Below are 121,913 nucleotides of genomic sequence, written 5' to 3' on the forward strand. Positions count from 1 at the left end.
GCCAAGCCCCTGCCCATCACCATGGACACTTACACATGCCCTGGGGATGTGGCCTCCCCAGCTCAGGACAGAAAACCTTCCATGAGCCACCCCACTCCAGTGGCCCCTGGGGCCAGTCCACAGACCTGCAGCCCTGCTCTGGCTCCAGGGCCCCCTGCACTGTCTCACCTGACTGCACCCCCAGCCTCACCTCTGCACAACCAGCACCCCACTCTGTATAACACGGAATGCTGTCCAGTCTGGACACAAGTCCTCAGGGTCAGTTCTCACTGGGGCAGCTCAGATCTGACAGTCCTCTCCCGGCACTGCCACCCCACCGTCTGCGCTGCCACGGAAAAATGTTGGCTGTCCAACTGGTGAGGTGTTGGAGAGGAGCCATTCCTCAGGGTGTGACCTCTGCCCTCTGGAGACACACACACACACACACACGCCACACACATCACACATACATGCACACATGCCACACACGTGCACACGTGCACACATGCCACACATGCCACACATACACGTCACACACCACATACATACATAAACATGCCGTACACATGCCACATGTACATACACACATACCACACATGCATGCACACATGCCACATACATACACATTCACACATACATGCACACACCACACACAAACATGCCATACACATGCCACATGTACATACACACATGCCATGCATGCACACATGCCACATACATACACATGTCACACATACATGCACACATGTCACATACATGCCACACAAACGTGCACACATGCCGCGTGTACATGCACACATGTCCCCACACACACACACACACACACACACACAAGGTGCAAGGTGGCCCCCATCATCAGTGCTGCTCTTTAGAAGGAGGTCACCTTGAGGTTTGGAGAAGGAAATGGCACCCCACCCCAGTGTTCTCGCCTGGAGAATCCCAGGGACAGGGAGCCTGGTGGGCTGCCGTCTGTGGGGTCGCACAGAGTCGGACACGACTGACGCGACTCAGCAGCAGCAGCACCTTGAGGTTGGGCCTCCCAGGTAGCTCAGTGGTGAAGAGCCCACCTGCCAATGCAGGAGACACAGGCTGGAGCCCTGCATTAGGAAGATCCCCAGGAGCAGGAAATGGCAACCCATTCTTACCTGAAAAATTCTGTGGGCAGAGGAGACTGGCAGGCTACAATCCATGGGGTGGCCAAGAGTCAGACATGACCGAGCAACTGAGTATGCACACACACTCTGAGGTTAAACAAGATGGCCCAACACGATGATTTTGCAAATATGGAGGTAGGGGCCCTCCTGCCTGTCAGGCACTGTGCTAGGTGCCCCCGGGACGCTTCGCTGGGAGCTGGGCTCTGCCGTCATTCCTACCAACCAATCCCTTGGAGCCCACCCACTGCCCCAAGTTAGGAACCCCTACTCCAGGGAGAGGGCGGCTGGGCCAGAACTGTCCCAAGGGCCAGGCCACATCCTCACCAGGCCCATCTCGAGCATCCCGACCAGGAAAGGTTCTCCCTGCTGCCCCTGCTCCTTTCTGGATTGCAGCTGTTGCCAGCCTGACTCACACACAGCCAGGCCGGGGCGAGGAGTGTTGGCCTCAGTTTCCCCAGGGACAGGGGCAGGCCTCCAGTTTTGTTGTTGTTCAGTCACTCAGCCGTGTCCGACTCTTTGTGAACCCATGGACTGCAGAATGTCAGGCTTCTCTGTCCTTCACTATCTCCCGGAGTTTGCTCAAACTCATGTCCATTGAATCAGTGATGCCGGTTTAGTCTGAGACAGGAAAGGCCCCTGGAGGCTGGGCCAGGTGGCGGCAGCAGCGACCCTGGCCCAGTCTCCCTGAGCAGACAAGGGCCAGGCACATGCAGGGCTGGCTGGCTGAAGCTACAAGATCCCCAGCAGTGGGGAAGGCAGGCAGGAGGCCAGGACAAGGCCACGGGCCCCAAGGTGCAGCTCCAAAGACAACAGTCATTAGGCCAGGATCCCAGGGAGTTGGAGCCTCATCACGGCTGGTCTGGGTGCTGAGGGCAAGGGAGGGGCCCTGGGGACACGTGAGGGCGGGGAGGGTGTGCTGCCTTTGCCTGGGCCCCATGGGGGGAACTGCAGCAGGGCAGAGGCGATGCCACGAGACCAGACTCCATCCCTGGGTTGGGAAGATCCCCTGAAGGAGAGGGCATGGCAACCCACTCCAGGATTCTTGCCTGGGAAGTCCCATGGACAGAGGAACCTGGAGGGCTACAGGCCAGGGGGTCGCTAAGAGTAGGACACGACTGAAGCGACTGAACACACACAGCACCTTCTTCACTCATCGGGCACCTCTGCCCAGGCCTCGGACTCCAGACCAGAACGGCCACTTTGCCGATGGGCCTAGTCGGGCACCACCCAGAAGCTGCCCCACGCTCCCCAGGTCCTGGAAGCTTGAGCAGCGCTGGATGAGGCCAGGGCCCTCCTCCTGTGGCCCCACTTGAGACCCTAAGAGCTTCCTTGGCTCTGCCTCAGCAGCCCCAGGCAGGTAGGCGTTGCCTCATTCTGGCTGAAAGCAAGAACCACTTGGTGGAAAATTCCCTGTGTTAGGATTTGCGCTTCCACAGCAGGAAGCCTAGGTTAGATTCCTGGTCGGGGAACTAAGATCCCGCATGCTACATGGTACAGCCAAAACAAAAAGCAAATGAAAAAACACTTGGCAGAATTTCCAAACTCACACTTTTTGGGACCTCCCGTGGGCTAGATATATCCCGTCACATCTTCATCGGTTTTACATCACTTTAAGAGATAGGAATTACTCATTCTTCCTGTTTTGCAGATAAAAAAACTGAGGCTCAGAGATTTTCCCTAGCCTGCTCAAGGTTGAGCTGGAAAGACAGCCCTTTCTTTCCCCATGAGGTCCCTCTGCTCTCTGCACTGGTCTTGCCGTCCAACAGCCAAGGTGTGTCTGGGCCCAGACCCCCCCCACGCACCACCTGCAGGAGAGGCTCCCCGGGGATGCGCGGCAGGCCTGCTGGGCTGTCTGCCTCCATGGCCCCTGGCTTCTGATCTTGGTTGAAGTCAGCAGCCACTCCCCTTATGTGTGGTTACAAATAGGGGGCCAGATTCCCTCTTCCAGGGGAGCCCCCTCCACCTTGGCTCAGAGAGGAGCCCACCTCACCTCTGCCTCCAGGAAGCCTCCCCGGGAGCCCTAGCGGAGCGCTGACTCCCCCTCGGGAGCACCAAGGTCCATGGAGCCCCCAGGTGCCGCCCAGGGGAGTCTCTACCCCCTCAACTGCTGCCACCCATCTGCTCGCTCTGCCCCTGCCGGGCATGCGACCAGGGTCAGGGAGGCGGGGTGAGCTGACTCACCAGCCTGCCCTCCCAGAGGGGCTGCCCAGTAGCGGTCACTGGGCAGGGAAAGACGCCCGCCCGGCTGAGTTGGCGGGAACTCACCAAGTGTACAGTCATGCCTGCCTCTCCCTGCGTTCCCTCGTCCAGGCCTCAGCCCAGGGATTTTCACCACATGAAGAAACAGAGGCCCAGAGAGGGGAAGTAAGTCGTACAAGGCCAAGTGCACAGCCAGGGGCTGGCAGAGGGGATGGCTTTGTTCAGGCCGTCCAGAGCAGCACTTGCTCCCAGCCTGCCCCTGGGCCAACCCGAGCCCCATGGGCCTCCCACAAGGCCCCCCACCCCTGACCCAGCTGGGGTCCCGCGGGGCAAGGGGCAGGTGACGGAGAGCTGCCAGGCTCATCTTCAGCGAAATCCCACCTCCCACCGCCCCATCCTCCAGAGCTCCAGGGAGCGAAGAAGCAGCCCTGCAGGCAGTGGGCCCTGGAGCACCCAGAGCTTAGGTTAGGTTAGGGTTAGGGTTAGGGTTAGGGTTAGGGTTAGGGTTAGGGTTAGGGTTAGGGTTAGGGTTAGGGAAGAGGCCCCACAGCCCCAGCCAACAGATGAAACAGAAACTGCTATTACAGCAACAATGGGACGGGTGTCTTCCCCTTCCCAGAGAGCGCTGCGGGGCAGCCCCTTGCTGGCGCGCTGATGAGCAGACGCAGTGAGTCACGTCACCCCAGTCTCAGCGCCTCCTGGGGAAGGGCTCTCGTCTGGCTGCTGTGGGAATTGAATGAGCCACCGTCCGAGAAAGTGATTTGGAAACTATGCAGGGCTGTCGCTGTGTAATGATGTAAATAATGAAGGAACAGCAGGCTCCCGAGTGTGGGAGAGTGGGCTCCCTCTGCTCAGGCTCCCTTCTCTTCAGGAAAGCTGCAGTCACTTCTGCCTACACCCAATGGCCGGAGGTGGCCACCTGGACACACCTAACCGCCAGGAAGGCTTTGTTCATCCTGCGCAGACATGGGCTCAGCTAACACCCCAGTCTACACCACACCCAGCAGACTTGTCAAAAACCTGATACCGGCCTTCCCTGGTGGCTCAGTGATAAAGAGTCTGCCTGTCAAGGCAAGAGACACGGGTTTGACCCCTGGTCTGGGAGGACCTTACCTGACACAGAGAGACTGGCCTGTGCGCGGCCGCTGCGGAGCCCGTGCTCCAGGGCCGGGGGGCCGCAGCCACTGAAGCCCTGCGCCCTGGAGCCGTGCTCCACATCGGGAGGTGCCACCACCACGCGAGGAAAGCCCACGCAGCAACGGGGACCCAGCACAGTCAAAAACAAATAAATAGATTAGATGTTTACGACTGATACCATCTAACATTCATCCTAAAGAACAGGAAATTCTTAGAACAATACAAACAGAAAAACAGACGTCTTCTTAACTCCAGCAAACCTCACAGGGATCAGTGAAACTTGGGATCATCTCCGTGAAGGAGGAGCAGGATAAGGGAACCCACAGGGATGGACAAGGTGCCACGTTTTGGGGGTACCCATGTTTCAGTGGAGCAAGAAAGAGATGTAGGGGACTTCCCTGGTGGTCCAGTGGTTAAGACTCTGCTTCCAGGGCAAGGGGCATGGGTTCGATCCCTGGTCAGGGAACTAAGCTCGTGCATGCTATGCAGCAAAAAAAAAAAAAGCAAAAAAGAAAGAGATATAGAAGAGAATGCATGTGTGCTTGCTCACTCTCTCAGTCGTGTCCGACTCTTTGTGACCCCATGGGCTGTGGCCAGCCAGGCTCCTCTGTCTCTGGGACTTTTCAGGCAAGAATACTGGAATGGGTTGCCATTTCCTTCTCCTCCAGGGGATCTTCCCGACCCAGAGATCCAACCTGCATCTCCTGTGTCTCCTGCATTGGTAGGCAGATTACTTACCACTGAGCCACCTGGGAAGCCCAGAGAAGAGAATAAATCATCATTATTTGCAGAAAATATGACAGCTTGTCAGAAAAACCTAAGAGAATCATCTCACAAACACTGGGACCAAAAAGAGAAATCAACAAGGTAACCAGATACACGATCAGCATACAACAATTGCTTTTCTACACACCAGACAAACCAACGAGAAATTGTAATAGAATTTGGCCATTCGAAATAGTAACAAAAAACTGTAGGATACCTGGAACTGAGTCTAACAGGAATGTGTAAGACCTATATGAAGACAGCTATAAAATTTAGATGAAGGAAGTGATAAAGCTAATTATATCATGCCCTGTAATAGGAATATCTGACATAAAAATATTCGATCCTACCTGACTTGATCTGTGAATGATCACAACACAATCAAAATCACAAGATGTTTTCATGGGACCTGACAAGCTGGTTTTCACATTCATCTGAAAGAGAAAATGTACAAAAATAGTGAAGAAAGAAAATTAAAAACAGAGAGGGGAGGACTTCTCTGATGGTCCCATCCATGGTTAAGACTCCAAGCTCCCAGTGCACGGGGCCTGGGTTCAATCCCTGGCAGGGGAACTAGGGTCCCACATGTCACATGGTATGACCAAAAAAGGAAAAAAAAAGAAAAGAACAGCAGCTGGAGACCTGTCTCACTTAATAGAAAAATAAACTAAAAAAGTCTAATGATTTTTAAAGAGTTGTTCTGGCATGGTAATATACAAAAGGAATCAATTAGAAATTCAAAGACCCAGTAATGATAAAGACATTTCAAACCAACAGAGGGAAGATTGGCCTTTTTAACATTCAGCAAGAATATATTGTTCATTAAAAAAATTTTGACCTATATCTCCAATCAGTCACAAAAATACACTTCATGGGAAATAAACCATTTAAATAAGACCCAAAAATACAAGCCTTATGGAAACTATATACCAGAATGTTTTTATAACTTGGGGTAAAAACAGCCTGAAGCAAAATTCAGAACACAAAAGCCATGTGTGAAAAAGCAAAAGATTTGACCTCATATTAACTAAAATTTTCTGTACAATTAAATTTACCATAAATGAAGGTAAAGATCAAGTGACAGACATGGAGAAAGTATTTGAAAAACAAATTACAGACAAAAGATTATCATTTATTCATTCATAGACTAATTAGGCACTCATACTATGTGCCAGGCACGGTTCTGGATACTGGAAACATTGGCATGAAAAATGACAAAATCCCTGCCCTCCTGGTTCTGACATTCTAATGGGGTGAGGATGGACAGGCATGAAGAAACAGACATATAGTATGTCAGATGGCAGTCATGGAAAAAAATAAAACAGGGAAGGAGAAAAGGGAGTGTGGGGAAGGCGAGGCACACATCTTCGTGTGAGACTCTCCACAAATGGGTAAGAAAAGCCAAAGAACCACAACATGGGATTCACAGACCAAAGGGACTTCGCTAGCGGCCCAGTGGCTAAGACACTGCACTCCCCATGCAGGGGGCCCAGGTCGGATCCTGGGTCAGGGAACCAAAACTAACAGAGATCAAAGATTCCGTGTGCTGAAACTAAGATTTAATAAAATTTTCAAAAATTAAAAAAAAAATAAAATAATTCAGGGGCGAAGAAATGCAAATGCCCAGGACGCATGAGAAGCATGCTGTCCCCACGGAAAGGATGTGAAGGCATTATTCTCCCACCAGGCTGGCAAACATTCAGTGCTGGGAGCGGGGCGGGTAGGTGAGTGACCTTGGGCCTTCCTGGTGGGAGCACAGCTTGGTATTTTAGAGGGTGATAAGGCAGAACCTATCCAAATGTGGGAAGCACATGCCCTTTGACTCCAGCCCCTCTTCTGGATGTCACTCTGAAAAGAGAGAATTGCACAAAGATTTCCAGTGCAGCAAGTATCTGTATTGGGTGAAGTGGGACACTCAGTTTGTGTGATTCCTAAGCATTAAAAGACCAGTGAGGCTAATCTACCACAGTAATACAGAAGCTTCAAGGGACTTCCCTGGTGGTCTAATGATTGAGTCTGCCTTCTAATATATGGGACACGGGTTCAATCCCTGGCGAGGGAACTAGGATCCCACATGCCATGGGGTAACTAAGCCATCATGCCACAACTAGAGTGCCCACTGGCTGCACAGAAAACTCTCGCAACCCACAACGAAGATCCCGTGGGCCACCACTAAACCCGACGCAGCCAAGAATTAAATAAATAAGTAAAAACGAACAAGCTCCAAGATAATGAGAAAAACGTGAATTGCAAATGAAGGGTCATGCAACATGATACCATTTCTATAAAAAAAGAGAAAGTTCTATATGCTATATGAACATAAATATGCATGAAACACTCTCGGAGCAAAAGTCTGGTTATAAACGAAGGAGAGGCGCTGAGCCACCAGGAGCTGATATGACTTAGCAGGAGCCTCAGGGGTGACACTCCCAAGGCTGTCGGCTGTCACCATGGAGTGGTGGGTGGGGCACTATGGGCTGGGGGAAGGCCCAAGGTTTGCTGGGGTATGCGGGAGTGGGGCAGCTCTGATGGGGAAAGAGAATGCTGGTGTTAATGCCGGTGAGTGACCAGGCCAGAGAGGAGACCGAGGGCCCTGAGCAGGCCAAGCAGGTGGACTCTGGCCAGATGGGCAAAAAGAGGCCCCCAGTGACACTGAACCACACCTCAGCACCCCGTGCTGGCTGACCCTGCCTGGGAGGCCTTTAACCCGCCTTCCAGACTTCTCTTAGGTCTCACCTCTTCCAGGAAGCCTTCCCAGATCCTCAGGCTAAACCCAGGGTCTCACAGAGCCCAGGCTCACTTCTGCCCTCCCAACACTTGGGCCTCCCTGGACTCAGCGTGGGCCCTGCAGTTTCACTGTCCTTGCTTCCTGCTCAGGCCTGGCCCCGGCGGGCCCTTCATCAGCGTGAGCTGGGTGGACCAGTGAGCTGTCCGCCCTGTTCTTCCTTCATTTTTGCTTATACCATTGGATACCAGGCCTCCCTGGGGACCTAGGAGCCCTTGTTAAGACTGAATCCCCATCCCTTGCCCGCCGGCCCCCCACCCCCAGCCGAGGAGCCAGGTGGGCGGGGGAGGCCTGGCAGGGAGCAGGATGTGACGACACCCACGCAGCCCAGGCTCTTTTTCCGTGATCAGAACACACTGTGCCAGGTGGCTGCCTTTGCTGGGAGCCACCTTGCTTCTCACGGCCCCTCTCTGCTCACATCCTGTTTCCACCCGCCGACACCCGGGGCCCCAGCCCTGGGCCCCCACCCCCGCCGCCTGGGTTTTCACATCGCTTTTCCTGGGTCGCTCTAGGGGCACAGGGCCTCTCGTTTTCCCCTTCTGGGGGCTTGAGGGATTTTACACTTGACATTGCTCTCCTGACAGTGTCCTCTGTGGTGACGCGGGGCAGGCTCAGCTGAGGACATGCCAAGGTGGAGGGCGCAGAGCTGGTGACCTTGGGCCAGGCCCTTCAGTGACCCAAGCCCCACTTTCCTCAGCTACCAAGTGGGAACCCAAGGGAGTGACCTCACAGGGAAAAGCCAGTGACAAGGGCACCCTCAGCAGGGGCCAGGGGGTCCTGGCAACACCAAGTCCTGTGTCCCCAGGGACAGGGGCTCGTCCACCACACCCACCCTGCACACACTTGCCACACACCATCTGTTACTGTCCTGGTGGCCCCAGACATCTGTCCACACTGTAGAGAACGTGGGAGGAAGAGAAGAGAAGGGAGAAGACGGTGAAACACTGCCCCTAACCCATCTTGGTTCGTTCTTGGGGGCCCTTCCTCTCTCTGTGTGGGTCTTCTGCAAGGCTCTTAGTGAGAAGGGGCAGGAAGGGAAATTCAGTGCAGAAATCAAAGCATGCAGGGGCCCGGGGTGGTGTGTGGCCCCTCTGCAGGCAGCGTGGGGGGCCCTGACCCCTCCTCCCCGCCTCCTCCCCGGCCGGTCCTGCCAGCCCCTCAGCGTGCCCGCAGTCGCCCCTCCTCGGGGCAGGCCCGGGGGGCAGCCAGTCCTGAATGGGGACACAGCCCCTCACGCCTGCGTGGACAAGCCCTGCCCCCAGGTGCCCGAGCCGCCCTCCTCCACTCCCCGCCCCGCCCCGCAGGCAGAGCCCGAGACTCCGTGCAGAAGAAATGTCACTTCTGGGCGAAGGCGGGACTTCCCAGTCTCTCCTCCTCTCCCTCTCCCTGATGGAGTGTCGGGCAGTGTCACCACACAAGGGAGTCTTCCAGGACCCAGCCTGTCACCGTGTCAAGAGGCTGGCAGCTCCCGAGCATCTTGGCAGTTGGCCGCAGCTGGCGAGCTCGCCATCTGCTTCCACTGGGACAAACCCACTCTGGGGGGCTCCACTACCCCAGCCCTGATCTCCATCCCAGGTGGGATCTATCCAAACCCCCTGCTCCCCGCCCCCCGCCACTGTGGCCTGGGGTGAAGGGGCGCCACCCGCCTGACCTGAGCGGCCCGTTCAGGACGACCCAACCTTCCCCTGCGGAAGGGCGGCTGCCGCTGGACCTCACACTCCGACAGGCCTCACCCCCAGCGCCGCCTCCGCCATCAGGCTGCCCTGGTCTGTGGGTGAGACGGGTGAAGGCTTCCCCGTCCCAGTCACACTGGGTGAGGGCCCACACACGCAGCTGCCCGCTCGCAGTGCCACTTATCATCACCCAAGTCTGTTCCCGTGTCTCCAGCACCTGCCCACACCTGCGGGAGCCAAAGACCGGTGCTTCTGCCCCCAGCACTTCTGGCCCATCTGGCGCAATTCCGCCCCTGCACAGCCGAGCACCCTTCCCTCCTGGCCCTTGCAACGCTGACACCTGAAAAGTCCTCATGTCCTCTTTATCCAGATCCCAGCCCTGGCAGCTAAGGGCTGCTAGAGAAAGCCAGCATCAGGCCAGACTCAGGGGCCCCCAGCCCCCGCCCCTCTGCTGATCCCCGGGCTCCTTGCTAGCGGCGTTTAGCGCCTCGAGCTGGGAAACCAGGATAGGAATTTCAGGTTGGATCCCCATCCCACAGCCCTGACCTAACAGTAGATTGTTGCTGTTGCTGCTTCGTCGCTCAGTCACGTCCGACTCTCTGCGACCCCGTGGACTGAAGCCTTCCAGGCTCCTCTGTCCAAGGGATTTCCCAGGTAAGAATACTGGAGTGGGCTGCCATTTCCTTCTCCAGGGGATCTACGTGTGTAAAATAAAACTCGAAAGCTAAGAGATGAATACGTAGGAGACATCTTTTTCTACTTTGAGGGAGTAAAGGTTTTAAAAGTATAGATCATTGGTGAAAAAATTATGGATTCAACCACATAAAAATGAAAGCTCTCAGGACTTCCCTGATGATTCAGTGGTGAGGACTCAGCACTCCCACTGCCATGGCCCCGAGTTCAAACCCTGATCAGGGAACTAAGCTCCAGCAAGCTGCATGGCACAGCGAAAAAGAGAAAGATGTCTGTTTAATAAACAGTACCACAGAGCTAACAGATGAGGGGGAAGTTGGCAGAAAATATCTGCAGTGTCTAAACGACAAGAACTGGGACTCCCCCGGCAGCCAGTGGTTAAGATCACATCCAATGCAGGGGCCATGACCAGGGAATTAAGAGCCCACATGCTGGGGACGTCCGTGGTAGTCCAGTGGCTAAAACTCTGGGCTCCCAATGCACGCGGCCCAGCTTCAATCCCTGGTCGGGGAGCTAGATCCCACATGCCTCAGCTAAGACTAAGTGCAACCAAATAAATAAATTAATTAAAAACAAAAAAAGAGCCCACATGCTGTGCAGCACAAAGATAAAAACTTAAATAAAACTGACAAACTGAAACTGAATATAATATTTAATTTCATGAATAAAATAAACAATTAAGGAATTCTAATGTAGCATATACAAGGAATTTTTGCAAAGCAAGGAGAAAAACGGAGGAATTATGGAAAAATGTCAATAGAGAAACGTATACAGCCATGAGTGGCGATTCATACAAGGGAAATCTGAATGGTTAACAAGTCTGTGAAGAAATACTTAAACTCTCTAGCAATTAGGGAAATCAAAAATAAAACTATGACACATTCTTTTACAGGTTGGCAAAAAATAAATGAAAATTAAAACCGAAGTTAGATAATACCAACTGTTGGCAAGGATATAGGGAAAGCAATGTGGCAGGATTGAGTCAAAAGTATATTCTGTATTAACAAAATCTCTGTGTATCTTTTCTCTCAAAAAAAAGAAAAGAACAGAAAACAAAAACCATAAAACCATCCCTATAAGGGGTATAAGATAGTGTGGAATAGAGTGAAGAGGAGGAAAAAAAGCAGGAAAAGGAGGGGAATGACATTCTCATTCTTCCTCATAGGGAAACATGAAATAAACATGAAGCATGGATCTATATGCAATAATACAGAACAAAAAAATAACTGGAAATATACTCAATGTCAAACATGACTCGTACCACATAACTTGTATAAAAATTAACTTGAGCAGATCACAATTCTAAATGTAAAAATCTGAAACTATAAAATGTCTAGAAGAACGCGTGGGAGAACACCTTTGCATCCTTAAGTTAGGCAAAGATTTCTTAGAACATAAGAGTACAAAATGCAAAAGAGAAACCTGATGAACTGGATTACATCAACATTATAAACGTGTGTCTTCTTTACAAGACACCATTACAAAAAAATAAAAGGCCAGTCACAGACAAGGACAAAATATTCCCAACAAATATATCAGACAAAGGACTTGCATCTAAAATATACAAATACATAACTCAACAGTAAAATGACAAATAATCCAATTAAAAGTGAGCAAAGCTTTTGAATAGACATTCCTCCAAAGAAAATATACAAATGGCCAATAAGCATAAGAAAAGATGTCCAACATCCTTAGTCACTGAGGTGATGCACAGCAGAACCACAATGAGATACCACATCACACCCACTGGGATGGATAGAATTAAAGAACAGTAACAAGTGTTGTTCAGAATGTGAAGAGGTTGGAACTCTCAGAAGCTGCTAGTGGGAATACAAAATGGTACAGCTGCTTTGGAAAACAATTTGGTGGTTTCTCAAAAAGTTAAAAATAGAATTACCACATGACCCGTCAATTCCACTACAAGGTATATACTCTGGAGAACTGTAAACATATGTTCATACAAAAGCTTGTACATGAATGTTCACAACTGCATTGTTTAGAATAGCCAAAAAGTGAGAGGGGGGAAATTTCAAATGTCCAGCAACTGATGAACAGATAAATAAAATGTGGGATATTCATGAAGTGGAATACTGTTCAGTCATAAGAAGCAATGAAGGGACTTGCCTGGTGGTTCAGTGGCTAAGACTCCATACTCACGATATAAAGGGCCCAGGTTTGATTCCTGGTCAGGGAACTAGATCCCCCATGCCACGACTAACACCAGGCACAGCCAAATAAACAAATGAAAATAAATATTTTTTTAAAAAAGGGAATGAAGTGCTGATTCATATGATAACATACCTAAAACTTGAAAACATGGTGCTAAATGAAAGAAGCCAGTCACAAATGCCACATATGGTATGATTCCATTCATATCAACGGTCCATTTGATATAGTAGAGACAGAAAGTAAATTAGTGACTGGTTGTCTGGGCTTGGGAGAAAGAGGATGGGGGAGTGCTTGCTAACGAGTCTGGGAATTTTTTTGGCGGGGTAATGAAAACATTTAGAGTTAAATAGTGGTGACAGTTTCCACAACTTTGTGAATAGCTAAAAACCACTGAACTGTACTCATTAAAAGGGTGAATTTGATAAGTATAATAACTCAATTAGTAAAGAGAAAAAATAAAATTCTTATATTGTAAAAACTCCTATAGTGTAACAAGAAGACAAAAACCCAAATAAAAAATGAGAAAAGATTTCAAATAGCACTTTAGAGAAGACTCATGGATGCCAGTAAATACAAAAAGATGCTAAATATCATTTCTCATTAGGGAAACGAAAATTAAAAGCATAATAAGAAGACTGGCCACAAGCATTAGCAAGAAGATGGAGCAACTGGAATGCTTACACACCGCTGTTGGGAGTATAAAACGTTACAACCACTTTGGACAATGGTTTGGGGGTTACCTAAGCATATTTAAACATGCAACTACCATTTGACTCAGCCATTTCTCTCCCAGACACTTACCTAAAAAAACAAAATGAAAACAAACCTTGAAAACATATTCACACAAAGACTTGTACATAGGGACTTCCCTGGTGGTCCAGTGGTTAAGAATCTGCCTGCCAATGTAGGGGACACGGGATCCACCCTGGTTCAGGAATTGAGATCGCACATGCCTTGGGGCAAGTAGGCCGGTGTGCCTCAACTACCGAGCCCACGCACTTCCAGAGGCTGCAGGCCGCAACCACTGAAGCCCATGCCCCACAAGAGAAGCCACCGCAACGAGAAGCCTCAACACCGCAGCTAGAGAGCAGCCCTCGCTTCCTGCAACTAGAGAACGCCCAAGCACAGAAACAAAGAGCCTCTGGGCTTCATCAAAGACTCGACACTGCCAACATCTTTTTTTAATTTTTGAAGACTTGCATATAAGTGTTTATAGCAGCTCTATTTGTAACAGCCAAAAAACTGGGAGCAATCCAAATGTTCCTCAGCAGGTGAACAAACTGACAAACTGTGATCCATCCATTCAATGAACTAATTCTCTGTAATATAAAGAAATGAACCATTGATAAATGCAACACAGACAAATTTCAGAATCATTATGGTGAATAAAAGGAAAAAGCAGTGCTTACTGTATGATTTCATTTATGAAAAATCCTAGACAACGTAGTCTACTTTGTGGACACAGCAGGTCAGTGGCTGCCTGGGGATGGGGGAAATAACAAGAGACACAAGGAAACTTTTGTGGATGATGAAATATTCATCACCTTAATTGTGACAATGATGTCACAGGTGTATACACACATCAAATTGATTAGATTGTTCATTTGGAACACATGCAGTTCACTGTACTTTGATTACATTTCAGTAAAGTGCCAGCAGGAGGCAATACGTAAAGAAACAAAAACAGGCCAGGTAAAGATGTCAGACTGAAACACACGTTTAGTTTTCTTTTTTAAGGATCTCACATTTATATGATTTTTTATACGCAGATTTTTAAAAACGACTATTTGGCTGTGTCAAGGCCTGAGCCGCAGCAAGCAGGGTCTTCCTTGCGTCACGGGGGTCTTCCGTCGTGGTGCACGGGCTCAGCAGTGGCAGCACACAGGCTTAGCTGCCCCACGGCATGTGGGATCCTAGCTCCCTGATCAGGAATCGAACCCACATCCCCTGCAGCGGAAGTGTAGAGTCTCAACCCAAGGAAGTCCATGGAATTTTTTTTTTTTAACATTTTCAATCCACCATTGGTTGGATCCATGGTTGCCAAACCCTGGCGATGTGGAGGACCAAGTGTAATGCCTAAATGAAAAATCAGGGTGTGGTAATATAAGCCTATTATTCAGAGACCTGGAGGAAAATACAACATAATCCACTGTGAGAGATGAGCCTGGCTGTTCCTAGATAGGGGAAATGGTAGGAGAGAGGTTTTCGCAACAAACTTGATAAGAACTATTTTTGACTTTTTATATATGCAAACAACCTACGTGTCTATTGATGGATCGATGGATAAAGAAGATGTGGTATATTTATACAATGGATTATGATTTTTCAGCCATTATTGATATCATTCACCCATAAAGAACAATGAAATCCTGCCATTTGCATTAACATGAATGGATTTTGAAGGTATTATGCTAGGTGAAATGTCAGATAGAGAAAGACAAATACTGTATGATTTCACTCATACATAGAAACTAAAAAAAAAAAAAGCAACAACAATCTGGTACAGAGAACAGCTCACTGTTAATCAGAGGAGAAGGCCTGGGAGGAGGTGAAATGCATAAACGGGTCAACTGGATGGTGAGAGATCATACGGATGGCGAACTACAATACTGAACACCTGAAATGCATACAGTAAGAATTTTAAAAGCAAAAAGGAGAAGAATTACTTGACTTTTTAAACTATATGCATGAAAGCTTTAGATAAAACTACAAAAAATTATGTACAGATACAAGTAGGGAAAAGACACTGACTCTTTGACTTGTAAGGATTCTAGATAATTTTTCTTCACACTTTCATGTATAAAATAAATTCATTACCTTTTTAGTCACATAGTTATTACTTTGGAAAATAAAAGAGTATGAAGGCAAAATCCAAAGAGTGTCAAGAATATTCTGTGGGGGGAGGAGATAGTTGGGAGGGTGGAATTGCCATGTGCACACTGCTATACATAAACCAGATAACTGATAAGAACCTAGTGAAGAGCAAGGCAACTCTATTCAATACTTTGCAATGACATCTATAGGAAAACCAAAAAAAAGAGTGGATATATGTACGTATGTATGTATGTATATGACTGAATCAGCTTGCTGTAAAGTGGAAACTAACACAACATTGTAAATCAACTGTGCTCCAATAAAAATTTTTTAAAAAGAACAGGCCACACAGAATGGGCACACCCCTGGCCCTTGGTGCTGAGCTGTTTAATTCTGTCCACTCCAGGGCAGTGGTTATGTACAGATATGAGAACTGGACCATAAAGAAGGCTGAGCACCAAAGAACTGATGCTTTCAAACTGTGGTGCTGGAGAAGACTCTTGAGAGTTCCTTGGACTTCAAGGAGCTCAAACGAGTCCATCCTAAAGGAAATCAGTCCTGAATGTTCATTGGAAGGACTGATGCTGAAGCTGAAGCTCCAGTACTTTGGCTACTTGATGCCACCTGAGCCGACTCACTGGAAAAGACCCTGATGCTGGGTAAAAATGAGGGCAAGGGGAGAAGGAGGTGACAGGATGAGATGGTTGGATAGCATCACTGACTCAATGGACATGAGTTTGAGCAGACTGTGGAAGATGGTGAAGAGCAGGGAAGGCTGGCGTGCTGCACTTCACTGGGTCGGAAAGAGTTGGACACGACTTGGCAACTGAACAGCAACCAGTGGCGTTTGCCCAGCCGCTTCACGGTTCTGAAAGTCACAGCACATACGGGCCTTCAGTAAAGTGAAAGTAAAGTTGCTCAGTCGTGCCCGACTCTTTGCGACCCCTTGGAGTTTTAGCCCACCAGGCTCCTCCGTCCATGGGATTTTCCAGGCAAGAGTACTGGAGTGGGTTGCCATTTCATTCTCCAGTAATTCCTTGCTAACTATTTCCACATTCTGCCTCTTCCGAGGTGCAGAAATAGGGCAATCGGACAAGAATGACAAGAAATGCAGGAATGAAAGCCAGAAGATGGGACATCCAGCAGTTGGGCCCTCCATCAGCCTGCCCGCCTGGGGGAGCCGACCCTCCTCCTAGACTGGGAAGAGGATTGGCCCCTCAAAGCAGAAAGGCTGGAGGGAGCAGGCAGCAAAGCCGAGCTCGGCCCCCTTTATCTGCCCCCAGGCTCTCCCAGCACTCTCCTCGCCCCAGAGCTGGGGGCCTGAGAAGCCCTCCTTCCCCCTCGGCCTCCTCTTCTCACCAACCCACTCTGCACACCCACAGAGGCTACACCGTCTGACCCACTTCCTTTCTCCTTGATTCATAGGTCTTGATGCCAGTGAAGGCTTTGAGGGAGGGGTGGGGATGCCCAAGGAGACCGCAGTGAACCTTGGGCGGTCTCGGTGCGCTTCCAGCAGCCACGGGCGGCCCGGAAACGAGCTCCAGCAGCGGTGCAGCCCTGCCCCCTGCTGCCGCCACAGGGAAGTGCGCCCTAAGAGGCCATTGCTTTTGCATGGGTTGTGTTTGTTCAGGATTTTTTCTTGATGTGGACCATTTTAGAAGACTTATTGAATTTGTTACAATATTGCTTCTGTTTTCTGTTTTGTTTGGCCAAGAGGCATGTGGGACCTTAGTTTCCCAACCAGGGATCAAACCCACACCCTCTGCATTGGAAGGCAAAGTCTTAACCACTGTACCACCAGGGAAGTCCCAAGAGGGCCGTTGCTTTTGAAAAGTCATTCTGAAGTTGAGTTCTCTGCAATCTTCCCTTGTTTTGGGTTGAACTGCGGCCCCTCAAGGTTCCGATGTTGAAGTCCTAACCCCCAACACCATGGAAGGTGATCTCATGTGGAAATAGTGCCATTGAAATGTCCTAAGTTAGGTTAAGATGAGATTATACTGGAATAGAATGGGCCTGTCACCAATACGACCGGTGTCCTTACAAAAAGGGGAAATCTGGACCGAGACACACGCACAGGGAGACCACGTGAGCATGAAGGCCAAGGGTGGCGGGGGTGGGAGGCCAGAGAGGGCCACTGACCCCCAGTACCTGGGAGAGGCCCACCATCCTACACCTTGCTCCCAGACTTCCAGCCTCTTGAACTGGGAGACCATGCATTTTTGTTGTTTAAGCCACCCGTTCATGACACTTTGTTTTTATTGGGGGGCGGGTGGGGTAGGATCTTCCTCTTCAGGGTTCTTTGTTTACTTTTGGCTGCAGCGGGTCTTCCTGCTGTACACGGGCCTTCTCTAGTGCTGAGTGAGGACTACTCTAGCTGGGTGCTCCGGCTTCACTGTGGCGGTTCTCCTGCTGGGCCCTCGGGCTTCTACAGTTGTGGCACAGGGGCTTACCGGCCCCGCGGCGTGTGGGATCTTCCTGGAACAGGGATCGAACCAGTGTCCCTTGCATTGTAAGGCAGATTCTTACCCACTGGACCCAGGGAAGCCCCGCTACTTTGCTTGTTTGCTTTGTTTTTTGGCCACGCCGGGGCATGCAGGATCTTAGTGCCCTGGATCCTGTGAAGATAACCAAGGATGGCTCTAATTCTTTTGCGTGGCAAAAGGATCTCAGTGCCCCAGCCAGGGATCAAGCCAGGCTCCCCTCAAGTGGAAGCACGGAGTTCTAACCATTGGGCTGCCGGGGGATTTCCCTGGTACTCTGTTCTAGCAGCCTTAGCAAACTAGAATATCTCCTACCATTACTGCCTTTTTAACCAAGTCCTGAGTCTTGGAAGTGATGCACTCACAGTTGTAGCTCTATTTGAGCTATAAACCAGCAAAGCCTGCAAAATGCCCCCACTTCCGCTCACTCCTTCTTCCTCAGCAAAATGACCTCTGAATTTTTACTGGGCACATGGCTGCTCAAAGAATAGCCTACTTGTCAGCAGTGGGGCGTCGTCTTTGGCCTAAGTTCTGGTGCCCGGCCTGTAAGCAGAAATGGCGTGCCACCCTGGAAAGCGTCCTGAGGACGCTTCCTGCTGGCAGGGCACAGACGTGATGGCTGGAGGAGGATCGGGCCTATGGGCGCTGAGTGGACGCCGCCCCCGCGCTCATGATGCTCCTCTGCTAGGGAACAGAGACTAGTGCAATTCTGGACTCCACCTTTTAGGATGAGCACTGACAAACTATAATACATTAGGAAGTAAACATAATCCTCAGGTCTCACCCTCCAGACTCTGATGTAACTGATTTCAACCCCACGTGAGGCAGGAGCCTGGGCCTGGGAGGACCCACGGGACTCAGGGAGCCACCGTGTCTGGATCAGCGACATTCAGAAAAGAGTATCAATGTTGGTCTTGTCCCTCAAAGCTGAACATGATCCTAACTCACGTGCTCAGCAGAGCTTTAAGATATGATAAAACGCAAACCATAAAAACACCCAAACACTACTGTTTTCAAACAGCCACGCTATCTTTTTAGGTGTGGTTAGGCTCTTTAAAAATTAGGCTTCCCTGGTTGCTCAGATGATAAAGATCTGTCTGCAATGCAGGACATCCAGGTTCGATCCCTGGATCGGGAAGATCCCCTGAAGAGGGGAACAGCAACCCACTCCAGTATTCCTGCCTGGAGAATCCATGGACAGAGGAGCCTGGGGAGCTACAGTCCATGGGGTCACAAAGACTTGGACAGGACTGAGCGACTAACACTTTTCACTTTCAGGCTCTTTAAAAATAGATGATAAAGTTACATTATTTGTAAGTTATCTGTCTGAAAAAGGTTTTAAGTTCATCTGTGGACCAGAATCAACTAGAATGAGGTCATTAAAGCAACTTTGTGTGTGTAGCCTGGGAGTTCCTTTGAAATGACACTATCAAGTACTACTGAGTTTTATAAAAATAAGCACATTTTACATCAAAATCACTTCCATCCAGAGCTTATAGTTTAAGTTTTAAAATTTATTTATGGCCACACTGGGTCTTCTTCGCTGCACACAGGCTTCTCAATGCAGTGGCTTCCCTTGTCGTGGACCACGGGCTCTAACTGTGAGGGCTTCAGCAGTTGTGGCCCACAGACTCAGTTGTTCCAGGCATGTGGGATCTTCCCCAACCAGGGATCAAACCTGTGTACCCCTCACTGGCCAGTCGATTCTCAACCACTGGACCACCAGGAAGTCCCTATAGTTTAATTTTTAAGATACTCCTCAAGGTTATTTGTTAGAAATCAGAGTTCTCAGATTTTCTGAAGGATGTTTTCATTTTAAAAAGAATTTTCAAATTCCTGTCCTACTATGCTGGGTTCAGAGACTAGTTATTTTGTAAGTAAACATTTTTAGAAAATGCTACCTCACAAGGTCCCCAAGAAAACTGTCCCACCTCTTTATATTAACCCATGTGTCACGCTAGTGGTGTACATCCTGAAATTTTCAGGAGAGAAATTATATTTATTGCTTCTAATACTCATAGACAGAGCACCATCAAACAACTGGTAACTGGATAATGGAGCTAGGCAGTAGGGCAAAACTAAAACCACATAAAATTGAACACAGGGGGATGAAAAGAAAGCCCACGGTCCAGGTTCCAAGGTAAGTTAACAGCCCTGGGAAGGAATCGAACCCGACGACATCTATGAGAAACTAGCCCAGCTTGAAGCCATTTGCCAGAGGTGTCTCTGCAGAGGTCAAATTTAGGTCCACACCCTGGCTCTGCACTTCCTGTGTTGACTTTGAGCAAGAAAATTACTTAACCTCTGATGCCATTATTTCCTGCTCATACAACAGGGATGGCTACATTCTTGCAGAGCTGTCGTAGGTCGGATTATAGGAGATCTTGCTCGAAAGCATGAAGCACAGTGCTGGGCACAGCAGATGCTCGGTGACCGTGTTATCCCAAGCACAACAGAAGTCAACAGTGTGACGAAGACAGGTGACAAATTAATGACATTTTAGCTTATGTTAGTAGTATGCAGATCAAGGGAGCTGCCGCCTATGTTGTATCCTTTAGGCTGCATGACCGCTGTCACCACCTGCAGTTCTGGGGTAAGTAGCCCGGGGTAGGGGCCAGGTATGGGAGTTCCCCAACAGTCTGAAAACTACATCTCACTAAGGGTTTCCCAGGTGGCACAGAGGTAAAGAATCTGCCTGCCAGTGCAGAAGACACAAGAGACATGGGTTCAGTCCCTGAGTCAGGAAGGTCCCCTGGAGGAGGAAATGGCAACTGTCTCCAGTATTCTTGCCTGGAAAATTTTCAAGGACAGAGGAGCCTGGGGGTCTATAGTCCATGGAGTCACAAACAGTTGGACATGACTGAGCACGGGACAGGCAGGCACTAAATTATCTTAGGCACCCATGAAGCTACATTACAAAGGGCAGGCTGCTAACTTAGCTACTTAGCTGCTTTTGACAAAGGACACAAACGCAACATATACTTAATATTAATTTGGGGGGTGGGTTGCTAGAGTAATTTAGGGAGCAACCGAGGAAATTTTAATATGAGCTATTAGACGTTATGTACAAGTTTATCTGTATGCTATTTGCAGTGTAGCTTAGACAGAGTATCTTTACTATTTAAAAAAAAAAGCATGCTCAGGCACTTCCCAGGCGGTCCAGTAGTTAGGACGCCATGCTTCCACTGCAGGTGGCACAGGTTCAATCCCCGCTCAGGAAACTAAGATCCAGCAGGCTGCACAGCAAGGCCCAAAAGAAAAAAAAAAAAAAAAAAAAAAACCCATGCCCAAGCATTTAATGAAGTATGTTTGCAACGTGCTTTCAGGTGGTCATGGAAAAGTATATTAGTCTAGTTGGGCCAGTGTAATCAAACGCCACAGACAAGAGTGACTTAAACAGATTTCTCACAACTCTGGAGGCTCAACATCCAAGGCTGAGGTTCTGGTCTATTCTGTCCCTGGCGAGAGGTCCCTGGCTTTTCATGTTCCTCACGTGGTGGAGAGAAAGACCAACTTTGGCAGCAATTAGTGTGAAGGGCACTAATCCCATCATGGGGACCCACCCTCATGACCTCATCTAAACTAACCACTTCCCAAAGACTTATCTCCATTACTTGGGGCTTAGGGTCCCAGCATGCATACCCACTTACAGGACACAGTCCAGCCACAGCAAAGTGTATACAGGGAAGATAAAGCACACACTGCAACAGGTTAACCACCAGCAAAGGTAGGGGAAGGGTATACCAGGTTTTATTATTAGCACTCTTTCAACTTTTCTGTATGTATAGAATATTCAAAATAAAAAGTTGAATTTTTTAAAACATTTTTTTGATGTGGACCTTTTTTAAAGCCTCTATTGAATTGTTACAAAAGTGCTTCTGCCTCCATTTCATGTTTTTTTCGTTACAAGGCATGGGGGATCTGAGCTCCCCACCAGGCATCAAGTCCACATACCCTGCATTGGAAGGCAGAGTCTTGACCACTGAAAAAGCTGGAGGATTTTTAAAGTTGCTGCTGATATAAAGCCTGGGAAATGCTGTCACATGAGCACCACCTTTAAGAAAATGAAGGTTCTTCCACGGGAGTTTTCCAGTGTTGCTTCAAGCTCAGGGCTTGACCCTTCAGTAGACAGTATGAGGCCCACTTGGTGTCAATGTAAAGAACTTCCTGAAAGCTGGAGCTGCGTGGCAGCACAAATGCTGCTCTCAGTTAAGAAGCCAACTGCTTCTCTGTGCAAACTGTTTCCGTGTAGCCTGGACGGCGGCCAGGATGCCAAGCAGGGGCCTCCACGGCAGGGCGAAGGCCAGCACCCAGCTCTCCAGTGAGGGGCTACGCAGACCCACGTGTACCCGCAGCCCACGACCTCTAACAGGAGGTCTGCTAGCTGAGAGGACTTCCAGCAGTGGAGGAGCGGCCAGAGTCTTGTGTATGATCTGTGTTCACCTCATGTCTCCCACAGGCACCATCACGCATACGCTCAAAACTCACCGTGTGCCCGAAGTCTTCAATGGCTCCACCATCCAGCACCAACCTGCATCCCAGGACCGCCTGTGTGACCACCACGCCCTGGGTTTTGGGGCTCACTCCCCACTCTCCAGCTCCAGGGCTCCAGACCAGGCCAGAGGCCCTGCCACTCCTAACGCTGTTCCCGCCAAGTCCATCCTTTGAAAGCAAAGGGTGTGGGTTACCAGTGGATCCAGACAAGGAAGTGGAAATGGGTGGTTTGTTTTCAATTGCCAATCTGGTCACCTGGAAAGGCCTTATAGTCTATAGACTGGTGGTGGGTGGTGTGGCAGTTACCGCCAGGGAAGACCAAACCTTGCTGCTTTCATGTGCCAGCTCTGCCGGCAGGAATTCGCTTTATGATCAGGAAGAAATAATAAGCCCAGTATGCAAGACTTCCTTGACAACGTATGTCCAAAGACACATTCCTTCATACCAATCTTTGTATTTATTCACGCATTTGGTAAAAACACCACAGTCAGGAGTGAAATCATTACAATGACATAAGTAACTGTACAGACCAAGACCAAGTGAAGAGTCAAATTGCCAAAAAGCAGGTGAGCAACACACAGCTCCTTTACTCAAGTGTACTCATGGCACTTGCCCATACCACCCCTGTCCCAATAGTCACAGGCGCTAAGTTCCAATGCAACCCAGGGACTCATCCCTGGGGATGAGGAGGGAGACACAACCGATGAAGGGAAGCTGGGGCTGTCTGAGGCACCGATCTGGTCTGCCAACGACGCGGAGATTGCAAGAAGTCAGAGTGGAGCAGGCATTTTCTTGGCACAAACTTAGGCCACAAAAAGGTTAAGGGGCTTAATCTCAGCTTTCGCTCCTCTTTCAGCAACACAAAAGGGTACCAAGTGGGGGTGGGGGAAATCTGGTCATTCATATTCTAATAAGAGGAAGGAGGAGGATCTGAAGCCCTTTCCGAGGCTCCTGGTCAGACTGCAGCATGACAGTTAGCCAGGGCAGGCCGATCCCATCTGATTGTGATTTTATCTGAACAGCCTGGTTTGCCTTAATTTTAGCCCAAAAGAGGACAAAAAGCTTTTCACAGGGTCACATGAATCACAACCCCCTTGATGAGCATTTGGGACCAACTGCATCTGTCTGCTCATACGGCTTGTCTGCAGCTCTGAGAGCTTCCAGGGAGGTGCCCAACCCCCACCCCTCTGCCTTCAGCCTTCTAAGATGGCCAAGTTGCCACATTAAGTCAAACCCAAAGTGTGAAAAATAATGCCCAAATCAAAACAGTGCTGTCTATACAGCCCAGACTATGGAGAAAAAATCCTATTCTATTTCCTAATTCCACCCCCGCTTTTTAACACAAAAGTTAAAAAAAAAAACACAAAGCTAAACTGGATGTTTTGAGCATCTCCACTGATCCTATCAAAAACACTGATGATAGAGTTACTGTCTGACAGCGTTTAGTTTCCCAGTGTTCTTGGTAAATGGGCTACAGGGGGAGGCGGTAACCCAGATGAACACAGCACATGAATACCGAAGAACTGGCTGACTCAAGGGAAACTGCTTTGTGTGGGGAACGGCAATGGGAGGCAGAGATTGACATCTCTTGGTACAAACTTTATGTCCCTAGAGACAGGGGAAGGTGAGGACAAGGCACTTACGCTGCCAACCAATAGTTCACACCCCCTCAACACCAGGACTGTGACCTAGAGTGCCTCCAGCCATGACCTGTCATTGAAAACTCAACCGTCCAAGTGGTCCAGTTGGACCTTCAGAACCGAAGGAAACCAACCCAAAGTGCCACAGAACCAAGGCTGAGAACGGAATGTGGGCAGAGAAAGTAAAGGATGTTGTCCCCTCCGGCCTGAGGTGAGGCTGGTTCCAGAGGAGCTCCAGGAACACCAGTTTCAAAACGCTTGGCCCGAGACCATGACAAGGCCCTTCGGATGCCCCCTCCTCCTGTTCCGATAGAGAGCAGCAGGGCCCTGAGAGCGGACACCAGTTCTGAATCAGCCTGCGTGGTGGCTACAGCAGAGCCCTGCGAACCCGCCCTGTTCCGCAGCGGAGGGAGAGATGACACCGAGACAGGGCTGTACCCGCCTGACCCCAGTGCCCCCAGGGCCCGTCAGGCGTACTCGATGTGGGCAGGCCCACAGCTGCCCTCGCTCTTGCGCTCAGAAGATGGGGTGGCGGCTTTGGCCTCACTCCCCACTTCCAAAGGCTTAGATGAGATATAGTCCTTCACTTTGATCTCCATGTTCTTGGCTTTCAGAGTGGCCATGTGCAGCTTCTCCAGGAAATCTGGCATGCCTGTTGGGAGAGAGGGCAATCTGGGCGGGCAGACACACAAACCAGTAGGCTCACTATGTTTTCACTGTTTTAGTCACTCAGTCGTGTCCAACTCTTTGCGACCCCATGGACTGTAAATCTGTCCATGGGATTTCCAGGCAAGAACACTGGAGTGAGTTACTGTTTCCCCACTTCCTTCTCCAGGGGGATCTTCCAGACCCTGGGATCAAACCTGAGTCTCCTGCATCGGCAGGTAGATTCTCTACTGCTGAGCCACTAGGCTCAAAATTAGCAGGGCCTGCTTCTCTCCAGGCAGGAAGTCCATGCTTCCTTATAGAGGCCACAGCCTCACTGACAAACAACAAACTTACAGGCAGTGAAAGCACCTGGGACCTCCCTTTGAAAAGGGGCACTGATCAAGCCAGAGTCCCCAAAGGCGCCCTTTTATGTGATTCAAATACCACTTATCAGTGGCACAGCTGATTTTGCTGAAAAATGTCAAACAGAAACACCTATCTCCTCTCCATTCCCCCCTGAAGTGTAAGACACCGCTTACAGAGAACAAGAGAGAAAATCTCATGAAGCTGTTTCTAAGGGAAGAGACCGGCCGGGAAAAATGCAGTCAATCACAGCAGTGATGTGCTGTTGCCTTTGTTAAGAAGGGTGGTGGCCCCTTTCTCCAGTGGACTGTCCTATAACCACATGTTTTAAGGCTTCCGACACGATCTAAGAAGAAAATTTATAAATGCATTAATGTACACAGTGTGTATTAAGCAAACGTTCTTCGATTCACCTCTGGGCACAGGCTTCTTTTTGGGACTCCAGAATGCTCATCCCTCCAAACTGCAGCTGGAGGCTTCACTACCTTCAAGACAGTATTCAACAACGAACTCGGAAGGCCTCCCGTGAAACAAGTCTTAACCTCCTTGAAGCCACTGAGAAGCTAGAGAAAAACAAAACGTTCAGCCCAAATACCCAGGCCCGTGCACAAGTACCCACTCACCACTGGAAACCATCCAACTAACGCAGTAGCGCGGAAACACGGTCTGGGGGTTGTCACTGTATGTCAGCAAGTAGTCAAAGCCGTTCTAGGAAAAAAAAACAGCAAAGATGAAGGTACCCAAATCACCCCTCACAGCCTCCGTCCCCAGTGCCACAGAATAACCAAGATGGGACTCTGGGGCAGAGAGCTGCATTTTTTTTTCACCCTGAGCAGAAAAGAGTTAACACTGAAGACCTGAGAGGTTACTATCTCGTGAGGCTGGCCCAGTGGTGTCTGGGAAGTTGGTGCCGGCCTGACCCCGGTCCACAGTTAAGTACTCCAGGGCTACCTGTGCCCCCTCGGTGCAAACAACATGCTTCCTGCTGAGCCCCTGCTCTCCCCCTGGGGTCTGGGACTGCAGGACGTGCTAGGCAGAGGGCGCCTGTGTGACCAGCCCCTAGTGCAGACTCTGGGCACCGAGTCTCCACTGGGCTCTCCAGGCAGAATCATCACACGTGCTGCTGCTTTTCTGCGGTGGGAGAAGATGTGTTCCGAGAGAACCCACAGGGATTCCTCCAGACCCCGCCGGCACCTCCCCCTTTTGATCCACCTATGCATCCTCCCGTCACTGTGATAAATCTTAGCTGTGAGTACACGGTCAGCTGGGTCCTATGCATCTTTCTAGTCAATCTTAGAATGTGGGGGTGGACCTCAACACATACCCCACCATGTTTAAATATCTTAATCTTTATCGAAACGATGTTAACTCTTACTACTATCACTATTAACACTAGCTAGCATCAAACATTTACATGGCGCTTACAACTATGTGTTAGGAACTGCTTCAGCTCCTCACAACAATCCTATAATGTAGATGCTGCTAATCCCCATTTTACAGATGAGGAAACTGAGCACAAAAGGTGAAGGGACTTTGCTCAAGCTCACCCACATATTCAACCAGAGCCAAGATGAACCCAGAATCCTGACCCAGGGCCAGGCACCCACTCTCGCTGACTCACCCCTCTCACTGGTACACTCAAGACAAAGATTAAAGAGATTTACAGGGGTCCCAATCCCCGGAGAGGTCTGAAGCAAATATGCTCCACCCGCAGGGTAAGAGAGAGCCACTTTAAAAACTCCTTATTGAATGTGTTATTGTTTCTGTTTTATGTTCTGGGTATTTGGCTACGGGATCTTAGCTCTCCAATCAGGGGTCAAACTCAAACCCCCTACACTGGAAGGCAAAATCTTAACCAATGGACTGCCACGGAGGCCCCAAGCCTGCACTTTAAAAAGCAGACCGGCCAGAACTGTAGACAGCAGCACTGTGACTCTCATGCCTTTACGCTGAAGCTCACCTTCTTTATTCCCTGGGTGAAACGTTTAGTCCTTTACTCATCTACTCAACAGCTCTCTGAATGTCTGCTATGTGTCTGGGCACTGTGCGAGGCACTAAACGGGAGATAAGAACATGCTAGTCCTTGCCCTCAGGAGTTTCCAATTGATAGGACAAACAGGTGCTGTAACAGAGACACAGACCGAATGCCACAGAAGTAAAGAAGAAGGAGAGGTGAAGCCTGCACACTGGGAACAAGTGACACCACAAAGGCTGGCTAGGAGACAACACGAGCTAATATATATAAAAAAAACTTGAAATGATCCTTCCCATAAAGCACTTGGATTGAGAAGTCCAAAGTCCTGGGTTCTCATCCACTACTGCCTATACTGAAAAAAGTCAAAACTGAAAACAGTTGCCATCAGGAAGAAGGAATTAAATGAGTAGAAAGAACAGGGATGTAAGCTAAATTACTCTTAAGAGTGAACAGGCCCAGAAATACGAGAACTTCTAGATGCCAAAGTGTGGTATTAAGGCTCTTAGAAGAAATGCTCATTTTCAGATTCACACCTAAACTATAGAAGGTGAACCTAAAACATAGCACCAGAAGACAGGAGAGTTTCTGAGGTCAAGTCAAAAGGACTCTGGTCAATAAGAGGATCCTAGATAAAAGTGACTGTAAAACAAACCAGATATGCTTAAATCTTTGAGTTTCTAATAGTACCTCTTTTTTCTTGTGGCTGTACTGCACAGCATGCAGGATTGAACCCAGGCCCCCGTATAGGAAGTATGAGTCTTAACCACTGGACCACCAGGTAAGTCCCATCATTTCTTTAAAAAATAAAAACTTTAACCTTTGGAGGACTGCTTGTTGAAAGAACCAATTCAATATTTTAAAAACTAGTAAATGAAGCAAACAAATCAGCATCTTTCTTATTTCCCTTTCCTCTGTGAACTATAGGAGATCAAATAGTTAATGTATAAACTTTCAAATACTGGCTTCCCTGGTGGCTCAGCTGGTCAAGAATCCGCCTGCAATGCAGAAAACCTGTGTTTGATCTCTGGGTTGGGAAGATCCCCTGGAAAAGCGAACAACTATCCATTCCAATATTCTGGCCTGGAGAAGTCCATGAACTGTATAGTCCATGGCGTTGCAAAGAGCTGGACATGACTGAGCGACTTTCAAGTATGTCATCTAATAAATAGAAATAAGCGAAGAAAGAATGAAGAGTTCATACAAATAGTATTTTGTAACTTCTAATAGTTGAGCTGAGTAATATTCATCAATCATCTCTGAATTCACCAAGAAAGGGATCAGAGCCTTGTCATGGTGAAGGGGCTTGCTAACTCAATGAAGCTATGAGCCATGCCATGCAGGGCCACGCAAGACCGTTGGTTCACAGTGGAGAGTTCTGACAAAATGTGATCCATTGGAGGAGGAAATGGCAGAACACTCCAGCATACTTGCTGTGAGAACCCCATGAACTGTATAAAAAGGCAAAACCAGACATTATATACCTTTTAATAAAGCAGTCTTGCTCCAAGCAAATAACCTGAATCTGTTCAAGCCTCTAGCTCTAAGAACCCACATACAGGGAACACAGGGGACAGAAAAACATCAGATGACACTATGGGAACATAACCAGCAAAATCCAGGACAAAGAAACTGCTGCTTCAATAAATACAATTCCAAGGGGGGAAAACGGAGGGAGAACTCAAGATATAGATGCAGAGCTATGGTGTGAACACATTTCAATATCTGGATCTTATCTGAAATCCTGATTCAAATAAATACAAAAAAATTCATGGATGATCAGGAAAGCTTGAACACTACAGATGTTATATATTAGGGAATACGATATTATGTTTTCAAAAAATCTTTCTTTTTGAGATAAAAACTAAAATATGTATAGAGGAATTCTTCAGTCCTTCACTAGAATCTGCTTCAAAAAAAATCAGGGTTGTGGGAAAGTGACCAGAAAAAGTACAGATAAAACAAGTCTGGTCAAGTGTGTGGTCACTGCCGGAGTCGAGGGAGGATACAGAGTTCATGCATTATGTTATTCTCTCCACTTCTCTATCTTTTGTCTACATCTCGAATCTTCCTTAATAAAAAGTGGAACTGGGGAGCTCCATGATGGCCTGGGAGTGAGCACTCCAGGCTTTCCCTGCTGTGGCCTGGGTTCGATCCCGGTCAGGGAGCTGAGGTCTTGTAACCTGGCAGCACAGCCACAAAAAACACCACACCACGGCTCAGGATCTTCACTCCATCTGGCAAATCCAAACTCAGCTCCCGGTTTTCAAGTATCTTCTATACACAGTCAAGGAATCACCACTCCTCCCTAAATTCTGCCTTCCTCTCTAAGCACCGAGTCTCTCAACATCCAAGGTTCCCTCCTTCCTTCGTCTTCGGCTGAATCATGGAATCATGTCTTCTACCTCCAGGGTCCTTCCTGTTTTCCTCCACCTAGAGGCTGCTTTTTTACAAGAACCAACTCAAGTCTTACCTTTCTCCTAAGAGCTTGTCACAATACGCTACAATACTTACACAGACAACGCATACTGTTCCCCCACCTCAGCTGAAAGAAGCTATTTACTGACAACAGACTCCGCTGGTGGCCCGACTCTGCCTTAGCCATTTCATGGTCAGGGTTTCCAAAGGCGGTAATGCTGGCACTCCAGTCACTTTTTTCCCCCCAAACAGGAAATACAGGGACAAGGTTCAAATTTCAGAAGCAACATCAAAGAAAAGCACGAGGCATACTTCTAACTCCCACAGTCCCCAGCCTGCCCAGGCAATAGCAACATTCTTGCTTCTAATGTAAGGACTTTGAAACATGTTTAGCTATATTCACTTACAACACACTGGAAACAATACTTTCTACACTGCCAACCAAGTTCTTTCTTCCTCAGCCTCTCTCTCACATATACTTGGTACATATGTAATCAAACAAAAGTTTCATAAAATATGCTTACATTGTTTCTATTTATTCCTTTTCAAGCAGTAATTAAGTCTGTCTTCCACTAGTGGGTAGCAATGCATGGTTTGAAAAACACTGCTTTATGGGACTTTACTAGCAGTCCACTGGTTAAGGCTCTGAGCTTCCAAGGCAGGGGTTCGATCCCTGGTGGTAAAGATCCCACGTGCAAAAAAAAAATATTGCTCTAAAACGGCACAAACATCAACACACACCTCCCCGTAAAACACCACACTGACAGAGGCAAACCAAGGTTTCTGTCACGCTTAAGAGTCCCATTATACGATGGTGTAAGTAAAACAACTTGCTGAAAACAAAAGCACAGCTAAGAGAACATACAGCTCTAAAACAAAAGCGATGGGGAAAAACAAAGTGATTTCAAAGTTAACAGGACTAAAAACAGCAACCACAATCAGTATGTATGCTCAACAGAGATTTGGCTAAAACATCAAAAATAAAACACCACACTAAGTTGAAGAAAATATTCTTTGCAAAGAAAGGTCATAAAATGTTCAAGAAAGCAGACAGCATTGATAAGGAAACAGGAGTCCAGAAATGTGTTAAGTGTTCTGCCCACGGCGGGAATTCTGATGGAAAGGGTAGCTCGCTCTGGTTGAACGCCACCAACAAGCCTGTAGGAGTCAGGGCCATTGTCTTCTCATAGCTGCCCCTCAGGTAACAGAAGCCAAGGGGTCATCACTACTTTGTCTCAAGGGTCTTCCAGGTACACCACTCTACAGGAGGGGTCCTCAAGTGTGGTTCCCAGGCCAGCAGCACCAGCCTCACCTGGGAGCTTAAAACATGCAAATCTCAGGCCACAGCTCCAGTGGATCCGATGCAAGCCAAGCTGGAGAGCCAGCATGCCCTCCCCAGTTCAGACAAAAGGCGTTTTTCCTTGAGAAAATTCATAAACCGCTAACCCATCACATCTCGGATGATGTACAACTCACCTCATCAAATGACTTGTGTGGACGGATAACCATTTGGGACTCGTATGACCGGACCCTGACGAATTCCGGAGACTCGGGCACACTCGGGTGCTCCACAGCACTGGCAGGGAGAGAGGCAAGAGAAACTGAGAACCGTCTACACACAGGCCCACCGGAGCTGAAGTTACGAAGTAAAGGCAGCCTCTTAACTTTTAAATGACTCCATCAGAAAAGTCATGAAATAGAGTGAGTTACCTCGGTGTTTCCTGCCTCAGTAGGCTTTGTGTTAAGAAGACAGTGTCTCTTTTAATTATCAGCATTAAGGAACTGAAGAATTAGTTTGATGAAACCCTCTGAGACAGTCACCAGTTCCAGCCCTCTCACATTCTTGCTGGGACACACGGCACCCTGGCTTCACTCACAAGACAAGCAGACTCCCAGCAGACACATGTGAATGAAGGCCAAGCTGAAGGGACTCGGCGGGAGCCAGTGCTCAGCACACGTACCGTGACACCAACACCATCACGTTGTTCTCCTCATCCACGCTGTACCGCCGAACGTACACATAATCCCGTGAGTACATCGGGTACTAAAGAGGAGGAGGGGTGAGAGGATCAGGGCTCGTCTCACGTGGACGTGACCAAAGCAAAACCAGAGGTGACAATACTCACAGGAAAATGGGTCACCCAGTGAAGAACCTCAGAGCCACTGACCACATCCCTCTCGATCACTTCCAGCTTGATCACCAGGGCGTCCCACTTTTTCCTATATTCTGTATCCAGCTACAGAAAGAGCAAAGACCATGAAGACCCAAGAGATCCAAAACAAAGCTACAGAAGACTTCTCCAGATGAGTGGGCCTCTTACCCCAGAACCTTCTTCTGAAACTGATCTGACCTAAAAAGCAGTGCCCAAGTGTCAAGACACAGCTGTTTACTACTGATGAGTCTTTTAATTAAATCCCTTCCTGTAGGCCAATCCCACTACTTTTAAAGTGAACCTTAAAAAAAAAAAAAAAACCCAAGTGTAAGAAGAAAATATTGTCATAGACATGTCTAGAGAAAATACAGTAGTAGACAGTGATAGAAATCTGTAAGGATGAAATAATTCCAAAAAGTTTTAAACAGACAAAAAGTCCAAAAGTACGGGCAGACGCTTCACACAAATACAAGTGGCATTATTTTAAAAATTTCTAAAAAAAAAAAAATTTCTAACATCACTAAGAACTAAGGAATCTCAAAGTAAGACACATACCATACACATTCAAATCAACAAAAATTCAATACAGATCGACAGAATTCAGTGCTTAGGGGAAAGCGTGCACTTGTGTGTTAGCAGTGGGTGTTATAATCACCACACTAGTTACTCAAAGTCCAGTAAAACATGAGAACTCCAGCAAGGAAAAAACAAATTTTGTAGAACTTTAGGTGATCCCAGCTCCCCTTTTCTCTATTTCCCCTCAAGGAGGAACAGTCTTGGAACACATACTCTTATCTTTAGTAAACAAACACCTTTACTGTGGACAAGTTCCAGATTGCTGAGTCCTGACTGCATCTGTACTGAAGGGGAAGGACATCGCTAAGCCAACAGGTAAAACTGGAATACAAAGATTCTATCAGAGTTGCATCAGTTAAATTTACTGACTCTGATAATGGTACCATGGCTAGTTAGGAGAATATGTCCAGTTTCTTAGGAAATACACACTGAAGGCTTTTGGAATAAAGGGTATGTAACTTGCCCTCAAATTGTTTAGGGGGAAAAAACTATAGTCTTATAAAATATATTAAAGCACTCAAATCCTTCCTCTATTTGATCTTCCCAACAGCCTTGTAAAGAGCAGAACTGGCCTCATCCCCAGCAGGCAAACTGTAAGTCAAAGGCCACCAAGAGGCGATCTGACATTAAATGTGGGGCAGAGAGATGGGTGGACTGAAGCCAACCTCTTATCAGTCAGAGAAATCACTCACGTGGACGATGGCAAGAGGACATCTAGTCTCAGCAGCTCCAGATCTGGGAGGAGACATGTACTCACCTGAACGTTGAAGAACTGCCGCGGTGTCACGTCCGTGTAGGTTCCAAACACTAGAACAAAGAATAAGCACTGTCTGCCACACTCATCACTCACTCTATTCCTATCACTTAACGGCATTTCAACCGCAGAGTACTGATGTACAGATCTTAAAGGCAGATTCAGAAACCAGAAGTCACACTGGGGCAACAATGTACGACAGAGACAACCTATGGCAGAGTGTAACACAGACAAGGAGACTCTCGTCGTCAGGGAGGAGACGCCAACAGCACACAGGGCAGCTCTCCCGGGACAGAACCGGAACGGAGCGTAAGAGAACAGAGTGCCGTGCACCCAGCCGGGCCGGGCTCACCTCGGTACTGGTAAAGGTGGGTGCCTGAAATGGGACGCCGCCACAGCTTGAAGTGTTTCTTATCCATCACCATCTCCCATGGCTGCTCTTTGCCTCCTGAATCTTCAATCCCTTCTGTCTGGGATTTTGGTTCTGGGGGGTGGCGCTCAACTCCAGAGCTCCGAAACATACCTGACATTTCCTCCAACCGTTTCATCTCATCAATGGATCTGGAGAGGAGAAAACCAACAGGTGTGGTGGGGTGGTTGGAGTCAGCCCTGAAAAATGAACTGGCCACACAAAGACTTACACAGAGCAGTGTGGGTTTAAAACAGTATAAAGTGTAGGGAATAAAAATATGAGTTCCTGAGTCTGAATCCCAGTCTAACATTCATCAATGAGAATATTAAATTACTTAACAATCCCTATTTCTTAACCTGTAAATTTGGGGATGATAATAGTACCTACTTCAAAGGCTGATTATAAAAATTAAATTTACATGTAAAGTGCTTAATACTAGCCATATAATTAGCCCTCACATTTTATGCCTATGAAATGTCATTTGATATCCCATGCCTATTTTTTATTCTCTTGTCTTCCTATCACATTTTAAGAGTACTTATGTATTTTTCCTTCTTTAAAGAGAGAATTCACTTGCTATAAAAAATTATACTTTTAGTACATACAAATCAGTGCTTTTTAGTATAGTCCCAAGGTTGTACAACCATTACCACCAATTTCAGAACACTGTCACCAACCCCCAAAGAAATCTTTACCCATAGCAGTTACTTTCTATAGCCCCTGACAACTACTAACTTACTTCTGTATCCGTGAGTTTGCCTCTCTGGACAATTCATATACATGAAATCTTACAAAATATGGCCTCTTGGGTCTGGCTCTTTTCACTTAGTAATATATACAAGTTTCACTCATGCTCTAGTTTATTGCTTTTATGGCTGAATAACATTCCATTGTATGGATATATCACATTTTGTCTACCCATTAGTCAGGTGATGGACATGTGTTTTCTACTTTTTGGCTATTATGCATAATATTGCTATAGTTATCTGCATACAACTTGTGTACATACAAAACCTTTCAGCTGTCTTTGGTAAATTCCTAGGAGTAGATTTACTGGGTCTGGGAAACTCTAACTTTTTGAGCAAGTGCCAAATTATTTTCCAAAGCAGTTTTTCCATTTCTAAATTCACACGAGCACTGCATGAGGGTTCCACCTGCTTCACATCATTGCCAACACTTGTTAACATCTTTTTTATTCCAGCAATCCTAGTGGGTATAATGACTAATAACGTTAAGCATAGTTTTATGTGCTTATGGGCTATTTGTGTATCTTCTTTGGAGAAAAGAGCTATTGAAATCTTTGTTTTAAATTGGGTTGTCTTTACTGTCAAGTTTTTAAAGTTCTTCATATATTCTGAACGAAAGTCTCCTGTTAAATATTTACAAATATTTTCTCTGACTCTGTGGGCCATCTTTCCACTTTCTTGATAGTAACTTTTGCTGTACAGAAGTTTTCAATTTTGAGGAAGTCAAATTAATCTATTTTTTCTTTGACTGTTCATGTTTTTGGTATTATATCTAAGTAACCACTGCCTAATCCAGTATCGTAAGAATTTACGCCTATATTTTCTTCTACAAGTTTTACTTTACATTTAGGTCTTTGACCCATTTTAATTTTTGGGTACAGTGTTAGGTATAGGGTGTCAATTCACTATTTTGCACATGCATCTCCAGTTGTCCCAGTACCATTTTTTAAAAAAACATGGTTTTCCCTTTAATCTTTTTTTAAATTTTCATTATTTATTTAATTTGGCCATGCTGCATAGCATGTGGGATCTTAGTTCCACAACCAGGGATTGAACCTGTGTCCCCTGCAGTGGAAGCACAGTCTTAACCACTGGACCACCAGGGAAGCCCACTCCCTTTAATCTTTAAACAACAGTTAGGTAAGCAAGACTGCTGGCTGGCTATGTCACTTTTACAATTCAAGACTGAAGATACCACCTACTGATATGTTCTGTCTGAAACGCCCTTTCTTACTCCTCTTTAACCTTCAAAAACCACACAAGGGGACTTGCCTGGTGGTGCAGCAGCTATGTCTCTGTGCCCTCAATGCCAATGGACACGGTTCAACCCCTGGTCAGGGAAATCGGTCCCACATACAAGAGTCTGTATGGCACAACTAAAGATCCCACGTGCCGTAACCGAGACTCAGTACAGTCAACAAATAAAAATATAAATTTTAAAAAAACCCATAAAGCTCAAGGCTAACTCCAAGAAAGGGTTAACCATACACATTTACTTTTATTACTCTACAGAAACATACTGCACTATATTATAATTAATCTGTCTTTATGCCTATCCTCCTTACTAAAATGGCTCCTAGCAAGTACCTGGTAAACATTACATTCTCAATAAGTGTTTGCAGAATAAAGTGAGTAAAATAAATATGGAGGTAGGCCTCAATAATTCAAATTCTTATTAAAAGATTACATTAATACACTGCTTTAGAAGTCAAAAATTCAAAATCATACCAGTAACCCACAATTAAAAGTTTAGAGCCATCCAAACGATAGCGCAGAGATCTGAGTTCTAGTCCCAGCTCTGCTAACCTGTAAAGGCTCCCCAGTTCCACCTGTAACATGAGCAAATTATTCCTTGAAGGTTTATTCCAATTCTCTGAACTTTAAACTTTGAACTTCAATGAAAGTATTTATGTACGAGGACATTTGTGTTTTGACCACCCGAAATCTTTTCCTTATTAAGGAGAACTCCCAAGTAGGTGAGATACAGCCCAGTCCCCCTCTTATGCCCTAGCAGTTATCACGTTAACTCCTCATCAAATGAGGTTAATCAGAGACTTTTGGTAGAGGACTTCAAGTCTTGAGGAAATAACACAAGGCACAGGACCTTTTAGATTTCCTCACTTATCTGGAAGGAGAAATGCAACAGATCTGCGGGAAACAAAACCAGCAACACTGTCCAAAGAAGAGCGCTCCTGTAGCAGGTCTTGGCTATCCTCCCAGCCACCCTGTGTTCTCCCTGGCCTTCCTCAATGCTCTGTACATCCTAACACCTTTCTGATTAAACCCTTTTTGGAGAGAGTTAACCTGTATCAGTTTCTTTGTTTGCAACTGATAACACTAGCCAGTCAATTTATATTGATGTTCTGATGAAAAACGTTTAACCATTTTTTAAAAGTTTCAATGTGAATTGAACATTGCAAAACAGGATTGTCTGCTATCATTGCAAAAACCATAGAGAAATAGGGAAGGAAATTTAGAGTAGGCAATAAGGTCTTGCAGAGGAGAAAGCAAAAGTAAAGACACAGCTAGCTTTGGCTGTGAGAACAACAATGCAGGTATCATGTAGGACCAATCATGGTCTGTTGAGAACTAGTAGAGCACCCTTCAAAAAAAATTAAGCTGGACTCTTGAATGTCCTTACCACATAATGAAGAGGGGCAGGAATGTCTTGAGAAAAATACATCAGAGGCTCATAAAATTATATAGTAATATGGTTTTAAGAAAATTAAACTATATGACTATAGGCAATATTTTTAATGGCCTTCTAAGACTCAAAGTGGTACAGAGCTTCTGACCCACTGCTTAATCAGCTTCTTAAGATTAAAGGTCACTATGTGACCTTGAAAAATCTTGAGACTGAGTCCCTAGGGGGGATAGCAATGTCTTGTGAAGGTATGACACTCACTCTTTGTACAGCACAATATGAATGCTAGAAGACTGCATCATGAAAATGTCAATAATTATTGTCCCAGGTTTAAGAATCTCAGAAGGGTCTCAATTTCTAAATGCTGACATGACAGACATCAGCACTGTCACTATCATTTGTGTGAAGAATAAAAAAAAAAAAACACCTCTCACTATGTATCCCATTAGCCTGCTGTGTCAAATCTTATTTGAAGGGGATGGTTGCCTACACCTTGTTATCTAAGAGACTTAAGTAACAAGGGAAGAAACAGGACAAAAGAGATTAAACCCGAAATAGCAGCAGAACCAGATTAGTAAGAGGATCAAAGAAAGATAGTCAATGCTTTCCTTTCTTCAAAACTAAAGTCATTTCAACATTTAAGAAAGGCTGTATGGAAAGCTAAGGAAATTGAAGGCATAAAATCATGAAAATGAAAAAAATGAGTATAATCATATTAGGCTCATCTAGGGGAGTCCTACCCTAAGTGTAGAGCTTAACATAAGGCTCCAAAATGACTCAAATGAAGCCATTCCTGTAATGAGTAATTTACCAAAGTAACACTGCTTTGTTTCAATGATCCCCTCCTCAAATTTCCAATTATTGTCAAAGTTAAAGACCTTGAAGAACAACTGTCATGGGACATACACGGAAATAAGACATCAAAAGCTCCTTGCAATTCTCAGCCAACTGGTTAACCATCAAATAATGGAGACAATCTCAAAAAAAAAAAAAAAAAAAAAAACTCTCAGCTTTTACATAATTCTGACTATCTAAGAATGTATGGGAATAAAAACATCCTTAAGTGACGGGGGTGGGGATAGAAGTCCCTTTAAGCCAAGAGGACTTTTTCGTGATCATGTATCTAATTAACAACACAGTGAAAAGTTTAAAGGCTAAAATAGGAAAATGGCTAATTTTCTTCATGAAACTTTACTGGTACAAATTTATTCAAATTTCAATAGCAATGTATTGTAAATTTTCTTTAAAAAGGAGGGAAATTAATGGAACATTTTCCCCTAGTCTTTCATTATTTCTTAACTTCCTTCTTTTTGTTCCTGTAATTTTTTTTAATGTTCCAAAAAAAAAAAAAATTACTAGTAGTATTTTTCCATAAGATTTGCCCTGCGCTCACAGAATGCCAGCCAGCACCAAAAACAGTGGTTATTTTGTCTGGTCATTTAATTGAAGTTAATCAGGTAAGAAAGCTAGACTAAGCATTAAAAGACCTGATTTCTACACCTGGCCTATCAATAAGAACAATTTACTTCTTTCCTCAAGTTTTCATGCTGCTGCTGAGTCACTTCAGTCGTGTCCGACTCTGTGTGACCCCATAGACGGCAGCCCCCCAGGCTCCTCCATCCCTGGGATTCTCCAGGCAAGAACACTGGAGTGGGTTGACATTTCCTTCTCCAATGCGTGAGAGTGAAGTCGCTCAGTCGTGTCCAACTCTTCGCGACCCCATGGATGGCAGCCTACCAGGCTCCTCCGTCCATGGGATTTTCCAGGCAAGAGTAACGGAGTTGGGTGCTATTGCCTTCTCCAAGTTTTCATACTGATTCTCAATTAATGAGTTCCTATTTACGATGTTCGCATTAAAAAGGGAGCCTTCCAGCCCATTACTGTGTGACAACAGCAATGTCAGAGTGAGTGTGCACCAGGACAAGCTGGTACAGAAATGGCACAGAAGAGCCAAAGGCCGTGATTTAGGGGCCATGGGACAATCAGCTCTTCTTCCACGAACAATGAAAGAAATGCACATGTCCCGAGGCACAGTGGACTATGCTCATTCTGGAAGCTACCCAAAATCATCTAACCAGTGCCAACAAAATCTAAGATCTTCTAACTTCAGCAGTGCATCCTGTAAAGCAAACAAAATACTTAAAGCACAAAGCCTAAGCCTGGATGGGAAGGGAATCTGGGGATTGAATGGATACGTGTATATGTATGTCTGAGTTCCTTTGCTGTTCACCTAAAACTACCACAACATTGTTAATTGGCTATACACCAATATAAAAGTTTAAAATATACATAAAAAACCCACCAAACCTAAAAAGGTTAACCTGTACCCAGAATATCTTATTCAATAAAATATGGGAATTCCCTGGCAGTCCAGCAGTCAGGATCCCTTGCTTTCATTGCCAAGGGCGTGGTTTGGATTCCCAGCCAGGAAACTAAGCAAGCTGCACACAGTGCAACCAAAATAAATTAATTAATAATAAAATACAAACATGACAAGCTAGAAGAACAAAGATCTTTGAAATCACCATACAACCAAGATACAGTTGACAGCATATCATTTGCCAACCCCCCCATCAAGATAACATTTCTAAAAATCCTCAAAATGGACTTGATCAAATTTTAAGTATATGACTGAACTCAAGAATGAACTGGACATGGAGTTAAATGAGGGCCTTTACTGGAACAACAAGGCTGGGGAGGGTCAAAAAGGGCACCTTGAGTGCTCTTAGGGCCTTTGTCTAAGCTTCTAACCAAGCGGGTTAACACAGAACAATACCTCTTCAGGAGCTGGATTAGAACCAAGTGCTTCAACTGTCTGATTTCTTTCTCCCACAGCGGGTAGTGACTATGGACTCAAATGTTTACCACATCTATTTATTTTCCTGTTTTCCCCTCCAGCTCCTGGAAGTGGGAGACCTACTGAACAGGGGTTCTAGAACATATCATCAATAAAAATACACGAAGAAATAGTATGAACTCTATCACCCGGGCCCCAACACTACTCAACTCCTATTCCCAATGGGGCACCCAGAGGTCCTTTCCTCGTCTTTCTCTTTCCCAAACCAAATCCAAGTAGGACTTTTTCCCTCAAACTTCACGACTGTGGAACATGGGTATTCCATCATCATCAAAAACAGAATGCAAATTCAAACAGTTGATTGGTAATTTTGCAACTAAAACGTTATCTTCCCATATTTCTCATACCTGAGAACACCATCAGAACAAACGGACAAGATCCCCAAAACACTAACAGAAACTAGGCAGACCATCTCTCATGCTTTGACACCTTAACGTTTTTGAGTAAGGTTGTTCATGGTTATGAGTTTAAACTGCACTTGGAAAACAGTCCTTTTTACTGCTAGGAAAATTATTACCAGCTCTAAAGATACACTTTGCATTTACCGACAACTCACAATGTTGCCTGGCATCTGGGTGCTACACTTCTAGACAGATCACAGTGTTAACTTTACTGAAGTATTTCCACTTTAACCTAACCAAAAGTGTGAAATAACAGAAGAAATGGCTAGAATAGACTTCTATTGGAATTTATCCGAGGTAGGGGGACTATCCGAGGTTCCTGAAATCAGTTTCAGAGTTCAGGGGGCAGAATATGTGGAGAGACACACATTTTTCGTTTAAAAAAAAAAAAAATACAACAACAATGTAAAGCATGACCCAAAGCAAGGTTTCCTCATGACACTACATGAAAACTGTAAGGGCTCAGTTTAGAGTCACAGATCAAAATCAACTAATGGTACTATACTTCTCACAGAGGTTTTTGATGATGACAACATGATTACAGAGCCTAATGAAACCCTCGGAGTTCTAGTGGAAGTGAAAATCCCATGGACGGAGGAGCCTGGTAGGCTGCAGTTCATGGGGTCGCGGCAAGCGACTCCCCTTTCACTTTTCACTTTCATGCACTGGAGAAGGAAATGGCAACCCACTCCAGTGTTCTTGCCTGGAGAATCCCAGGGACGGGGGAGCCTGGTGGGCTGCCGTCTATGGGGTCCGCACAGAGCTGGACACAACTGAAGAGACTTAGCAGCAGCAGCAGCAGCAAGAAAAACTAACCTAATTCTTCCAAGTTAAAGTGTGTAGGCTAATGGTTTGCCCCCGGAGGGCAAAATTTCCAGTCTCATAATCCTGCCATGAATCACAATGACAAAAGAGCTCTCCTGGTATTTCTCACAAATCCCATTTGGAACAAAGTAACTTTGTAAATTGCCTATCTACATCCTCAGGTCCATTTTAAAACCTGTTTGGTTTTTGCACGTTGTATGCGAGCGTACTTGCTCAGTCGTCCGAATCTCTGCGACCCCAGGCCCCTCTGTCCATGGAATTTTCCAGGCAAGAATACTGGAGTGGGTTGCCATTTCCTCCTCCAGGGGATCTTCCCCAACCAGGGATCGAACCCATGTCTCTTTTACCACTGTGCCACCTGGGCAGCCTTTGCATCTTCCTGAAAGAATGAAATATTACATGAGCAATAGCTTACATGTCTTCAATACCAACTTCCCACGTTATTTTTTTTAATTAGTCAAAAAAAGAAAAAAAATTGGCCGCACCCTGCGGCATATGGGATTTTAGTTCCCTGACCAGGGATGGAACCTGCGCCTCCTGCATTAGAAACGCAGTCTTCTTAATCACTGGACCACCAGGGAAGTTCCCAAAACGTTATTTCTACAGTGGCACGCTCCCCCAAAGTCCCCCTCTCCACTAGCCTACATCTGCAGTTATTTCTAATTCAAAAAATCAAGTTAACCCGCAGAAGCAATGTAGAAACGTGGGTTTGCTACAACCAGATCAAACTACTTGCATCGTCACTTCCAGTAGCACCCGGTCAACGGGAGACAGTGATCGCCAAGGCCGGCCCCAGGTTTCAAGGTTTCCACCTCCCAGCCCCACCGCCCCCAACCCCGAGAGGAAGCACGACCTCGCCACCGAGCCCACCTCTGCAACTCCTCCTCCCGGATCCTCTCCTCGTCCCACACGAACACGCCAGCGAGCGCCGCCATCAAGGCAGAGGCATGGCCCGGGCGTCCGCGCAGCCGGCGCCAGAGGCGACCGAGGAGGACGCGGCGCGAGCTCTCCGAGTACAGGCGGCCGTAGAGCTGCGCGATCTGCTGCGCGCGCCGCACGCGCAGGCCCGTCACGAAGCGGCACTGATTGGCCAGCAGGGCGAGCAGGCCCCCGCCCCGCGCGCCCGCGCGCCCGGCCGCCGCCGCGCCCACCAGCCAGGCGGCCAGGCCGGCCGGCGGCCTACGCGGGAACATGCCGCCCGCTCGCCCCGCCGGGGCCCCGTGCACACGCCGCGCGTCCGAAGGAGAGCGACACCTCGCTCGCGGCGCCAAAGGAGCAAGGCCGGGAGGGTACGGGCGCCCTCTCGCCGAGTCCTCCTAGTTGGCCGGCCCCGAAGTCGTCTCACGGTCTAACAGGTCCTTCATCTCCCTCTGCAGCAACCGCTGAGGAGAAGTCTCCTTTGAGAGAGAGAGTCGGTCCAGGCACCGGCCGCGGCGGTGGGCCCGCGACCACTGCAGCAGGCTCTCCGCGGTTCCGGCCGCAACGCCGGAGGGCCGACAGCAGAACAGCCCTTTCGGCCCCCTGCCTCCTCGGCCTCCCCGGGCCGGTGCCAGGGGCCGGGGTACAGAGCGCGCGGAAAGCGGCGAAGCTGGCGAAGAGATCCCAAGCGTTCCGCGTCCACCACATGCGGGGCCAACTTGCACCCTACCACTAGTCTCCGCCTCCGGCCCTGATTGGGCGCGGTCCGGACTCCGGGTTCTGATTGGTGGCGCCAGGTGCTCGTCACTGCCCCCTCGCGCGGCGAGCCTGGACCCCTCGCTAGCAAGGTAGGTGGCGCGGCGGCGAGAACTAGTCAAGGGCAGCTCGTAGAGTGACCGGCGGACCCCGCCGCCGCCGCCATCTTCCGGCCGCCGGATCCAGCCCCGCTAGGGTCCGTGGCCAGGTGCCTGTTAGAACCCGGCTCAGTGCCCTGTCGATTGTTTTGAGAGGCTTGAGATCGTCGCCTCTAATTTGAGTCTAGGGTGAGGGTGGGATCTTGGCTCTGCGTCCACGAGGCGCTGGGGATATCCAGATTGGGGGCTGGGGGCGGGACAGTGTAGACGCCTTCGGTGGATGGAGACCCTGCCGGGCCTTCCTCGGCCTGCCCGCTGGCTTTCCCGGAAGCGCTGTACAAGCCAGGACCCCTGAGCACCGATCCTCTCTCTGCGACTCCTCGACCGAGAGCGGGCCAGTGGGACATCCTTAGAGCCTAGGACGCTGTCAAGAGAGCTGCTTGGGCAGGTGACCCACCTCAGTGTGGAAATGCCGTAGCCCTTTCGTAAAAGAGCAGCAGAATGGAGTCAGTTGGGGCAGATGGCCCTGGTCGCGTAGTAGCCGTCCTTCTTTGACCCGAAGGTGACAGCGTGAGAAGGTAAACAGGTTTCCTCAAACCTACTTGGCACTTCCCCAGAACAGCCTGGCTAAATGATCTTAAAGAGTATTAAATGACTATTCTGTGCACAACCTCAGTAAAACGAAAGGGCTGGATGTCCAGCAGGAAAACCTTACACGAAATTCTTTTATTTTTTAAACTTGTATTAAGCTTATATGTTACAGTACCGTAAAAGGAAGTCTTCATGTGACAGACTGCTCATTCCACGGCAGTGAGTGCATTTAGAAATTTCGCACTTAATGTACCTACATGAGCAGTTTTATGTGGTCTTAATAAAAGATATTTCTCCAAAAAGGAAAAAAAAATTGCTTTACTGGGGGCTGAAATTTAGGTCTATCTAGACTGTCTGATTTTACTCTGGTGATTGTTATTGATGTTTATTTTCCGTTGACATAAGGAGAAATGGGTATATAACAGAAAATGGTATTTTATGCTTTGTGGAGCCAAGCTTCTCTCACTGGTGGTAGGATGGCTGGAAGTGGATGTGAGGGTGTATGGTCAGGCCACTCAGGATGGTGATTCAGCTTCGCTCTGTGCTTGCCCTGCCAGACCTGTACCTGCCTCACTTACACCCTACTCATGATTGACCTTCCTACACCGTTCTAGGTACTTGCCCCAGACCCCAGCTAGTGATAGCTTATCAAAGGGGTGGTGAAGGGCATGTCCCTCTGCTCTTTTCCCTGGTAACTAATGAGCCACCTGAAGTCAGTTCCCCTTCCACTGGCCATCTCCCCCTCCCTTCGACAGCCAAGACTGCCACCATGTGCTGCCTGCCCTGTACTTCACAGGGTGGGGTGTTGCTTCAGAACCTTGCTTCAGACATGTAGGCTCCCCCATCAAACCACTGATGTCTCTGTTGCTAACTCCACGCTCTTCTATTTGGAAGCTGGGCAAGCACAGAAGCCTTGTAGGCCCGTGAGGTGCAATCCAACAAATGGGAAAGGTTGAATTTTCCTACTCTCCTTTGATTTAAAGGAGCTTAGGACTTCTGCTTTTGTTCCTTTTTGGGTTTGTTGTTTTTTTTTTCTTCCTGTTTTTGTTTTCTGTTTACCAAAATGAGTTCTCAGGAACACCAGCTGAGCCGCTCCGATCCAGCCATTTTTTTCCCCTGTCTTTGTTGCCTCTTTCTCCTCAGTACATAAACACTGTCAAGTTCACTTTGGAGAAGACCTGAACTCTTCCTTTTTCCAGATACCACCCCTTCTCTTTCCTTTTACAGTTGTGGTTTGTTTTTGAAACTGATGCCAAGCTGGACCCTGTGGGGCTCCCGGGTGAGTAGGCTTTTTTGGCCTCCAGGACCTTCTCTGAGTTTCAAAGGGCAAAAGATTTGCTAATCAAGGAAGGAGCAGTCAGGAAACCACCTGGGGCAAAATAAAAGGAACCAGAGAGGTTCCCCGACATTAGCAGACTGCACCACCTAACACTTTGTGTTGTGTTCAGTTGCTAAGTCCTGTCTGACTCTATAACCCCACGTGGACTGTTCCATGCCAGGCTTCCCTGTCCTGCACTATCTCCCAGAGTTTTCTCAGATTCATGCCTATTTGAGTCAGGGATGCTATCTAACCATTTCATCCCCTGCCACCCTCTTCTACTTTTGCCTTCAATCTTTCCTATCACAGACCCTAATTTTGTCACCAACCTCGCCCTTTTTGAAACTTCCCAAGAGAATGGGAGACTGTTACTGCCTTGATCCCTATCACACACCCTACCTGACTGTATAACCTCTCCCTGTTCACCAGGGAGGGGAGCGCAGTTCTTGAAGTGCTAGCCTACTGTGTTCCCCCTTTGCCTGGCAAAGTAATAAAACCACTTTTTCTTTCTCCTCCCCATAACTCTTTTTCCATATTTCTGTTTGGTCTTGGTGCACAGAGAGCCAAGATTTTGGCATCAAAAGGACAACATGAACATGCCTGCAGTCTTCATTGCTGTACCTACCTATCCATTCAGCTTTAGAAGTCTCAAAATCCATTTCTTCTATACCATTTTCTCTAGCACTTTGTTGTTCATACCCAAGAGTACTCTCTAGCCTAACCTCTCTTCCAGTCCATCAACAAACTTTGTTTTGCTTGTGTATTCCCAGAACAACATTGAAAAAATGTATTCCCTTTCTATATTTTTGACTTGATCCAAAATTCTTAATCATGAGCTTGTCTTATATAAGTTAGGTTCTGCCCATTAGACTCACCAAAACATAAAGCTGAGTGGGCATAATAATCCATAGTAAGTGGTGCATCCAGAGTTGGGGTGAGAGGCCGGGGGCCCAGTAAGGCACACAGACAGATGACCTCGACATCCATGTCACGTCGCATCTATGCACTGAAGACAGGAAGGGACAGGGTAAGCCTCCCAAAGAGTGCCATAGCCGCTGAGGACACACGTACGCTGGTTAGAACCAGCCAGATCCAACGCAGCAGACAAGCCGACTTCCACCTGAGCCTCAGTTACGCTCATTGTAATACATCAGCTAACTGACACACCCGTGAGCGCCAGTGACGGTTCCAAGGCCCAGCACAAAAGAGCAAACAGTGGCTGGTGACCCAGTTCTGGGGCCCCTCTCCAGAAATAGCTGGAATGATCCTCCCACCTCATTAGCCTGTGAAATTACCCAGCCCATAAAAACTAACCACCCCATGTTTCAGGGCCTCTCACCTGAGATGGCCCACCCTCTTGTCTATGGAGTATCTCCCTGAATAAACCTGCTTTCACTTTACTATGACTTGATCTTGAGTTCTTACCTGCATGAAGCCAAAACCCACCCTTGGCAGACATCCCAGGGACTCGCCTGATATCTGGGACGAGCATCCTCCCCACCCATTCTCTTTCCTGATACACATTGATGCCTCTCCCTCAGCCCTGCCTCTAGCTGCATAGAAGGTGGAGTCTCTATGACCGTCTGCCCAAGGAGGAAAAAAAGCAAAGCTTGAACTTCTCTGGTAGTACAGGGGTTAAGACTCTATGCTTCCACTGCAGGGAGTGCAAGTTTGATCCCTGGTCCAGGAAGTTCCACATGCCACTTGATGTGGCAAAAAAAGCTTGATTTGCTTATAGGTCAAAGTGGTGTGTGGGTGCAAGCTGAAAAAGAACCATAGCGGCACTACAGCCCCACCCTAGGGTGATCTTGAAAGATGGTGCCAAGGGAAATTGTCCCAGTGAATAACTTCTCTCACACTTGTTGTAAACAGAAATGTAGGCAAGGTTGGACTATATATGGACTTAAGGCACTAGCAATAACCTCAGCTATGCAGGTGACACCACCCTTATGTCAGAGGGCGAAAAGGAACTAAAAAGCCTCTTGATGAAAGTGAAAGAGGAGAGTGAAAAAGCTGGCTTAAAAGTGAACTTTCAAAAAATGAAGATCATGGCAAATAAATGGGGAAACAATGGAAACAGTGACAGACTTTATTTTCCTGGGCTCCAAAATCACTGCAGATGGTGACTGCAGCCATGAAATTAAAAGACGCTTCCTCCGAAGAAAAGCTATGACCAACCTAGACAGCATATTAAAAAGCAGAAACATTGCTTTGTCAATGGAGATCCATCTAGTCAAAGCTATGGTTTTTCCAGTAGTCGTGTATGGATGTAAGAGCCGGACCATAAAGAAAGCTGAGAACAGAAGAATTGATGCTTCTGAACTGTGGTGTTGGAGAAGACCCTTGTGAGTCCCTTGGACTGCAAGGAGATCAAACCAGTCAACCCTAAGGGAAGTCAGTTCTGAGTGTTCACTGGAAGGACTGATGTTGAAGCTGAAGCTCCAGTACTCTGGCCACCTAATGTGAAGAACTGACTCGTTGGAAAAGATCCTGATGCTGGAAAAGATTGAAGGCAGGAGGCGAACGGGACAACAGAGGATGAGATGGTTGGATGGCATCACCAACTAGATGGACATGAGTTTGAGTAGACTCCGGGAGTTAGTGTGTGTGTAGTCCATGGCGTGCTGTGTAGTCCATGGGGTTGCAAAGAGTCGGACAGGACTGAGCGACTGAACTGAACTGATGGTACTAGCATGGCTTGGCTGGTTGCACAGGAGCACGGAAGGAGAAGACCAAGGACAAGGATACAGGCATGTGATGGATTATGTGTTTGGGCAAGAATTGAGCAGATGCCCACCAGAGAGCACCAACTGTGCAAGAGGCAGTAAACAACCAAATAGAATGACTCCCCAGTCGATACCAGCCAGATGCTGTGACCACCTCGTACTGGCAATGAACGGAGTAGCCACAGTGGCAGGGATGGGAGCAACACATGGACCCAAGAACATGGGCTCCCATTCACAAAGGCTGATAAAGTTCCTGCCATTGCTGAATGTTCAGTCTACCCCCAATGAAATCAAGGCCGAGCCCCTAGAATCAGTATTCCTCATAGAGCACAGTCAGCTGCTTGATGCCAAGTTGACTACAATAGATAACTTCCATCCTGGGAACGGGCAGCGATTCATTTTGATTGGAGTTGCTGTGTTCTGTATGGTTGGCCTTTTTTGCCTGCCAGGTCTCAGCCAGCACTGCTATCTTGAGTGTTTACTGAGTGTCTGACACATTGTCACAGGGTGTATCATCGAATCAACACCAAAGGACCCACTGCACAGCAAAGAAGGTATGTGACAGTGACACATGACCATGGAATCCACTGGCCCTACCAGTGGCCCTACCAGTACCCCACCCAAAAGACACCAGCCTGAAGAGAGAGAAGGCATAGTCTGTGAGGGCACAGCTGGGTACCAACACAGAGATGCTGCAAACTAAGGATGGAGCAGCATCTTCCAGGACACAGTCTGCACTCTATCAAGCAGTCAGTATGGGGCTGTGTCCCAATAGGAGGGATAGAGAGGTTCAGGAACCAAGGGGTGGACGTAGGAGTGGCTCCACTTACCATTAATCCCGTTAGGTATTTATGTCACCAGAACTGTGAACTCTGAGGATTTTGAGGTCCTGTTTTCCAAAGAGGAAATATTTCCATCAGGAGCTACAGCAAAAGTCCCATGGAACCCATTCACAGTTGGCACCAGGCGCTTTGAGCCAAAGGACCAGCAGGCAAGAAGCACTAGTCGCCATCCTGACAGCAATGCTAAATAGGCAAGTGCAGCAGCCATGACCTAGAAAGGGCATGGTGCCCAGGAACTCAGCAGAGGCGCTTCCTGTCAGTGAGAAGAATAGAAAATGGGTAGTAGAGGAGGGAGATGGTATTATTCGGGGCCTCAGGACCAGCTGCAGGGGTGGGGGCTGTGGTTCGTCCCGTTAACCATCTGTTGTCCCCAGAAATAGCAGAACTGCTCCCAGAACCTACACAAAGTGGGTCTGAGAGGCGTGAGGAGTAGCAGACACTAGGATGTGCAACCCAGGTTGCCCTTCATGATGGAAGTTCTTCTGCCGCTTGCTGCTGAGAACAGGGCTGGCTTCTAGCCCCCTGTTATCAGCCCTCTCCAGGAATTCCCCTCAAGTGAAAGGAGAACTTCACCCAAAGCCACACCTCCACCCTGGGGATAGCATGCATCCAATGACTGGCTGAAGCTGGAATATAAAGGCCTGAGCTCCTCACCCCAGCTCAGGGCAACTCAAAAAGCCATCCCAGGGACTTCCCTGGTGGTCCAGTGGTTAAGAATCCGCACTTCTATTGCAGGGGTCACAGGTTTGATCCCTGGGTCAAGGAACTAAGATCCTAAAAGCTGTAGGATATGGCCCAAAAAAGAAAAAAAAGGTGATCCCAGCTTCAGAACCCTGTGGTCAGCTAAGGCCTTTGTTAGAGCCCACCTTCTCCACCTGACAAAAGCTGCTTCCTCCCCTTCCTCCGTAGATGTGAAACTCCCAATCCACACGCTAGTCTCTGTCTCGAAGCCTGCTGCCCAGGGAACCCTGCCTGAAACAGGCTCTGTCATGGATCTCAACAGCATCCACCTGTCCAGAGAGCGGGCTTCCTAGGTGGCTAAGTGGTAAAAGAATCTGCCTGCCAATGCAGGAGATGCAGGAGATGCGGGCTCAATCCCTAGGTCGGGAAGATACCCTGGAGAAGGTGATGGCAGCCCACTCCAGTGTTCTCGCTGGGAACTCCCATGGGCAGAGGAGCCTGGTGGGCTACAGTCCGTGGGGTCACAAAGAGTCAGATGACAGCACACACATGCACGGACACGTCCTGAGGGCTGGGATGGCGGGGAGGTTGTGGGCCCGCTCTCTGCCTGGTTGGGGCACTGAAGCGCCCATCCAGCTGTCCTCCCGGGGCGTCCCTTAGCACACGCCCTTTCCCCTGTTCTGCGCTTCCTGAGGGCCTGCAGGTTTCAAGTCCCAAACTGGGCCTCATCTCTCCCAATTTCAGGATGTGGCAGAGAGACAGAAAGCACCTGTTTATTGGCTTAGTGATGTTGTGTGTAGAATTTAGTTTTTAGGCATTACACCTGAGGATAGGCATTCCTGAAGGTTAAATGGACCCACTCTAAGTGAATTAGGGTTGTTGTTCAGTCAGTAAGTCGTGTCTGACTCTTTGCGACCCTATGGACTGCAGCACGCCAGGCTTCCCCGTCCTTCACCATCTCCTGGAGCTTGCTCAAACTCATGTCCATTGAGTCAGTGATGCCATCCAACCATCTCGTCCACTGTCATCCCCTTCTCCTCCTGCCCTCAATCTTTCCCAGCATCAGGGTCTTTTCCAGTGAGTCGGCTCTTCACATCAGGTAGTCAAAGGATTGGAGCTTCAGCTTCAGCATCAGTCCTTTCAATGAATATTCAGAGTTTATTTCCTTTAGGATTGACTAATTTGATCTCCTTGCTGTCCAAGGGACTCTCAAGAGTCTTCTCCAGCACCACATTTGGAAAGCATCACTTCTTCGGCACTCAGCCTTCTTTATGGTCCATTTGAAAAGACCCTGTTGCTGGGAAAGATTGAGGGCAGGAGGAGAAGGGGACGACAGAGGATGAGACGGTTGGATGGCATCACCGACTCAATGGACATGGGTTTGGGTGGACTCCGGGAGTTGGTGATGGACAGGGAGGCCTGGTGTGCTATGATTCATGGTGTTGCAACGAGTTGGACGCGACTGAGCGACTGAACTGATACTGATACTGGAAAAACAATAGCTTTGACTAGAAGGACCTTTGTCCCAAAGTGATGTCTCTGCTTTTTACTACACTGTCCAGGTTTGTCATAGCTTTTCTTCCAAGGAGCAAGCGTCTTTTAATTTCATGGCTGCAGTCACCATCTGCAGTGATTTTGGAGCCCAAGAAAATAAAATCTGTCACTTTTCCCCCATCTGTTTGCTGTGCAGTGATGGGACCAGATGCCATGATCTTCGTTTTTTGAATGTTGAGTTTTAAGCCAGCTTTCTCACTCGACTCTTTCACCCTCATCAAGAGGCTGTTAGTTCCTCTTCGCTTTCTGCCATTAGAGTGGTGTCATCTGCACATCTGAGGTTGTTGAAATAGAGTTAACTTTTTTTTTCTGGCTGTGCCAGGTCTCAGTTGCAGCATGCAGGATCATCAATCTTCATGGCAGCATGCGGGATCTCTTAATTGTATCATATAGGATCTAGTTCCCTGACTAGGCATGGAGCCTGGGCCCCCTGCATTGGGAACTCGGAGTCTTAGCCACTTGACCACCAGGGAAGTTCTGAGGGTTAGCTTTGATGCCTATGCTTTAGTCCCTTTCCTCCAAGAACTTGGAAAGTAATTTGCTTAAATCTGATGCAACCCCTGGGCTCCAACTGTCAGGCCAAAAGGTAACAGTAATTACCTTCTTTCCCTTCAAAATGATACGTAACCCAAAGCTCTATTCATCTATTATTCAGAATGGAAAGTGTTTACAGTATTCACCCACTTATTCATCAGTATGTGAAATCTTTTCAGAGCAGGCAATTTCCCCCTAATTCATAACCTAAAAGCAGTGCATGAAAGCATCCGTTTGTGTCATCAAGATGGGGCTGCACATGGAACTGTAAGACCAAAGACACCTCAGATCAGCTCTTCCCAGAAGCACATCAAAATCCCTGGTGAGCATCATGTTCAGGCAACCCCCAGGAAGCCTGCCTTTGGAGCAAGCCCTCCCTGCCTCGTGGAAGCAAGAATTGCTCCCCTTTTCCCAGCTGGACAGTGGAGGGCCTGGAGCCCAGGGAATGAAATGGCACATGACTCCTACTGCTTCCTTCCCTCCCAGCAACCAGTGTTTTTCTGGCTCAGCTCAGGTTACCCTCATCTTCAGCCTGGCCTAGTTCACAGTGGGAAGAAACCCAACTACACGGGCCGCTGCACCCGGGAACGGACTGCTCATTGCAGTGTAAGGCTGGGATAGGACCTTCGGTACAGAGATGCACAACCATGTGCAAGCAAGTCAGGACCCGAGTGACCCAGCTGGAAGGCAAGCAGGAGAGCAGTCATTTAGGACCATGAGACAGAGAGGTGACTAGAAACTGCATCTTAACTTCCCTGGTGGTCCACTGGCTAAGATTTCCCCCTCCCAGTGCAGGGGGCCCAGGGTTTGATCCCTGGTCAGGGAACTAGAGCCCACAATTAAAGATCCTGCATGCTGCAACTAGGACCTGGGGCAACCAAATAAATAAATATGAAAGAAACTGTATCTAAGAGTGTTGGCCTGAAGCCTCTTCATTGCCTCCTGCTTGGAACCCAGTAGACCATCTTGAATGCCCGCTTCCATAAGGCCATTTCCACCTAAGGAAACCTTACCTGTTTCCTTCCATGTGCAAGGAGCTCCACTAGGAGTCACACTCCTGTCCTGTCTCTACCCCTTTGTTTACTTTCAAGGAGAGTAAAAGATGACCACTCTGCGGACTTCCCTAGCAGTCCAGTGGCTAAGACTCCAGCTTCCAGTGCAGGGGGTCGAGTTTGATCCCTGGTCATGGAACTAAGATCCCACATGCTGCACAGCACAGCCAAAAAATAACGACAAACTGTCAAAGTCCATACATAAAGCTGCCCATTCTGGTGGAGGTGGGGGGTAAAGAGGGGCACTGCTCATGCATCGGGCAGCTCCACCCCTCCTTCCTCTTGGAAGTGAGCTGCCTGCATGGTACAGAGCCCTGCTGCTCTTGCTGATGTAGGCTTTACCCCTCTAGAGCTCAAGGGTCAGGGGAAGCTTTCTCTGGGTCTCCTGCTGCTGTGACTGAGTGGGTTAGTCAGCCTCTTTACAGGATCTGTATTAACAGCCCACTTAGTGAACAAACCTAAAACCATATCCTCCAGCTCAGCCTCTCTACCAGTAATAAAGGAGAATTTTAGCCTCTGTTAGCCACTCCTTTATTTCTTAGACCCTCAGAGACACCCTAGTACAGTTTTCCTGACCCCATCATCTTGCCCTTCTCTGAATTCCCACTGCACTTTTTTGTTGTATCTCTAGAATGACCTTCCATCATTCGGGTAGCCACCTGTTTCCTTTCCCTTCCCAACGGAGAAGATCTCAGAGGAGACACTGGAGATCAGCTGGGGAAACAAAGACGAATTAAGTGAAAAACTTGAGGCAGATGTGGAAACAAACAATGACAAGGCCATGTCATGAGGGTGCTCAAGGGGATTTTGGACAAGGCTCCGTCAGGGGTGCTGAGGAACGGAGCCTGACCCTGCAGGGGAGGGGAAAGTTCAGCATGTAGATTCACCAGCTCAGCATCCTCCCCATTTCTGGGAACCACTGGGCCTCAGCTGCTCAGCCTCCATCCCACCTTCTCTTAGTGAAATACTTTGGTTTCCTTTTCATGGAAACACCCCTCCCTACCCCGCCTTCCTTTCATCCATATGATCCTACTCCTAGCATCAGGGCTTGACAAGTGACCCTCGACCAAGCCAGTCAGGGCATCCAATGCTCCTGGCCAGGAGTGTGAACCCTGGGTCCTGAAGAGTGAACCCTGAGACATTTGTATATGGTGGGGAAGAAAAGCTTGCTGTGTTTTCAGCTGAACTTGGTGCTCGAAGGAAAGCCTGAAGCTAGCTGGTCTCTGTATCACCACTAGGGAAAAGCCTGGCTAGGAAATGGAGCCAGCTTCCAGGAGTGGAGCAGAGAGAGAGAGAGAGAGAAGTGGTCCAGAGAACACCTGTGGAGCCACAAATTCACTGCATTTCTGGTTTCTCAGCCAGTAAATCCTTTCTTGCATGACCAATTTGAATTTTGAGTCATTTTTCAACTTTAGGTAATGTCAGAAAAGAGGTTTCAACATGAAGAAGAAAAATAAGTGTTGGCGAGAATGTGGAGACATTAGAAACCTCGTATGTTGCTGATAGGAACATGAAATGGTGTGGCTACTTTAGAAGACAGCCCAGCAGTTCCTCAAAGTCTTAAGCATAAGAGTCACCATGACCCAGCAGTTCCTCTCTTAGGCATATATGCAAGAGGACTGAAAACATGTTCACAGCAAGGCTTGTACAGAAATGTTCATGGAAGCATTATTGACAATAGCCAAAAAGTAGAAACGTGTCACTTGCCTGACGGATGGATAAACAAAGTGTGGTATGTAACTATGGTGGAATATTCGCCACACAAATCAATGAAGGATTGACATATGTTACAACATGGATGAGCCTTGAAAACATTATGCTAAGTGATACAGTGAGTGAGTGAAGTTGCTCAGTCGTGTCCAACTCTTTGAAACGCCATGGACTGTAGCCTGCCAGGTCCCTCCATCCATGGGATTTTCCAGGCAAGCATACTGGAGTGAGTTTCCATTCCTTCTCCAGGAGATCTTCCCGACCAGATACTAAAGGACACATCGTCCATTTACACTAAATGTCCAGAACAGGCAAATCCATTGAGATAGAAAATAGATTAGTGGTTGTAAAGGGCTGGGGCAGGGACAGGAATGGGAAGTGACTGCTGATGGCCACAGGTTTCTTTGGGGGATGATAAAAATGTTCTGGAATTAGTGGTGATGATTGCATAACCTTGTGAATAAATTAAAAAGTACTGAATTATACTTCACAAGGGTGCATTTCACGGTACGTGAATTATGTTGCCATTTAGGCACTTCAGTCGTGTCTGACTCTTTGCAACTCCACAGACTGTAGCCCACCAGGCTCCTCTGTCCATGGGATTCTCCAGGCAAGAATACTGGAGTGGGTTGCCATCCCCTTCTCCAGGAGATCTTTCTGACCCAGTGATCAAACCCATGTCTCTTGCATCTCCTGCATTGGCAGGTGGATTCTTTACCACTGAGCCACCTGGGAAGTCAGGTGTGTGAATTTTATCTAAATAAAAATTAAATATGACAAGAATGTTGCCATTTGGTACATCTAGCTGAAAGGTTTATGGGAATTCCTTGTCCCCTCCTTGCAACTTTTCAGCAAGTACACATTTTTTTTCAAAACAGAAGTTTTTTTTTAATGCTTAAAGTACATTCAAAGTCATTCTGTCTTGATTCCCCAAGAGTGGATATGGAAGGTGGCACCTCTTTCTGAGGATGCTGGAGATTAGGATGACAAGAACATTAAAGTTCAGTTCTGCTCCTCATTTACAGATGAGGAAACTGAGTCCCTGAGGGCAGTGCTGACTCTGTGCGACCCCATGGACTGTAGCCCACCAGGCTCTGTCCATGGACTTCTCCAGGCAACAATACTGGCGTGGGTTGCCATTCCCTCCTCCAGGGGATCTTTCCGACCTAGGGATCAAACCCGAGGTCTCCTGCACTGCAAACAGATTCTTAAACTGTCTGAGCCAGCAGGGAAACCCTTTTAAGGTCCCACATCTTTTTTTTTTTTTAATTGGCTACAAGATGTGGCATGTGGGTCTTAGTTTCCTGACCAGGGATGGAACCTGCGCCCCCTGCGGTAGAAGGCAAAGACTTAACCACTGGACTGCTGAGGAAGTCCCAAAGGTCACATGTCTCCTTGGTAACCATCTCTTCACACGTTTCAGATTGTTATTGCATCCTTTTCTCTAGAGCTGTTTATTTTTCTCCCAGTCTTTCATCCATGTAGAATGCTTACCTTGACTCTCTCCAATTTCTCATCATCTTTCTGAAGTATGTAGGTCCCAGGTTAGGGGATGGAGACCCACCATACAGACATGTGTATTAGCTGTGGAACATGTGTAAAAGAAGGCATCATTCCTTCAGAATGGCATTTCAGGAGTTCTGAGTTACTCATGCAAAAGTGCACGCAGCTGGTGGCGCGCGGTGTCAGCCCCCTGCCTGCGCCCTGGAGCCTGCTCCCTCCCCACCCCACTGGACTGACTTCAGGATGGGACTGGGGTGAGGTAGGCAGTTCCCCCAAAGAGCCAAGATGCACACAGGCTGTGTGTGTCTTCAGGGGTGCCAAGCACCACTCAAGCAGAGCACTGAGCTCACAGTAGACAGGAACAAAGTTGGGAAAGTCAGAAGCCAGGTGGACCCAGGAATGGAGCTGGAAGAAAAGGGCTGAGCATCAGAGAGAAGGAAAAATAACAATTCCTGAGAACAGGGCCAGGGTGATCCAGGCCGTTTGCCTGTTTGAGTGTGGGCCAGCCTGATTTCAAGGCTCAGCCCTGAGATGGGACACACAGAACTTCTGCAAGAGAGCAGAGCTGGCCAGTGGCCACATGTCACTGTGCCCCAGTCAGGAGGGCTGGGGGCCAGCGAGCAGGGGGATTCCGGGCATTTCATCTCCATCATGTAGGCCGGTGCCAGCAAAGGTCTCTTCACTGGTGTGGCCTCATACATCCCAGCCAACACCGTGGTGCCATTGCTGAACCCAAGATCCCAAACGTCACCATCCTCATCCGGACCATAGGATAGAGCTCCAAACCCTCAGCCACAGTGGAAGGGAAGGGCCATGATCTCGGTTGGGCAAAAGAGACCCATCCCGGTCTTTAAACAAGAGGTTAGTGTGCGGCTGGGGCTGCGTCTTCACTGCCTGAGCCCACTCACAGAGCAGAGGCCTGGAGAGAAATCAAGCCTTCACGTCATTGTCTGAGTCCCCTCGTCACCAGCCCTGCTGGTGCAGACGGTAAAGAATCTGCCTGCAGTGCAGGGGACCCAGGTTCAATCCCTGGGTCGGGAAGATCCCCTGGAGAAGGAAATGGCAACCCACTCCAGTAGTCTTGTCTGGAGGATCCCCGGAAGACTACAGTCTATGGGGTTGCAGAGAGTCGGACATGACTGACTAACACACACAGTCACCAGCCACCTAGTCACCCAGCCAAGTCACCTTTCAGTTATGGAACCAACACATTCCATTTAATTACGATGGCTCTGTGTTAAGAGTTCCATATCTCGCAACCATGTTCTGACAATAAGGTTGACATTCCAGACCCACACGGGCTGGGTCCATGGGTGTCTCAGAACACCAGCTCGCTGTGCACTAAAAGCCCTGTCCCTCTCCACTGACCTCCTCGTTCTCTCAGGAAAGCCTGCCCGTTCTTCAAGGACCGTGCGCAGTGTCTCTGTCTCTGTGAAGCTCTCCTGTTTCAAGGCTGAGCCTACAGTCTCAAGGGGCATCCTGTGCCCCTTGTCAGGTTTCTGCCTTCCGGAGGGCCTTGGTGGGGACAGAAGCTTGTGACCCATTTAGGGGCTGAGACACCTGTGGGCAAGACGTTGGCCGAAAAGACTCTCTAGTTAAGCAAACTGCTCTTCCACAAGACGCAACAGCCTCTTCCTCTTGTCCCCAAGGCTCTTTCCCCGGCGCCCTTCCCCTCACACACACCACCTTCTAGCTGTGATGGGTCAGCAGGGACTGGGGCTCCTGCCTTCCAGGACCCTGGGCTCCACATGCCCTCAGAGTCTTCCACTTGCCAGGCTGACCCTCCTTCAATCACCAGTCATTCAGATAAACCCTCTTTTCTCTTCACAAAATCCTTCCAGGGCTTTCCACTGCTGCTGGTCCCTGCAGTGGGCCCCCCTGCCTTCCCGACCTCTTCTCTCACCACATCCTGGCCTCCAGCTGTCTCTCCTCCTGCTTTTCATCAGCAGGAACTCCCCCCACCCCACTGCCGACACCCTCTCAGGCGAAGCCCTGCCTGTCCAGGACGCCTGAGGTAGGAACCCCTCTGGGCATGGCACGTTCCCAGCTGTCTGTTAGTCACTTTTCTCTTTCCACGGACGAGTCCATCTCCTAGACTAAGAATGTAAAATCTTTGGCGAACGGCCTCTGAAGCTCATCACATTTCACTCACGGAGACTAAAACAGTGCTTTTTATGCAAAGCACCTTTCATTAAGTGTCTGAAATGAAATGAGCACACATTCCCAGCTCCTGAGAAAGACGTGTACTCTTCCCAGTAATAATAATAATAATAATAATAATAATAATGCCAAGTTGGCTGCTCCTTCCAGGGAGCCCTGAGCTCTGTCACCATGATGCACACTGGGGCCCGGGTGCCAGCTGACACTGTGAATGGATAAAGGGAACATGGGGAACCGTCAGGGATCATTCCCCATGACTTCTAAAGAAAGTGCATCTTCTTCTGCAAGTCCTGGCCCTGAAGTCTGTGCATCCCCATACACAGGCTGGACTTCTGAAGCCACACTCTTCTGCAGCTCAAGGGATATAGAGGGAAGAGCTCAGGGTCTGAAGTCAAGACCTGGGGGGAGGCATCCTTGGTTCCCAGCCTTGGAACCTCGGGGTGGAAGTTGTTAGGATTAGAGGACTGTTTAGGTGCAGATGCCTCACAAGGAGCAAGCAGGTTCAACTTCCTTAACCTTTTAAAAATTATGGCACACTTCCTCAATTTCTGTTGTGTGTGTGCGTGCGCGCGCGCGCGAGTGTGTGTGTGTGCATGCGCGCGCATGGCCATGCCACAGAGGATCTTAGTTTCCTGACTAGGGATTGAACTTGTGCCACCTGCAGTGGAAGTGTGGAGTCCCAATCACTGGACCATCAGGTAATCCCTTCTTCAATTTCTCCTGCTTCTCCAACAGGCAGGGAACAAACCAAATTGGAGAAACTGGGACAGAAAAATGACAGGGAGCCATTGGCAATTACATTCTTACTTGTGGTTTCTGGTTTTTTTGTTTTGCTTTTTAATTTTTTTTTTTCTAGGAAAAAAAAAAAAAAAGAACACAACCAGGGGAGTTTATATGACAACTATCAGTGTCAGAAGGGCAGGGGAAAAGAGAAAGAAAGGCTAGAGGCTTGGGGAGCTAATAAAAACTGGATTCTGAACCACATGGAACGGCTCACAGGGTCCTGGGTGTGGGTCCTCGTGAGATGACCAGTCACTTTGGCATGCGTGTTCGGTGCCCGGGCTCCTGGTCTGCCAGCTCAGACCCCCAGGGTCAAGAGAGCTGTCCATGCCCTGGAAATCTTCCAAGACAAACTCGCACATTAGAGCAAGACGAGACTGATTTGAGCTTCATGACTATGCTCAGGTATCACACATTCTTGCCTGAGACAAGAGTCCGGAAGAGTGTGAGTCACCATGGGACGCTTTGGCATCACAGAGCCCCAGGCGGCCGCTCACTCAGGCGCAGGCACGGCTTTCACCACCCCCATGGACATCTGTCCAGACACCCTTGGGCAGTCTGGCCACGGAATGACGGGGACATGACAGTCCCTTCGAGTCACAGGTCGACAATGGTGTCCGTTCCCCAGTCTTACTCTGTCCATGGCCTGTGAAGGACACGAAGATCTGTCTGCTTTTCTGCTCAACCCTGGACAGATTCCCAAGAAGCATGGCCATTTGGATCTGCACCGAAGCTCTCAGATTTCTCCCACTTGATACCCCAGGTCTCAGGGCAGAAAACTCAGCTGATCCAGGGCCACATGTGGCAAACAAGACAGCCAGTGATGGCCGGGCAAGAAAGAGCTGGTAGCGCGCTGTGAGACCAGAGTACATTCAAGAAGGGGAGAGGGGTGTGCAGCAAGCCACCGCCCCGAGTCACAGTCCAGGGGTCCCGTCGAGCCTGGAGGACACAGGCGGTCTGCCCGTCTTGACCAGGCAGCTCCAACGCCTCACGCGGCGGGGTCCCCTGGGCATGGTTCCTATGTGGAGGGTGGCGGGCTTCCTGCCCTGCTGCCCCAGCTTCTACACGGAGGCCAGGTTATGTCTCAGCACTGCAGTCCTGAGGAGCACCACGCTGGCCAGCCAGCCAGGCCACAGTCCTCAGCCCGCCGCCGGGCAATGATGCAGCTCTGGGTCCCACAGAAGGCCCCCAGGAGCCACGGCCACTGGGAGGGAGGGAGGGGGGGACAGAGGAGGGCTGCATTCTGCCGGGAGAGATTCGGGGAGCAAAGGCCAGGGACTGGAAGGGACGGGGCCCCAAACGCTGCAGGGCCAAAAGGGATGGGATCAATAGACAACGTTCTTGTCACTAGTTTAAAAACAGAGTGTTGGTGGTGTTGCTTGGCTGTTTTTCCCTTTTAAAAACCACTCACATTTTAAGAGGTGATGGGGCTGGGGTGATGCGGCCCTCTTCACAATGGTCCTCTCTGGGCCTCAGGAGACCCACTTTCCCCACCGGGCCTCGGGCTACCAGCCAGGGATGGGGCAGGGCGGGTACTTGCTCTGCTTCCTGGAGGCCACCCCTTCTTCCCGCAAAAACAGGACCCACGTGACGGGCAGTCCAAAGACTAAAGTGCAGAGAAATCCACAGGGCAGGCGGCCCTGTGCTGGGTTTTCCCAGAAGGGGCGGGAGAGGGGCTCGGTCCAGAGTTACCGCTGGGGGACACATGGGGACAGCTATGAGGCGAGCCTGCGGGGCATGGTCCCCTTTCCCTTGGGTTCCAGGGATGCTTCTTCCATCAGGGACTGTCCACTGTCAACAGCACCCCAGGGAAAATCTCAGCCTCAGAGATCAGGCTCACAAAGGGGGAAACGTGTATGACCGTCCCTGGTTGGTAATGACTAGTGACCGTGGAGGGAGAGGCAGGTTCAAGAGGGAAAAGAGTGTGTTATCTAAAATCAGTGAACCCCAGGTTTCGAGAGCGGGGATCCAGGAACAGCCCTAAAGGTAGAGTGTCTCCTGGGGAAGGTTGGTGGCGGTGGTCAGGATCCTACCAGTGAGACCTGCTGGGGAAAGGAGCACCTCTGGGTGGGGCGGCGCTGTAGAGTGGGGAGGGCAGCCCAGGACCAAAGCCCACGGGGCACTAGGGTGTGTAGGCCGGGGGCGGCTGGAACTGGTTGATGACTTCGTACTCTGCCGGGTAGGGCTCGTTCTCCTCCATCTCCGAGAGCAGCTCCAGCGCTTGCTCCTCCTCCTCCGTGGGGTAGTGGCGCAGGAGGTTGGCCGCTGTGGCCAGGATGGAGGCCCCGCCAGCGCCAGCCACCAGGTAGAAGCTAACAGCAAAGGTGACGTACACCTGGGACCCGTGGTACTTCTTATGTTGCTGCTGCTGGGCCAGGATGAGTTCAGAAGCCCAGTAAGAGAAGCCGATGACTGTGGCACACTGCAGGACTGGGGGGACAGAGGGAAAAGGGGTTAGCAGGCACCCCACAGCCTGGATACTTGAGGAACCAGCTGCAGCCTTTCCACCCAAACCCCATTCTCAGAGAACCTGCCTGGCCCCACACCCTGTGACGGGGAGCTTTTGTGGCCAGCGCTGGGGACAGAGGCCTCACCCTGCCCAGGCCGGTCAGATTCTCTCTGTCTTAAGAATTTGGAATTGGGCTACTAGGCCTGCTGGAGGTCAATGGATGCCTGAGAGGAATAGGTATCTGGAGTCAGTACTAACCCAAGTCAAATCAACACAGTGGCCCCGTCACGAGGGAAGAGAAGCCTGGTCTACAGGAATGGGGAGGAGAGGGAGTCTGAGACCATGCACTCCAGGAAGACACAGTGTTTCCTCTCTGGCTCCTTCTGGGCCCCATGAGCCCAACTGAGCTTCAGATCCCGTTCTTGGAGAGCGACGACAGTTCTTAGAAATTCTAACAACATTTGCTCCCTCCAGCTCGGCCGAGTGGGTCTGCCCCACCGCCCCAGTGCTCTGTGAAAGGCCAGAGCTGGAACAAGCAGCGGGAACTCTGTCTGCGCGTGGAAAGCCCTTGGCCCCCACCTGCAACTCCAGAGAGGATGCCCCAGCCCCGTGGCAGTCGCTCCCGCACTGGGAGCGGCCTGGGCTTACCTGTGAGGATGTGGGCGAAGGCATAGCGACGGGTGATCTTCAGGGCGGGATGCTTGGGCCCAAAGACATCCAGAAGGAACGCAGAGAGGCTGCACAGGATGCCCAGGAAGCAGAAGGCGGCAATGACCCGCAGGAGCAGGACTGTCTGGGGATTCATGCAGAAGTCTGCAGGGGAAGAACCAAATCCTCAGGGCTCCCAGGAACACCCTGGGGCAGGATGTCCCCGCCTCAGAGTTCTCCCCACACCACAGTCCAGGGGAGCTAGGAGAGGACTAAAGGGTCTTGGCTCCTGCTCCCAGGGGGTCTGAGAAGGGGGTGGAGCCTCTGTTAGCAGACAGGACCCCTGGGTCACTGCTCCCATGAGCCTCGAGTCCTTCCTCCCTTCCCATCAGGACTAGTCCAAGTGCAGCACTCCACTTCAGTGTACAGTGGACCCTTGAACAATACGAGGGTCCACTTAGAGGTGGATTGTTTTTCAAGAGTACTATATGATCAGAGTTGGTTAAATCTGAGATGGGGAATCATGGACCCAGAGGCCAACAATAGATTACACAAATCAAACACGATTTTCAACTGCTGGGCGAGTCAGCATCCCACTGTTGTTCAAAGAGTTAAGTGTATTTGCCACACTCTTCTAATCATCTTTAAAGACCCTGAGAATTAATGTGACACATTAACCCATTCTGCTAAAGTGTGCTTCCAGCTGGCAGGAAAAGCCCCTTGACTTCTAAGCTGAGACAGTCAAAGGGACAAGGGCCAGAGTCCCATTTGAGTCCATTCTCTATCCAGTCACTCATTTGTCCCGTTTTTCATTCAAAAAGACACTGAAGGGACTTCCCTGTCAGTCTAGCAGTTAAGGCTCTGTGCTTTCACTGCAGGGGGCATGGGTTTGATCTAGTTAGGGAACTAAGATCCCACATGCCATACAGTGCAGCCAAAATAAGTAAATAGAAAAGAAGCTGAAACAGTTTAGAGAACCGTATAATTACAAGAGAGAACTAAATACAAGAGGAGAGCTGGTAGACTGGACCTCCTTATTTATTTTTGCTCCTCCCTAAATCCTACTAAAACAAAACAAAACAAAAAAATTTTTAAGACCTAGACCTGCACAAAAGAGAGGAAGGGCAAAACAGAATTCTGAAAACTGGGATGTAAAGGGCCTCAGAGCTAGAACGGACTTGACACAAGAGATAAGCTGAAGTATAAGCCAGAATTGGGAAAAGCTAAGAAGCAATCAGATTTATACCACAAAAGCGTGGAAGGTTCAGAAGCTGACAGCACCAAATACCTTCTAAAACGAGGGCAAAGCCTTTGGGGGCTGCTCGCTCTAGCAAAAACGAGGGAAGGGACCAAGAAAAAGGAAGATGCTAAAACAGGAGGCCCAACATTCAAAGAGTAAGGCGTCCCCAGGGTCCTGGTGAGAGACCCCAGGTTGACAACTGCACACTGGACACAGCAAGCAACCTGCATGTCCTTCTGGGGCTTTAATATCGTTCTTGCTTTCTTTTTTTAAAAAAAAATTTTAATCCATCTAGACTGCACTGTCAGTTCCCTTTGATATCTACGCAACCTGCCATAGTTCTAGAAACACAGGATAAAGGCTGATCCAAAATGAAACCATTTTAAGCTTTGATAAAAAGTAGAAAATGGGCCTTAACTTCCCCTATTCAGCCACCAGCAAGTTCTTCTTTTATTTAGATCACCAAAATGGATTTGGAAAATTGTGAAAAGGGCTGACGAGATTTACACTGTCCACTCCTTCCCTGAGTTTGGATCTCAGGCTGAGAGGCCGCGGGATGGTGGTTACCCCTCCCAGGTGCACAGAGAAAGAGCAGGGTGCTGGCTGAGCGCATGTGCCCAAGCTGCAGAGGTTCCGAGCTCTTGGTTTGGAGCAGGGCCTGGGGGTCTGAATCGCCACAAGTAGCGCAGGCGGCTTGAGCCTTACACTCCAGGAAACACTGGACCCAGAGGAAGGTGACTGACGAGGAAGAGTCCAAAAGCTGGGGAGGGCACCTGGGCCCAATCAAACTGACTCAAATCACCAGACGTTGACTAGCCTCATGGGGTCACCTGGACTGAGGCCTGGCCTCCCACACGGAAAAACCAGACCAAGATACCCAGAGGCCCTGGGCCTTTGTGACAGCACACACTTCTGCTTTGGGTGCAAAATTCGCCAGGCAGATGTTGGCTGAGCCCACATGACTCATATGCCTTGATCTGGCTTCAGGTCACCTGCCAAGCTGCCCTCAGAGCTATCTGTCATTCTCCTGTCAGCTGACCATCTGTTTGGAGCGCACTCATCCAACCTGGGTGATCGCCTGCTGCCAGGAGGCCTGCCTGTGCCTGAACTCTGCCAGCACCGAGGTCCAGCCTTCATTTAATCTGGCCCTGCGGGCCTGAAGGAGTCTAGAAGCAAGCCCACAGGGCCCTCTAAACAAAAGTTCCCAGAGATGGGCTGTTTCCCGGCTGCACTGTGAATGCTGCTAAAAGCTCTCTGTGACAGTTCTTCTGGGGGTCCACGTGGCACACGGCAGGGACCTGCCAAGACACAGGTTTTCTTCTAGTGCCTCCAAGAATAACTTGTGAGCGGCAGGGTGGAAAGGTTTGCATCACAGTCTGCTCTGCAGCAGGCTGGGTTCAGATTCCTCCCAGATTACTCAACATGGCCAGGCCCTCTGAGCGATGCTTTAATTGTGCTACTCGGTTTTAATTTAACAACTAGTTTTAAATGAAAAATGGAACACCCAGGGCTTCAGAGATCCCTTCTTAGGTGGCATGGTGACTACAGGATGTTCATTGTATTACCATCCTTTACAACGTACGTCCACTGGACACACATCCAGGGGTCTTATGTTTCAGAATATCCTTAGTTCAGCCACAAGGAAGACTTCCGCAGATGTTCAGCTGCCCCTCCCAAGAGATAAACATCTTTTTTAAATTTTATTTTGGCCACCCCGCATGGCATGCAGGATCTTCGTTCCCCAGCCAGGGATTGAATCTGAGCCTCCTCCAGTGGCAGTGCAGCGTCTTAACCCCTGGGCCCCCAGGGGGGCTCTGAGACGACCTGTTGGCAGTTTCTTCTGTTTCCCTCCAGGTGTGCCTGCCTGAGCACACAGGTGGGGCAGCCTCACTCCACTCCAGGGGATTCATCATGTGGTTCAGATGAGGAAGAGGCTCCAGGAGGTTAAGTGACTTCCTGCAGGTCACACACAGCACAGAGCTGGCCTCCAAACCAGTGTCAGGCTCCCTGGCACCGTGATGCTCACCATCACTGAGCACCAGAGTCAGCCGTTTCATATTTCCCCAATGGAGCTAATCGATCAGATCCTGAAGAGCTGGATCTGAGGGAGAAGTCAAAAGGGACCGCGGATGCTGGCAGAGCCGGTCAGCACCAGTGTCTGCTGAGCTTATTACGGAAACAGCTGGAAGCATGGATTCTCTTCTAGGCCAAAAGGTTTGGGTCGTTGAACGATAAATGGAGGTCCTCCTGGGAATCATTGAGCCGAACCTGCTGGGTGTGATCTAAGCTTCAGCAACCGTCAGAGCCTGGCTCTTATCTTTTTTAATTAAAAAAATACATATACAGTGTGATTTTATTTGTTTATTTTTGGTTGCTCTGGGTCTTCCTTGCCGGGTGTGGGCTTTTCTCTGCTTGCAGTGAGCAGGGGCGACTCTAGTTGTGGCGCATGGGCTTTTTTCATTGCAGTGGCTTCTAGGGTTGCAGAGCATGGGCCTAAGGCCTTGGGCTTCAGCAGTTGCAGCTCCTGGGCTCTAAAGCACAGGCTCAGTAGTTGTGGTGCATGGCAGATGGGATCTTCCCGGATCAGGGATCAAACCCATGTTTCCTGCATTGGCAGGTGGATTCTTTACCACTGGGCCATCAGGGAAGGCCAGAGTCTTGACTCTTAAAAGCAGAAGGCAGGGGACTTCCTTGGCAGCCCAGTGGCTAAGACCTCGAGCTCCCAACACAGGAGGCCTGGGTTCAATTCCTGGTCAGGGAACTAGACCCCACATGCTGTGATTTAAAGATTCGCCTGCTGCAACTAAGACCTGGTGCTGCCAAATAAAAAAATATTAGAAAAAAAAAAAGCAGAAGGCATGTGAACTGGCTCCCAGTCTCAGTTCCACCACAGGTTATGCATCACCTCGAGCAAGCTGTCCTTGACATCTGCCCGCTCACCTGTCAGTGGAAGCAATGACACCTGCCCCATCTGCACAAGGGCCCTTGGGGGCAGCCAGACCCCAAAGTGCCAGGAAGGAGTAGCCTCACTCCCTCTGTGCTGGGTGGCCCCAACAGTGTCTTCCTTGGCATGCCTTTCCTCCCAACACCAAGAACTGCCCTGTCCATGCACATCAGCCAGTGGGGGCTAGAGGATCAGCACCCCGGGGGTGATGACATGGTCCAGAGAAGGGGCTTTGCACCCACAGTTCAAACAGGTTTTGTTTCCACCTGACTGCCTTATGCCTTTCTCCACTCCAAAGCTCCGAGCAAACCTTCCGGGTCAGGGGAGGGGGAGCCAAATGGGAACTTCCCTTGGAGTGATGCTGACAGATATCCCAGAACCCTGCCCCATGTCCCCGGTGGGCTCTCATCAGAGGGTCTGAGAGCACACAGCAGAGACAGGCAGCGTTACCCCAGCCCTGCTTAGAACCCTGCTCAGGCTCTCCTGGGGTCGGGATCTCAATGTCCCTTTCTCTCCTCCCCTGCCAGACATCAGTGTGGCAGGGAGGGCAATGAATATCTGCTCTGTTGAGAGGGCTGCCTAAGAGAAGCCCATCCTCAAATGCTCTGTGTGTGTTATTTTATTTGTGAGGAGAAATGGCACGTGGAGCAGAACCCTGAATTTAAACTCCACCAGCGCTGCATCCACTACTCTGGTCAGACCGCACGCACCCTGTGCTGCAGTTGTGCTGTGGCCTGTTTACTCTGGTAACCATTGCCTGCCTGTCCCCTCCAGTCACCGGGAAGACGGCAGCTGCCATGTAATAGGATCCCACAGACCTGACTTTGCCCAAGGTCATTGGTGAGTCACTGCGCTGGATTTGTTTGGAAGGCCCCCGCTCTTCCTGTCTACCTGCCCATGGCTCTCATCCCCTCCTGACCCAGAGAGGCAGCAGGCAGGAAGCTTCTAGTGGCTTCTCGCCAGTTCCCTTCTGTTCCTTCTCCTATTGCCCCCTCACTGGAGTCCTTGAGTCAGTCCTTCCAGCATTCATTCACCCACTTTATTCAGCTGCACCCCTCTCTTGACTTTTTAGCTTCCAGACAAGGCTTCTGACACAAGACTCCAAGAGGGCCCTCCAGTGCCCGGCTGGGTCGCCCCACAGACCCCAAGGGTCCTGGCCCAGCTGCCTCCAAGGACACGCCCCTACAGGATCCAGAAATGCCAGGTGCATTGGTCACCACCCCTCAGACATGCCAGCCCTTCCCAGAAGGCCCTTGACCTTCCCACGGCTTGCTGTCAATCGTGATTCCCCCGACTTCACATCCTAAACTCCCTCATTCTCCAGAGATGCTTCCTGAGCCTGTGGTCCCCGCTGCCCCCTTGCTGGGCGCACTTGAGGGGCAGAGAGGGCTTGAGGCTCAGAAGGAACGGTTATCTGGGCTCCCCTGCTGGGGGCCACCAGAGGTCTGGACACATCTCTGGCCCCCTGGCCCAGGCTGACGAGCTGTGTGAGAAGCGGGCAGCCCGGGGCAGTAAAGGAATTCCCGGCAGGATCTTTTGAGCCATGGCATTTGTAAAAGCCTTCAGGGCTCTGGGAATGAGAGGATGATGGGCTTTGACTCAGCCCAGCAACGAGAGGGCAAGAGGAATAAAAAACAGTTTTGCCTCGGCTGGTGAGAAAAACTCAACCAGAATGGGGAAGTAAGAGGTCCAGGACAGCTCCGATGGAGGAAAAAGTCTAGTGTGCCCTAAGGCTCAGTGGTAAGGGTGTAAGAGAGCAGCCTGGGCCTAAGGCCTGCGAGTGTTTGTGTGTGTATGATGGGGGTGATGACAGTTACCTACCAAATAAAGACGCTGTTTAGGGGACACTACAGCCAGGCATGAAGGGTGCTTAGCGCGATGCCCGCTACTCAGGCAGGGGGCCAAGACACGGGAAGGCATCATGCCAAAGCCTGGTGACCCGCTCCACTCCCCATTACCTGCAGAGAGCTGGCAGGGTTTGCTCTCCCTCTGGAAGCACCTACAGGCACCAGGCCTGTACCCCAGAGCTCTGCCCTCTCCTGAGATGGGGAATAGCCAGGCCTCCACACTAGGATATCTGCTAGACCCGGAGGTTCGGCACAACCCTACAGAGCAGCAAACGACTGAAGGCCCAGTGGGCACCCAAAAGCCAACTGGTACAGAGAAGAAGGGGGCTTCCCTGGTGGACCAGAAGGTAAAGAATCCACCTGCAGTGCAGGAGACCCGGGTTCGATCCCTGGGTTGGGACGATCCCCTGGAGAAGGAAATGGCAACCCACTCCAGTATTCTTGCCCGGAGAGTCCCATGGACAGAGAAGCCTGGCGGTTACAGTCCATGGGGTCACAGAGAGTCGGACATGACTGAGCAACTAAGCACACACAAAGAAGAGAAGCAATCAGGGACCTTCAGATTCTTTACCACCTTCTGTGATAGCTCATGAGGTAGCACTGTCAACGCCTTTATTAAAGGACACCAAGTGTTCCCAGCTTGCAATGCCAAGGAGACCAAGGAAAACCAAGCTGAAACCATTCATGGGTTAAGATCCTAAACACATGAACAGGCAGGCATCGTGTAAAGGTGAAGGCAACCTGCCTTATAAAAGACAAAATCCAGCTTGGATAATTTCTTAGAAAAGGTAGATACGTGTGTGAACAAAGGAGAACAGAACCAAGAATTTATTTTTGATGTGCCTTTGACAAGGATGTATGCCAGGGTGAGATAAACCATTGTGAGGTCGTTCCTTATGACAGCTGAAGTAAAGCAAACATAAACGAGACAGCATCACTTTATACTGGTGTCAAAAGTGAGGTGCACTCAACTCTGCTGTTCCCAGCTGTGTGCCCCTGCAGAGATCATTTCACTTCTCTGAGACACAGTTTCCTGGACCTTTGGAATGAAGACATGGAATCAGATGGGCCCCTCCCTCCATAGCAGGAATTTTACAAGCCTTCTTAGGAACAATCCGAAATAGAGAGGCATCATGAATTCCCTTTCAGATTGGGGGCTTTCCAGGAAGCTAGTGGTAAAGAATCCGCCTGCCAGTGGAGAAGATGCAGGAGATTCGGGTTCGATCCCTGGGTTGGGAAGATTCTCTAGAGAAGGAAATGGCAACCCACTCCAGTATTCTTGCCTGGAGAATCCCCATGAACAGAGAAGCCTGGTAGGCTACAGTCCATGGGGTTGTAAAGCGTAGGACACAACAGAGCATGCACATACACTCCCGGTTTTGATATGACACCAAGCACTTGAAATATTGACCACCAAGGGGTTCAACTGCCAAGGTCTGGACGAAGCAGTGGAAAGTGGCAGCTGTGCCTCAAAGAAGGCAAGTTCTGGGGAACGTGCTAACAGAAAAGTCAACTCAACTCAACTCAAGCTTGATGGGCTTTTGGCCACAGAGAAAGCTACACAGCACGTGGTCTCCATCCTGTGGGTGTTAGCGTTAGTGGCTATGCTGTGTCTGACTCTCTGTGATCCCAGGAACTGTAGCCTGTGAGGCTCCTCTGTCCATGGGATTTCCCAGGCAGGAATACTGGAGTGGGCTGCCATTTCCTTCTCCAGGGGATCTTCCTGACCCAGGAATCAAACCTGGGTCTCCTGCATTGCAGGTGGATTCTTTACCATCTGAGCCACCATCGAGGCCCATAGGTATTAGTGAGCCAACACAGTGAAAGCAATCATCACGGTGATATCTGGAAACAAACCAGAAGCCCCCATCCTGTTCTCTACAAAATCATCTGAAAGCTTTGAAAACTCAAAGAGAAATGCAAACCAGCAAGAGAACACTCAGAGAAGGACAACATTAGGCCACAAGGACAGGGCTTTTCAGCCTCGACCTGCACAAGTAGTATACGATCCCAGGCACTCAAAGAGAACTTGACCTTTTCACCAAACCCCAGGCAGTTTGAATCCTTAGACAATGCTGAAGATACCTAGCAGGAAGGGGAATCTGAGACATGGGGCAACACACATCTGGAATGAATTACAGCCAGGAGTGGCACACAGAAAAAACCTTCAGGAATGGTTCAAAAGGCCTTGGGGGTAATTAACTCTGCTGTTAATAAGGGCTGTTTGCAATCCACCGACCATTTTCCCTGTAAAATCCAGGTGGTGCAATACTGCCCCCACACCACATAGCCTGTACCTTCATTACCAGAGACGAAGGCTGGGAAGGATGGGCTACAGGCCCCCTCTGCATCCAGTAAAGATGATGGTCTGGTTCCTCTTTTTTCTGCTTCCCTGGCCGGGAAGCACCATACTGAACAAAGCAACCTTACCTCATTTCGTCACACTTGTGAGGGTTCCACGAGCCAAATTCCTATTGTTTCACTGAGGGTGGCAATGGAACTGACTTTTGGTTACTGAAAATACCACAGACTACCTTTTTCTCTAACAACAATCCAAAGACTGCAGAACTCACAAACATCTTTTAAAATCTAGCCGTATTTTAAAGTTCCTTTTTCTCAAGCTGACCACCCCCCCACCCACGCCCCCAAAAAAGTCTTCCGGTATCTCCGGCTCCTTAGAGGGAGACAGGTAATTGTGATGCCTAGCACCCTTATCTTTTCTCTGATATACAGTGCCCTTCCCCCAGCAGATGCCGAAAATAGCAGTCCAGATTACCATGGTGTTGAGGAGTGGGTGCTTGGCTGAATAACATCAGAATTAATGAGGGGCCGGACCCCAAACAGAGCCACCTGGTGGGTAAGAACATCAGGCAGCAATGGACTGTTTCCTTCAAGCAGGTGCCTACCCCAGGTTATCTCAGCTCCAGTCCGCACCCTGCAGAGGAGGCCCGGGCTGGCGCGCAGCGCCCTCACCTTTCAGCAGGTCCGGGTGCACGTAGCCTAGGACGTCGGAGACCCCCAGCTCTTGGCGGGAACAGGTGCCACCGTGGATGTGCAGCCAGGCAGGCTCGGCGAGCGCGGTGCAGAGCGCGGTGATGGACAGGGCACCCGGCAGGGCCGAGGCCAGACTACGCTCCGGCTGCTTGGGCAGAGCGCTGCCTCCCGGGCTTCTCCGCCGGCGCCCGCCGGGCAGCCCTGCGCCTCCGGGGGCGTACATGTCCGGGGCCGCCCGCCGTCGCTCTGCGGTCGCTGCTGGTCGCCGCCGACCTCCGCGGGGCGCACAGGGCCTGCCTGTCCGGGGGGAGGAGAGCAACGTACGGGGTTCGTAGCAGGTGAGGCTGGAGGAAGGCGGTCAGGGCCGACCCCAGGGGTGGGGGTGGGGCCGAGGGCCGAGCAGAGACAGGAGAGCTGCAGAGGTTCGGGGGGCGGGGACGGGGTCCCCGGAGTGGAGCTGCGGAGGTGCGGGACGATGACCCGGAGAGGGCTGGGGGCCCGCTGGACCTTGGCAGCATACAGTAGGGAGAAGGGCTGGGGCGGAGGTATCTGTTGCTTGTGAAAGAAAGAGCCGGACTCGGGGTCCTGGCCAGAGGGTGCCCAGGGGCGGAGGGCCAAGCAGGGCCGCAGGGATCAGGGACCCAGGATCTGGGAACAGCGCTCTGCGGTCCGACCTATGCCCAGATAGGACCCACCCCTCAGCGACTCCTGATCCTCACCAGTCAGCAGGCTTCAGTGCAGGGATGGCGTCGCTCCGTCCCGGTCACGGGCTCTTCAGTTACCCCGACCGGAGCGATTTCAGGGCCCAAACCCGCAACGCCCGGACAGACCCCGGCCCGGTCCACTTCCGGCTTCCTCCACCTCTGACCCCGCCTCCTCCGGCTCCCCGCCCCGTTCTCGGCGCGCGACACTGGCCGGGCGCGCCGCCGGTTCCCTGCGCAAGGCCTGACGGGACTGGTAGTTCCAGGCCGTGCCGCGATGCTTTTCGTTGGAGGTGGGACCGGGGTTGCGGGAGTGGTGTGGGGACAGGACGACTACAGCTCCCAGAAGGCAGCGCGGCAGAAGCTGCGGGCGCTTCATTTCCAGGGTGGACCCTGGATTCGGGCGCAAGGGGGTTTGCTCTGTGGGAACCGCAGTCGGCGCGGCTGGCTCTGCTCATTTTTGTCTCCTCCTGCACCGGGCAGCCATGAAGGACTCGCTTGTGCTGCTTAGCCGAATCCTGGCGCACCCGGACTCCCGCTGCTGGTTCCTGGCCTGGAACCCCGCGGGAACCTTGCTGGCCTCGTGCGGCGGCGACCGCAGCGTCCGCATCTGGGGCAGGGAGGGTAAGCCCCGGTCCGGCTGCACGACCCCTGCCGCCAAGCGGTCTCCTTGCGCTTGCTGTGGGTGCCAGTCTCGGGGAGTACGCAGCCTGCGGGGCAGGCAGACCCTGGGCGAGGGTCGCGGGCCGAGGGAAAGGATGGAGGGGTTACCTTCGAGTTGAACCTTAGCCACTTTGAGAACGGGTTTTCCGGTGAAGGAATCAGCAGCTACCAGAAGCTAAAATGTCAATAGAGAGACTGAAACTGTTAGGGAAATTGTGATAGTTGCTGAGGCAGGAAAATGAGAAGAGAAGGAAGAAAGTAGGCTTCAAAGTAATTCTCAAAAGTTGAAGAAATTTAGATTTTATCCCAAGGGCATTTATCAGGTGGCCACTGCCAATGCTAGAGAGGCCAGTTGGATCCCTGGGTCAGGAAGATCCCCTGGAGGCCGGAATGGCTACCCACTCCAGTAGTCTTGCCTGGAAAATTCCATGGACAGAGGAGCCTGGCAGGCTATATGGTCCATGGGGTCGCAAAGAGTCAGAGGTGACTGAAGTGACTTTGGGCGGGCACACACACACACACACACATAGGTGATTCCTCAGATTTGTTTCAGAAGGATGCGTCCAGCTTTCTGTAACTTGAACTGGAGTCAATTAAAGCCTGTTGTTGATACACTCACACAGCTTCGACCCCCAGCTTGGCTCTGACGCTGGACCCGATTACCCAATGGCATGGCTAGTGCTTCCGCACCTTCTTGTGCACCCAGCTCCAGAGCCTGGCCTGTCCTCTGCTTTTAGGTGACAGCTGGAACTGCAAATCTGTCCTTTGTGAAGGCCACCAGCGCACCGTGAGGAAGGTGGCCTGGTCTCCTTGCGGAAATTACCTGGCCTCGGCCAGCTTTGATGCCACCACTTGCATTTGGAAGAAGAACGAGGATGACTTTGAGGCAAGTACATGGGACCAGGATTGTTGCCTGTTTGATCCCCAGGGCTGGTTTAGGAACTTTTTTTTTCTCTAATATTTTATTTTTGGCTGTGCTTTGCGTGGGCTTTCTCCAGTTGTGGAAGTGGGGCCTACTCTTTGTTGCGGTGCATGGACTTCTTGTGGTGGCTTCTCTTGTTTTGGAGTAGGGACTGTAGAGCTCTTGGGCTCCACTAGTTGTGGTAGACGGACTCTTAGTTGCTCCAGGGCATGTGGAGTCTTCCGGGGGACCAGTGTTGGAACCTGTGTGCATTGCGTGGGCCGGCTGATTCTTAGCTGCTCGCCCACCGGGAGGCTCCTGGTCTAGGAACCTGCGCCGGCCCGGGTTAGGGGGACTGACCTTGCGAGGACCACGGGGGTCTCAGCCGGCACTGAGTCTTGTCCCCCTTCACTGTGCAGTGTGCCACCACTCTGGAGGGCCATGAAAACGAGGTCAAGTCAGTGGCCTGGGCTCCGTCTGGCAACCTCCTTGCCACCTGCAGCCGAGACAAGAGTGTGTGGGTCTGGGAAGGTGAGTCCAGATCCCTCCAGGTACACTTGAGAGCCTGCCACCAAATCTCCCCCCCACCCCCCACCCTTGTGTCCCTGACAGTCAGCTTGTGTGCCCCCTTCTTTTCTCTCCCACAGTTGATGAAGAGGACGAGTATGAATGTGTCAGCGTCCTCAACTCCCACACACAGGATGTCAAGCATGTGGTTTGGCACCCGAGCCAGGAGGTAAGAGCCAGGTATCTTGGTGGGAAGGAATTGTGACGTGGAGGCTTGTACCCAGCTGCCTTCTGCTCTTCAGCCTCAACCTGGCTTTCCCAGGAATCTCTGTCTGTGACCAGAAGACATCAGTGAGTGCCTTTATAAAAGCACATCCCTGGGACTGTCCTGTCCTGGGAGGGAGAAGTCTTGGAGTCGCAGACACTCCCGGGCCCTGCACACACGTACTGTGTTGTCCTTGGCCTCCCTACAGCTGCTGGCCTCCGCCAGCTATGATGACACAGTGAAGCTCTACCGAGAGGAAGAGGATGACTGGGTGTGCTGCGCCACCCTCGAAGGCCACGAGTCCACCGTGTGGAGCTTGGCCTTTGACCCCAGTGGCCAGCGCCTGGCATCTTGCAGTGACGACCGCACCGTGCGCATCTGGCGCCAGTATCTCCCAGGCAATGAGCAAGGTGAGGGCCCACTTGGGAGCTGAAGACCCGTCTCTGCCGAGGGGCCGAGACACATGGATGAGTCACAGAAAGCTGGGCCCTTCTTAGATGTGCCACGGGAGGGCTCCAGGGAAGGTGCTGGAAGAATCCTGGGAGGCTCTGGGGAAGGGGGGCTATTTCATCCAGACGGAAAGGAATGTGTAGCATTTTAACATAAGAGGAGACTGCTGTGATTTCCGGTGGTTAAGACTCCATGCTTCCAATGCAGGGGGCACTGGTTTGATCCCTGATCAGGGAACTAAGCTCCCACATGTTGCCAGACATAGCCACAAAAGAAAAAAAGGAAATTCTAGATGCAAAGAGGACCACATGAGCAAAGGCATTGAAAGTAAAGATGGCCTAGATTTACACCAGGAACAGGGATCTGCATGGGGTAGATGGAGCATAGAGCATAAGGAGTTTGGAGAGAAATAAGGTAGGTTGGGCTGGGTAGCTGATGTTGTTTAGTCACTAAGTCGTGTCTGACTCTTTGCAACCCCATGAACTGTGGCATGCGAGACTTGTCTGTCCTTCACCATCTCCCAGAGCTTGCTGAAACTCACGTCCGTTGAGTTGGTGATGCCATCCAACCATCTCATCTTCTGTTGCTCACTTCTCCTTCTGCCCTCAGTCTTTCCCAGCATCAGGGTCTTTTCCAGCGAGTCAGTTCTTCACATCAGGTGGCCAAAGAATTGGAGCTTCACCTTCAGCATCAGTCTTTCCAGTGAACATTCAGGGTTGATTTCCTTTAGGATGGACTGATTAGATCTCCTTGCTGTCCAAAGGACTCTCAAGAGTCTTTTCCAAAAAAGCAGGATAACTTGTCAGACATAGTCTATAGCAAAAGGGATTTTGAGGAGCAGGACGTCTCCTTCTCAGAATCCTGCTGGGAAAATGCCAGTCCGGCTGCGGTGTCTAAGGCAGATTAGGGCAGATGGGGACAGAGGAGTGAGCATGAGACCTCAGATGGTGCGGATGGGGGAGGGCAAGCTAGGGTCTCCTGCGGTGGGGCAGGTTCTCCCCTGAAGTGCCCAGGGCATCATACGCCCAAGGCTCAAGAGAAATCTGTCACACAGGGGTGGCATGCAGCGGCTCCGAGGCCAGCTGGAAGTGTGTCTGCACCTTGTCAGGCTTCCACTCCAGGACCATTTATGACATCGCTTGGTAAGAGCTCCACTCCTCCCCTCCACCCTGCCCAGCCATTCTAGAGATTCTCGAGAAGTCAGGGCGCTCTTCCACCTTTGGGAATACGTGGGGATCTAGAGCAGCCACCCTCGTGTCCTCAGATCAGGCTAGACGTCTCCATGCTGGTTTAGCACTGGCTGGCCCCGGGTTCACAGGAGCAGGGGACAGACTTAGACCCAGGCTGAGGGTAGCTCCATACCATCCACAGCATCAAACCACCCAGAGAGATGTGTTCTTGAAACTGTGGCATCATGGCTGGGGTTTTATGGTTTGGTAACACAGCTTCTCCCCTTAGGGAGTCTAGGAAAGCCATACCATTCACACAGAGTTGGTCAGAGGGCAGTTCTGGCCCTGAGAGTCTGTCCTCAGGAAATAACCCTAAATAACTGAAAAACTTGATGGGCATCTAAGTTTTATTTATATTAGCATACATTTGGAAATAGCAAAAATGGACTCAAGTAAAAGTATGGTAAAATTAAGTGACCTGTTGTATCAGTTTAAAAAAAAGTCAGGAACACTTCATGTCAGGGCAACTGCTTGTGCCAAGTGAGAAGAGTACAATTGAGAGTTATATGTAGTTTTTTAGGTTAATTATATTGAAAGAAACCTAGATGGCAGCATTTGAAGCTTGGGGTGATGTTTGCAGCTACATGTTTGTTAGAGAGGCTCTAGGATAAGAGACTTGTAGCTGAGTCCTCAAGTTTGGAACTAGAACCAGCCCCTCACACCTGACTTGCAAGGTTGGGAGGGAGGAGCCGCTTGCACGCTCACTGACACACCTGTTCCCCCCCACCCCCCAGGTGTCAGCTGACAGGGGCCCTGGCTACTGCCTGTGGGGATGATGCCATCCGAGTATTTGAGGAGGATCCCGGCTCAGACCCGCAGCAGCCCACCTTCTCCCTGACAGCCCATGTGCCTCAGGCCCACTCCCAGGATGTCAACTGCGTGGCCTGGAACCCCAAGGAGCGGGGGCTTCTGGCCTCCTGCAGTGACGATGGAGAGTTGGCCTTCTGGAAGTATCAGCCGTCTGAAGGCATCTGAGCCACTTTGGCTTTGGACAGAATCGTGCTTCCCCAGAAAATGTCCTCAGACTTCTCTAGCCCCGGAGAGGACCAGGAGAAGCATTCTTGATCTTCCTTTATTTGGCCCTCCTGCAGTCAGACTTGGGGAGAGGTGTAGGGCCACAGGACCACTCACCCTTCCCCCTCCTTTGATACGGAGCCCCTGGTAAAGAGCTGCAGAACATCTGTGCATTGTACTTAAGCCAGATTTTGCTTTAGGGCAGTGTTCAATCTGAGAGCAGAGGTTAAGTATACTATTTATAATCATCATATTTTTATGTAGAAGGGATGTAGCTCAGCCCTTTCTGAGACTATAAGCTTTATACAAATAATCCGAGTCCCAAGTCCTATTTTATGTTATAGGGACATTCACAATTTAAAAGAATTTCTTGGTGAGTCCTTTGAAGTAGGTCCTTTCTTCCCACTTTCTGGATAAATCCTTGCATTTAAGACAGGCAGTCAGTACTGAAATTAATTCCTTAATCTAGGTTTGTTAGAATAAGAGACCCCGCTGCTTTCTCTTAGAAACGCTTACAACCTCCTGTGCCAGGTGCTGTGATGACAGCGGGGAGTGCTGAGAAATACGTGGGGAGAATGTGAACCCTAGCAGGGAGTTACTGTTGGCCACAGGTGATACATTCTTAGTGCGGGTGGAAACTGGGCATTGGGTGAGGGGCAAAAAAATCCTAAAGGGACAACATGTGCCCTCTAAAGGACCACAGTACATAAATATACTGTGGTCTCTCTTAGATTTCCGCAGTGGGGGTGAGTGGTGAAAAGAAGCCCCTTGCAAAGAGGTGGAGAAACACTGGCAAAGGCAGGCAGCGCTGGGTCTCAGGTTGTCCTCGGACAGGCACAGCCGAGGGGGTTTTGATTTGAGGACCATCCTCAAGGCCATGGCCTTCAGTTCAGTTCTGTACCGCAGAAATCATGACCTTAGATCTTGAAGACCGCTGGGGCAGTACCCAGAGCCGTGGTTCTCAAGATGTGCCTGCCAGTCATTGGAAATCCGTAGAGCACTTCGGGGCCGGTAGAGGTCAGCACCTCCGGAACAAGGGAGTGGCACCAGACACTGCAGCCGGGTCTCCATGCTTTGCCCTCAGTGGAAGTGCTGCCTGCCAACTCCACTGAGAAACACCCTCAATAGAACCAACACAAAAAATTGTATTAGAGCTCCACCCTTGAGCATACCGCATTCTGTCGGAAGCAGGCATGCAGCAGTCCTCCTGCACCCGGAGACGAGGCTGTCCTGAGGGAAAGCAGTTGAGCATGTGTGCTCCGTCAGCCATGACCATGGCATAACCATTTCTACTTGGAAGAACTAGCAAACCATAGTGTTTAGACTTGGCTATTTGGGAGACATTTTCTGGGAAATGAATGGAATGAGCCTGTCACTTCAAGGGAAGCTGATCGTGTTGCCAATGATAAAACAAGCTGTCCAGCAAAAATTCAAATTTGCGAAAACTTGTATTGACATCATGAGCTTGACATCATCTCAATGCTTAGGCTTTTCTGGGGGGATTGGTGGTGATAGGAACACATGTGATTTATGATGAAGTGTGTTAACATTTGAAAGATTTGCGTAATTTAGTGAATGACCGTTTTCCAAATAACTAAGGCATGTTACAAAGACACTCATGGGCAAGACTCATTAAAAGTGTAAGTGAGACAAGTGGGTTTTAATGCAGGAGTGTTGCTCTTGATAAGCATGCTCATTGGTTTTCATATCCACATTGCCTTTAACAAACTACCACCTGTGCAGTGACATAGTATAGCCTCTATTACCTGAGAAGCCTATTTAGAAACTTCTATCTGTGTGAAGTCAGCTTTGTATCAACTCACACGACAGGTTTTGGAAACAGTTGTGACAATCCAACTGTCTTACTAAGCTGGACATGAAAGAGATTTACAAAAATGTAAAATGCTGTTCTCCCTGAATTTGTTTTGGAAGTTGTTCTTCATAAAATGTTAACATAATTAAATTACTGTTATTTTAAAATGTATTTACTCTAGTAAATAAACATTAGTGGCTATAACCCAAATAATAAAAGCTGTTTGTGGAGTTCTTAATTTTTTTGTAGCGTAGAGGGGTCCTAAGACTAGAAAATTGCCAACCTAGGGAAATTACCCATCAGAATCATCTTCCAGTTTTATGCACATTTATTCCTAAAAAGGGGCTTCTCAGGTGGCTCAGTGGTCAAGAACACACCTGCCAATGCAGGAAGTGTGGGTTTGATCCCTGGGTTGGGCGAGGAAATGGCTACCCACTCCAGTGTTCTTGGCCTGGAGCATTTCATGGGCAGAGGAGCCTGAAGAGCTCCAGTCCATGGGATCGCAAGGAGTCAGACACGACTTACACACACACACAACAATATTTCGAAAAAACAACAGAAGGCGAGAATCTGAGAAAATGTATACATGTGAATCTCACAACTGCTGTAAGTACCCAGCTGGCACGGCCTCCTTATGGGAGGGGACACTGCAGATCTCAGAAAGCGCTAGCCTGGTTTCCACCCAAGTTCAGTGCTCGCTCTGCGGCGATGCCCACAGAGGGCCCCCAGGCACAGTCCCGGCAGAGGACAGGGCACCAACACTGCCCTCTGCTGGCTGAGCCGGTGCAGCCCGATTCGCGTTCACTGTACACAAGCTCAGGGCTGAAAAACGACCCTTCGACTGGGCAAAGCAAACTTTTAATTTGGAATCACTGCAAAGACACATGGTTTCTCCAAGTCATTTTATTAGAACATGTGAGTCAAAAGGAACTACAAAGAACATGCCTCAAAATGCTGTACACGGTTTGTGCTCGACACCTACAGACACTAGAGCCAGAGTGTGGATGGCAAGGGAGCCGGGGAAAGCAGGAGCAGGTTTCCACCACTGAGGTCCCATACGCTGTACACGTCCCTAACTCAGGCTCAGCTCTCCTCTCTGCAAGAGTGAAGGCCTCTGGACTCAGTCTGAGTCACTGTCTGTCTCGGCTTCCTTCACATCCACGCTGAATTTGTACTCCTGGTCACATCCCATGTAAGCGTCACTCATGAAGTACAGCGTGTAGTTGTGGGCGCCGGTGGCCGGGGCCACAAAGTCAAGTTTCACCTGGAGACAGCAAGCAGAACTCAGGACCCGCTCAGATACCTGCCCCCTCTTGCAACCCGCTGGGGCCAGCGGACACACTCACCTTGGCCTTCTGCTGCAGGGTCAGCCTCTTGATGGAGATGAGACTGTTGGACTTGGCATCTCCAATCACCACCCACCAGCCCTCTTCACGTTTCTGTAGTGACCAAAACCCAACAGTCAGTGTGTAAAACCTGATGGCTGTGACACCAGGTGAAAAGTTACAGAAACAGGAAACCAGAAAGAAAGCTTTCAAAATTTTTGGACCAAAAGATAACTGGATACAGAATTTTAAACCAAGTTTCTCATGTGAACTCAATTTTGAGTAGACAGGTGAACTCTATTGGTTCTGGCTCACTTCCGTGTCCCAGAGTACCTTCTCCCATTTAGCGCCTGACACTAGATCCAAGACTCCACTATCAGACATCTAGTCTTTGCGGCTGGCAGCTTTGAGTTCCTCAGAGACCCTTTTAGGTAAAAGGCAGACACGCCAGAGGACAAAACATGTTAACATGGAGGTGCGCCTGTCAGCAGAGTGGATCCAAAGTAGGCCTTGTGCCAGGACTTCCCTCAGCAACCAGTCACCTAAATTGCCTTAAAGCAAAAAAAAACTAGACTTCCACAGAAAGCACTCACAGCCCCCAAATTAATCCTCAGCCTTGTGACATCATCACTGCTCTAGACTTCTCTCCCCTGATGACTATATGCCCTTGCACCACAGACCCTAGCCAATGGGCAGGGCCTCGAGGGGACCCCAGGAAGCCAGTCCCAGCACGTACCTGCGGGAAGAGAGGTGCGATCACAGGGCCCGTGACTTCCTCCTCCCGCTCCAGCTGCACCAGCACCACGACTGGCCCGCCACTGTGGGGGAGACACCCGGGGCGCCGTCACAGCTGTGCCCACTGGGGGCCAACCTGGGGCAGCCCACCTGGCCCGCGTGGCTCACCTGCGGATGGCATCCTTGTCCACCACCTCGTAGGACAGTTCAATGTTGGGGTAGCGGTTACAGAAGCGGGCCACGTCCGCGATCTGGCTGTCTGACAGCTGGAGCAAGGCGTTGCGCTCTTCGTCCTCCATTTCCATGATGTCGAAAACACTCTCCACCCCCTGGGCGGGCAACAGAGAGGTCAGAAGGAGCAGGCCGACGACCAGCAGAGGACACTGGCTCCGGCGATTCACCCTCAGCCAGGTGACTCCGTTAGTACTCTAAACTCCCCTCCCCAGTGGCTCCAGCCCAGGCTCCAGCCCATGGAGAGAGGCCACTGGCTCCACAGGCTGGCCAATTTTATTCCTATGCTATCAGATCATCCAGAGGACACAGCTCACAACAGTCAGGCTCCCTGGCGCCTTCTTGGGTAACACCTTCAGAGAAGCCAAAACGAGATGTCTCCCCTCCCACAACCAACCCCAGTGCAAGATGCCTGGCCTCCAGACTTGGCCACCCAACACTCTGATAAAGGCCCAGCTCACCTTGTCTGTGCAACGCTTGATGTGCTCGGAGGTGAAGTGCGGCAGCTGTTTCAGGTAGGAGTCCTTGGACCACATGGCCTGGGTGACCATCTGGGCCAGCTCCATGGCCGCCAGGGCCGGGCTGAGCCAGCCGTTGCTGGAGAGGACGTCCACACAGGCCTGGATGAGCCGGATGGCCTGCAGAGGGACAGACGAGCACGCGTGGGCGGGGTGGGCACTGCTGCCTTGCAGGCCACGCTCAGGCCCCCACGCCCCGGACGCCCAGTCTCCACACCTTGCTGAGGATCTCCTCCGTGTCCGACTGCAGCTCGGCACTCAGCTGCATGCGGGACAGGTGAGCCTGCAGAAGCAGGTTGGTCTTGACGTGCGGGTCGTTGAACTTAGGGTTATTCAGCTTGTGGGGGACCTTCTGGGCCAGCTGGAAAGTGGAACAGAGAGCAGTTGGTGAACAGGTGACCCTGCCTGAGACCCGTGCTCAGGCCCAAAGCACCACTAGTCCCAGGCCCACAGCCATTCCACACTCGGGGTAGACGGTGGCTGTGGGTGGTGGGGGTTGAGATGTGTGTGCAGTGTGTGAGGGAGCTCGGGGCGGGGGAGTGGGTGTTTTCCTGACCAGACAGCGCGATACTGTGCTCTGGGCACGGGGGCCGAGCTTCACCCTGCTCGGAAGATGCGCTCACCTGCCGCAGGAGATTGTCTTCGTGGTGCCGGATGGGGATGTTCTCGTACTCGGCCGCGTTGGAGATGATCTCGATGAGCCCTCGCACCTTGGTCTTGGCGTTCAGGGACATGCTGAAGAGCTCTGGGAGGGGAAGGGGAGGACATGTGGGAGGAAGCAAAGCAGGCAGAGGAGGAGTAGAGTTAACCGCTGGGTAGCCTGGCTCCGCCCTGCAATGCGTCCCTCTGACAAGCACACGAGGCCCTGGCAGCCTCGTCATCTGTCATTGCCGTGGCTGCAGGCCACGGGCCCTCACCGATGGTGGTGTAGTTGATGTAATAGTAGGCGGCGATCATGCCCAGGTTCAGGGGCGCCACGTCCATCTCGTCCTCGACGCTGATGCACTTGGACTGCTCCAGGTCACTGAGGGTCTGCTCCACGAGCTCCGACAAGTGGTCAGACAGGTGACGATGGGAGATGCCTGTGAAGGTGAGAGGTAAGCAGGGGCATCCCAGGGAGACGGCGAACGCGGGCTGTGCAAACCACCGGAGGATGACGCGTGCGCCATCGCCACTGACCCTGCAGATTGTAGTAATTGGGGTTCTGGGTCATGCGGCGGTACAGGAAGGTCCAGGTGAGGTAGTCCACAGCGTCCTGCTTGTTCTCGATGGTCTTGGTGACGATCTCAGCATTGAAGTGGTCATGCATACAGTGGTCCAGGTGAGACTCCACCGGCAAAGGCTCATACAAGAACTTCTTGAAGAAATCCTATGGGAAAGAATGTCAGTGACATCACAGTACACAGTCAATGACAGAACAGTCACAAAGGAAGGCCAAGGGCAAATGTGGCCCCTGTGCAACAGGCACGGCTCATACAAAAGGAAAGCAGCCAGCTGCACGGGCAAGGTGAGCTGGGTGTGTATGCCCGCCCCCCCGCACCACGGTTATTCCCACCGTGCAGGAAGGACGCTGAGCCCCGCCGTGAGCAGGGCATGAGGAAGACAGCCCCAGCCAGAGGGCAGGATCTCAACACACACTCGACAGCAGCAGCAAAACTCAAAGGCTACAGAATTCTACGCGGGGAAAGGCTCGTTACAAAAGCAATGTGGAAAAGAAAAAAGACAATATAAAAAAGCAAGCAAAGACACCTATGGGAAGAGAGATTAAAGAGTCTGTCCTGAGGCCCAAGCTTGGAAGACTGCACCAGAGGCCGGGGCTGACCTTCTTGGAGCCCTGGCACATGATGACGCAGCGCCCCTCATCATCCTGCAGAGGGCGGTTGGCATGGCCCACCATCTGTAGAACGTCGTAGATGGGGTAATCCACGTACCTGGAGACGGAGGGAAGAGGACTCAGGACGCTCCCTCCCTGAACATCGAAGAATAAAATGCAGATACAGGGAGATATGGAAAATCACAGCAAACTTCTGTGAGTGTACTCAGGCCCTAGTGTCACAGGCAATCTATACATCAGTTTAGTTTTGAAGTCCACCCATCTAACGCCAATAGCCAAATAACTCCATATTAAAGCATTTGACATGTAAGGCAGGCTCCCAAACCTCACAGCCATACAGTTCATGAGTGATCAAGTCCACCCCACTCAAATCCAAACCGAGAAGCAGGTTCAAGCATCAAAAATAAGTCGGCACAAATAAAACCCTTGCTGGGGTGGAATCTCGGCTAGCTATTTATTTCCCTAATACCTTTTCTTCACAATAGTGACCTGGGTCTGCAGAGGTTATGCTCATCTTAGGGGAGAGGGGCCCGATCACGCACAGCACACTGCACTCACGCGTGGATCTTGCCGTTGTAGTACTGGGTGTCCATGATGATCACCAGGTGGGCGGCCACATTCATGCCCCAGCAGAGACTCCGAGAAGCGACCACCACCTGGATGGCCCCTGAGCGGCAGAGGGGAGAGGAGGCTGAGCACAGGCCCCTGGGAGGGGCAGGGCCTGCTGCCTCCGGGGCAAGCCGCGGCCTCCCCGCTCCACAGCGCAGAGCTGAGTGCAAAGCGGGGCGGGGACGGCGTTTCATGACTGAGGCTGACAGTGCTACAGGGGGGGTCTGCCTGTCACTGCTGCTCTGCTGGGGGCTACCGTGCAGGAAACGAGGTCACGATGGAACAGACCCCCAAGCCAGAGAAAGTCAGGCTCACACTCCTGCCCGACAGGCAGGCTGTGCCGACTGGAACACACTAACACCAACTCAACCACAGGCTGGCCAGTCCATGGCAGCAAAACCGGGCTCTGAGGCGCCCCAAACCAGGCAGACTCAGGAGTCAAAGAGTGACAGTGAGTGATTCTGGCAGGAGCGCTGCTGCCGCAGCTCCCTAACCACCATCAGAATACTACTCTGAACAAAACACCCAACGCCAACGAGAGGAAAGCCCGCAGCCACGCAAGGGAGACGAGCAGCACGGACTCCATCTCTAAAGCCCAACCACCCTGCCAAGTCCCTGTCCGTGGAAAACTCGGTCCAGAGACCAAAAGTCCAGGTCTAAAAACCCAGGTTCTAATAGAGTATGACTATGTGCCTGCCTGCTTTCTCATCTACCAAGTAGGTTGTTCCACCTTCATCTCAAGGACACTGAAATAAAAGATCAAATAAAAGATGAGAAGTATTATGAAAATGACGGGCGTGCCTGCTGCCGAGACATCACCCACACGCCAAAGTGTACTCCACACCCCGCGGACACCTGGAGCTGGTCTCACTGCACCGCAAGGCCTGCTCTCTACCTGAGCTGAAGAGCTGCTCCACCAGGCGCCGCTCCAGGGGGCTGAGCCCCTCGTGCAGGTAGCCCACCCCGTTCAGCAGCGTCTCCTTGAGCGTGCTATCACTCAGCTTCTCCAGGTATGGGATCAGGTCCTTCTCAGTGCAGTGCAGGAACCTGGGAGGCAGGAGCACTGACTCAGCCCGCAGCGGGCCACCCCCCAGAGCCCCTCCCGGGGGTGCTCGCTCAGCCCCACCGCACACACAGCACCTGGCAGTGGGCCACCCACCTCTGGCGCTGGATGTCAGCCGCGCACGTGGTGAGGATGTCGATGGCGGTGAGGCGCGTCTGCTTGCGGGAGGGCACGAAGACGATGACAGGCTTCTTGGGCGAGTGCTTGGTGATGGCGTGGTACACGGGCTTGGCCATGGACAGCAGGCGAGTCTGTGTGTGGCTGATGTTGAAGCCCTGAGGCCGGGGAGAGAGAGGAGGTTAGGAGCCCGGGGAAGCTGGGCAGCAGGGCTGCGCGGGAGCCAGAAGCGTGGGCCCCACCTGGATGTGCAGCTCCAAGGGTACGGGGCGCACGTTTGGGTGGAAGTTGAAGGTGGAGGTGGCGCTGCAGCCCAGCCAGTGGGCCACGTCCTTCGCGTTGGAGAGCGAGGAGCTGAGAGCCACGATGCGGATGGGCCGCTCGATCTGGGAGGAGATGTAGCGCATCCGGGAACAGATGACCTCCAGGACGGGCTGCAGAGAGGGGCGACTGATCACTGCAGGCCTGGGTGCCCTGGCCTCGGCCCTGAGCGTCTTGTGGGCAGCCCAACATCCTCAAGAGGATCTCCTAATGCTCCCTTCTGATCAGGAGCTCTCCCGGCTCTGGGTGCACCTCTCCCCAGCCAATCTCCTCTAAGCTATGCTAGCCTCAAAAAAACGTACTAAAAAATCTCAGGTCCTCCTTTGGAGACAAGGCGACAGGCAGAAGCTGCCCCTCATCTGGGGCCCACATGTCAGGCCCAGGGCCACGGCTACACTGCAGGCCCAGCCCCGCCCCTCTGCGGCAAGGCCAGCCAGCCGTACCCCATTCTCGCCCCCGATGAGGTGGACCTCGTCCACCACGAAGAGGTTGATGTTCTGCACATTCTTGCGCTGCTTCCACCGCCGGGAGAGGATGTCCCACTTCTCGGGCGTGCTGATGATGATGTTGCCTTTGCCCAAGAGCTTCAGGTCCGTGCTGGTCTCCCCCGTCAGGAGCACCACCTTCTTGCTGAGCCTGTCCTGGAACTTCTCATACCAGTCCATGTATACCTGGCAACAAGACGTCAGCGTGTCAGCATCAGTTCATTCATTTGGAGAGAAGCCTGAGAGGCCGAACACCGAGACCTGTTGCTCTTTAGATCTCAACCTACTAGACCAAGTGACCCGAGAGCTTTTCTTTAGAGTGCAAACTGAAGAAAATGCCCCCCAGCAGGTAAAGCCTTGCCCCATTTGGCTCTGCACATTTTAGGGCTCAGAAAAACCTCAATCTGGACTCGCGATGAGAACAGCTACTGGGAGAGTGCACACAGGACGCACCTGTTCGGCCAGGGCCTCCATGGGGGTGATGTAGACACAGCGGCCCTCTGAGTTCTGCAGCAGCATCCGCAGGATGGCAAACTCCGCACAGATGGTCTTCCCGCTGCCCGTGGGGGCCCCCACAAACACATTGTCATCGCTGTTGTACACAGTGTTGAACACTGAGAACCGAGAGAGAGGCAGTGTGACCCCTAGGGAGGCTCACCGGGGGCCATGTGGGAAAACGCCATCCACCAGTCCAGAGGGGCAACCAGCAGGGGCGAGGAAACGCAGGCCTGCGCCTTCCGGCCCCTACCTGCCCCTCCCAACACGAGGAGGAGAGACCCAGGTGAGGAGCTCAGGTCCCCTGGAGGTCTGCTGGACGCAGAAGCAAAACAGGCCGGAGCTCCCTCCTCGCCTCTCCGCCGGTCTTCTCAGTGACCAGGAGGTCAAACCGAAGGGGACCGGCTCCCCTCCTCTACCCCTCCAAGCTCTGTCTCCAGGGGACCTTTAAACGTCCCCAAAGGAACTGCCCACCTGGAAACGCAAACACCTACCCTGGGTCTGGATGGGGTTGAAGAAAGGGAACTTATCCTGGTAGAGGCTCTCAAAGGCGCTGTTTCTCAGGGCAGACACAGGCAAGGGCTGAAGGTCTAGCAGCTCGGTTGGGGGCGGGTACTTCTCTGGCAGGATGAGGTGCCGGAAAGAGACAGGCAGCTGGGTCTCACAAGCTGCCAGGAGAGAAACAGGAAGGGCTGTGAGCGCGCTGGGAACCCCAAAGCAGGTCGCATGTCAGTCTCCCCAGCTAAGGCCAGCCCAGCACAAGGGGTCAGATCTCGTCTGAGCCCCAGGGGGAACCTGGTCCCGGGGGCCCCGTGGAGGAGGTGCACTCACAAAGCCAGCGGTCGGACACCACACGGATGAAGTACTGAGGGGGCAGTGGCTCAAAGACAGGCACGAAGAACGTGATGAGGTGCTCGTCCTGGGCATACTTGGCCTTGAGCAGGAAGTACTCGTGGTGCAGGATCACCTCACTGTCCACATCCTCCACGAGAATCCAGAAGGCTTCTGATGAGCCGTGGACCTGCCAACCCGAGCACGAGGGATGGGGACATGAGCCGAGGGGTGAAGGGGGGCTCAGCCCTCCCGCCCCACTCACCACCAGGCCCAAGATCTGCCCCCCGGTGCGCCCAGCTGGACCTTCTCGTCCCACTGGAAGTCGGGCGTGATGGTCAGCTCCACCTTCAGGGTGGAGCGCGTGATTGGCTGCAGGTGCACCGACAGCTCCAGCTTGGGGAAGAGGTGGACGTACTTGTGAATGGTCTTCCCCATCTTGGGCATGCGGATGAGCTCGCCTGTGAGGACACGAGGGTGCGCACGGCTGCAGCCCAGCCTGATGGCCGGTCTGGCGGACCCGGCCCTGAGGGAAACGGGTGGGTTCCACTCCAGGCATGGGCTCTCCCCCCAGCTCAGGGGCCCACGGGGTTCAAAGCTCTGAGACCAAGTGCATGGAGCCCAGCAGTAATGGGATAAGACATCTGCGCGCAGGGCTTGGGGCCAGGAACGGGGAAGCAGGCGGGCGCAGAGAGACACCTGAGCTGTACAGATGAGGAGGGAAAGACACACACCTATCTCATTGTGGTTCAGGTCGTAGAGACGCTCAAAGGGGAAGTTCTTCTTCTCGATCTTCTTCACAACCTCCTCAGGGAGCTTCCGGAACTGGCGTAGAGGACACATGGACTGCCACCTGTCCAGGAGGGAAACGGAACCTTCCTGGTCTCAGCTTCTCCCCAGGTGCACACATCACACATCAGTGTGTGCTCCAAGGCTTTCCCACCAGGTCCTCAGCCCGAGCACCCCCAACCCAGGACCCAGCTTCCAGCTCGCTGGGACTTACATGCGTTTGTCGATCATCTTGCAGAGGTTCAGGGTCTTGTCTGTAAGCTGCGCCCAGCCTCGGTTCAGGACAATTTCAAAGATGGCCCGCATCAAGCGGCCAGCCGACTGGGGAAAGAGGAAGCATTTCCTCTGTTAAGTATCCACTGTCCCCAGAGCTAATGAAGCCACTCTACACATAGTTTAATCACCTCGAGCTGTGATATAATCAGCCACATCAACTCAAAAACCAAGTCCCCCAGAGATGCTTGGGGACACAACAAAAAATGGGGCTCGAGCTCACTGCCCAGTGAACGAACATACTGTTCACTGCGTGACTTTACAGCTTTTGGCCCATTTAGCATTTAGGATCCTAGCAAGAGTAAAGGTGCTAGTGACTTGCCCTGAGAAAAAGACAGAGTAGCTAATAAAGCCTTTGGCCATTTCTAGGTTTATTTAGGAGCCCAGCAACCATAGTGGAAAGTGCTTCTCTGCAGAAAAGCAGACACATGGAGCCTCCCAGGTCTCTCTAATGACCTCACCTTCCCAAGAGCTCAAGATGGGCAAGAGAGTCCACACCATTCACACAGCAGCCAGCAAGCCAGCTGTGGCCCAGCTCAGCATCCTTCTCGCTCGCTAGCACCAGCCTACTTTCTCCCAGACGCACACAGCACAGGGGCCCATGACTATCGGGGCAGCACAGCCCACCCTCACCTGAGTCACGTAGACCATGTCGGCCATCAGCGCAAAGCCCTCCAGCTTCAGCTGTGAGATGAAAGCCTGCAGGAGCACATTGATCTGGAAAAAGGCAAGAAGGAAGGGCGATCACTGCACCATCCACAGTGAGTAACATTTCTGCTCCGGGCCTTCGTGCCAAGTAAGATCTAAAGATCTTCATCTACAGACACTAAATAATTGATATTCCATGCAATAAGACGTGAGAAAGACGCAGAGACTGGGAGAATGGGACAGGTTGCCCAGCACAAGCCCAAGCCCCAGGCTCACCTTTTAGAGACAAGGGAAACCACCCGACTCTGTCCCGAGCAGAGGAGATGGGCTCACCTTTGCACTGGGCTCCTCAATGCTCTCCTTAACCGGGATGGGCACCCTCTCCAGCAGCTTCTGCAGCTCCAGCTTCTCCTCCTGCCACAAGCAGGAAGCAGGTCAAGGAAAAGCCCAGAGATCGAGGAGAGAACCACCCGGCAACATGGTGGTGAGTACCAGCTTCCGGTTTCCACATACTGGGTGGACTCACCTCTCTCACAGTGATGTTCTTAAACTCTGAGGACAACGAGAAGACTCTGAAGAGCTCAATCTCGCTGAGGGTCGGCTTCAGCAGCTGGTTGTAGGTCTGCACCGTATCATTGGTGATGTAGTAGTGGCTGGCTATACGGCCCAGTTCTGTCACCTGTGAAGAAGGCAGACTCAATTCAAGGCTGATCGTTAACAAGCAGTAACCTCTCACTGTGGACAAGAGATGCCCACAGAATGGACTCACAGCAATACAGTGCCTGGCTCATGTGCGGGAAGAAAGACGGCACAGGGATCTCCCTGGTGGTCCAGTGGCTAAGACCCTGAGCTCCCAATGCAGGGGGCCTGGGCTCAATCCCTGGTCAGGGAACTAGATCCTGCACACCCCAGCTAAAAGATCCCCCATGGCACAACTCAAAAGATGCTACATGCTGCAACCAAGAGCCAAGATCCTGTGTGCCACAACTAAGACCTGGCACAGCCAAACACATGTATTTATTTTTAAAGAAAGATGACCCAGTTAGCTGACCCACAGTGACCTGATGCCAGCCCAGAAAAGAGCGCACAGTCAGCCACCACAGCTCGAGATGTAGAAAGAGGCACCATCAGGTTGTGCACCGCTTTGGAAGCTCCCAAGTTCAAAGGGCACAGTCCAACACTGCCTGTTTCTCCACTCTTCCAAGCAATGGGTTAAGTAGACAGGCAGGCCTCCAATCAAGAAAGCCATTTGAAAGACTGTTTCCAGGGGCTACAACTTCTGTGGGGATCTGTGCCTCCCTTCCTTGGCCCACTCACCTGGAAGTTGCCCGTCTTCTTGTCGTACTTGACCAGGTTGTTCTTATCCAGCATCAAAGCAGCAGTATGAACCAGATCCAATCGGCGCTGGTCTAGCAGTGGGTCTCCCTTGAGGTCATCGTGAGAGATGCCATAGAGGGTCGGGGACCGGAGCATTCGGATGTACAGGTAGGCGTAGCCCAGCCAGTTCACTGCATCCTGTCAGAGACAGAACGTGGGTCTCTGCATGTAGAACTGATGTCCACATGAAAAGCTCCCATGGAGGACTTCAGAATTAATTCCCAACTATGAAAATATATCTTACAGTCTCATGAATGTTCATAATATTTCAATAAGAACACAGTCCTTACTGAGATTTTGGCAACAAGGGGGTACAGTCAGTCACAGACCCGAGAAGCGTGAAAGCACACTTACACGGAAGGTGTGGAGCCCAGGGCTGGAGGACCCCGGTGCCGATGGCCCACAGCACCTCACTCCTGGTGCCCCAGCCCCTCTGGAAAAGGCAAGAGGCGCAGGGAGCAGAGGCCACCCCACCTTTGCATTCTGAACGTTCCCCAGCACGATCTCCGCGTTGAGCATGTCGGGCAGCTTGGACACCATCTGGCTCTCGATGGGAAGCTGCTGGTTGAGGAGTGACAGGTAGTACTGCAACTCTCCGTGAGAGGTGATGAGGATGCCTTCGCCCTTGGTGTCGTACTGAGGTCTTCCTGCTCGCCCCAGCATCTGGTCGGAGACAGCAGCCCAGAGGGCCATGGCCACAGAGCTTCCGGCTTCTGACTCCAGACTCCTACATCACAGAACCTCACCCTCCACCTGCCACCTTTGGGGTATGCTGGCATCTTACACACAGCGTGCTTTTCCCCACCAAGAATAAACTCAGAAGCTCCATACTTGCAGGATGTCCAGCGCTCCTAGTTCAGTCCAGCGCCCCTTCTCCGGACTGTACACCTGGGTGCCTTTGATGATGACGGTGTGGGCAGGGAGATTCACACCCCAAGCCAGGGTTGCTGTGGAGACTAAAACCTACAGAGGAAAGGCAAGGCAGTAAGAAAGACAGACCTCGCCACGAAGGGAGCATATCCACAACATAGCTTCAACTTCTCTAGGCACCCGGACTCAGGGCTTCTAGCAGGACTGAGGTGGGTCCCGAACTTGTCAATGAAACATCAGAATAAAGAGGAAAGGAGTCTTTGGGTTCCTCATCTCTTCAAGAATCATCTCAAGGCTCTAGAGACACTTAAGAGGCAGTAATGCAGACCTATGTGAATCAAGGTTGTGCTTAGTCACTCAGTCGCGTCCAGCTCTTTGTGACCCCATGGACTGCAGCCCGCCAGGCTCTGTCCATGAGATTCTCCAGGCAAGAATACTGGAGTGGGTTGCCATTCCCTTCTCCAGGGGATCTTCCCAACCCAGGGACTGAACCCAGGTCTCCCTCACTGTGGGCGGAGTCTTTACTGTCAGCCACCAGGGAAGCCCGAATCAAGGTTACTAGACACTTAAAAATAGACTCCCCTGAGAGAAGGAGTGAACAAGGTCCTGACCTTACGGGGCCTTGTGTGACAGCATCTGGAGCCACCCACATCCTGGTTTGCTGTGCGTCTCAGACGCTTTCCTAAACTTACTCAGCTTCCCTCATGCGTGACAAGAAGAGTTGGGACAGGTGGTAAGAAGTTACACTGACTGTACCTACCATGGCCCTCTGACCAGGGCTACCTGGGCCAGAAACAGCAAAGCACCGGCAGAAGCACACGGCGCCATCCCCAGCGTTTCCAGTCTCCCCGGTCCGAGCTCTGCCCCCCTCACCTGAATGTGTTTATCAGCGAAAAGGTCCTCTACAAGCGTCCGGTCAACTCTGGTCATGCCCGCGTGATGAATAGCAAAGCCATAAGGCAGCAGGTCCTTCAGCTCCAGGTTCTGGGGAGCAGGCAAAGAAAAGGTGAGGTGGTGAGCCTGCCGGAGGGGACTCTCTCGGAGAGAAAGCAAATCTCAGCCAAGACGCTGCCCCTTGCCTAGCCCACAGAGACACAGCCACCAAGCAGCCCCGGAGGACGGCCTGGCCGACTCGGGCTGAGCCAGCGAGCAGGGAGCAGCGGGGACCCGGGCCCATCCCCCCTCACCTTGCACTGCTCAGCTTCTGTCCGGAGGACCTCTGTGGAGGCTGAGCCCTCTCTCAGAAACAGACCCAGCGTGTCCTTCTCCAGGCACATGTCCCGGATGGCCCTGGCTGTCTTCCCGGTCTCCTTCCGGGAGTGCACAAACACCAGTACCTGAAGAGAAGCCATAGTCGGCCACAGTCAAGAGACACTGCTCTGACAGCCACCCCCGGCCCCCGGCCCCGGGGAATCTGCAGCGGGAAGCAGAGGCTGCACCATCAGCAGGCCAGAAACTGAGGTCTTGAAGAGGGGAGATGGTGGGAAGGCACATGGGCTTGGAAGCCTAACGGAGCCCTCCAGACCCTAAGCAAACAAACCTACAAAGGACGGTGACAAGGGTCATGTTACTAGGAAACCCAACTAACTCCTTTGTCTCTAATAACAAGTTTAAATATAGTATAGATGAAAATTCAGAGGTCTCAATTATAAATTTGTGTTCAGGTATCTGATGAGATTCTAAACAGTTAAGACATATAACAGGCACTGGCCTATATAAGTGGACTTAGGAAATAAGTCTCAGTAGAAAACCAGCACCATTTTGCAGGAAATAAAGTCGTCCAAGTCTTTCTTGCCACAGAAGATTTGTCTCTTCCTCTAAATCCTTATACTTCTTTTTATGAGACAAAATACAGTGTTCAATTAAAAAATTACACCACACTATCCAGCAAAATGCTCACTAAGTTTCCATTTTTATCTTTATTTTTAGAATATTTTTAGTGTAAGCCACTCAAATCTTTCATGGAAGAACCCCTGATAACCTAGACAGACAAGACTGCTTATCTGTGCATGGGAATGCCTTTTCTGGGCATTTTATAATTACAGATTCAACTTCTTTAATGGTTATAAGACTATTTATGTTTTATCTATTTCTTCAAGGCTGTTCTACTAGTTGGTAAATTCTAAGAGACTAGCTCACTTCTTTAAGGTCGCCAAACGTACATCTAAGGCTGTTCACAGTATTCCTTTAACAGCCTTTCAAATTCAAAGGTAACAGATTCTGCAGTAATATCCATTTCGTTTCTGGGTCTATTTCGTTTCTGGTACTGGTGATTTGCTTTGCATCTTTTCTGGGTCTATTTCGTTTCTGGTACTGGTGATTTGCTTTGCATCTTTGTCTCTATCAGTGCTACCCAATTATCAGTAAGTCAAAAATTCAAAGAGGTCAGGAGTGACAAGAAACCACGACAGACCTGATTTTTTCCAGCATGTTCCATGATTTTCTCATAAACAATTTCATTCATGATTTGGAAACGCTTGATGGCTTTCTTCTCCGTGATGCCCACGTACGTCTGTTCTAGAGGCACTGGGCGGAAGCTAGAAGTCCAACAGTCAAATCAATGAGGCTTTGGCACAAAACACTGAATAAAAAGTCCTTTTCACTGCCAGGGAGCAATATGCCTCTTTTAGGATTTCTACCACATCAAAACTAAGGGTCATTCTAAAACTTGAATCTAATAGAGCTACCTGGCAAAGAAGGAAGACATCAGGAAGGTCACCCTGCTTAAACTTCTTCCCGTCTCTTCTTTTACCTGTTGTCAAAGTAGAAGAGGCCCTTGGCAGGATCTACACGTAGAAAGGTAGCCACATCTTCGTAGTTGGGGAGAGTGGCACTAAGGCCAATGAGGCGGACGTCCTCCTGGGTCATTTCAATGTTCCGGATGGCCCTGGCCACCAACGCTTCCAGGACAGGACCTCTGTCATCATGGAGAAGATGGATTTCATCCTAAGGAATGGGAGGGCATCAAATTACCTTTGGGATCAGAGAAATGAGGCCCCCCTAAGAGTAATCCCGTTTTGTAAATACATAACTACTACTGCAGATGAAGAAGACAACAAAAGGGATCCCAGGCCAGGGAACCTCCAAGGATGAGACAGTAGTTACCATGGAACATCCCAGCAAACACGCTCTGAGCATGAGCTGCTTTGCTCCAGTTCAGTGGAAGAATGCTTTATGGTTAGGGAAATCTGACACTTTGGGTAAAGGAATTCCTAGCTCACCTCAAAGATAAATTTCTTTACTAAAAATGAAGCTTCTGATGAGACCAAATTTGTATCAAATAAAGTTTCACCTCAAGGCATTTATCTTTACCAAGAGCAAACAATATGACATGTCAAATAAAGAATTCACAGAGCCTAAGGCAGCGCATCCCAAGTCTCAGCAGGCATTTAAAGCATATGGAAACCTTACCAAAATGCAGACACTATTTCAGTAGGTGAGAGCAGGGCCAGGGACTCTGTATATCTAACAAGACTTTGAGTGGCAGGCTCTAAGCAGGGGTTGACCAACTTTTTCTCTGAAGGCCAGAGAGTCAACATGCAAGGTCTCCTTCCTGCTTTCCCAGAAAACCTCAAGAAACTACCCTCAGGCTGTCGTTTCTCCCTGGGGGCTTCTGAGTATTCAGAACACTGTATCCTGACTCCTATTCATTCCCTCTGAGAAGGGATTACTTATAAAGCCCTTATAGTTCTGGGAATACTAAGCAGCTTTTTAAATTGTCTGCTTACATTTATTTCAAAGTATTTCAGACATAAAAACCCACAAACGATACAGCAGACACCATGCCCCTCCTGGGAAGTGTTTCCACTTAGTGCAAATCCTCACTCAGCAGTAAGAGCAATGCTGCAACAGCTTCCATCACCAAGGCCAGGGACTGGAGGACAGACACTGCAGGAACACTGAGGGCGAGGGCCCAGCAAGCCCTCCCCGGCTGGCTGGTCTCCACGTGCCCACAAGGACACCCCGCTCACCAGGATGATGAGCCGCACGAGCTGGGTGTAGGTGCGTTCCCCGCCCTTGCGGGTAATGATGTCCCACTTCTCGGGGGTGCAGACGATGATCTGGGTGGCACTGATCTCCTCCTTACACAGCTGGTGGTCACCAGTCAGCTCCGCAACAGTGATGCCGTATGTGGCCAGGCGCTGGGAAGGAAAGGCAAGTTGGGCAAGAATGCTGGGGCTAGGGGGCAGCGGGGGGGGGGGGGGGGGCTGGACTCCACACTCTGTGAAGTCGTGAGTGCAGGGGTTAGAGGCAGGCACCAGCCCTTCAGAGAATATCAAGTGTACGAGATCATTGATATGAATGCTTATTTCTAAAACAAATTTGGAACTTCCCTAGTGCTCCAGTGGTTTAGACCCTGTGCTTCCACTGCAGGGGGGCTGGGTTCGATCCTGGTCGGGGAACTAAGATCCCACATGCCACATAGCATGGCCAAAAAATAAAAATTAGTAAAATAATAAAAAGATTCTCTGGGAGCTCTACACACAAGAGGGGGAAATGGAAGCTTATAGAAAACAGACCTGGAATAACATCAGGTCGGTTACCAAGCACTCATGTGAGTGTTTCATAAATATTCCAATAATGCAAATGATACCAACTGCAGAAAATGGCTAAGAGGAAGATTAAAAAAATAGTAAACCCTTGTTAAAGGGTTCATAAACACTCTATATGGGTCAAGCGCCACCTTTGAAGGAAGAAAGAAGTACCACATGACGAGTTCTGGAGATGTAACAAGAATGTAAGGCGAGAAGCAGAGAAGCACCAGAGTTGTCCCCAGGACTTTGAGAGCTGCACCCAACACCTTCTGGAGGGAAGTTCTACCCTCTTACTTTTCCAAAACTGCCCACCATCTCCTGCACCAGAGACCGCATGGGGGCGATGTAGATGATCTTGAAGTCATCCACGTTGATGGTGCCATCCATGTTAATGTGCTTCCCTATCTCCCGGAGCATACACATCAGGGCCACGTTGGTCTTCCCGGCACCCTAGAGACAGGGACAAGAAGGCCTGTGTACCTAGTATACTCACGGCCCCAACTTCCAAGGGCTTATCGCCAAAACAAAGGGTGTCCGGGGAATTTTATCTTCCCATTTAACACCTCTTCCACCAAAGGATATAGAATTAAGGAGTAAGGATGGGAAGGAACAATCTTGCCACCTAAAACATACACCGTGCTCCACAAGAAAAAGGGAGGCAGGGCAGTGCTTACTGTAGGAGCGCAGAGCAGCAGATTTTCATCCGTCTCCAGGGCGGCACGATAGAGCTTACTCTGGATCCGATTCAGTGTTTTGAAGCCCTCAAAGCCAGCCTGGGCATACTTGGGCAGCTTCTCCACTGGAAGAAGTTGCTAGAAAAAAGAAAGGCCGTGCACATCGTATTAGCAACATCCCTGAGCAGACCATGGCTTTGCAGGATTACATTTCCTGGAAAGCTCCATGTGTAACTCTCCTCTGAAAGCCAGACCAGAGAGATCAACACTGTCCCCTGGGCTCAAAACCAAAAACCTGCAGCAGCTTCCACTTCTGGAATAAACCCATAAGACAAATAAAATCTACGAGACAAGGCCACATGGAAACAGTTGCAATACAAACTGGAAGGGAGGCAAAGTGAACAGAAAACTGAGAACAGCAATCCCCTCACTTCTTCAGAGCCGAAGGGCTTGGGCTTCAGGGCAGGCACGTGCACCTCTTCGTAGCCCTTGCGCTGGCGCCGGAAGGACCCGTCAGGAAGCTGGCAGCGCTTGTTGGCCATAAAGTGGCTCCCCTGGGTAAATACAAGGTCCTCCAAGTCCAGAACCTGCCGCGGAGCCAGTGCCTGGGAGCATGTGAAGGACAAGAACACACAGGAAGTAAGCGAGCTGCGCATACGAGCCTCCACCCTCCATGGCCTTGGACATGACCCTGGTCCTACCTCTCCGCCCTGGTCCAGATCCATGGTTTCCAGGTCCGTGTCCATCCGGGACTGACGCACTCGCTCTCTGCGGGACCGTTCCTCCTGGGGTGGGGAAGACAGAAACAATGGCAACGGCTCACCACCACCCCAGCTTCTTGTCCTTTTCAGTCCCTTAGCTGAACTTGACTCACAGGTCAAGTCACTAGCAAGTCCTGAAACAGACAGATGGCCCTTTATGTTCAGACACCTGCCATGGGGACCACCAGAATGACGGTATCAAATAACTTACAAGGGACTATACACGGTCTAGAGGTCTCAAAAGTCAACATTCAACACCCAGCACCAAGGGCTACCCCTGAGGGGGAGAGTGTGGGTTCTGCGTTCAGCAAACACCTGCTGTGCTGCCAGCAGGCACGACTTATTGTGTGGACAGACAGCAGAAGGCCCAGGTGCTGGTGATGACAGCAACAGGTCAGCGGTCTCTCAGCCACACCAGCGTGAAGGCCTTGACTCCATTCTGTACCGATGATCACACTCAGAGCATCTGGAGAAATACTTCACTTCTCCAACTTCCTCCTTTAATAGGAATTTGGCTTTATGCTGTAATCTTCTAACTGGTATCTCTTTTCCAAAGCAAAGACTCTAGCTCAGCAATCGGAGAGGCAAACCACCCAGCCCTCACCCGGATCAGATCCTCCTTCTCCGTTTCGTGCAGCTGGTAGAGGAACTTGGACAGCTCTGGGTCAGCCTCCATCTTGCCCATGATCCTCTCCTTCTCAGCTTCACTCTGTGCGCTGGCCAGCAAGGTACAGTACAAAACTGCCAGCAACGAAAGGGAAAAGGGGAGGTGAGACACAAAAACAGCCTTCAGCCTCGGGATAGAGACAGAAACAACCAAGCGAGGCTGCGAGAGCAACACAGCCTCCATCTCTCTCTCTCTCTCACACACACCCACAGACACGCACAGAAGGACCCATAATCTACTCACTCATCATCCTGTGCTGGCGCAACACCTTGATAAAGTCAAAAGTATTGAAGCCAAGGAGCAGAACCAGCTGGTTCTCACACTCCCGGTCGTCGCTGGCTGTCTGCAGAGAGAAGGTAACACCGCGATTAAGGCCACAGCCACCCGCTTCCTACACTGCCCCATCTCCTAAGCTACACAGGACACAAAAGCAGTATCCTGGCCGTACCTTCAAAATCTCCAACACCTCATCTGCCTTCTTCTGTGACACAATGGCATCATCGTAGAAGCGACTGAGCTGCCGCTGAAGCCAAAAGGCATCAATGTCCCGAGGGTGCAGATCCTTCTTCTTGGAACTCATAAGTTCCCCTGAGGCCACAAGCTGTGAAGGAACCAGGCACTGGGCTCACCCTGGTGCCCTCTGCCCCAAGCGCCTTCTCATCGTCCTGCAACAAAGCTCTCCAGCCCCCTCACAGCCTACCCTCTCCTGAGGGCTTTCTGATGGGGAGCACGGGGCGGGGGGAACTCTGCTGTATCGCCTTCAGAAGCACACCAACCCAAGATTTCATCAACACATGCCCTTAAGAAGCAGGGTGCATCGACATAGGTACAATACACGGGTAACACAGACAGCTAGTGGGACGATGCTGTCGAGAACAGGAGCTCAGCTCTGCTCTGTGATGACCTGCGGGGGGTGGGGGGGGAGGGATGCGGGGTGGGAGCAAGGCTCCAGAGGGAGGGGACATATGTACACATGTACCTGATTCATGCTGCTGTAAAGCAGAAACGAATACAACATTGTAAAGCGGTTATCTTCCAATTAAAATAAATAAACCACTTACATGGCAGGGGAGGAAAGTGACTGAAATCTTGCGAAAATCAAGACACTACACATTTATTACAGCTCACCCTATAAAAGGGTAGCTCAATAATCACCACATAAGAGGACCAAAGTACGGGGAAAAGTGGTACACCCAGAATCCATCTGCACTGCGGCAACAGGCAGGAGTAATCTATACTCACGTTAGCTGAGAGGGTGCAGCGCACCACGGCCTCATCCCCTTCCATGTCATCGTCAGATGCCTCTTCACGAACCTCCCCGTACACATCTTCATCACCTTCCTGTGCAAAGAGCGTCAACCCCAGCGCATGATCTGAAGCTGATCCTGGCATCCCCACAGAACCTCTCCCTGGCGTCTCACTTAAAAGCACGCTCCAGGGTCATAGCAAAGGCGTCTGTGGTGAAACCAACAGCTTACCGGAAGCAGGGTCAGCCTCACTTCAGAGCACTTAATGGGGGATAATACAGAAGCACGCACGGGAAAGCACACAGTGACCAGCAGTGCGGAGACCACACTTGGCTTGCTCACTACTGTCTTTACTCACACTGCACTGTGTACTGAGCACAGGGTCATGGGAAAAGCAAGTCCCGGATAATAAGCATTTATTCAAAGAATAAATGCTGTCAGCAAAGCATTCTTTCAATTTGTTGCTACTTGCAATCATAAAATCCTACTAACTCTATTGCAGGAGGGGGCTCAGCAGTCTTCTGTTTCAATCATCTCATCTGATAGATGGAGACACTGAAGCAAAATGACCTCCCTGAGATACACGACCAAAACTCAGCCCTCTTGGCTTCCAGGTCACTGCTCTCTCCTCTGACTCTCCTGTACAATCCCTTCTTCCTGTCCTAGTTTATGATACTGCAAAGTCAGCATCAATGATCAAGAGCCAAACACACCCACCGAGAACTCGAATACAACTCTGCACATTTTTTTCAAGTGTTCCACAGGTTCCTATTTTTACTTATATTCAAGAAATCCTAGTTAGATGGTAAACCTCATTTGCTGCTGCAACTGTTACTGAAACAACCATACACAAAATACAGGTACATTTTTGCGCAAAGGCGCATTCTTGTGAAACTGGCGGGAGTGCTGAGAAGAGAATTAACACAATAAGGTGAAAAAGCACTAATTCCGCAATGAAATATACACTGTACTTATCTTTCTTCTTTTTGCTGATCCACTGGGTTTACCCTCAGTTATCATACAATTAATACAAGTTCAAACTGCTTGACAATATCAAAAGATAACCACAACCATTTCTCAATAAAACACTATTTGTGCCGAAGTCTGACATCCATACAACACCATAAAACTTATCTGATTTAAGTTAGGTAGCTTCTTTACACTAGAAGTGGTCCCCTTACCATAACAATTTATAAGACACTGTCTGGGTTTGTTTATCACTTACCTCCTCATCAGACTCAAACTGCACATTCACACCATATGTCTCATCAATGTTGTCGTCTGAAACAGTGAGGGATTAGAAAAAGAGGATAAGGAACAGTTAGTAAAATGAGGCACTTGGGAGCTAATTTCCTCCCTAGCTGCCTGACATGCCTCTCCTCAGGTCAGACCTAAGGTCTAAAGACTGACAGGCAGATGATCAACAACAGAAAGCCTCCTGCACTGCCACCACGAGGCTTGCTCCAACCTGCGAGCTTCGGACACAGCTCCGCTCTGCCTCCTCAACCACTTGCACCCCACCCCCATCCAGGCACTGTCCAGGTTTTCTCCCACATTCCATACAATAAAAGGGTCTCAGAGTAAGAAATGGTGGCTGGAATTTAGGGATTGTGCTACCCACCAATCATAACTCCTCCAAAAACACCAAATAGGACATGGGACCCTTTCAAGGCATCTTTCAGCTGCTTTCATGACTGAGGCTAGAAGATCATGCTGAAGGGTCAACAAGCAGCCAGGTGACACGGTCTGGACACCAAGAGCTCCTTACCCATATTCTGGATCTCCTTGTCTCCACCATAGTCTGTGATCTTTTTGCCCAAGTTTACTAGCACATGGTATCTGGTATCATCTGTCTGACCCAGCAGCAGATCAATCTCCTTTCTCCTTTCCTTGTCCCGAAGCTTTTCATTCTTTAGAACAGCGAGAACTTCATCTGCTGCCCCACAAAGGATATCACGTGGCTGGAGGCAAAAAACAAAATTACTTAGAAAGAAGAGAGCAGGACAAAGAACATCAGTGATGAGCTTCACACGACAACAGGACACAGAGCCGCGTGTTTCTTAACGCCTGCACACCAGGCTCTGAGCACTTTCACTAACGTGAACTTAAAATGCCACCAAGGGAGACTCCTCTGTTTCAAAACAAGACTACATTCAAAAAAAGAAGGGGGACTTCCCTGGTGGCCGAGTGGTTGGGTCTCCACACTTCCACTGCAGGGAGAAAGGGTTCAACCCCTGGCTGGGGAATTAATATCCCACAAGCCATACAATGTAGCCAAAAATAAATAAATAAAAATTTTTAAAAAAAGACATAGCTTGCACAGCTGTCTGCCACATTCCTCTAAATGACAGAGGCACTCGGCAGTCCTGGCCTGGCCCACCAAGCTTTTGGTAATTCTTTCTCCTCACCTCCTCTAGCAACCACCTCAACCAGGGTCTCTCAGAGACTCACAGAGGGCCTTAATCTAATCACAGACAATCTTAAAGAGTGCAAATTCCGGATACAGACTGCCTGGGCTCATACCCTAGCTCTGCCAAACACTACTTCCATGACTTGGGCAAAGTTACTTAAATATTCTTTGCCTCACATCTCTCCTGCAAAATAAAAAATGAATATTAATAGCACCTAGTCACAGAACTAACAAGACTGAAAGAGAGAACACACATAAAGTGCTACCTCATGTAAAGTAAACATCAGCCACTTTCGCATATTGGAACGGCCCACACAGGAAAATCTACAAACAAGGTTCCTCTGGGGGCCTTCTGGCTGTGACTTCCTCCCTCTCCAAAGAAATGTGGCTTCACCCTCTGGCTGCCTCACCTGGTCCCCAAGGGCAGCCTGGATGAAACTGAGCAGCACTTCATAAGTCTCCCGGGTCTCCTTGGTCTTGGGCTTATAGATGATGCCCACCATCTCGTCGATGCCCTCTGAGAGCAGAGTATAACCCTTCATCTTGTTGATGTCGTGCCGGTCCTCATCACGCTTTCTTCGCCTAACAAGCACATAGTATGACATTGAACAGGTAGAACATTCCCGGTTAATGGTGAGACTAAGGCAAGCCCACCCTCCTCTTCTCAGCTTCATGATTCACAGGTAGTATTTAAAACCACAAACATGTGCCCCAGCAAATGATTCCCATTTGGCTTTGATCACATACATGAGTATTTCTTTATGGGAACCCAGTAAGAGCAAGGGAATCCCCTGTCATCCTCTCACTAGATGCACTACATGCTACATGAGACATCCTCCCCGTTCATTTAAAGAGACAACCCTTTCTACTTTGTATGACAATATTATAAGATTGGACTGGACTAGTTTTCATTGCTCAGACACATCTTCCTTTCCTAGCCAGGGAACTGAAGTTCCAAAGGAATCTACTGCCATTGATTCCTGGAAAAGAAGTCATACTCTGCAAAGTGGAAGACCAATGATACGTAACTCATCTCAAATATAACTGCTTTAATCAAAAGTGGACCTACGAATTTTTGAGACTTCATCATGGGACAAATACTGATCAGGTTCGAAGGGTAACTGTGAGATAAAGTTCAATGATTCTTTAAAGTTTGGAAAAATATCATCGTTTCCCAAAGTAAAAAACCAAACAAACCCTAACTCAAAAAAAGCAAAACAAAACACCAGCCTTTCATGCTCCAATGGTAGTTTGTAACAACAAAAGAAAAGGCAGGCAAGAGCAAACAAAAGAAGTAGCAGAAAGTTAATAATAGAAGAAAAGAGTTACTGTGACAAGAGTTTACCAAGAGTCTTGAAAATACCATGAAGAAAATTAAGATCTCTCTATGGATGAGAAACACATGCTGGAAAAGGGTCTAAAAGTTGTTTTCCACTTCAGGTACACTTGTTAAGGCCAAAGAATCTTTCAATTCTTATGTTTTCACCTTCAGTGAGTTGTCTTAACGCCACTGATGGCTCAGCTGGCATCAAGCAATTGAACAAACCACTGCTCAAACACCAAGGGAAAATGGATTCTGCATCTGAAGAAAAATCATTTTTCCCCTTTGATACTCACTTAGCTCTTCTTTCCTCTTGCATCTGTGGTTTGGTTCGTTGAGCCTTATCTCCCATCCGGGTGCCCTCCAGCTTCCCAACCAGGGATAGCACTTCTCCTGTGGGTTCATCCCGGCGGGTCCGGTCAATGAGAGAGCGGTCAGCTTGGAGGACAAGATTCGAGTTCTGCAAAGACCACAATATTACTGAAGCTCTGAGGTAAGCAGGACTCAATTTCTACATCACAGGGATACCAGCTGACAACAAAGAATCGGAACGACTAAACATCGATAATCACTAGTCGGAATAAAAAGATGTTTTCCTTGAAAAGCGCGTCGTATAATCGCGCATGAGCAAAGGGCAAACAAATAAATATATCAATCACTGCTTCTAACACTGCTCATAACTCCCACCTGGGAAAAGTGTCGGGCACGTTGGGGAGGACACATGGAAGGGGGCGGGAAGAGCGCTGCCGGGACCGGGACAAACACTCCTAGCAGAGCTCTTAGCCCATCCCGGTAAGAGCTGAGCCCCAATCACCAGTGGGGTTATTCATATCGCCGTGTACCCCCACCTTCGCCGGGTTCTGATTTCTCCTCTGCTTTCGCGGTTCTCTCGTACACCTTTAGACTGAAAACTCCCTTCCTCAGCCTTCCTCTCCCTATCGGACTCCCCCGCCCAGAGCCCTCCGCCAAGCCCACACGCACCGCTTTGTACTCGTACTGCAGGCTACGGGCGGTTACATCCGCCATGGCCGCGGCAGCTCAAGAGTCTCAGAGCTCCGCTCCCCGGACCACACGCTCCAAACGGTCGCCGATCTCCGCTACCACCGTGCCGGAACGACGCAGGAGAGACGCACTGCAGCCGAAAGAGAGCGAACGAGAGCGATACGCTCCCTTCCGCTTCCAGGTCGGACGCCGGAAGTGCAGGCGGGAAATAGACCGGGCGTGTGCGCCCGGTTTGGGACCGGCGAATCCTGCTACCCTCGAGTGATGGTTCCGGAACCACGGCCCGTACTGTCCTGGGCTCTGGCCTTCGGCTCCCAAAGACTTCCCACACCAGAGCGAAACTTATGCCTGCTTAGCACACTGTCCTGTCCCAAGTGCTTTTCTAACCCCTTCTTCCTCTGGTAACAGTCCTATGAGGTATGCAGGCAGGGAGGGGCTAATGAGCCGGATTTCTAGCTGAGGAAACTCTTGCACCTTGCAAGAGACTGAACCGTGCGTGTGCGTGTGCGCGCGCGTGTGTATTATCTTCCTTTTGGTTTTTCCTCTGTATTAAACAATTGATGCAAATCTCTGTTCCTCACCTGCCCCCACCTAGAACCCATGCTTCTGCAACCCATGCTTCTGCGACCCTCGTTCTGGGCACCCAGGCGACTCCCCTTTGCCCCCAAATGCTTGTCACATTCTGCAGCAGGGCCCTTTGCAAGGCCCCAGGAACATCAGTGAAGGAAGTAGCTGCCCTCCTGCCAGGGCCAACTCGTTGAAGACAGTGACTTGATTTCTTCTCCAACAATGAAGCGCCCCCCCACCACCCCACCCGTGCCACGGAGAGGAGCAAGAGGCACCCCTGCCCTCCTACCACTAGTCAACAAGTTCTACTCTGTAAAGAAGACCCTGATGCTGGGAAAGATTGAGGGCAGGAGGAGAAGGGTTAGCTACAGAGGATGAAATGGTTGGACGGCATCACCAATTCAATGGACATGAGTTTGCACAAACTTGGGGACATAGTGAAGGATAAGGAAGCCTGACACGCTGCTGTCCATGGGATTGCAAAGAGTCAGACACGAACAAGACTGAACAAGAACAATTCTGTGGAATGGTGATGAAGAGCTAAATGGTTAGTTAGATAGAGCCTGTTTGCTTTTTTTAAAAATTTTTTTATTAACTTTACATTCGCAGAAGAATTGATGCTTTTGAACTATGGTGTTCTAGAAGACTCTTGAGAGTCCCTTGGACTGCAAAGAGATCCAACCAGTCCATCCTAAAGGAGATCAATCCTGGGTGTTCATTGGAAGGACTGATGTTAAAACTGAAACTCCAATACTTTGGCCACCTGATGTGAAGAGCAGACTCATTTGAAAAGACCCTGATGCTGGGGAAAATTGAGGGCGGAAGGAGAAGGGGACAACAGAGGATGAAATGGTTGGATGGCATCACTAACTCAATGGACATGAGTTTGGGTAAACTCCAGGAGTTGCTGATGAACAGGGAGGCCTGGCATGCTGCGGTTCATGGGGTCACAAAGAGTCGGACACGACTGAGCGACTGAACTGAACTTTACATTTTTCCATGCAAATGGGTGAAACTTTACTGTTGACGGAAACTTAGGTTGCGTGCCAAGGCGATCTCCAATTAGAAGCTGGCATCACAGAACTCACCTGACACATGGAAATTACATACAGGTCACAGAAAACAGATCAGTAAAGGCATTATCAGTAAAATGCAAGGAAAAAGAGAACAACAGTCGGAATCGCAATAATAATCTCATGGAAATGACAGGAGCCAGGGCGTGAGGCAAAATTCATCATGATGGTCTTGGTGATTAGAGAACGCCCCAATAAGGATATGCAGACAATTCCTGAATTGCAGCTCCCAAAGTTTTCTCCTGATTTCTCTCATCTCTTCCATGAACACTTCCATATCATCTCCATCTCCATCCATCCCATTGTGACCTGCCTATTGGATATGGCCCATCAGGCTTCCCAGGTGGCACTAGTGGTAAAGAACCCTCCTGCCAATTCAGGAGACATAGGAACATGGGTTTGATCCTTGGGTCAGGAAGATCCCCTGGAGGAGAGCATGGCAACCCACTCCAGTGTTCTTGCCTGGAGAATCCCATGGACAGAGGAGCCTGGCAGGCTATGGTCCGTAGGGTCGCAAAGAGTCACACGCGACTTAGTATGCTCGCACACTGGGAAATAGGGGCAAGTCTGCAAGCCTGTTCCCATCTATGATTTGTTTCTGGCTGGTGGCCTTCACCCCCTCCCAAAGGGTGGCCTTCTTCTCCATTCTGCACTGGCTGCTCCATGTCTTCGTTTCCCTGGTGGATATTTGCCATGATGAGATTTTTTTTCCCCCCTTGGTTATTTTTCTGGACCTATCCTCACTGTCTCCTGCTCCTTCCAATTCTCGCCTCAAGTGTGCTGCTATCACATTTAGTTTCGTAGACCTGCTCAGCTTGCCCCGGCCTGATGCCAACCCACTGTGTGCAGGGCAGCAGGGAGCTTGTACCCAGACAGGAATTGCCTGTTTCCTTTTGAAAAATGAATTAAAGGAGGCTTAAGGAATTCATCCTCAATGGCCATCTGCTGGGCCAAAATTGGACCTATGGAGATATTTTGACTCACTATTGGTGCCTTATTTAAAAATTGGGATAGTTCACACCATGTGGATTTCTGGGAACTAGGGAAGAGTCAGAATGCCAGCCACATGAGACACACATCCCTACGTGGTTGCTTGCCCAGTGCTAACCAGCAGCTGCACCCTTAGAGGGTGCACATGCTTCTCTCACATAACTTGTTTTCTTTCTCTTGAATCCCTCACTCCTTGGTGTTAGCTGCCTTGCCCCCATAGGCAAGGAATTTGCAGCCCTGACTGTGTTCTGATCTATCTAACTGGGCCTTCCAAGGGACAGTCAAGTCCTGTGACAGCTCTGCTCCTCAGCAGCTGTGTGACTTGTAGCTACCTTGTCTCTTTAGGTGAGTGTCATTTTGTCATCCTTAAAGTTCAGGCAAGGGCCTTCCCTGGTGGTCCAATGGCTAAGACTCTGCCCTCCTGATGTAGTGGGGCCTGGTTCAATCCCTGGACAGGGAACTAGATCACTAAGAGTTCAAATGCCACAACTAAAAAAAAGATCCCACATGCTGCAACTAAGACAACCATTTGGTAAGTTGCATATTGGATCATGGAGTGGCTCCTGAACGAACTTTTTGGCCAATCCAATAGATGTGTGGTTGTCGATGGGGTGGGAATAGAGTGAGGGAGATGAGTGTAGGAGAGGATGGATGGTGGGTAACTGCTAATGGAAACACATTTTCTTGTTGTTGTGATGAAAATATTCTAAAATGCAACTGCGGTGATTAATGCACTTTGGGGGGGGTGGGCAACACCATGTGCCATGTGGAATCTTAGTTCCCTGACCAGGGATTGAAAGTTTTTTTGAAAAAATTTTAAATAAAATTTAAATTTATTTGAAAAAAAATTTTTTAATAAGGATTTTTTGAAAAAATTTAAAAACAGTATTACTTCCAGGAAGCTGAAGGACCTGGAAGCACTCTGAAAAGCACAGACCTTTGAGGGGACATTAGTTAGCAAGTTGGGCTCAGCTCTAGCCTCATTTCAGTTTGTGTGGGCCCCATTGTGTGGCCTCTCTCCAAAGATGACCTTCAGGACTCACTACTCCTTAAGCCTGAAACCGGACATAGGTTTACTCAGGCTCCTAGGCCCTGTATTTCTGCACCTTAAGACCTGTCACCTCATTTAGTTACCTCTGAAATATGTATATGTGCACTAAACTCCATGAGCATTTATGGGTACACAGAGAAAAAGGAGACACAATTAGAAACCTTGAGAAGTTACAGTCTTAGAGGAAAAATAAAACATGAGGAACTGCAAATAAAAAGCAGAATGCAGTCAGTGCCACAAGGGGGCACTCGACAATCAGAGCTCACTTCTGATTTAGGAGTCAGAGTGAGGCTTTGTAGTTGTGACGTAAAAATGCCCACCTTTCAGTAGAGGCAGGGAGTGGGAAAAATTTCAGGGAGACACAGAGAAAGCAGCAGCACAAAGGCGGAAAGACGGAGGCAAGTCCCAGGAAGTGTTAAGAGCCCGATTCAGCTGCGTGGGCGCCTGTTCAGTTGTGTCCGATTCTTTGTGACCCTGTGGACTGTAGCTCACCAGGCTTTGTCCTTGGGATTTCCCAGGCAAGAATCCTGGAGTGGGTTGCCATTTCCTCCTCCAGGGGATTTTCCTGACCCAGGGATCGAACTGGCGTCTCCTGTGTCTCCAGCATTGCAGGCAGATTCTTCACCTGCTAAGCCGTTGAGGAATTCAGCTGAGTGCAGGGCAAATGTAAGGAATGGAACAATGTGACATAATTTGGGTGGGCTTCCCTGGTAGCTCAGCTAGTAAAGAATCCCCTGCAATGCAGGAGACCCCAGTTCGATTCCTGGGCCGGGAAGATCCCCTGGAGAAGGGATAGGCTACCCACTCCAGTATTCTTTGCAGGAGAATCCCCGTGGACAGAGGAGCCTGGCAGGCTACATAGTCCATGGGGTTGGACATGACTGAGCGACTTATGTTGTTGTTACAACTTAGAATCTGCTGAAAAGATAATGCTGTTGTAAAGAGATTTTGCTTTTTCCTAGGAGACAATGGGGCTTCCCAGGTGGCAATAGTGGTAAAGAATCCACTTGCCAATGCAGGAGACATAAGAGACATAGACTCAATCCCTGGGTTGGGAAGATCCACTGGAGAAGGAAATGGCAACCCTCTCCGGCATGCTTGGCGCTTCCCAGGTGGTTCAGTGGCATAGCACCCCCCTGCCAATGCAAGAGATGCAGGTTTGATCCCTGGGTCAGGACGCTCCCCTGGAGTAGGAAATGGCATTCCATTCCAGTATTCTTACCCAGAAACTTCCACGAGCAGAGGACCCTGCCGGGCTACAGTCCAGAGTCACAGATCAGACACAACTGAGCCATAAGCGCACACGGCAGACAATAGGAAGCCAGAGCCGGTTTCTGGTTTGGGAGGAACTTTATAGCAGGTGTTTGATTAGAAGGACCAACATTTAGATTAAGCAAAAATGAAACCATACTATTGATCATGCGTTTGGGAAGCATTTGCAAAGTACCACTTTAGCATACATTATCTCATTTAATTCCCACAAAGTCCTATGAAATATACTGATTTTTCCCCATTATGCCAAGGAAGAAACTGAGGCCCAGAGAAGATAACTGACTGGCCTGGCCTCCCTCGCCTCAAAGCCGGGCCATCTCATTCCATGCTCTGTAGAGGGGTTTCCTCACAGAGCTAGTTATGGGGAAGGTGATATGTAGATGGATAGTGGAAGGGTCGGGGTGGGGGGACCAGAGACAGGGAGTACGGCTGGGAGGCTATTGCAGGAGGTGGACCAGGAGACTAGGGGTGTCTGATGGAGTGACCATGGGCAGAGATTATGGAATGCTAGAAATGAGATTGAAACACCAGGGAACTAGGTGATTGGTGCGTCCAGGGAACCCTGAACTCTTGGGGCTGGTAAAGAGGAATTCTGGGTTACCTGAAAGCCCTTTGGTAACTTGCATGTTGGATGGTGAAATGGGTCCTGACCTGGAATTGAACATACACCTAATAGGGTTAGAGTGAGGTTAAATCAAGTGACTCCAGAAAACACAATGTCCTACAAGGACTTTTATTGATTCCCAAGGATGTTTATTATGTATTGATTCCCTTCTACAAGGAGAAGAGACTCAATAAATGATACCTCCCTCTCTGCCTAGAACACCCATTCATGCATTAATGCACACTTTGAACTACTTTATTCATTCACCCTCATCTTCATTTAGCAAAACTTATTGTCTCCTATGTGCCAGTCACTGTACTAGGTTCCAGGGCTGTACCAGTAAATCAGACAGATTTTATATATATAAAAAATATATAAATATATTTATATATAATGTATATACATTATATATAACATTTATATATAATGTATATGTAAATATATATTATATATGGGTATATGATTTAGATATGTAGAGGCAAAATTGATTTTCTAACCCTTTCATCTGGTGTATGTTTCTAAGAAAGATTTGTTCTCTTCCGAGTGTTCACCTTAAGAGGCAATGCCCTTGTTTTAACCAAGAGGCAAATTGTAGTGATTAAAAGCATGGAGTCTTGGGCTTCCCTGGTGGCCCAGAGGTTAAGAATCCACCTTGCAATGCAGGGGACGCAGGTTCAATACCTGGTCCAGGAAGATCGCACATCCTCGTGGGAAGGCAACTCAGCGCATGTATCACAATTACTGAGCCTACGGGCTGCAACTACTGAAGACCCAGGTGCCCAGAGCCTGTGTTCAACACAAGAGAAGCCCCCTGCTCACTGCAACTAGAGAAAGCCCACACACAGCAGCAGAGACCAGCGCAGCCAAAAATAAATTAAAGCATGGAGTCTTGTGTCAGACTGCCTGGGTTCAAATCCAAACTTCACCCCTTACTAGCTGGGTAAGTTCTTAGTGACTCTGGGCCTCAGGTGCATTGTCTGTGTAACAGGGTAGTTTTACATCCTCCATAGTCCTGCTGGGCGCCTAGAAATATGCAGGACGTAATGTTTCTCAAAATCATCTATGAAACGCTGTATTTGGAGGCAGTCTGTAACACAAACACAGGAAGACTGTCTCATTCTTTGTCATATCCTTATTTTCTTATCTCAAACGGCCCTATGAAACCTGATGGCCCTTCGACAGAGCACACTCGGTTTTTTCTTTATTTTTTTTCGCCATGCTGAGCTGTTTGTGGCATCCTGGCTCCCTGACCAGGGGTTGGGTCACTGCAGTGAGAACACTGACTCCTAATCACCGGTTTGTCGGGGAATGCCTCAGTGTGATGGTTCTGGATGACTGTTGGCTCTTCCCCACATTCTAACTCTCTCAAAGATAACAGGTTGTCGGCATTTGGTGTGTCTAGCAGCGTGGCTGTAGGTTGGGTGGCTGTGCTGGAATGCATTGTGAGCCTGCCTACCTCACCAGGTGGCTGATTTGTAGGGACTGGGAATTCATTTTGGTCTGCAGGTTTCCATATGCTCATTTTAAAATAAGATAATATCATAACTATGTGTAAATGTAGACTCCTGCAAAGGCAGTCATATGTCAAGGCACGGCTTGGCATTTGGAACAATACTGATTCTCTGACGAATCTATCCCAAGCCAGGTAGGGGGTGACTTGCCATTTTGAGGACTGGCTTCTGCCACAGATGGAGGAGAGACTCCTCTTGACTGGCTTATCTCCTCCTTATACTGGGGCAGATCCTCTGTTAGGCTTCCCACTTCGGACCATGCCATCCCCTCCAATTTCTATGGCCAAAAAAAAAAAAAAAGAAAAGAAACCTGCACTGCACTCCTGCCCACCTTTCTCTCTAGAGTCTGATTTTGGTTTCAACTCAGCAACTCCAATTCTTGCCTATTAATCCCCCACCCCACCCCCCAGCCCAGACTGCTGGTTGGGAGCAGTGCCAAGTTCTAATCATTTTTTCCCCAGGCACCATAGTTTTCCCAAGTCTGTATCCAACCGGCCTTTTATTGTTATTATTTCAACCTCGCCGTGCAGCATCTTCGTTCCCTGACCAGGGGTAGAGCCTGCACTCCCTGCAATAGCTCAGAGTCCTAACCACTGGGCCGCCAGGAAAGTCCCCAGCCAACTGTTCAGTAAGCCAACAAGCATGGACTCAACAGCTGCATGATTGTGCCTGGGGAGACAAGGATCACCAAGCTCTTCTCAGAGGCAGACACACACAGTTGAGGGCAGGCTTCAGGGAGGTTTGGAATACAAATTGCTGCCTGGGACCAATGTGCCAAGGAAACAGGAAAAGAGACCATACGCCTATGTGCCCGTCACCCTAGTACCTCAGAAACCCCGCGGGGGGCTCCAGTGGTCCCTCCCACCATCGCCCCACCAAAAGTAACCACTTCTCTGAATTTTCTGTGCTATTCTTTTGCTTTTCTTTATAAATTTACTACTTATGTATGATCTCTAATCAATATATTTCAGGATCACTGAGCCATCAGAGAAGCCCCATATATATATACACATATACATATATATGTATTATTTATAGGTTATTATAAGATATTGACTATAGTTCCCTATGCTATACAGTAGCTTCTTTTTATTTGTTTTGTGTATACTAGTGTGGCTCTGTTAATCCCAAACTCCTAATTTATCCCTCCCTCCCCGGGACTCTAATTTTTTTAGGGGTGTCTTATTCTAGTTTCATGGATTAAATGTTTTCTCAAAAGTCTTTGAGGATATTAATGATAGTTTCATTCATGAAGCATTCTTCTCACTGCTTTGTAATGGATTCAGAATTAATTGAAATATGTGATAGCGGTTGAGTTCATTTTGTTAATCTACAGAATATGATATTATAATGATTACATTTACATAAAAGACTAATAACATAGGAGTATCATGATATATCTTAGAGCAAAAAGAGCAAGTTAAACAGTGCCACAGTATTATATATTCTTTTCCCCACATTTTATATATTATTATAAAAATTTTGATTGTGAAAAATACCAAGAAGTTGAAAGAATTTTATGATGAACACTATCTCAGTTCTAACATTAACATTTTAGTATACTTGCTTTATTGTGTTTCTATCCTTCTATCCAACTCTCTATCCATCCATCAATCTACCTCATTTTTTGACACATTTCAAAGTAAATTACACGCACCAGTATTGCTGTTGTTGTTATTCAGTCACTAAAGCGGGTCCAACTCTTTGCAACCCCATGGACCGCAGCACGCCAGGCTCCCCTGTCCTCCACTATCTCCCGGAGTTTGCCCAGATTCGTCTCCATTGAGTCAGTGATGCCATCCAACCATCTCATCCTCTGCCACCCCCTTCTCCACACCAGTATACTCTCCCCTGAATACCTTAGCATGAACATCATTAACAATATTTCAATATTAGCTTCCAGTGCTTATTCATCTAAAATAAAATTTACATATAATGAAATACATAAGCCTTAAAAGTGTAAAATTCTCAGAGGTTAGACAAACTCATATATCTGTGTAAACTCAAATGCCTCCTGAGGTGTAAACATTATTCATTACACCAGAAAGTTCCCTCATACCCTTCTTAATCAATGTCTGTCCCCAGGGGGAGTCACTGCTTTTATTTTTTTCTAACTTAGGTTAGTTTTGCCTGTTATTCCAGTTTTTAAAAAAGAAGAGAAAAAGAAAATTATGTAATATGCATGTTGTTTTCCCATATGACTGGCATGTGCCAGCACTTGTTCTAAGTGCTTTAGAAATATGAACTCACCTACCCATATCAACACTTTGAGCAAGGTAGTATTATTTTCTCCATTTTACAGATAAAGAACCTGAGATGTAAAGTAGCCAAATAGCTTAATCAATGCCTCATTACTGAGGAGTAGGGCTTGGGCCCCACAGTCCCCACTGTTAACCACACATCAGCCTCTGTGTGAACATCTTTCAGACCTACGTCAATTTCAAAACGCTGACAGCAGTCCTCTTGGGTAGTAGGGTTGTGGGTGACTTTTGTTTTCTTCCTTTTGCTTATCTGTGTTTTCTAAGCCCTGAATAATCATTGGAAGAACTGATGCTGAAGCTGAAGCTCCAATATTTTGGTCACCTGATGCGAACAGTTGACTCACTGGAAAAGACCCTAATACTGGGAAAGATTGAGGGCAGGAGAAGAGGGCATCAGAGGATGAGATGGCTGGATGGCATCACTGATGCAACAGACATGAACTTAGGCAAACTCCAGGATGGAGTGAGGGACAGGGAGGTCTGGCGTGCTGCAGTCCATGGGGTCACTGCATCAGAATCAGTGTCATTGAATAAGAATCAGAAACAACTGGGCAACTGAACAACAACATTTTCTAAGATTTCTTCAATGAATGTATATTACATCTCTTGCTTGTATACCTAAAACTTTAAAAAGTATTTAAAATATTTCCTGGAGAAGGAAATGGCAACCCACTCCAGTATTCTTGCCTGGGAAAACCTACAGACAGAGGAGCCTGGCAGGCTGCAGTCCATGAAGTTGAAAAAAGAGTCAGATACATACTTAGGAACTATACAACAAACAGACTAATGAAGAAATTACTGAGAAGTTACTGTAATTCAAAGACACAGATGCCTTTGAACAGAACAAAAGCTTTTACATCATTTAAATAAGAAAGAAAAAAACTATGAATTTATAGTTTGAAATTGTATACCTGTTTACACTGAATTTCAAATAAAGGGACTTTGTTATTTTTCCTTAAGGGATGCAACATATACATACATATAAATATTTCTGTTTTTAAATGAAAGTTATCCTTGATGTGTTAAAAAAATAAAATATTCTCAACATGGCCCAACACTACTCTTTTCTAAGTCATGACACCCCCTCACCTGATCTCTCTTCACACTCACAGCCAAACCCTTGAATATTGACAGGCTAAAGTATGGTCACTTTCTGCATAACAGTGTGTCTTCCCAAGGTTGACTTATTTGATCATTTCAACCAAAGAACAAACAGACATCCGGTGTCACATAAGAACTACATCTATTAGTTGACATGTGAACATGGGTGGGCGAGAGGCAGGAAATGACTCATTCAGCATGGTTTCTGAGTTTGCTTTTCTTGAAATTAAGCGTAGAATTTCAATAGATGTGCTCAGCATCTTGAAATCAGTAGAGTCTGCTTATATTTTTGAAATCTCCATTTAATCATCAGCATCTATGTGCTGTCCTCCCCGTAGTCCAAGTGCTTCATCTGAGAGGAGAGAGCCTGCTATTCAATGTGCGATGAGATACCATTCAGACTGAAGAAGCAGAAGTTGCATTCTATGCACAAGTAGCAGATCTTCTGTTAATGATTCTTCTCCTTTACAGGGCATTCCTGGCTGATTGGAAACAAGGCAGCAAGTTTTTACTTTCCTTCCATGTTCAGCAGCATCAGCAATGTACAAGTCTGTCCACACATGCTTTGACTGCACAGCATGCTTTGAAAAATGTTTGTCAACAGAGCAAGCTAACTCTTCCAGCTTGTGATAACAAGAAGTTAGTCCAGTGAAAACCTTGCAGTTGTTGAAAAAAATGATTTTTTTGAAATTTCTGGTTGAGAAAAATGGGTTTTTTTACTGTATCATGATTATTTTGCCCTAGCGTCCTTGCTGTACCACCCATAGCGCAAATCAAGTATTTTATTTAAGATCCAAATGTTTATTTAGACACCTCCGTGGTGATTCAGTGATTAAGACTCCTTGCTCCCAATGCAGGAGGCCTGGGTTCAACCCCTGGTCAGGAAACTATGCCCCACAAGCCATTCCTAAGATCCAGCACAGCCAAATAAATAAGTAAATAAATTTTTAAAAAATGTTTATTTGCTTATCTAATTCTTGGCCATAGACTCAATTTCTACATCATCCTGGTCAGGATTCTGTGTGGATCTTAGGCATGTTTCCTGTAAATTATCCCCAACTTCCAAAAAGCCTATAAAAACAAAAAGGTACCTATCCAAACAGTCTCCTATTCTTCATAGCTGGAACACTTGGGATAATGAATGAATGTGTCATTCATTTATTCCATTCATTCATTCCATTCATTCATTCCAAAACACAGCTGTTGCAAAAATAGCATAGAACTAAGTTTAATTTTAGTCTCTGCCCTTGAGAGTCCCAGAATTTCATTAGTGACGCCAACAACTTAGTGCGTCTTCTCTAGGTATCCATCTGCCAATGCAGGAGATGCAAGAGACCCAGGTCTGATCCTTGGGTCAGGAAGATCCCCTGAAGGAAATAGCAACCCACTCAAGTATTATTGCCTGGAAAATTCCACGGACAGAGGAGCCTAGCGGGCTGCCGTCCGTGGAGTCACAGAGTCTGACAGGACTGAGCACACACACACACACACACACACACACAACCAAGCAAGGTGCAGATTTCTGTGCTAAGTACCATATTTTGTAACGTGAATACGGATGACAGATACCAACACCCAGGAGGGGTGGGTGACTACTCCCTGAGCAAGGTGTTCTAAATATATGGGGTTATTTAATCCTCCTGTCGTAGCCACGCATTCCAGGAAAAAAACTTACTCAGAAGGACAATGCAGATGGTGGAGTGCAGTTTATTACTCTGGCGGGCCCAAGGCAGAGTTTCCTCTTAGCCAAGGACCCCAACTGATTTTTGTGAAAACCTTATATACCCTAAGCTTAAGCGCCCAAACCCACCTCCCCAGATTCCCTGAAACTAGTCTGAGCAAAGGAAAAAGAAAGATACTATCAAAGTTAACCCGTGATTCCTATGCCTTAAGCCTAGGTAGTTAACAGTGGACAATTATCAATAGGTTCGTGGTCATAGCCCAATAAGCATAATAGAAAGTATGATTCTATTTGGTTATACAGATAATTAGGGTATTCTTTGAGTCGATGGAGAACCCTGGGGCTCTTCCTTGCCGGGGCCTGGTTTTCCAGTTGGTATGTCTTTTCCACAGATGCTGGGCATAGAGCTCAAAGTCCACAGTCCTGGCCAAGATGGAGTCCAGCTTTCAAGATAGAGCCTGTTCTGCTTCCTCCTTCACTCACACGAACTCTAAGAGAGAGGACTTTCATCGTTGTGTTTATCAGGTGAGGAGGCTGGGGCTCTGGGGGGTTCAGAACCTTCCAGGCCTCAGACAACAGGCAGCAAGGTACGGCTCGGAGTCTCGGTACCCTGCTCGCTTTGTCCTGCCACACCAGTCTGCGCCCACGGGGGAAGAATGGATCCTGCAAAGTGTCAGGCACTCACTCCTGTGTGACTCTTTGAGACCTTATAGACTGTAGCCCGCCAGGCTCCTCTGTCTGCAGAATTCTCCAGGCAAGAATACTGGGCTGGGGGTGATGGGTGGGGTGGGGCCGGGGTGGGCTGGAATTCCGGGAAAATGCCAACGTTCCCCTTGCAACAGTACTTTGCTCACATGTGCAACTCTGGGAAGTACTGTCTCAGATATTCATTCACAGGCTCTACACCCTGGGGCGGGGAGGGTGGGGGGTGGGGTTGCGAGCTTCTCTCAACCAACGCGCCCCAGTCACTGTGCGCCCCATACTCTCCCCAGGTGACCTCGCTGTCCTGATGAGCAGACTCCTCTGAGAGCGCGCAGAGGTGGGGGGAAGGCTCCTGGGAGGGTGCAGGAGCGGCTGGGGGCACAGTCTGTGGTGAAGGGCTGAAGGGAGAGTGCTCATGGAGCCCCCAAAACTGACCTGGAGGAGGAAGCCCCTTCCTGAGTCTCTGAAACTAAGCGGACAAATCAAGCCCGGGGTTGCACATGCCAGCGTGGGCGCACCTGTTTCCTTCAGTTCAGTTCAGTTCAGTCCCTCAGTCGTGTCCGACTCTTTGCGACCCCAAGGACTGCAGCACGCCAGGCCTCCCTGTCCATTACCAACTCCCGGACTCTACTCAAACCCAAGTCCATCCTGTCGGTGATGCCATCCAGCCGTCTCATCCTCTGTCGTCCCCTTCTCCCTCCTTCATCTTTCCCAGCATCAGGGTCTTTACAAATGAGTCAGCTCTTCCCATCAGGTTTTGAGCACCATCCAACCCAGACCAGAGTCTGGGCACTCAGCCCCATTCATTCATAATCTAGGCATTGTCATTTTTTTCTCTTTTATTTTTTATTTATTTTTGTCCTTTTGGATTTTGTACTTGTTTTATTTGGTATTGTCTGAATGTTATTTGTACCTGCTCATTGTTAAACAGTTTAAAAAAAAAGAGAATAGAAAAAGTTCCTTGTAATCGATCCCTCCATTCTCAGTTCACTGTAAATATTTGGGAATCCACCCTTTGAAACATTTTTCTTAGGTATATTTCCTAAGTATTAATATTAGATACATACAACATGTAACACAGTGGTATCCAATAATAGTATGCTTCTGTAAACCCCCCACTGAATGTTTTATTATTTATTTTCCATGTTATTATATTTTTATATATACAGTCTATAAAATATTTTATAGAATATTTTATATATTATATATTATAAAATAATATAATATATTACAACATTATATAAAATTATATTATAAATATACTATATAAATACAAATATAATATATTATATAATATATAATATACTAACAATATAATAATACACAGTACAATATATATTATATTAGATATTTTATATACCATTATATTTATATTAAATATATATTATATTATCATATAATAATATATAATACAATATAATATATAATGTAATATATAATATACAGTATATGATGCATTAAATACTATAAAATATTTAATTACATATTTATATATAGTTATATATATTAATATATAATTCTATATGTTATATATAATATGATATAATATATATAATATGTATATTCTGGATATCCTGACAAATGATATATTTGGATATCCTGACAAATTTTGCCATCACCCTCCAAGGAATTATTATATATATCATATATATATCATATATATATATAATATAATACTTTATATATTATACATTTATTATATATAATTTTATATAATATTTATGTTCTATATATTGTATAGTATATTATATGTTATACATTGTATTAATTATTATTATATATTATAATATATCGTATATAATTATTACATATTTAAATAGAAATATATTTAATTATTATGGTATATTTATATAACATATTATATTATTGGTATATAAGTATTATATAAATAAATATTATATAAATATATAAAATATATTATATACAATATAATAATATAATATAATGTATATAATGATAATACATAATAGTATAATATATATTCATATATTTATATATAATGTAAGCATATTATATTATACATTATATATAATATATTATTATATATTATATTATAATTGTATGTAGTATTCGGAGAAAGCCATGGCATCCCACTCCAGTACCTTTGCCTGGGAAATCCCATGGACAGAGGAGCCTGATAGGCTGCAGTCTGTGAGGTCGTTAAGAGTCAGACACGACTGAGAGACTTCACTTTCATTTTTCACTTTCATGCATTGGAGAAGGAAATGGCAACCCACTCCAGTGTTCTTGCCTGGAGAATCCCAGGGATGGAGGAGCCTGGTGGGCTGCCGTCTATGGGGTTGCACAGAGTCAGACACGACTGAAGTGACTTAGCAGCAGCAGCAGCAGCATGTATAATATTATATATAATTATGTATAATTATATATAGTAATATATCATATATATTATATATGATATATATAATATATAGTTATATATCATATATCTATATTTATATTTATACATATTATTATAACTATATAATTATAATTATATATTAAACATAATATAATATATAATGATAATACATAATAATATAATATATTATAATAATATATTATTTATACATATATAAATGTAATAATATAATACATATTATATATTATTGATATATATTATATATACTTATATACTTACATATATATACTTATATTTATAATATATATTATATACTATAATAGACATATAATATATATTATATTATAATTATGTAATATATAATATAATAATATATTAGTTAATATAGAATAATTATATTATATATTATAATTATATATGATATATTACTACAAATATGTTATATAATTATATATAATAATTATATATCAATAATGTATAATTATTATATATAAAATATAGTATAATATTTACATTATATTATGTTTACATAATATTTATAAATGTGTATATATGTATAAATATATAATATTTTATAATGTATATACAATAATGATATATGTAATTGTATATTATATATAAATATAGAATATTTTATACAAAATACAGTATATAGAATATTTTACATTCTATTTTTTACATATACAATATATTTCTATGTTTTTAATAGGTGTATTGTGTGATGATCAAAGAATAAGATTTATATAGTGAATTAATTTTGGTAAACATATTGCAGATCCATGGGTTCATGACAAGACCCTTTTAAAAAAACATTATCATTTTAAAAAAATCTTCACAGGTCTGGTGCTGCACTTATCCCAATGATCATAATTATCTTTTTATGCATAATCTGCCGTTCAGTCCAGCTGTGGGAGTCTTATTGTTGCCTCTTGGCACTAACTTTCTCTAACATCATCTGAGACAGCCTCCCTCACTTTTAAAGATCAGCAAGATGTTCCAGGCTTGCCCCACCTTTTTGGATATCCTGACAAATTTTGCTGTCAGCCTCCAAGGAATTCTGACTCTTTTTAGAGAAGAAGAGCAGCACAGTGGGCTTCCCTGGTGGCTCAGTGGAAAAGAATTTGCCTGCAATGTACAAGACCCAGGTTCGATCCCTGGGTCAGGAATATCCCCTGGAGGAGGGCATGGCAACCCACTCTAGTATTCTTGCCTAGAGAATCCTGTAGACAGAGGACCCTGGGTCCTGAAGTGACTAAGCAGCAGCAGCAGGATGGTGGACCCAAATCTGGTCTTAAGCATATGGATTCAGGGACTTCCTTGGTGGTCCGGTAGTTAGGTCTCTGTGTTCCCAATCTAGGGGCTGTGGGTTCAATTCTTGGTCAGGGGACTAAAATCCCACATGCTGCGTGGCACAGCCAAAAAAAAAAAAAAACCATGGATTCAAATGTGTTTGTGTAACAGAGCAGGTGGGCTTGCTGCCCACTGCACACGAAAACCCAAATACCATTTCGGGCGATTTTTTTTTTTGCTGAAAGAAAAAGGCTTTATTGCACAGCAGCCAAGCAGGGAGTGAAATCAGTCCATCCTAAAGGAAATCAACCTTGAATATTCATTGGAAGGACTGATGTTGAAGCTGAAGCTCCAATACTTTGGCCACCTGATGGGAAGATGGACTCACTGGGAAAGCCCCTAATGCTGGGAAATATTGAAAGCAAAAGAAGAGGGCGACAGAGGATGAGATGGTTAGATAGCATCATCAACTCAATGGACATGAGTTTCAGCAAACTGGGAGACAGTGAAGGACAGGAAGCACGGCATTCTGTAGTCCACGGGGTCGCAAAGTGTTGAACACACTCAGTGATTGAACAACAAGAAGAAGGGAGACAGGAGGCCAAGTTCAGATCTGTCTCTCCCACGGCTTGTGACTGGGATGTTTATTCTGAAAGTGGCGACTTATAAAGGGAGGGGGCTGGGAAATGATTGGTGGAAAGTAGGTTTAACTTTCTATGGAAACTTCAAGAGTTCTCTATGGGGACATCCCTGGTGGTCCAGGGGTTAAGACTTCACCTTCCAACGCAGGGGGTACGGTTGGATCCCTTGTCGGGGAGCTCAGATCCCACGTGTCTCATAGCTAAAAAGCCAAAAACATAAAAAACAGAAACAATATTGTAATAAGTTCAAGATAGACTTTTAAAATGGCCCATATTTTTAAAAAATCTTTAAAAAAAAAGTTCTCTATGCAGGTGTGATTGTCCTTTAAGCCTCTTCACAGATTGCATGTGTAGCTTGAAGGGAGCAGTTCCTATGTAACACACGGTGGATTTTTGGCCTGAGACAGTCAAAGTTCGCTATCAGTCATTCTAGTCCAAGTCATCTGCACGATGCTTAGTCAGGAGGAGCTGTCAGCAAGTTGTTCACTTAGCTTTCTCTGTGTGCTAAGTCACTTCAGTCGTGTCCAACTCTTTGTGACCCTACAGATCGTAGCCCACCAGGCAACTCTGCCCATGGGATTCTCTAGGCAAGGATACTGGAACGGGTGGCCATGCCCTTCTCCAGGGGATCTTCCCAACCCAGGTATCAAACCCAGGTCTCTTACATCTTCCTGAATTTGGCAGGTAGGTTCTTTATCACTAGCACCACCTGGGAAGCTGATACTCTGCAAAATAAGCTTGGTGGTCTTGGTGCATCATTTTGTTTCTATCCTGTTTCTACCTTAAGCTACAGGGTGTAGGGTGTGGTTTCATTTGCCTGTATGTAGCTGAGGTGGGCTGGTTGCAATGTGAATTCAGACTGGCACTTGTTTGGGACAAACCTGGGTACCTTTGGCAGTGACATGCATCTTTTCCGCCCCTGCCCACCCTCTCTCACCTTTCTCTCCCTGCTCTGTGCCCTGGGGAACTGGCCCTGAAAGATGAAATCAGGGACTCCTTTGTCCACCGGCTTCCAGTTGGTTTTGGCCAGTAGGAAGCATCAGTCAGAAATCAGTCTTGAGAGAACTCAGCTCTTTTCCTATGGGGTCCAAGAGATGCAGTTTCATCCTCTCAACAGAAGGCCACATTTTTTTTTAAAATCAGATTTTCTCCAAGTAACTACTCAAGTTCTAGGAACAAATCACTCCACCCTCCTAACCCTTACCCAGAACTGGGCTGGCTTCAGGAACAATAGCCATCCCTTGCATGCATGCATGCTAAGTCACTGTAGTTGTGCATGACTGTGTTCGACCCTATGAACTGTAGCCTTCCAGGCTCTTCTGTCCGTGGGGTTCTCCAGGCAAGAATACCTGAGTGTGTTGGCATGCCCTCCTCCAGGGGATCTTCCCGAGCCAGGCATCGAATCCAAGTCTCAGGTTTCCTGTATTGGCAGGCAGGTTCTTTACCACTAGCGCCACCTGGGAAGCCCGTCATCCCTTGCTGCTGCTGCTGCTGCTAAGTTGCTTCAGTCGTGTCCGACTCTGTGCAACCCGTTAGACGGCAGTCCACCAGGCTCCCCCATCCCTGGAATTCTCCAGGCAAGAACACTGGAGTGGGTTGCCATTTTCTTCTCCAATGCAAGAAAGTGAAAAGTGAAAGTGAAGTCTCTCAGTCGTATCCGACTCTTCGCCACCCCATGGACTGAAGCCCACCAGGCTCCTCTGTCCATGGGATTTTCCAGGCAAGGGTACCGGAGCGAGGTGCCATTGCCTTCTCCGTCATCCCTTGCAGCTTTCCCCAAATCCCCTCCCTTTTTGTTCCTTTATTAAATTCTCCTCAATTACCCAGCACGAGGATGCCATCAAATCCTGCTGGGAACCCTGATGCCACAGTTTCAGGACTTTTTTTTAAACTCATCTTTTAAAACTTTTCTATATTTTCCAACCTTTTCAAAATTATCATGGTTTGCACTTATGAATTGTTAAAATATTATCCAGAAACATCATACACATTCTTTTTTGAGGGTTATCTTGAGCAACTGGTGTTCCAAAGGG

At 48.9% G+C, this 121,913-nt stretch overlaps 4 protein-coding genes, 1 long non-coding RNA gene and 1 pseudogene across 9 annotated transcripts; 2 read left to right on the plus strand and 4 right to left on the minus strand.

Annotated features, from left to right (window-relative positions):
- Positions 1 to 22,764: 22,764 nt before the first annotated feature.
- Positions 22,765 to 42,396, minus strand: STARD7 (StAR related lipid transfer domain containing 7). 5 transcript variants are annotated; one of them, XR_011490329.1, is made up of 9 exons: positions 41,622 to 42,394; positions 33,219 to 33,427; positions 32,870 to 32,919; positions 31,510 to 31,620; positions 31,345 to 31,427; positions 30,860 to 30,959; positions 25,617 to 25,701; positions 25,170 to 25,339; positions 24,545 to 24,634 (listed from the first exon to the last, which is right to left on the minus strand). XR_011490329.1 is itself a non-coding variant. In XM_070474217.1 (8 exons), the coding sequence occupies exons 1-8, from the start codon at positions 41,942 to 41,944 to the stop codon at positions 24,450 to 24,452; spliced, it is 1,146 nt and encodes a 381-aa protein (XP_070330318.1). In that variant the 5' UTR covers positions 41,945 to 42,396; the 3' UTR covers positions 22,765 to 24,449. The 5 variants fall into 5 exon arrangements, 4 of the variants coding, with proteins under 4 accessions (XP_070330318.1, XP_070330321.1, XP_070330332.1 ...); XM_070474217.1 differs by lacking the exon at positions 25,170 to 25,339 and having other exon boundaries at positions 22,765 to 24,634; positions 41,622 to 42,396; XM_070474220.1 differs by lacking the exons at positions 25,170 to 25,339; positions 25,617 to 25,701 and adding an exon at positions 25,407 to 25,556 and having other exon boundaries at positions 24,492 to 24,634.
- Positions 42,397 to 42,550: 154 nt separating this feature from the next.
- LOC139037495 (uncharacterized) lies at positions 42,551 to 45,832 on the plus strand. Its single transcript, XR_011490357.1, has 2 exons — positions 42,551 to 43,101; positions 44,342 to 45,832. It is a non-coding gene; the product is annotated as an uncharacterized lncRNA (long non-coding RNA).
- A 12,235-nt stretch (positions 45,833 to 58,067) lies between these two features.
- Positions 58,068 to 70,977, minus strand: TMEM127 (transmembrane protein 127). The gene is made up of 4 exons (XM_020890419.2): positions 70,816 to 70,977; positions 70,076 to 70,393; positions 61,072 to 61,236; positions 58,068 to 60,404 (listed from the first exon to the last, which is right to left on the minus strand). The coding sequence occupies exons 2-4, from the start codon at positions 70,317 to 70,319 to the stop codon at positions 60,097 to 60,099; spliced, it is 717 nt and encodes a 238-aa protein (XP_020746078.1). The 5' UTR covers positions 70,320 to 70,393; positions 70,816 to 70,977; the 3' UTR covers positions 58,068 to 60,096.
- Positions 70,978 to 71,117: 140 nt separating this feature from the next.
- On the plus strand, positions 71,118 to 77,857 carry CIAO1 (cytosolic iron-sulfur assembly component 1). Its single transcript, XM_020890420.2, has 7 exons — positions 71,118 to 71,421; positions 72,198 to 72,346; positions 72,781 to 72,892; positions 73,009 to 73,097; positions 73,342 to 73,543; positions 74,638 to 74,725; positions 75,547 to 77,857. Exons 1-7 carry the CDS (start codon positions 71,283 to 71,285, stop codon positions 75,785 to 75,787), a joined length of 1,020 nt encoding a protein of 339 aa, XP_020746079.1. The 5' UTR covers positions 71,118 to 71,282; the 3' UTR covers positions 75,788 to 77,857.
- Positions 77,858 to 78,527: 670 nt separating this feature from the next.
- SNRNP200 (small nuclear ribonucleoprotein U5 subunit 200) lies at positions 78,528 to 102,952 on the minus strand. Its single transcript, XM_020890421.2, has 45 exons — positions 102,757 to 102,952; positions 102,072 to 102,235; positions 100,865 to 101,036; positions 99,813 to 100,005; positions 99,270 to 99,325; positions 98,040 to 98,138; positions 97,246 to 97,398; positions 97,041 to 97,140; positions 96,735 to 96,871; positions 96,071 to 96,154; positions 95,801 to 95,974; positions 95,370 to 95,507; positions 94,990 to 95,145; positions 94,132 to 94,302; positions 92,913 to 93,106; positions 92,574 to 92,697; positions 91,348 to 91,497; positions 91,034 to 91,144; positions 90,122 to 90,253; positions 89,765 to 89,953; positions 89,231 to 89,428; positions 88,440 to 88,592; positions 88,247 to 88,327; positions 87,899 to 87,982; positions 87,207 to 87,313; positions 86,938 to 87,056; positions 86,510 to 86,664; positions 86,204 to 86,393; positions 85,867 to 86,040; positions 85,331 to 85,491; positions 84,836 to 85,063; positions 84,314 to 84,505; positions 84,051 to 84,229; positions 83,787 to 83,938; positions 82,841 to 82,949; positions 82,271 to 82,379; positions 81,628 to 81,817; positions 81,366 to 81,530; positions 81,072 to 81,193; positions 80,666 to 80,809; positions 80,392 to 80,568; positions 79,868 to 80,028; positions 79,701 to 79,782; positions 78,986 to 79,078; positions 78,528 to 78,903 (listed from the first exon to the last, which is right to left on the minus strand). Exons 1-45 carry the CDS (start codon positions 102,799 to 102,801, stop codon positions 78,760 to 78,762), a joined length of 6,411 nt encoding a protein of 2,136 aa, XP_020746080.1. The 5' UTR covers positions 102,802 to 102,952; the 3' UTR covers positions 78,528 to 78,759.
- Positions 102,953 to 104,538: 1,586 nt separating this feature from the next.
- Positions 104,539 to 105,112, minus strand: LOC110135405 (protein BEX3-like; annotated as a pseudogene).
- Positions 105,113 to 121,913: the final 16,801 nt, after the last annotated feature.

Source organism: Odocoileus virginianus, chromosome 2 (assembly GCF_023699985.2).
Source record: "Odocoileus virginianus isolate 20LAN1187 ecotype Illinois chromosome 2, Ovbor_1.2, whole genome shotgun sequence".
Classification (NCBI taxonomy): Eukaryota; Metazoa; Chordata; class Mammalia; order Artiodactyla; family Cervidae; genus Odocoileus; species Odocoileus virginianus.

Excerpts from the sequence above, each read along its gene's own strand:
- STARD7 (XM_070474217.1), bottom strand. The coding sequence starts at position 41,944 with ATGTTCCCGCGTAGGCCGCCGGCCGGCCTGGCCGCCTGGCTGGTGGGC. Across the intron at positions 31,428-31,509 it reads ACTGGGTGACCCATTTTCCT|TACCCGATGTACTCACGGGA; the intron begins GTGAGTATTGTC and ends CCTCCTCTTTAG. Across the intron at positions 24,635-25,616 it reads TAGTTGGATGGTTTCCAGTG|GCATGCCAGATTTCCTGGAG; the intron begins GTGAGTGGGTAC and ends CTCTCCCAACAG.
- TMEM127 (XM_020890419.2), bottom strand. The coding sequence starts at position 70,319 with ATGTACGCCCCCGGAGGCGCAGGGCTGCCCGGCGGGCGCCGGCGGAGA. Across the intron at positions 61,237-70,075 it reads GCACCCGGACCTGCTGAAAG|ACTTCTGCATGAATCCCCAG; the intron begins GTGAGGGCGCTG and ends CTTCCCCTGCAG. Across the intron at positions 60,405-61,071 it reads CTTCGCCCACATCCTCACAG|TCCTGCAGTGTGCCACAGTC; the intron begins GTAAGCCCAGGC and ends CTGTCCCCCCAG.
- CIAO1 (XM_020890420.2), top strand. The coding sequence starts at position 71,283 with ATGAAGGACTCGCTTGTGCTGCTTAGCCGAATCCTGGCGCACCCGGAC. Across the intron at positions 71,422-72,197 it reads CCGCATCTGGGGCAGGGAGG|GTGACAGCTGGAACTGCAAA; the intron begins GTAAGCCCCGGT and ends CTCTGCTTTTAG. Across the intron at positions 73,544-74,637 it reads TCTCCCAGGCAATGAGCAAG|GGGTGGCATGCAGCGGCTCC; the intron begins GTGAGGGCCCAC and ends TCTGTCACACAG.
- SNRNP200 (XM_020890421.2), bottom strand. The coding sequence starts at position 102,801 with ATGGCGGATGTAACCGCCCGTAGCCTGCAGTACGAGTACAAAGCG. Across the intron at positions 89,429-89,764 it reads GGAACGTTCAGAATGCAAAG|GATGCAGTGAACTGGCTGGG; the intron begins GTGGGGTGGCCT and ends TGTCTCTGACAG. Across the intron at positions 86,665-86,937 it reads CCTGAACCACAATGAGATAG|GCGAGCTCATCCGCATGCCC; the intron begins GTGTGTGTCTTT and ends GTGTCCTCACAG.